At 43.4% G+C, this 144,179-nt stretch overlaps 3 protein-coding genes and 2 long non-coding RNA genes across 15 annotated transcripts; 3 read left to right on the plus strand and 2 right to left on the minus strand.

Moving 5' to 3' along the window:
• The first annotated feature begins 37,221 nt into the window (after window positions 1-37,221).
• On the plus strand, window positions 37,222-61,263 carry LOC129638505 (glycine receptor subunit alpha-4). Its single transcript, XM_055562987.1, has 9 exons — window positions 37,222-37,292; window positions 42,080-42,210; window positions 42,486-42,553; window positions 43,202-43,425; window positions 43,552-43,634; window positions 45,704-45,844; window positions 48,717-48,931; window positions 54,370-54,519; window positions 60,973-61,263. The coding sequence occupies exons 1-9, from the start codon at window positions 37,222-37,224 to the stop codon at window positions 61,261-61,263; spliced, it is 1,374 nt and encodes a 457-aa protein (XP_055418962.1).
• On the minus strand, window positions 54,066-56,192 carry LOC129638509 (uncharacterized). 4 transcript variants are annotated; one of them, XR_008707862.1, is made up of 3 exons: window positions 55,975-56,192; window positions 55,054-55,126; window positions 54,066-54,489 (listed from the first exon to the last, which is right to left on the minus strand). It is a non-coding gene; the product is annotated as an uncharacterized LOC129638509 (long non-coding RNA). The 4 variants fall into 4 exon arrangements; XR_008707863.1 differs by having other exon boundaries at window positions 55,021-55,126; XR_008707861.1 differs by lacking the exon at window positions 55,975-56,192 and adding an exon at window positions 55,584-55,761.
• A 17,467-nt stretch (window positions 61,264-78,730) lies between the features above and the next one.
• MORF4L2 (mortality factor 4 like 2) lies at window positions 78,731-91,157 on the plus strand. Of its 6 annotated transcripts, none has more exons than XM_055562989.1 (5): window positions 78,732-78,842; window positions 81,588-81,673; window positions 82,327-82,395; window positions 87,918-88,017; window positions 89,610-91,157. In XM_055562989.1, the coding sequence occupies exon 5, from the start codon at window positions 89,634-89,636 to the stop codon at window positions 90,495-90,497; it is 864 nt and encodes a 287-aa protein (XP_055418964.1). In that variant the 5' UTR covers window positions 78,732-78,842; window positions 81,588-81,673; window positions 82,327-82,395; window positions 87,918-88,017; window positions 89,610-89,633; the 3' UTR covers window positions 90,498-91,157. The 6 variants fall into 6 exon arrangements, with proteins under 6 accessions (XP_055418968.1, XP_055418964.1, XP_055418966.1 ...); XM_055562991.1 differs by having other exon boundaries at window positions 82,330-82,395; XM_055562988.1 differs by lacking the exon at window positions 78,732-78,842 and adding an exon at window positions 80,035-80,183.
• Window positions 91,158-97,559: 6,402 nt separating this feature from the next.
• Window positions 97,560-107,884, plus strand: LOC129638565 (uncharacterized). The gene is made up of 3 exons (XR_008707908.1): window positions 97,560-97,936; window positions 99,848-99,955; window positions 104,380-107,884. It is a non-coding gene; the product is annotated as an uncharacterized LOC129638565 (long non-coding RNA).
• Window positions 107,885-118,244: 10,360 nt separating this feature from the next.
• Window positions 118,245-121,920, minus strand: TCEAL1 (transcription elongation factor A like 1). 3 transcript variants are annotated; one of them, XM_055563213.1, is made up of 3 exons: window positions 121,078-121,175; window positions 120,587-120,648; window positions 118,245-120,199 (listed from the first exon to the last, which is right to left on the minus strand). In XM_055563213.1, exons 1-3 carry the CDS (start codon window positions 121,115-121,117, stop codon window positions 119,708-119,710), a joined length of 594 nt encoding a protein of 197 aa, XP_055419188.1. In that variant the 5' UTR covers window positions 121,118-121,175; the 3' UTR covers window positions 118,245-119,707. The 3 variants fall into 3 exon arrangements, with proteins under 3 accessions (XP_055419188.1, XP_055419186.1, XP_055419189.1); XM_055563211.1 differs by lacking the exons at window positions 120,587-120,648; window positions 121,078-121,175 and adding an exon at window positions 121,302-121,920; XM_055563214.1 differs by lacking the exon at window positions 120,587-120,648 and having other exon boundaries at window positions 121,078-121,231.
• Between the last annotated feature and the right edge of the window lie 22,259 nt (window positions 121,921-144,179).

A 144,179-nucleotide genomic window follows, 5' to 3' on the forward strand; every position in this document is an offset into this window, starting at 1 on the left:
AGGTCATGACCTCCTTCTGTTCTCCCTCTGGCTTTTCCTGCTGTTCTTGACTATGAGCCTAAGGGCACCTATGCCCACCCTAAGTCTAGACCATCTGTCTCTTCTGCATGAAGTAGATGGCTGGAACTTAAGTATGAAAGGAATGACAGTGTTGGAACTAATACAGGCAGCACCTGCAGAAGTCTTCAAGGCTTCAGGGCTGATTATGGGACTGAGGCTGAGGCTGAGCCAGGGATCACTGGAGAGAAACCTTTAGAAGATTCCATGGGCCCTGTGAACAGTATGAAAAGGCAAAAACATAGGACACTGAAAGATGAACCACTCAGGTCAGTAGGTGCTCAATATGCTACTGGAATTCAGTAGAAAAGTAACTCCAGAAAGAATGAAGAGATGGAGCCAAAGCAAAAGCAACACCCAGTTGTGCATGTGACTGGTGATAGAAGCAAAGTCTGATGCTGTAAAGAGAAATATTGCGTAGGAACATGGAATGTTAGGTCCATGAATCAAGAAAATTGGAAGTGGTCAAACAGGAGATGGCAAGAGTGAACCTTGACATTTCAGGAATCAGCAAACTAAAATGGACTGGAATGGTGGAATGTAACTCAGATGACCATTATATCTACTATTGTGGGCAAGAATCCCTTAGAAGAAATAGAGTAGCCATTACAGTAAACAAACGAGTCTGAAATGCAGAACTTGGATGCAATCTCAAAAACGACAGAATGATCTGTGTTCGTTTCCAAGGCTAACCATGCAATACCATGGTAATCCAAGTTTATGCCCTTAACAGTAATGCTGAAGAAGCTGAAGTTGAATGGTTCTATGAAGACCTACAAGACATTCTAGAGCTAACACCCCAGAATAGATGTCCTTTTCATTATAGGGGACTGGAATGCAAAAATAGGAAGTCAAGAAACACCTGGAATAACAGGCAAATTTGGCCTTGGAGTACAGAATGAAGCAGGGCAAAGGCTAATAGAGTTTAGCCAAGAGAACATACTGGTCATAGCAAACACCCTCTTCCAACAACACAAGAGAAGACTTTACACATGGACATCACCAGATGGTTAATACTGAAATCAGATTGATTATATTCTTTGCAGCCAAAGATGGAGAAACTCTATACAGTCAGCAAAAACAAGACCGGGAGTTGACTGTGGCTCAGATCATGAACTCCTTATTGCCAAATTCAGACTTAAATTGAACAAAGTAGGGAAAACCACTAGACCATTCAGGTATGACCTAAATCAACTCCCTTATGATTATACAGTGGAAGTGAGAAATAGATTCAACGGATTAGATCTGATAGACAGAGTGCCTGGAGAACTATGGATGAAGGTTTGTGACACTGTACAGGAGACAGGGATCAAGACCATCCCCAAGAAAAAGAAATGCAAAAAAGCAAAATGGCTGTCTGAGGAGGCCTTACAAATCGCTGAGAAAAGAAGAGAATTGAAAAGCAAAGGAGAAAAGGAAAGATATACCCATTTGAATGCAGAGTTCCAAAGAATAGCAAGGAGAGATAAGAAAGTCTTCTTCAGTGATCAGTGCAGAGAAATAGAGGAAAGACTAGAGATCAGAGAACGGGAAAGACTAGAGATCTCTTCAAGAAAATTAGAGATACCAAGGTAATATTTCACGCAAAGATGGGCTCAATAAAGGACAGAAATGGTATGGACCTTACAGAAGCAGAAGAAATTTAGAAAAGGTGGCAAGAATACACAGAAGAACTATACAAAAAAGATCTCCACGACCCAGATAATCACGATGATGTGATCACTCACCTAGAGACAGACATCCTGGAGCGTGAATTCAAGTGGGCCTTAGGAAGCGTCACTACGAACAAAGCTAGTGGAGGTGATTGAATTCCAGTTGAGCTATTTCAAATCCTAAAAGATGATGCTTTGAAACTGGTGCACTCAATATGCCAGCAAATTTGGAAAACTCAGCAGTGGCCACAGGACTGGAAAAGGTCAGTTTTCATTCCAATCCCAAAGAAAGGCAATGCCAAAGAATGCTCAAACTACTGCACAATTGCACTCATCTCACACACTAGTAAAATAATGCTCAAAATTCTCCAAGCCAGGCTTCAGCAATACGTGAACCATGAACTTCCAGATGTTCAAGCTGGTTTTAGAAAAGGCAGAGGAACCAGAGATCTGTTCCAGTTGCCAACATCTGTTGGATCTTTGAAAAAGCAAGAGAGTTCCAGAAAAACATTTATGTCTGCTTTATTGACTATGCCAAAGCCTTTGATTATGTGGATCACCACAAACTGGAAAATTCTTAAAGAGATGAGAATACCAGACCACCTGACCTGCCTCTTGAGAAATCTGTATGCAGGTCAAGAAGCAACAGTTAGAACTGGACATGGAACAACAGACTGGTTCCAAATAGGGAAAGGAACCAGTATGTCAAGGCTGTATGTTGTCACCCTGCTTATTTAACTTAAATGCAGAGTACATCATGAGAAACGCTGGGCTGGTTGAAGTACAAGCTGGAATCAAGATTGCCGGGAGACATATCAATAACCTCAGATATGCAGATGACACCACCCTTATGGCAGAAAGTGAAGAGGAACTAAAGAGCCTCTTGATGAAAGTGAAAGAGGAGAGTGAAAACGTTGGCTTAAAGCTCAACATTCAGAAAACTAAGATCATGGCATCCAGTCCCATCACTTCATGGCAAATAGATAGGGAAACAGTGGAAACAGTGACAGACTTTATTTTTCTGGGCTCCAAAATCACTGCAAATGGTGACTGCAGCCATGAAGTTAAAAGACACATACCCCTTGGAAGAAAAGTTATGACCAACCTAGACAGCATATTAAAATGCAGAGACATTACTTTGCCAACAAAGGTCCATCTAGTCAAGGCTATGGTTTTTTCAGTAGTCATGTAAGGATGTGAGAGTTGGACTATAAAGAAAGCTGAGTGCCGAAGAATTGATGCTTTTGAACTGTGGTGTCGGAGAAGACTCTTGAGAGTCCCTTGGACTGCAAGGAGATCCAACCAGTCCATCCTAAAGGAAATCAGTTCTGAATATTCATTGGAAGGACTGTTGCTGAAGCTGAAACTCCAATACTTTGGCAGTCTAATGTGAAGAACTAACTCATTTGAAAAGACCCTGATGCTGGGAAAGATTGAAGGTGCGAGGAAAAGGGGATGACAGAGGATGAGATGGTTGGATGGCATCATGGACTCAATGGACGAGTTTGAATAAACTCTGGGAATTAGTGAGGGACAAGGAGGCCTGGCCTGATGCAGTCCATGGGGTTACAAAGAGTCAGACATGACTGAGTAACCAAACTGAACTGAACTGAACTGATCAGGCCAGGTATCTAATAGGAATCGTTGTGAGCTTGGGAGTTGGGATCAAATCCTCTGGCCAGTTCCCTAGAAGGCAGACTAAAACAACATCAGTAGCTATTGGATATGTGGAGGGGGAGGGGAGTTGACAGCACATTCCAAAATGGCAGACATGCTCCAGCCTTAGAAAGGCATGACTGGCTGAAGGATGGTCCATGATCCACTTCATCCTGACTTGACTGTAAGTGGAGAATGGGAAAAGGAAAAGAATAATTACAGCTAATAGAGTGAACGGAGCCAGTTGTAAAATACCCCATTTGTATGATTCCATTTATATGATATGTCAAGAATAAGCAATTCTACAGAGACAAAAAGTTGATTAGTGGGTGCCAGGGGCTGGAGGGAGAGGGAACAAAGAGTTACTGCTAATGCATACAGGATTTCTTTTGGGAACAATGAAAATGTTCTGGAGTTAGATGGTTTCACAATTTGGTGAATATACTAAAAACCACTGCACTGTACACTTTAAACGAGTGACTGTACATATGATATATGAATTATATCTCAGTAAAGCTGTGAAATGAAAACAATTACTAATAGTTATTGAGTGTTTTAGTATTAATGTATGTGGCTTCCCAGGTATCTCAGTGGTAAAGAATCTGCCTGCCAAACCGCAGGAGATGGGAGTTTCATCTCTGGGTTGAGAAGATCCCCTGGAGGAGGAAATGGCAACACACTCCAGTATTCTTGCCTGGGAAATCCCATGGACAGAGGAGCCTGGCAGGCTTCAGTCCATGGGGTTGCAAAAGAGTCAGATACAACTTAATGACTGAGCATGTGTGCACACTTTAATGTGTCCAGCTGTGTTCTAACCACTTTGTAGATAATGATAATACGTTGAATCTGTAAAAAAAAAAAATCCTCTAAGGAAGCTATTATTATTGTCCCCATTTTATAGGCAAGGCAACTGAGGCACAGAGAGGTTATACAGCCAGTAGTGTAAGAACCAAGGTTTGAACCTAGACAATCTGCCTTCCAATCCCATGCTCCTAACCAGTATGCATACTGCCTGGCCAGTGTCCATCTGTGTGGATGAGTCCCTACCCTGCCCTCCGCCTCCTGAGTAAGTCCTTCTCCTCTCAGGACCTGGGGGCTTCATCTACCTCAGAGAAAATCCTAGTGTTTTGCCCTCTAAGGCCCTGGGCCAGTGTGGCCTTATGACACAGAGCAGGAAGCCTCATAGGAATCTGAAGAGGACCAGGAAAGAAAAGGAGGGAGAGTAACTAAATTCCATGTCTGGAGAAGGAGGCAGCTAGTGAAGTAACTGAAGAGTGAGAGAGAATCCTCCCCCTCCCCCCGTCAATACAACTGCTCCCCCAGCACTCCCCCCCCCCCCAACACACACACACTCACATGCACATCCTTCTGTGCTCAATTATTCCAGCAGAAGGACAGAGCAGGGCTGCCAGAGAAGAGATTGCTTGTTAGTGAGGGAGCTTGGCAAACATGCCCTCCAGCTCTGCTTTTGAAAGCAGCTAGAGCACTGGGGGCTGGGTGACCTGCAGAACTCCTGGGGCTCAGAAAGCATCCCTAGCGGGAGCAGATGCTGAAAAATCACTCGACTCTAGTTCAGGACTGGCTTATTCAAGACTCTGTGGCTAGCCCCCAGGACTCCAAATCAAGTTCTAAGGCTTCATTCTGGAACTTTTCTAAAGTAGACACAATAGGGATATACAGAGGAAGCCTCATTCCCTGTTGACTCTGCTTATCCTGCAGGACCCCTTCAACTTCTCAACCAATGGGCTAGCTGAGGACATACACAGTTCATGAGACTTTGACTCCTCTGCATAAAAGTACAGTCATGGTGCCTGGCCTCTTGTTCCCCGAGAAAAAGCTTGCTAGACATAAAGCAAAGCTGCCCACGATGTTTCTCTCTCAATAGCTTTCCACCCTATGTCATTAGAAGCCTTCCACTTCACATCATCACACATCTCTGCAGTCGCCAACTACTCTTCTTACTTTTCTACCTTCACAGGCACACGGTCTCAGAGATACTTACTTGACTCAATTTATTCATCTGTCAAGTGAAGATGATACTGCCCTGCAATCTCCTAGAAGTTTTAGGAGATACAGTTCCAAATACTCTAGCAAAGTACATAAAGAGCTGCAAGTGCTAGGAGATACATTCATCTCCCCCACCAGCCTGTGAGCTTCTCCTCTACCTGATTATTCCCTCCCTAGCACCCAGCAGAATATTTTGCACATAGTAAGTTACTGAATAAAATGGTGCTTCATGAATTCAAGCTATGCATGGGAGTGCAGCATTTCAGGGCTGCAAATGACAGTCAAGCCTCTGTTACCATGAGCTGCTTCCCAACCTGAACCTGGGACCAGGCCTTTCCCATATCCCCCATAGCAGGATTAGGTGACACCAGGTGAAGCCAATGTCGTTCACTTTTCTTCATAAGAGTCCAGTGGGAGTAAGATTGTGCCAGGCTGTAAGGAGATTGGGTCACAGTCTTTCATAGCAAGGAGCAGAGGAAAGGCAATACCTGGGACCGGCACTGTGGTGGCAGAGGGTGAAAGGGGGACAGCAGGAAACATGGAGACTGGACTCTGACTCTGTGCTCATTTCAAAGCATTTCTGATCCAGTCAGTGTGAGCACAGTGAAGGAAGAAGCCTGCATAGGACCATTTCACGCCAGCAGCAGTCAGATGGGTAAAGACTTGAGAGAGGAGAAATAATCACAGACCCACAGACTTGGATGGATGGGACCTTCAAGACCACCTCCTTCATTTTACACTTAAGGCCTGGGATTCTGAAGTAATTCACCCAAGGTCAGAGAACCAGAGAAGTTCACAGCCGCGTCTGGAACCAGGTAGCTCAACTCAGCCCAGTGTTCATTCTATCCTCTATCTTCCCATGAGGTGGAATAGCTCTTTATTCTTTAATATCCCTTGACCTACTTGATAGTCATGGCAATCCCAGGGGTCAGGCAGGACACAGACTGTCATTCCCATTTGGTACCAGAAGAAACTAAGGTTCAGGGAGGCTTTTGCATTAATAGCCACAAATATTGGTGATGTGGCCAGGTTGTTATTGTTTAGTTGCTAAGCTGTTTCCAACTCTTTTTTGACCCCCATGGACTATAGCTCACCAAGTTCTTCTGTCCATGGAACTCCCCAGGCCAGAATACTGGAGTGGGGAACCATGCTCTTCTCCAGGGGAACTTTCCGACCAGGGATCTAACCTGCATCTCTGCCCTTGCAGGCAGATTATCGCTGAGCCACCAGGAAAGCCCTCAACATGGCCAGGACCATAACCTAGTACTCCCGATGAAGGCAGCTGAGTGATTAAGGACACCGCAGTAGAAGTCAGACAAACCTGGCTTTGAATCTTAGCTCTCCAGATTACCATCCCCGAAACTTTGGGGTTAGTCATCTATCCTTCTGGGGACTCAGTTTTCTCAACTATAAACTGGGCAATGATGATAGTACTAATCTCAGAAGCATGTAATAATGCTCCAAGTAGTTCTTTTCTCTCTGTACCCTCCCCCAGCCTCAGTGCCTCTCTCTTCAGGAGTCCACTGGGAGGAAGAGGTGGGGCAGTTGATAACAAAAGCTGAGAAAATGAGCTTTGGAACACATGAAGGCAGTTCTTCCCTACCACCTGGCCCCAGTCCCTCCTCCCTCCCTCCTCCCACCAAGGATGCTGGACAAAAGAGTACTCTGAGTAGACTAGCACTCCCCATGCCATTTGTGTCCCTGGGCAGGCAGCCGGCAAAATCTTTAAATGCAAATTTAAAAAAATAATAATAAATCAGCAAATCCCAATTGCCTGACCTTGGAAGCAAAGAGACAGACAGATGACAGCTGTAGAGGAATGAGCCAGGAGGACTATGGGCCCCACAGCTTGGGGGTTGGGGAGGAGGTGGAAGTGAAGATAAGGTGAAGAGAAAAGTGGGCATAAATACAGATGCTCACTACATGGCTGAGCCCCTTTTCCCCCAGACAGACAGCCAAGCAGCTCTGTGGCCTGGTAGGACCAGGCCTCCATCTCTCTTAGCACTACCAAAACCAAGATCAATGCCAAGTCCTGACACAGGCCTAGTGAAAATCCCAGCAGGCAGGAGCCTGGTTCAGAAGAAAAAGGTAAATGATAAGCAATTGCTGTTTCCAGAAGCCCTTCTCCTTTATGCCCTCATTTGTACTTGCCTGTTCCTTTCCCATCTGTAACATTTGCCTGGTTCTTAGAACACTAGCCTAGTTCTGTCTTGGGACCTCTGTGAAGAAATGTCCTCCCTCAGCTACAAAATGAGTCAGAGCCAGATGGAAGACTTGAGGCTCTCCTGCCTCCACTGTCACGACTCAAATCTCACAGACTGCTTTTCCCAAACCATGCCCCAGGGAGCGAGGCATTTCCCATTGCTTCTCTTACTTCTCTTCTTTGGCAGAAGGTCCCTGAAGGCTTCCCAGGTTGTGCTAGTGGTAAAGAAACTCTCTGCCAATGCAGGAGACATAAGAGATGTGGGTACCATCCCTGAGTTGTTAAGATCCCTGGAGGAGGACATCGCAACACACTCCAGTGTTCTTGCCTGGAGAATCCCCATGGACAGAGGAGCCTGGCGGGCTACAGTCCATGGGGTCACAAACAGTTGGATACGACTGAAGTTCTTAGCACACATGCATGCACACACTGAAAGCTACTATCTGTTCAGGCTGATCCAGGCTGGGCTAAACTGATAGGCCCCCCAGTGGAAATCCAGCCTGAGGCAAGTGAAAAAGCAGGCTTTCCAAATGCCTGCTTACTGGGGACCCTTCAGCTCAGCCTGTGGGCTTAAATAATCTCTTCAGTGGTATCACTGCCTTTGGGCTTGGTTCCTGTGACTTTATACAGGGAGGGCAGTATCCTCAAACCACCTGTCAGGTGCCTTGGCCTTGGGGTTCCTGAGAATGAAATTCACTTCTCAGAGCAGCCAGAGGGGCTCTGGGGAGGCATAGTGTTGGAGCAGTCAGAAGAAGATCTAAAGCTTCTCCCCACCCGTGAGCCAGCAGCAACCCGTGAGCCAGCAGAGACCAGCAGTCTCACTGGATCCAGGACTGCTAGACTGGCAGCGCAATTGACTGGACTCCTTGGGTCAAGTTCCCAGTATAAAGATTGTGGACATGAAGAGCAAAAGGAGCTCACATTTCAACATTTGGGATATGGAGGTCTCTTGCTGGTTTCTAAAACCATGTGACCTCATTTCACTTTTAGTGTCCTCCAGCAGGGGCACCTCCACCAGGTGGTCCAACTGGCATCCATGGACAGATCCAAATGCCCAGCTGTTTGGCTTCTGGGTACTTAGTACTCCCTACTCACTGCCACTTCTCTCTCAAAGCAGAAAAAGGATGAATCAGGAGAAAAGAAACTCACATTTGCTGAACAAGTATTGGTTGCCAGACACTATCTTAGATATTTTCCTACACCTTCTCCAGTTTCTTTCTTCCTATTTTTTATTTTTTATTTTTGGTGGGAAAAGGGAGTTGTGCCTTAGATGCAAAAAATAGCATTGCTTGGAATTCTGTTACAGTTACACTATCAGCTCATGTGTGGCCCACTTTGTTTTATGTTATTTCTATTTTTGCTCATCTTTTTATCAAAATATAGTTAATTTACAATGTTGTGTTAGTTTCAGGTGTACTAACACAACATTGTAAATGTTGTGTTATATATATACATATATATATAGATAGATGAATATATCTATATATGCTATGCTATGCTATGCTAAGTCACTTCAGTCGTGTCCGACTCTGTGTGACCCCATAGACAGCAGCCACCAGGCTCCCCTGTCCCTGGGATTCTCCAGGCAAGAACACTGGAGTGGGTTGCCATTTCCTTCTCCAATGCATGAAAGTGAAAAGTGAAAGTGAAGTCATTCAGTTGTGTCCGACTCTTGGTGACCCCATGGACTGCAGCCTACCAGGCTCCTCCATCCATGGGATTTTCCAGGCAAGAGTACTGGAGTGGGTGCCATTGCCTTCTCCAATATCTATATATAGTTCACCTATATATATAGGTGAAAATATATTCAGCTTTATATATATATATATTCATATTTATATGAGAAAGTAGGGAAATCACTAGGCCATTCAGGTATGACCTAATCAAATCCCTTATGATTATACAGTAGAAATGACAAATAGATTCAAGGGATTAGATCTGATAGAGTGCCTGGAGAACTATGGATGGAGGTTCGTGACATTGTACAGGAGGCAGTGATCAAGATCATCTCCAAGAAAAAGAAATGCAAAAAGGCAAAATGGTTGTCTGAGGAGGCCTTACAAATAGCTGAGAAAAGAAGATAAGCTAAAGGCAAAGGAGAAAAGGAAAGAATGTAGAATTCTAAAGCATAGCAAGGAGAGATAAGAAAGCCTTCCTCAGTGATCAATGCAAAGAAATAGAGGAAAACAATAGAACAGGAAAGACTAGAGATCTCTTCAAGAAAATTGGAGATACCAAGGGAACATTTCATGCAAAGATGGGCTCAATAAAGGACAGAAATGGTATGGACCTAACAGAAGCAGAATATATTAAAAAAAAATGGTGGCAAGAATACACAGAAGAACTATACAAAAAAGATCTTCACAACCCAGATAATCACCATGGTGTGATCACTCACCTAGAGACAGACATCCTGGAGCGTGAATTCAAGTGGGCCTTAGAAAGCATCACTACAAACAAAGCTAGTGGAGGTAATGGAATTCCAGTTGAGCTATTTCAAATCCTAAAAGATGATGCTTTGAAAGTGGCGCACTCAATATGCCAGCAAATTGGGAAAACTCAGCAGTGGCCACAGGACCGGAAAAGGTCAGTTTTCATTCTAATCCCAAAGAAGGGCAATGCCAAAGAATGTTCAAACTACCGAACAATTGCACTCATCTCACATGCTAGCAAAGTAATGCTCAAAATTCTCCAAGCCAGGCTTTAACATTGTGTGAAATGTGAACTTCCAGATGTTCAACTGGATTTAGAAAAGGCAGAGGAACCAGAGATCAAATTGCCAATATCTGCTGGATCATAGAAAAAGCAAGAGAATTCCAGGAAAACATATACTTCTGGTTTATTGATTATGCCAAAGCCTTTGATTGTGTAGATCACCACAAACTGTGGAAAATTCAAGAGATGGGAATACCAGAACACCTGACCTATCTCCTGAGAAACCTGTATGCAGGTCAGGAAGCAACAGTTAGAACTGGACATGGAACAACAGACTGGATCCAAATAGGAAAAGGAGTACATCAAGGCTGTATATTGTCACCCTGCTTATTTAACTTATAAGCAGAGTACATCATGCAAAATGTGGGGCTGGATGAAGCACAAGCTGGAATCAAGATTGCTGGGAGAAATATCAATAACTTCAGATATGCAGATGATACCACCATTATGGCAGAAAGTGAAGAGGAACTGAAGAACCTCTCAAAGAAAGTGAAAGAGAAGAGTGAAAAAGCTGGCTTAAAACTCAACATTCAAAATATGATCATGGCATCTGGTCCCATCACCTCATGGCAAATAGATGGGGAAACAATGAAAGCAGTGAGAGACTTTATTTTCTTAGGTTCCAAAATCACTGCAAATGGTGACTGCAACCATGAAATTAAAAGATGCATTCCCCTTGGAAGAAAAGTTATGACCCACCTAGATAGCATATTGAAAAGCAGAGACATTACTTTGCCAACAAAGGTCCATCTAGTCAAGGCTATGGTTTTTCCAGTGGTCATGCATGGATGTGAGAGTTGGACTGTGAAGAAAGCTGAGTGCCGAAGAACTGATGCTTTTGAACTGTGGTGTCGGAGAAGACTATTGAGAGTCCCTTGCACTGCAAGGAGATCCAACCAGTCCATCCTAAAGGAAATCAGTCCTGAATATTCATTGGAAGGACTGTTGTTTGAGCTGAAACTCCAATACTTTGGCAGTCTAATGTGAAGAACTAACTCATTGGAAAAGACCCTGAGATGAAAGCAGGAGGAGAAGGGGATAACAGAGAATGAGATGGTTGGATGGCATCACTGACCCAGTGGATATGAGTTTGAGCAAGCTCTGGGAGTTGGTAATAGACAAGGCAGCCTGGCATGCTGCAGTCCATGGTGTCGCAAAGAGTTGGACACTACTGAGTGACTAAACTAACTGACCGATATATATATATATATATATATATATATATATATATATATATATATATATATATATTTTCTTTTTCAGATTATTTTTCATTATACGTTATTACAAGATATTGAATATAATTCCCTGTGCTATACAGTAGGTCCTTGTTTATTTATTCATATAACTTTATTTCTTTCCCTCTTTATCACCTTTCCCAGTGCTATTTCTTTTCCTGATCGGCATCCAGTCTTTGTTTTCTTATGTGGTTGATTTACATAAGTAATATTATTCTGTTCATCTTTTTCTGCTTCTTTGTTTCCCATAGTATCACAATTATAAAGCTAATTACATTGATATCTATGTACCTAGTGTGTTCATTTTGACTACTGCATAGTATTCCATGACTTGCATATCCTGCATTTTATTTATTTGTTCCCCTGTTGATGAACATTTAGGTTGTTTCTAATTCCTTTCTATTGCAATATTGCAGTGGACATTTTCACATAAGCCATTTTCTGTACCTGTGAGAACACTTCTTGTGGGATATATATCCAGAAGTAGAACTGGTCTATCACAGGGTGCGTACAAATTAAAATTTTCTAAATATTTCCTAATTCCTCTCCAAGTTGGGTATATCCATTTACATAATTCCCTATTTCCCTACATCGTTATTAACACTTATTATTAGCTTACTCTTTTCAAATGTTTTGCCAGTCTGATGAGCATAAAAGAATATCTTGTTACTGTTTTAATTTGCCTTTTCCTAATGATAATGAGGTTGAACATTTCTTTAGATTATTATGATCTTCTTATTGAAGCTTCCCCTTCTGTAAGTTGCCTATTTGTACGTTTGTTGTCTTCTCTGTCAGATTTTGTGTATCTTTCTTGCCCTACATATTCTGGATATTAATCTGTTTTGTTCATATATATTACAAATATTTTCTCCAAGCCTGTTACCTCTCTGTTCGATTTGCTCATTGTGTCCTCTGTAGAAAAGAAATCTTAACTCTTAATGGACATTAATCAAATTCATCCACTTTTGCCTTTATGGTTTGTGCTCTCCACATCTTAAGAAAACATTCTTACCCCCATGCCACAAAGATATTCTCCTATATATTCTACCAAGAATTGTATAGCTTTGCCTTTTATGTTTAAGTCTTCACTATCTCTAGAGTTTATTTTGTATATGGCATGAGAAAAGCATTTATTTTTATTTTTTCTATGTAATAAGCTTATTTTTCCACTATTGCTACATTATGCCAGTTTTACATAGAATGGACCTTTTCTGTGGTCTTCAGTTTTGATCAGTAAGTCAGGATTTATTTATCAGGCTTCTATTGTGTTTCAAAGCCTTGAAGAGGAAATCTAGTGGAGCTTATGACACAAAACCTGCCTTCAGGAAACACGCCATCTATCTAGAAGAATAAAACATAGACACAAGGACCTGAGAATATGCACAAAGCAACACCTAGGTAAGGATAAATAAAGATCTTGGAAGCTGAGAACACAAGTTTAGAGGGTTAAAAAAGGAGCTGGGTCCCTATTGTCAGTATAGGATGGATAAAAGGTTTGGACTAGGGGTACAAGGGGAGAAGGCAATGGCACCCCACTCCAGTACTCTTGCCTGGAAAATCCCATGGACGGAGGAGCCTGGTAGGCTGCAGTCCATGGGGTCGCTAAGAGTCGGACACGACTGAGCGACTTCACTTTCACTTTTCACTTTCATGCATTGGAGAAGGAAATGGCAACCCACTCCAGTGTTCTTGCCTGGAGAATCCCAGGGACAAGGGAGCCCGGTGGGCTGCCGTCTATGGGGTTGCACAGAGTCGGACATGACTGAAGCGACTTAGCAGCAGCAGCAGCAGCAGGGGTACAAGGAAAGCTTCCCAGGTGGCACTAGTGATAAAGAACCCGCCTGCAAATGCAGGAGACATAAGAGATGTGAGAAGTTCCCCTGGAGAAGGAAATGGCAACCCATTCCACTATTCCTGCCTGGAGAATCCTATGGACAGAGGAACCTGGCGGGCTACAGTCCATGGGGTCGCAAAGAGTTGGCCACGACTGACGCGACTGAGCACACATGCAGTTACAGGGACAGCATTTGATGTCATCACCCTGAGATGCTCGTCCAATCAACCTAGCTTTATGCAGTTGCCACAGAATGAGAGATGGGAGCCACTAAGGCTTCATCATTTGCCATGATCTGGCCTTGCTGGTACGCTCTGTGTTTTCCTTCTCATGAACTTTTCCCTTCGTATAGCTCCCCAGCCCCAGGGTACCAATTAAGAAGGAAGCAAAGTCATTTTTGACTGGAGTCCAGGTACCCAGTCCACAAAATCTCCCTGAATCAGCTGTCTCCCTTTTCAGAGAAACAGACTGAATTGAAGGGAAATTATTTATAATAATAATAATACCCTCACAGCCCTTCTGGAGCCCACATTTTCTCCACAAATATATTATACCTTGGTCACCACTGGGAAGGGAGGCAGATGACAGAGGGAAGTTTTTGTAGACTGAGTACATAGACTCTGGTCAAAGGACCTCAGGGTGAGGGAGATACCAGAAAGGAGTTCCCAGACAGACAGGACCAAGCTGTCTCCCTTTTTCCAGAGGCCTCCCTCTGCCCAAATTCCTGGTACCTAGTTTGCCTGTGCCTTTCCTATTCTATGGCCAGAAAACTATGGAGCTTCAGAGAGCGTCAGGAACCCTCCTCCCTCGTCCCCACCACCAGTCCCCCTCTGCCTCAGGAGGCCTCAGCCGTGGCACAGAGGTGTAACATCTCGCCTTCCAAACATGGCTTTCCTAGGCATCTGCACTGAAAAGCACAGGTCAATTATCCTCAGCAGGGCAGGCTGTATTCAGTGTAGCCAGCATCCGAGGCTGATTTTGCTCCTAGTCATCTCCTTCTGCTTTAGTGCTTTGAGACTTTGGAAGGGTGGGCAGGAAAGGAATGGAGGGGAAGAGGGATAGGGGCAGAAAAGCAAACAGAGCTCATCAAAACCAACAAACAATAAAGCCCAAGCTCCTAGCTCCTTAATCCTCTCAGGTCCTAGTCCTCACCATGGCAACCAGTAAGCCTCTAGGCCTCCTGAGTCCTCAATCCAGTTGATAGTGAAGAGCAGACGCTGGCTGCTTTGACTGGGATGGTTTCAATACTGGGCAAATTAAACTGGTCCTGAGGAGATGTGAAAGTTGAAGGAGCAGGCAGAGAGAGGAGAAGGAACATTGAGATGAGGAATGGCAGGTTTCTGTCAGGCAGCATCTCTCAGTAATTCTCTTAGGGAGATGGAGGGGACCTCTGCTACCAACTTGGATTAACTCTCAAAGGTCCCAGGTGGAGGCTGGCCCTCCCCACTCCCTTCCCCATTCCCCTTAGGCAACCCTCTGCAGTGTCAGGTATCCTTCATTGTGGGTGGGTGCCAGTCAGCTCTCTGCAGCCTAAAGTGAGACGCTCCTTCTTTGTCCAAAAGCAGAAAGAGGAGCTAGAAAGTAAAACTTGGCAGGGTTCCCATTTTCACCTTACCCAGGAAATAGCTGGTCATTGGTTACAGTCTCTCTCCCCAGAGAAACAGGAGAGACACTCTTCAGGAAAGATTCTTGGCAACTCAGTTCCTCTGACCCAGTACCTCTGCCCCACCAGACCTCCCAAAGTCACCACTGCCATAGCTTTGTTGGGTTCAACCTGTCCACTAAAGGGCCCTGACCTCCATGGATAGACAGCCATCTGCCAAAGTGGGCAGTCCTTCCAGTCATATCAGAGGCTCTATAACTCCCACAGGTGACTGTTTTGGCCAACTACCTCTCCCGAGAAACAGGCTGGAGCTGGGTATGGGGCTGCAATAGAGTCATTGATACACACAATGAGCTGAGCCTGGACTCAGAAATCAGACCCCAGTCTAGTCCCCAGGCAGCTCACACTGGCCCTGTCCCCCATCAAGGTGGATGAATTCTTAGATCTTTTCCTAAATGCATGCTTTGACAAGGAAAGGGGAGGCAGTAAGCTGGGGAGAAAGGACTCAGGGGAGGCCCTTGGGTGTTTTGCTCATGTCCACGACTAGTGAAGGGTTGCTTCCTCAATTTGTTCCTAGTGGGTTTGATTTCTCCTATTGCAAATGAAACTGGGTACTCTTTCCTCCTTAAAAATACTACCTTTTTTCCTCTGTATGTGTTCCTGGGTCTGATACCATCTGCACACTCTTTCCATTCCCTTAGTGAGGCACTGAGTCCCAGAATCTGGAAAAAAATGATCATCTTCACTTTAGCCTCAACCTCTAAGACCTTAATACCTTAGACTTATTAATTTCTGAGTTAGGGAGGAGTCTTGCTTTCACTCATTCACTCACTCATCTGCCATTTTTTGAAAGTCACTAGACTAATGTCCTTGAAGGCAGGGGCTATGTCTGATTTAGCTCACCAGCCTGCTCCAGTGCCTGCTTGGCATGCAGTCGGTATTCAGTGAAGAATTTTTTGACTGAAGCCTCTTATGTGCATAACCTCAGAATCTATTGATGACTTAAAACAACAGTAATGCCTAAAGCTTCCATTTATTGAACAACTGCCTGTGCTAAGTACTTCAGATACACATTCTAATTTAATGTTTGAGGGACAGAAACTGTTATTCAATTCCATTCCACAGAAGAGAATAATGAGACTCAAGGACATTAATTTTTTCCAACTCACGTGGTTAATAAATAAGTGGCAAACCCAGGTCCTTTGGACTCCAAAGCCTGCCTCCCTATACCGGTGTTAAGGAAGTGCCGCTGAGATTAAGGTTACTATCTGGTCCCCAAAATTCCAGTTAACTTTTCACAGAGAGATCCTTGGCCACATACTTTATTCCCAACACTGGCAAACCAGTTTGTCTGAAGGAGCCCAAGAGAGACAGTGTGTGGTGTGTTATATATGCCTTTCTACTTGCCAATATCCCTTACTCAGGTACAAAAAGTTTTGTACAAAAGTTTGTACAGAAGTTTTACCGAACACTTTTTCCCCCTTCCTCCAATCAGAAGAGGGAGTTAAATTATTGTCCCTTCATTTACAGATAAGGACCCTGAGGCTCAAAGGAAGTGATACAAATTGCCTAGGTTCACAGAGCCAAGAAGTAGTAGAGCTGCAGCTAAAATTCACTCTTTACTGTCTCTAAAAAATCCCCAAGCATATGCATGGTTGAGTCTCTTTGCCGTCCACCTGAGACTATCACAACATTGTTAATTGGCTACATGCTTAATGTGCTTAGTCGCTCAGTCATGTCAGACTCTGAGATCCCATGGACTATATTCCGCCAGACTCCTCTGTCCATGGGATTTCCCAGGCAAGAATACTGGAGTGGGTTGCCATGCTCTCCTCCAGGAGATCTTTCCGACCCTGGGATGGAACCCACGTCTCCTGTAGTTTCCTGCACTGCAGGCGGATTCTTTATTTGCTGAGCATCAGGGAAGCCCATACTCCAATACAAAATTAAAAGTTTAAAAAAGATAAAAATTAAAAAAAAATCCGGGAGCATAAGCCACTGGGTCTCCTTCATATGCAAAGCATTGGAAATCTTGCTCTGTGGCACGTGCCAATTCCCACTAAAAGACTGCTGCCTTCTATTAAGACAAAGACAGTCTAGGGGGCCAGTGCTGCATCCTAAATTGCCAACTGGGGAGAAACTTGGCATCTCTCATGCACCGTCAAAAGTAGAAACCCATTACCCTGCAGGAAAATCTTTTGATATCTTGCCCTCAAAGGTGCTGTCTAAGAATTAGACTCCTTCCCCCATCCCTCCATCCCCCAAACAAGTCAGGGATATGTGCTCAGATGCAGTGAAAGCTGGCAAGGGCTTCTGCGAGGTTTTTGTTTGTTTTCCCCTGACACCTAATTGAGGACCAGGAATGCATGTCACTTCTTCCCTCCATCTGTCCTCTTTCCCCTCTGAGAACTCTTAATCATTTTTAAAGTCCAATGAATAAAGAAAACAGGCCACACACTCACCCCTTAGAGATTACAGCACTGCTCTCTAAAAGTAGGCCTTGGTCATAAAGAGAACACTGCTGGATGGGGCAAAAGCCAACAGATTAGTGGGGATTTGCATCAGCCTAAGTAGGCTTAACTCCTAAGTGGCAAAGTGGCTTGAACAAAGATCCATCCGAATTCTGTTAGTGACTCCCATACAGGATTCTTTCTCCTCCTCCTCCTCCTCTCCTGTATGACTATCACCCCACCCCCATCCCTCCCATAAGATGCTGTCCTTCTCTGCCTCTCCCACTGTCAAGTGACTGAAAGAATAACATTGCCTGAGCTTCCTTCACTGAATTATTCATCTTTGCTGCCTGGGCATGACAAACTTCTCATTAAAAGCCCTGGGTGGGGGTGACCCCTCTCCCTGTCTCAGCCCGCACAGCTACCAGGAGAAAGAGCCAAGAGGAGGAAGAGACATGGTGGCTGGGGTGGGAGTTCCCCCCCAAAGGGCCTGTAGACAGAGTCCATGAGACCCGGGGACTCAGGAGGGTGATGGACGCAGGCAGGCTCCTGACTCCAGGGTGACCAGCATGCTAGTCTGGGCCATCATCCTTCTTGAAAGCTTTGGACAAACACAGAAGGCCTGAGCCCACCATGCCTCTCAGCCTAAGACTATCCAAGTGCTGAGCAGTCAAAGAAATAGTCATGACACTGAGGAGAACTCACCCCTGTCTCTGCCATCAGGACTCAGTAAAGTAGGACAAGTTATCCATCCCAATTGTACCTAGAGGGACAGAGCCATGCAGGGAAGAGAGTGGAGTGGGGACAGGAGACCTAATTTCTGGTTCCAGCTCTGCCATTAGCCAGCTGTGTGACCCTGGGCACACCACTTGGCTTTTCTGTGTCTGAGTTTTCACTTGTACAAGGGAGGCAGCACACACGGTGTGGTGATTCAGGGCGTGGGCTCTGGAGCCAGGCTGCCCGGGTTCACATCTCAGCTCTGTACGTGACAGTGACAAACCCATTTAGCCTGACAAAGCCTCAGTCCTCTTGCTTGTAAAATGGGGACAACAAATAGTGCCCGCCTCAAAAGATTGCTGCAAACTGTACAGCAGCCAGCACACAGCCTTGAGAGACACCCAGAGATGGTTGCTACGTGCATCTCATCAGAGATCCTCGTTCTCCAGAGTCTGATCTGTTCAAGTCACTGGGGCCTGGCTCTTTGTTCCAGAGGAAACATGCCATTCTGGTGGTGAGGAGACATGGTTTGCAGGTGGCCTGGGCCAGCCCTTCAGAGAAAGATGGAGGCACATCACATGTGATGTTCTGCAAACCTTCGTGTGGCCCTCTTCATTTTGAGGAATCCTGGGGAACCCTGCGGTGGAGACCAGCGCTCCCAGGCTTCCAGGACATTTGCCCATGACTCTGAATAACATAGAGTAAAGGCTGTGAAGGAGGAAAAATAATTTCCTCTCTATCCTTCTAGGTTCTTGACTGAGGCCCCTCAGTTCACTTCAGTTCAGTCACTCAGTCATGTCCGACTCTTTGTGATCCCATGGGCTGCAGCATGCCAGGCCTCCCTGTCCATCACCATCTCCCGGAGCTTGCTCAAACTCATGTCCATTGAGTCAGTGATGCCATCCAACCATCTCATCCTCTGTCACCCCCTTCTCCTCCTGCCTTCAATCTTCCCCAGCATCAGGGTGTTTTCCAATGAGTCAGTTCTTCACATCAGGTTCCCTGAGGCCTCTGGCCCTGTAATAAAAGACAGATTAACAGGAGAAAAACATACAGACTCTTTGGAACCTATGTACCTCCTGCATTCATGGGAGAGACCCAGGAAAATTGAGTGACTCCCCAAAATGGTCTAAGCCTCCAACTTATATACCATCGCCAACTAAAAACAAAAGAAGATGATAAGGGAGTGGGGGAGAGCCAGTGATGGGAGGTTTTCAGGAAAAGCTCAGGGAACAAGGGTAAGATTATCATGAGTATTTAACAATTGCTGTCTTCTCCACTGATAAAAGTTTCTTGAGATTAAGCCATCCTTCTCTTCCTGGTCCAGGAAGGGAGATTCCCTTACAAATGGAGATCTCCCTTATAAATGTATTACAAATGGAGATTTCCCTTATAAATGTAAATGTTTCTTACAATATAGTAACTTCTACTAGGTTTCCAGAGCTTTCCTAGCTCTGCTGTTCCTTAAAAATAACCAGCCTAAAATAATCCTTATGCCAAGGAGATATATTTTGAGGTGGTGAATTCTGCCCTTGCTCTGTGCCCACCGCCAGGGAGCCACAGCCAGAGAGGCCAGGGCCAGGGCAAGAAGTCAGCAAATCCAGGCCTCTCCTGCCCTGGCCTCTGGGTACTCAGACAACCAACCAGAAATGTGCAGCTTCCCTTGACCTCTTACCCCAGACCAGGCTGCCTTGGCTTTGGTTTGCTTTCCATTTGGGGAGTCACCTATGATTCTGCCAAGATTTGGGAACCTACAGAGAAAGGGCCTGTGCTTCAAGCCATTAATGGTGACATGAGCAACCTGGGCAATAGAGCAGCCAGGACTGGCCCCACAGAGGTTTGCCACTCAGCACTGTTGTCCAAGTTGGGGCTGCCACCAGTGCCTCCCCATTCATCCACCTATCCATCCACCCTTCCTTCCATCTCTCCACCCATCCATCCATGTACCAGCTCATCCTTCCATCTCTCCACCCATCCATCCATCCACCCATCCATCCACCCATCCTCCCATCCAACCACCCATCATCCAACCATCCATCTATCCATCCATCCTTCCATCCACCCAACTATCTACCCACCCACCCACCCATCTATCCATCTACCCATCTATCTATACATCCATCCACCCATCCATCTATTCATCTTTCCATCCACCCACCCATCCATCCATCCATCCATCGACCCATCCATCCACCCATCCTTCCATCCAGCCACCAATTCATCCATCCATCCTTCCCTCTACTCACCTATCTACCCATCCACCCAGTCATCTATCCATTTACCCATCTATTCATCCATACATACACCTATCCATCCATGTACCCATCCATCCTTCAATTTACCACTCAACCATCCACCCATCTATCTACCCATCCACTTATCTATCCATCCACACACCCATTAACCCATCTATCCATGTATCCATCCATCCATGCATTCATCTCCAAATATTTAGCTGCCACTTATCACCAGATGGTCAACACCAAAATCAGATTGATTATATTCTTTGCAGCCAAAGATGGAGAAGCTCTATGCAGTCAGCAAAAACAAGACCAGGAGCTGACTGTGGCTCAGACCATGAACTCCTTATTGCCAAATTGAGACTTAAATTGAAGAAAGGAAGGAAAACCACTAGAACATTCAGGTATGACCTAAATCAACTCCCTTATGATTATATAGTGGAAGTGAGAAATAGATTTAAGGGCCTAGATCTGATAGATAGAGTGCCTGACGAACTATGGAATGAGGTTCATGAAATTGTACAGAAGACAGGGATCAAGACCATCCCCATGGAAAAGAAATACAAAAAAGCAAAATGGCTGTCTGGGGAGGCCTTACAAATAGCTGTGAAAAGAAGAGAAGCAAAAAGCGAAGGAGAAAAGGAAAGATATAAACATTTGAATGCAGAGTTCCAAAGAATAGCAAGAAGAGATAAGAAAGCCTTCTTCAGCAATCAATGCAAAGAAATAGAGGAAAACAACAGAATGGGAAAGACTAGGGATCTCTTCAAGAAAATCAGAGATACCAAAGGAATATTTCATGCAAAGATGGGCTCGATAAAGGACAGAAATGGTATGGACCTAACAGAAGCAGAAGATATTAAGAAGAGATGGCAAGAATACACAGAAGAACTGTACAAAAAAGATCTTCACGACCAAGAGAATCACGACGGTGTGATCACTGACCTAGAGCCAGACATCCTGGAATGTGAAGTCAAGTGGGCCTTAGGAAGCATCACTACGAACAAAGCTAGTGGAGGTGATGGAATTCCAGTTAAGCTATTTCAAATCCTGAAAGATGATGCTGTGAAAGTGCTGCACTCAATATACCAGCAAATTTGGAAAAGTGGCCACAGGACTGGAAAAGATCAGTTTTCATTCCAATCCCAAAGAAAGGCAATGCCAAAGAATGCTCAAACTACCACACAATGGCACTCATCTCACACACTAGTAAAATAATGCTAAAAATTCTGCAAGCCAGGCTTTAGCAATATGTGAACCATGAACCTCCTGATGTTCAAGCTGGTTTTAGAAAAGGCAGAGGAACCAGAGATCAAATTGCCAACATCCACTGGATCATGGAAAAAGCAAGAGAGTTCCAGAAAAGCATCTATTTCTGCTTTATTGACTATGCCAAAGACTTTGACTGTGTGGATCACAATCAACTGTGGAAAATTCTGAAAGAGATGGGAATACCAGACCACCTGATCTGCCTCTTGAGAAATTTGTATGCAGGTCAGGAAGCAACAGTTAGAACTGGACATGGAACAACGGACTGGTTCCAAATAGGAAAAGGAGTTCATCAAGGCTGTATATTGTCACCCTGTTTATTTAACTTATATGCAGGGTACATCATGAGAAATGCTGGACTGGAAGAAACACAAACTGGAATCAAGACTGACGGGAAAAATATCAATAACCTCAGATATGCAAATGACACCGCCCTTATGGCATAAAGTGAAGAGAAACTAAAAAGCCTCTTGATGAAAGTGAAAGAGGAGAGTGAAAAAGTTGGCTTAAAGCTCAACATTCAGAAAACGAAGATCATGGCATCTGGTCCCATCACTTCATGGGAAATAGATGGGGAAACAGTGGAAACAGTGTCAGACTTTATTTTTCTGGGCTCCAAAATCACTACAGATGGTGACTGCAGCCATGAAATTAAAAGGCGCTTACTCCTCGGAAGGAAAGTTATGACCAACCTAGATAGCATATTCAAAAGCAGAGACATTACTTTGCCAACAAAGGTCCGTCTAGTCAAGGCTATGGTTTTTCCAGTGGTCATGTATGGATGTGAGAGTTGGACTGTGAAGAAGGCTGAGCGCGAAGAATTGATGCTTTTGAACTGTGGTGTTGGAGAAGACTCTTGAGAGTCCCATGGACTGCAAGGAGATCCAACCAGTCCATTCTGAAGGAGATCAGCCCTGGGATTTCTTTGGAAGGAATGATGCTGAAGCTGAAACTCCAGTACTTTGGCCACCTGATGCGAAGAGTTGACTCATTGGAAAAGACTGATGCTGGCAGGGATTGGGGGCAGGAGGAGAAGGGGATGACAGAGGATGAGATGGCTGGATGGCATCACTAACTCGATGGACGTGAGTCTGGGTGAACTCTGGGAGTTGGTGATGGACAGGGAGGCCTGGCGTGCTGCGATTCATGGGGTCACAAAGAGTCGAACATGACTGAGCGACTGATCTGATCTGATCTGATCTATCCTGTGCCTGGCCCTGTACCAGGTGCTGTGGGAACTCAGCAATGAGAACAACACAGGCCTGGACCTAAGGGAGCTTACAGTCTATTCAGGGGAGGGGAGGGGCTTTATGAGGAGCCTCACACATGGATGTGAGATTACAGATTGTGAGAAACAGAAAGAAATAGAGAGGTGTTCTGAATGCCTGTAAGAGTAGGTAGCCAGGGATAAAGCCCAAAGAGGTGATGCTTAGGCCTGACTCCAAGGGAGAGAAGGCACCAGGCAGGCAATGATTGAGGGGAGAGGTTGAAGGAGAGCCGAGTTGTGTCCCTGCCCTGGGCCAGGGTGTTTCCAAGTCCTTTGCCTTGGTGGGTCAGGCTCTGGGTTCTGGATGCCCATTGAGTTTCACTTGACAAACAAACTCTCTGACTGCTACCACCAAGGCTTTTCAATACCGAGCCCTCAGACCATGGGCCTCAGAGTCCAAGAGAAAACTTGATATAGGTACGTGCCTGAGCTGCACAGCCCACAGAGACCTGAATTTAGCAGGTCATGGTGGACTCAAGTATTTGCATTTTTAATAAGGTCTCCAGGTGGTTCTAAGTATATTGGACTTGGAGAATCTCTTTACATTCTAGAGCATGGGGGAGATAGTTTGGTGGCAAAAACAAAATTATTGAATTATTGTTTATATGTATGAGCCTGGGTTAAAAGTGACTCTCTCAAGAGCATTCTACAGTCCCTGACAGGCTCTAAAGATATCTTGGGCTTTCTGAATGGGCTTTTTCTTAGGGCTCCCACATGTTCCAGTTTACTGGGACTCTCCTTGTTATATAATTGAAAGTTCCATGTACCAGGAAACCCCTCAGTGTCAGCAAACCAGGGTGGTTGATCACCTTATTTTCTTAGAGAAAAGCACTCCTAGATTTACCTTGGAAAAGAAGGAGTCACTAGAATAAGAGATCCCACCCATATCTGGCCAAAATGCTCCCTAACATGCTAAACCTGTCTTCTTATCTCTCTGCAAAGAGCCGCACGGCATACTTCTCCCTCCATTCCCCAGTGTACACTCTCGCTCCTTTTTTCTTCTGGACAAGTATCATTTCCAAAAGAAGGAATGACAAGCCAGCAGGTCCCACAGCATATCCAAAATTTGGAGATGGAAACACCAAAGTTGCACCGAAGGCTAAGCCCTGGACTTAGAATCTAGAGCAGAAAGAAGCTATCAGCTGCCAGATTCACAGAGTAATTGAAAAGAAGACATATAGCATCACCATGGCAACTAGCCTCCAAAAGCCCCCAGCACCTGCTCCTTTCTATACAAGATTTCCCCAAACAGGAATATTTCTTACTTCCTTGTTTTTCTTTTCAATAAAGATGTTAATTTTATTTCCCCTCATTTGTGCTTAATGTTCCAGTAGCAAGTTAGCTTTTCCCTGGCTCTCCAGCCCCTCCCTGTCTCTCCCAAACCTTTTTTTCTCCTCTCTCACCAGCTTCCCCTCCCCTCCTGTCTATCTTCTCTGATTTATTCTGTCTGTCCTCACAACTTCCTGTCCCCCCACCTCCAAGGAATATTTCTAACCTAAGCCCTCATCCAGAATATTTTATCAGCTGCAGTTCTAACTCCCTAGCAAGCACTAGTCTTTGCTCTGGGTGAGGGCTAGTTGGTGCTCCCTCCAAAGCCCACCTACTCTGTTCTGGTGCCCCCAGCTGAAGGGGCACAGTGCAGCAAAACCACTTCAGCCCACAGAACAAATGAAGGAACAAAAGGGCTCCAGGGCCAAGACTAATAATAGCTTACCTAGTGCTGCCTATGTGTCTGGCTCTTGGCTAGAATCTATTATCACATTTAATCTTCATGACAACCCTGATGGCACAGGTTTTGTTTATTATCTCACTTAGCAGATAAGGAAACAGGGGCTTAGACTGGTTAAGTCACTTGTAGAGGGTCACACAGCTAGTAAGTGATAGAGCTAGGATTTAAACCTAGTCAGTCAGGTGGTCGGAGAAGGCAATGGCAACCCACTCCAGTACTCTTGCCTGGAAAATCCCATGGGCAGAGGAGCCTGGTAGGCTGCAGTCCATGGGGTCGCGAAGAGTCAGACACGACTGAGCAACTTCATTTTGACTTTTCACTTTCATGCATTGGAGAAGGAAATGGCAACCCACTCCAGTGTTCTTGCCTGGAGAATCCCAGGGATGGGGGAGCCTGGTGGGCTGCCGTCTATGGGGTCGCACAGAGTCAGACACGACTGAAGCGACTTAGCAGCAGCAGCAGCAGTCAGGTGGTGCTACTGGTAAAGAACCCGACTGCCAATGCAGGAGACATAAGAGACACGGGTTCAATCCCTGGGTCAGGAAGATCCCTAGAGGAGGGCATGGCAACCCACTCCAAGTATTCTTACCTGGAGAATCCCCATGGACAGAGGAGCCTGGCGGGCTACAGTCCATAGAGTCGCACAGAGTTGGACACAACTGAAGAGGCTTAGCATGCACTCAGTCTAATGCCAAAAAGCTGCTCTTTTCACAATGACTTTCAGAAACTGTTTGGGGAAGAAGATTCTGTCCTGATTCACTGAATGGGAATGGGAATCCAGGTATACCCTCTAATCAGCATTATTTGGAGGGAGTGGTCAATAAAAAGGTCCTGGGTAACAGTACCTGCTCCCTTGAATCTGCTTAGATCCAAGGGAGCAGTGTGGCAGAAAGTGAAATGGAGCAGGACCCTATGGTCCTTGACACCCATACCCCTACCATGACCTCTGCCTGCCTTTTGTCTGTGGAAAACTTCCGTCAAAGAATAAGTTTAATCACAGAGGTGAGAAGTGTGGAAACAAAGGAAAACAGTCAAAGGAGACTAAATAATAGTTATGTAGTCATTAAGCATAGTCAAGGATATAGTTCTTTCTCAAGGGCTATAGATAATATTCTGAGCCACATCCTGTGAGTTGTCTTACAGATACTGAAACCCCAGGTAGAGAAGTTAAATACATGATGACCAGACTGTACCCAGGACATGAGCTGCCACAATTCTGAGAACAGGTCTCAAAGAAATGGGAACAAATGGACCCTGGAACTGAAAATGAACTGTACCTAAGACAATCAAGATGATGCTGGTCAGACTACTGATGACCAATTTGAAGATGACTGTCAGAGCTGTGCTGTGTCTGCGTGCAGCACCCTGCGGGGCGGGGGGCGGCCTTTGGACAAATGTCCGCCACCCTCCCCCCACCCAGTTGTGGAGTTGCCAGCATCTGAAATAAAGCAAACTTTCCTTTCCACCAGCCTGTCCTGTTTATTGGCCTTTGAGCGACAAGCAGCCAGATCCCACACACTCTTTTGGTAACAAAAGGACAACAAGGGAGTTGAGTAACACTTTTTTCATTCATCCAACACATTTAGCTAATATTTCCCATGAACCAGGCTCTACTCAGCCTATCCATAGGCCTCTGTATTGTTGTGGAAAGACTTTCTGGTGCTAGGAGCTCTGTGGATGAGGCCTGGCTCTCCACTTGTCATCTCTGAGCCTGTTTCTGGAAATAATAATACTTGTGAGTTAACAAAAATTATGGCTCTGGAAGTGTCTGACACAAGAGCAGTCAACCTTGTAGAGGCAAAATCACTTCTACATGGGAAAGTTCCACTGAAACAAAGGGATGTGGTACTGAACTCTACCACAGACGGGATGGGTCCAGGGATGCTGGATATGTGCTAAGTCACTTCAGTAGTGTTCAACTCTGTGTGACCCCATGGACTCTAACCCTCAAGGCTCCTCTGTCCATGGGGTCCTCCAGGCAAGAATACTGGAGTGGGTTGCCATGCCCTCATCCAGGGGGTCTTCCAGCCCAGGGATCGAACCCACATCTCTTATGTCTCCTGCATTGGCAGATGGGTTCTTTACCACCAGCACCACCTGTGAAGCCCAAAAGAAGATTCTGGGACCCCTACCAACTCTCTTAGGAGTGGGCACTCTCAAAGCAAGGATCCCCAAGGCTGCCCATGGTATCACCTATTTGCATCTTGGAGTGCACAGCTTCCCATTTCCAGATCCTGTGGCCAAAGAAGAGACCCAAGCCTTTGTAGTACACAGTGTTTCGATCTGACACCAATCTTCTACAGTGATGAGGTCTCTGTATAAAGATGCTGCGGAGGCAACATTATTTTTATCATTATCATTATTAGAGTGGGAGTTTGTGTGCCCAGGCTTGCAAGGGAAGCTGACCCTATAGAACAGGGATTAAAGAAATGCTTTGGGTAAGCGGGGAGCAGGTTGCCAAGAAATTCTAAGGAAATTCAATCATTTGTTTCACTCTTTTTCTCTCTCCTCTTTTCATCTCTCATTTCTTACCTCATTTCTGTATTTTTTTTTTTTTTGGTTTTGTTTTTTTGGAAGACAATAAGTTACTGAGTAAACAGTGGAAAAAGAAGCTCGGGTGTGCATAATTTAGCTGACTTGTGGCTTAATTAAAGGGACTCCCTTGGCCCTGCTGCTGAGCCTTTACAGCAGAGTAGCAACTCAGGAAGACATCTTGCCTTGGCCTGTGCTTGGTCAGGATGACTCGTGGCTGTGAGGTACAGGGAAGAGGGTAGGTGTACACACGTGGACCTTGTGGAGAGGGCCAGGAGAAAACATCAGAAAGCACAGAGCACAAAACAGAGAAATGGTCTGGGCTTCTAGTAGAAGGCAAGAATGTGATGGGGAGCAACTCTTGGGAGCCAGAGTTTCTGAGATCGACTCCAAGCTCTAAACCAAATAGCTAGCTGTGCCAAGCTTCTGCACAAAGATGATAGAGGCAACTTTAGAGTCAACTAGGGAGTACTCTTGCCTGGAAAATCCCATGGACGGAGGAGCCTGGTAAGCTGCAGTCCATGGGGTCGCTAAGAGTCGGACCTGACTGAGCGACTTCATTTGCACTTTTCACTTTCATGCATTGAAGAAGGAAATGGCAACCCACTCCAGTGTTCTTGCCTGGAGAATCCCAGGGACGGCGGAGCCTGGTGGGCTGCCGTCTATGGGGTCACACAGAGTCGGACACGACTGAAGCGACTTAGCAGCAGCAGCAGCAACAGGGGATTCCCAGGTGGCGCTAGTGGTAAAGAACCTGCCTGCCAATGCAGGAGACAAAAGAGGCATGAATGTAATCCCCAGGTCAGTAAGATCCCCTGGAGGAGGGCATGGCAACCCATTCCAGTATTCTTGCCTGGAGAATGCCAAGGACAAAGGAGCCTGGTGGGCTACAGTCCATGGGGTCACAAAGAGTCTGACATGACTGAGCAACTGAATACACACACACACACACACACACACACACACACACACACATTAATTGCAGCCATGATTCATCTGGTGGATAAAAATTTCCCCTTACTAGGGTGGAGGCAACTTCACCATTAACCACAGCAAAGTTTGATTTAGACAAAAGTATTGATTATGGACTGTACCTTAATGTTCTAAGGATCTAGTTTGCTCTCACTTGACTAGAGCAGTCAGTCGGGGGGGAAAGCATGCCTGACTTTGACTCTTGTTTGACCTTTGGGGGAAAAAAAGGCCTATTCCACAGCCAAGCTCACCAGTATTTAGGCTGGGGAAAGTGCAATTTCTTCCTTCAAAAGCCTCCAGAGTGGCCTTTGATTCATAGGAAGACAGGATGCTGTCCTTTCTCCACTCTGCACTCAACCCCTGGAAACAGGGGGATCTGCATGGCAGAACCAAGAACCATGATGAATCAATGATTCTTTACTTCCTATTCCCCCTTTCTTAAAATGAAGAGGCCTACCCTAACCCTCACTTGGGATCAGTGGACTTCAGTTGATCTCTGCAAGACACTCTGAACTCGAAGCTAAGTGGAGATCTGAGTAAGTACAGAGCAGTAGATAGGCCAGAGTCTGAATATAGAATTGGATATGAGAGAGACATCTAAACATTTCCTGGATGCTAACTACAAAAAGAAGCCTAGTTTCATCTCTGCTTTAGTCTATCTTATTGGTTGGCTTGAGTTTCACCAACTTGTAAACCTAATATCTTAATGTTTAAAAACTGGAAGTGGGATGAGAGTAGAGGTACAGTGAAGACATGAAGTGTTGTGGGCCTTTATTTTTCCATCTGTAGCATGGATCTAGGAAAAAGCAATCATAGCATATCAAATTGAAACAAAGAGTTAAAGACAGTGAAATGTCTCTAATAATAGTTATGAATCTCACCAACTTGTAAAAAAAATCTTCTCTGCCTCTGACAAGTTGGAAGCACTTTGAATGCCAGAAATTTCTCTACAGAGTAACTAGAATCCCTTTAAAGTCTCCATGGAGATCAGAGAATCCTCTCAGAGTAAGGGGATGAGGAGGGCACTTTGGCATCATTAGAGTCTATGGTGCACTCAGTTTCACCACAGGCACTGGCCTTCTTAGCACTGATTAACAGCTTCTCCAGGATTTGTTCTATGATGTGAGGAGTATCTTGTTAGTTTCACTTTATCTGGTAATATTCTGACTGCTTGCTTGAGCTTGGATGGAATCTAAGCCATCAAAAGAGACCCATTTCAAATTCTCTCCTTCTGGTAACTCAGAATGAGCTGAGCTCCCCTGCCTGTGCTTCCAGTTTCCTCCTAGATGCTTCTCTGAAGAGTGAAAATATTTGTTCCTACTCAGTGGGCCTTCTAAACAGTCCTCGTGTACTCTATTCTACCATTTCATAGGCCTGGTTCTGTACATGGAAAATAAGTTGGTCTCCCAAATGTTTTTGCTTAAGGTAATGCAACTGAGCAGACTTCCCTGGCTCCGTGCCACTGCTTGCCTGAAAATGTCAAGACCTCAGCATCCTATTTGTCTCTCCTGAAACCAGACCATAATTGAGGATGGTTGTACTGGGTTTGCAGTTGTGAAACAGCACCTGCCTTTGACTCAGCAGTGGGCACACCACTGTGGAAAGTGAGGGGATTATAGAACACGTGGGATGGTAGAAAGGCAATGTGAAGGTTACAGAAAGAAACTGACAATGGGCAGGAAAAAGAAGTCAGAGTTCTCAAAGCCATGCTCTCTCGGGGTTGGAAGATGATGTTGCTGACCGTGCAGGAGAGGGTGACAGCAAAAGCTGGTATGTGTGACCTGCTGAGGTTTGTTCTCTGATTAGCAGCTCGGGTGACTCTCTGCAAGCGCCTGCCATTGATTAGGATCTGTCGCTTTGGGCCATATGCTGCATAACTTTCACAAAAATGAATTAACCCGCTCCGTAAACAGAGAATTGGTTCAATTTAGCACCTTACCAAGGGATTCCAATTTTTCTGTGTAAGTGACTGTGGTGAAAAGGGCTTCGTTAGTGCAGTATATGAAGAAACCACAGTCACAAATCAAAGAACAAGATCCACTTGCACTCAGGAAGGAAAGGACCACTCACCACACCCCAACTTCATCACACTCCACGGTCACACTTTTGGATGATAATTGCTGGCAGCAAGGCATCATCTTCAGACTATTAAGAAGTGCTGTGTGTGCATACATAGACGTGTGTATATTCAGATGATGAAGACTACAAGAGTGTACAATTAAACTAGCGTATCTTTTCTAATGTAAAATTCTAGTCTTTGTCATATAAAATTGGCTAATCTAACTATAACTATGTGCTTAGTTTCATTAATGCAAATTCTGCATATTTCTATGTACAGTCAGCAGTTAAATTCTTCCTCACTCCAGTGTCGAGTATCCTATTGCAGCAGACATTGAATTTATTCATCAGTTCAGTTCAGTTCATTTCAGTTCAGTCTCTCAGTCATGTCTGACTCTTTGCGACCCCATGAATTGCAGCATGTCAGGCCTCCCTGTCCATCACCAACTCCCGGAGTTCACTCAGACTCACGTCCATCAAGTCAGTGATGCCATCCAGCCATCTCATCCTCTGTCGTCCCCTTCTCCTCCTGCCCCCAACCCCTCCCAGCATCAGAGTCTTTTCCAATGAGTCAACTCTTCGCATGAGGTGGCCAAAGTATTGGAGTTTCAGCTTGAGCATCATTCCTTCCAAAGAATACCCAGGACCGATCTCCTTTAGAATGGACTGGTTGGATCTCCTTGCAGTCCAAGGCACTCTCAAGAGTCTTCTCCAACACCATAGTTCAAAAGTATCAATTCTTCAGCGCTAAGCTTTCTTCACAGTTCAACTCTCACATCCATACATGACCACTGGAAAAACCATAGCCTTGACTAGATGGGCCTTTGTTGGCAAAGTAATGTCTCTGCTTTTGAATATGCTATCTAGGCATGGGAAAATCAAAAAACAAAAAAGACTGGAGGACAGACAGAAAGACAAACTGAAAGAAAGACAGAAAGAAAAAACAAAGACAGAGGAGAGAGAGAAAGAGAGCAGAGAGAGAGAGAGACAGAGAATGAAGCCTGAGTAATTGAAGACAACTTAGAGAAGCATAACAGCAACAGTGCTAAGAGTGCCCTTAATCCCCCTAAATATCCTAGTGAGGAAGGTGCTTATTAGCAGTCACAGACAAATATGTATGTACCACCAGAGTTACTCAAATTGACCCAGACATGTATATTCTGTTTAGGGTTGGATTATTGGAGGAAAAGCTTCTTGGGAGGGTGTCTAGCAGGTGACGATCAGTTGTGATGTGACTAGCAGACAGATTCTGGAATACATGGAAATGAAACTCATTCCTGTCTGCTGAAAAGTCATCTCTCTTTTTTTCATTTTAATTTATTTATTTTTAATTGAAGGATAATTGCTTTACAATATTGTGTTGGTTTCTGCCACACATCAACATGAGTCAGTCAGTCTCTCTTCTTTGTAAAATTGAAGTATAGTTGATTTATATCATGTTAGCTTCAGGTATACAGTACAGTGATTCATATGTATATATACATATGGAGGCTTCCCGGGTGACTCAGCAGAAAAGAATCCACCTGCAATGCAGAAACCACAGGAGACACGGGTTTGATCCCTGGGTCAGGAAGATCCCCTGGAGGAGGGCATGGCAATCCACTCCAGTATTCTTACCTGGAGAATTCCATGGACAGAGAAGCCTGGCAGGCTACAGTCCATGGGATCACACAGAGTCGGACACAACCTGAAGTGACTTGGCACGCATGCACACACGTGTATATGCAGATGTATAGATACATTCCTTCTTAGATTCTTTCCCCTTATAGATTACTACAAAATATTGGGTATAGTTCCTTATGCTATACAGTATGTCCTTGTTGGTTTTCTATTTTCTTTGATTATCTATTTTATACATAGTATTGTATATATGTTAATCCCAAACTCCTAATTTACCTAATCTACTCCTCCTTCTACCCCATTTCCCTTGTAGTAACCGTAAATTTGTTTTATATGTCTGTTTTTGTTTTGTAAATAAGTAAATAGACATTTCTTTTTTTCTAGGTCATATAATAAATGCTCAGCTCAAATGCTTCAAGAGGTTCTCAAGCCCTAGGTAAGGCACTGCTGATGACCCATGCACAGAACCTTCTTCGGGAGGCAATTACATCATTACCCTACTGGAACATAAGCTACACAGGAGCATGGACCTCGTCGGCTTTGTTCACTGTTGTATCTATAGCACCTAGTATCTGGCGTTTGATGCACGCTCAATAAACATTGAAGTGCATGCATGATTTGTGGAAACACAATCCATACCATGCAGTAAATGTTTATTCATCTTTCAAGTTCTGTGGCTTTTATGTCATATAAGGACTTCACCCTTTACACATCATAGATGATCACAATCCCCAAATGAGTGAAATAAGATTTTCATGAACACAATCACCAGCAAATAACCAACTTACTTTTGAAAAGAGGTGTGACATGGTCCTATTATCCTTGAAAAAGAACGTTCAAAAGCCAAGAGACAAGGAGAGTCAATGCAAGCTCTGGGCAAACCTTAATGCAATACTCCTGCATGCCTAGTGAATTGTTCTCAAGTGGCCAGTGGGATGAGTAATGATGCTGAGAGCCCAGCAGGGAAAAATGGTGCCAATCAGGATGCTAGTCAATACACTGTCCCTGCCTGGAGCCCCATTTCTCTGTTGTTCCTTAGACACTGAACAGAGAGCTAGTGACAGAGGTAGGGACATTGTTCACTATGCTATCCTGGTGCTGATTCCTTTTGTCTCTGAGGACTGAGAGGAGCTCAGTCATTCCCTCCACAGGTTCCCCCAAGTTCAGATACCCCAGGCTTTCTCTGCAAAGCCTGTGCCAGAAATATAAAAGAAGGAAAGCTAATCTTGTAAATACTGGACTTAAACTGATCACTCTCCAAAGTCTTAGGAGAAGAGCACTGAACATGTCTAATACATCTGTTCTTTTGTTCTTTCTTCTTCCTTCCTCCAGCTGAATTGAGGCCTGTGAAACTCCCATCACCATTACTCGCACACACTATGCCTATCTCCTGAGTCTGAAGGGTGTGAAGGTTTCCTGCCTCGGCTGGCAGCGCTCCCTCAGCACCGAAAGTTGAGCCCCCACTTTTGAGTAAAGGCCACTTTCTACTTCAGAAAGTGGGATAGGTGGTGGTATGGGCAAGTTGGGTCCAGGAAGGGATCCCAAATGACTCTCCAACTCTGCCCCCAAAATTAAGCCCTAGAAGTCACTGAATTCATCAAATGATACCCATCCCCACACAGACATGCAGTTCCTCAGACTGAGATTTCAGAAGCCTCCTTGTCAAGAGGGCACAATTGTAAATTTCCTTGCATCAGGCTGAAACATGACAGACTCTTTCCCAGGATGAAACATTTATTAAAAGCATGTGCTTAATTCATTTTTAGCAGCTCAGTAGTTTTCCAAGATGAAATAAGTATCTTTCATTCTGAAAAACATTTTGTTTATTGTAGCTTCTACCCCATCTCCAGGCTGCAATCCAGCCAGTTCTCATGGCCAATGGGGCTGCTAATTGCAAAACAGGAAAAGAGAGCAATACATTCTGTAACATGCAGATTCATGTACACCATAGTTCTATAATAACAAGAGATGAAGTTTAGGGGGCAAGGCTGGACACAACTTTGTGCCCCTCCCACATTAGAAAATGCTGAGGCCATCTTCAGAAAGTGTAGCTTCCTATAGTAGAGGGAACTCTTGGATGGGTGGGCTTTCCAGGTTGCACAGTGGTAAAGAATCCACCTGCCGATGCAAGAAACACAAGAGATGTGGGTTCGATCCCCAAGTTGGGAAGATCCCCTAGATTCTTGCCTGGAGATTCCCATGGACAGAGGAGCCTGGTGGGCTATAGACCATGAGGTTGCAAAGAGTCGGACACAACTGAGCACACATACACACACTCTTGGATGGGCAACTCCCCTGCTTCTTATCACCTCCTAGGAGTAGCTTATCCAGTTCTTTGCCTCCCTGGCCTCCCTTCTTCTCCCAAAGAGTCAGTTTTCAGCACCCTTGGAAAGCTGTATCCCTTCAACATGCCAGCCAGACCCTTGGTCATGGCTGTAAGCTCTCATGAGAAAGTCTTTCCTCCCCAGAAGCTGACCTCGCTGTGTTCTCAGCACTCAGGGATCCCACGGGACACACAGGGGCCGAGACCCAAGACAATCGACCAGTGGACCAGTCCCCAGGGGCCTGTGCCTTCCATTAGCCAAGAATCCCAGATGACTGAGAGTGAGGCCACAGGACTAAGGGGCAAGAGAAGGAAAATTGCTTTCTCATTTCCCTTTATTACTATTACCTCATGCCAGCCCTCTCTCTGTGTGTCAGGCTTATCATTCTCATTTGACAGAGAAAGAGATAGAGGCATCAGCTTGGGGAAATGTCTCTGGGTGCCTGGGATGCCTCTTCACAAAGGTTCTCTAGTGGCCTGGGATGTGCCTTGCCCTGGACTAGGCCCTGGGGACTGGGTGGATCACGTGGCTCTGCCCTTAGGAAGCTCATGGGGTGTATAGTGGGGAAAGAGTCAAGTAAGCGGGTGGCTGTAACCAAGTGTGATGGATGCCGTGAATGGGAAGGCGAGGGTCCTGTGGGAACACATTGGAGGGTCTCCTAACCCAGACCCAGGGGGCGACAGGAGCAGTCCAAAAAGTCTTCCTTGAGAGGGTGACAGCAAAACTTAGTCCAGAAGAATAAGAGTGGAGGGAAGAGGGCTCTGGCAGATGAACAATTTGTGAAACAACCTGAATGCTGGAGAGACAGGGGGTTCTTGGTGCAGCATTGGTGGAGGAGCAGAGGGACCAGGTCATGCGACTCCCTGAACTTCAGCTTGAGAGCCATAGGGAACAGTTGAGGCAGGGGAAATGACATGATCAGGCTTGTCAGAGGGAGCGAATTAAACAAAGAATCAAGTGCCTCTGCTTCCCGTTCCCCCTTAGCATCCTAGCCTGGAGCTCAGCCCTGAGAGGTGCTGTAAGGCTTGGTTCCCGGCCAAGGACTGGGGGTTGTGATGCTTAGAGAAAACAAGGCAGGAGGGTAAGCAGATGATAGAGCCACTAAAAATGTTTTTAGGTAAATTAATACTTTGTATTTTGTATTTACTGGCCATATAGGCATGATTGGAGGCTTATAATGTTTCCAGTCCCAATTCTAAAAGCCCAGCTCCCCCATCAACATTTCAGTGTGTAATCTTTAAAATCCTCTTCTTTCCTTTTCATTGGTCGTTTAAAAATTCCTCTTCTTTAATAATAACACAGCCACAAAGGAGATGCAGCACAAGTTCTACTCATTGTAGCCTTGTCTTTAATCCCTCTAAGTAGCTGATGGATCCTGTTAGAAGAGCACACAGTCTCCACACATCCCTCTCTGGTGGGGCTCAGGTATTGACCCTAAGAAAGTGGCACCCACCTCGCCCCCGGCCCAGCACACCCTCAAGAACTCAGAAGAGCTGTCATGAGAGTTTCCACTGAAGAAAACATGAAAACATTTGGCTTCTCATGGCCACAGCTTAAAAGGAGAGAGTGAGAAAATGGGAGGTTGAGATAGAAAACAAATGGGAATGGAGAGAAAGTGAGGGTGAAAGAAGGGGAGAAACAGACCTAGAAGGTGAGACCAGAAAAGAAACAGGGAGGGAGATGCAGAGAGTATGGATGAAGGAAAGCTTCAGAAAGAGAGGGAGGAAGAAAGAAGAGAAAAGTGAGAGAGGAAGCGATAGTGGGTGAGGCACTCAGAGAAGTCCTAGACCAGAGCAGTTCAGGTGGTGCTGAGCAAGTTTGGGGAAGGGTTGACAGGAAAAGAACTGTTCAAGCAGCCGTACTCTGTAAGCAAATGAGAAGCAAGGAGGGGTGGGTGGTCCACTCTCCCCAGCTCTCTCCTCCATCCTAAGCTTTGGGGTTGCCAGGTCATTGCTCTTGGTCCCCTTGACTCTTCCAAAGCTTACAAAGCCTGCTGTGTGCCAGGCTTGCCCTGCCCCAGCTTCTGCCCTATTCCTCCTCACAGCCTAGCCAGTCTGGGGAAAAGGGGGTTCCAGAGAGCTACAGAGAGCCCACAAGCTCAGCAGAGATGACCTGAGGGAGGGAAGTAGGCAGAAAAGAGGATGTGCAACTATAAGGATGAAGGAGATGGAGCAAGTAGGCAGAGAGACAGACTGACTGATAGGCAGGCAGACATAGGAAGAAGACTCCCAAGTTCCTGTGCATCATTCATCCCCCTGTCTCCATCCAGAGAGTTGAGGAAAAGCTGCCCCCGCCCTTCCCCTCCTCCTTCTTGCCTCCTCTCAGCCCTGAAACTGTCACCTGGAGAATACCCAGTGGCTCTGCCTAAACCCTCTCCGGTGGTTTCTCCCCCTTACAAAAAATCATTAAGACTAGAGTTTGGCCCCCGCTTGGCTCCAGGCTAAAAGGGAAACTGCTGGGGAGGTGGGGGAAGCAAGGCAGCTTGCAGGCACTCCTCCATCCAGAGAGTTAGAAGCTGGACAGAGCACCTCCGGCCCCTCTCCAGGCTGCAGCGGCAGCCCAAGCTCCTCCCCGGCACACAACACACACGGACTCGCTCTGAACCCGACTCCAGCTGCTGGCGACTGTGCCTTTAAATTGCTGCTTTCTAGAGGGTGCATCTCAGGGGAAGGTGGGAGGGAGGGAAACATCTTCATACAGTCTCCCTCCCCCATCTCCTCCAAGACTCTCCGGGGTTTAGAGAGTGATTGCTTCCCAAAAAGAATCTCCTTCAGCACCCCGGCAGGCAGGCAGGCTGAGGCCCTCCGGAGCCCCAGGCGAGCTCGAGCAGGAGCCGGTGGGGTTATCTGTGTCAGGATCACTTCCAGGGGAATAGTTCTGGCCCCCTGACAGAGAGGGACGGGGCAAAGAAGAGAGAAGTGGGGAGAGAGCACGCCACTCCTAGCCCGGCCCCCCTCAGGTTCCCTGCGAGAGCGGCCTGAGCAGGAAGAAGGATCTGTACTTTCGGCGTTCCTGCCCGGGGTATCCCCTCTCACCTTGGCAGCCAGGCTGAGAAAAGGACTCCAGGGTCCCCACAGGATGACAACTCTTGTTCCAGCAACCCTCTCTTTCCTTCTCCTCTGGACCCTGCCAGGGCAGGTCCTCCTCAGGTGAGCTGAGTGGGGGTGAGAAGGAGATGCATGCAAACACGGGCTGGGGAGGGGGGCAACTGGGGCTCCGGCAGAGTTTCCTTGAAGTTTGCCAAAAGCCCATGGATAGTATGGCTCCAGAGGCGGACTCACTCACCTCCATTGAGATCCCAGGAGCCTTTTGTGAAGGATGTCAAAGCCCCAGAGGTGATGGGGAGGCTTCTGCATGGGTGAGAGCTTCCTGGGTCAGGGTAGGGGCTAGGGAGTGAGCCCCTGAACAGAAGCCATCTGTCCTGCCCTCCAACCCTATCTCCCTCCCAACTTGACCACACGCTCCTCAAATCCTTACAAATGACACCAACCTCTGCCAGCTGCTCACCCAAAAGGTTACAACGAGCCAGGATTTTCCCCAAACCACATTAGGATGAAGCCGGGCTGATCAAACCTGGCCCCTCTGCACTCTCCCTACCCTGCCCAGGGAACACCTGGCTGCTCCCTGGAGTGGTACTATGTGGCCATCATTTCCTGGACTTTGGGGCAAGACAAGCTTTGGGCTCCCTATGAATGCCCCCCCACCGATTCCCACTTTTCTCATTAGCTGGTGCAGGGGGCAGGGGCAGTCTAGGTGGACAGGGGAAGCTAGGTGGACAGGGGATGCTGGAGGAAAGATGGCTGTGACCTGGGCTGAACTGGTCAGAAGAGTGCCTCCCAAGGTGGAGGTGGGTGAGTGCCACCACAATATCATCCTCCTTTTCATTCAGGGAGCACCCCAGGACTGCTTGCCTCTGAGGAGCCTCTTTCTCATGTGCTGGCAGACACGAGCGGGCAGGCAGGGATTCAGTGGGATTGGCAGGGAGGGAATAAACTTCTTCAGAGTGAAAAGGAGCCCAAAGTAGAATGGCAATGGTAGCTCAGCTGGAGCTGATATGAGGATGCAGGCAGAAGGGGGCACGCAGCTGGCATTTGCTGGCCCTGATGGAGGGGAAATTATACTAAGGCCCAGGCTTTGGTGGCAGCAAAGCCCTCTTGGTGATTAGAGCAAGGTTAGCCCTTAGAAAGTCTTGAGCCCAAGTCCTTCATTGAACTTATGGAAACTGAAGCCTAGAGAGGGCAGGTGACCTGGCCAAGGTCACTTGGGCACCCAATAACAGAATTGGAGTTCTCCCCACTGCCCCATCCCAGGGCCTTCCATGAGAAAGGTTTCCAGCTCTGGAGCCTCCTGAGTCCTGCCAGTGTTTGGAACTTTCCAGGAATGAATGGGAGAAAGGAGAGTCTACACACCATGACTCTGCTCTCAGGTCCACAAATGAGGTAGCCCTGGAAAAGATGGGCTGCCACCGGGGTTGGGGCCCAAGACAGCTGAGTTCACAGCCAGTCCTGGGACTGGGGCCAGTGGGAGAGATGACATGAGAGTGGAGCTGAGGACGGTGGCAAGGCTCTGGCTGCTCCACACTCAGGTCCATGTGGCCTCCCTGGGGGCGGGGGGCAGATGGCAGACGGCTAGCAGCAGCACCTGGCCAGTGTGGACATCCCATGGTGAAGCCACGGATGACTTCTGCTTGCACCAGCGCCTCCTTGGATTTTCAGAGCATGCTTAAGCCACCTGCTCTGGCAACCCCTGCTCAGGGCCAAGGTGGCCTCTGTTCCCAGGGTAAGAGCTTCCTCTTGCTCTTGGGATTTGAGAAGGCAGGACTCTAGGGGTCAGAGTGAGGCTGCCACTGACCTTCCCCAACTCTGGTTCCTTGGCAGCCTGCCTGGGGCTGCTCGTATCTTAGTACTGCAGTAGATAGACTTAGTTTTTTTTTAATTAATTAATTTATTTTAATTGGAGGATAATTACTTTACAATATTGTGATAGATTTTGCCATACATCAACATGAATCAACCATAGGTATACATGTGTCCCCTCCCTCCTAAACACCCTCTCACCTCCCTCCCCACCCCACGCCTTCAGGTTGTCACAGAACACCAGCTTTGGGTTCCATGTCATATATCAAACTCCCACTGGTTATCTATTTTACGTATGGTAATGTATATGTCTCAATACTATTCCCTCAAATCATCCCACTCTCTCCTTCTCCCACTGAGTCCAAAAGTCTGTTCTTTACCTCTGTGGATAGGCTTAGTTTTGAAGTCAAGAGCTCTGGGTGGGAATCTTGGCTTTACCATTTAGAAACTGTATGATCATGAACAAATTGCTCCATCTTGCACTCCTCACCTATAAAAGGAGGATAATAATGGTACTTATTGAGAGGACTCATGTGAGAACTCTACTAGATAAAGCGTTTAGCATGGTGCCTCAGCTATTTTTATTACTATATCAGTCACTGGCAGGTGCATAGATTTACTGGGAAAGAGGAGCCCACTGGCTCAAAGGAGACTCAGACCCAGGACAGCAGTCACCTCACCTCCCAGCACAGGGGAGCTGGCTCTAGGGATGACAGCAGGATGGAGCAGGAGGCACAGGGCCCAGCCAGGAGTCTAGCTTCAGTTCCACCCTTGCCCTCAAGCCCTTGCTGAACTCCTGGTCCCTGGTCTAGCTATTGGCTGGTAAGCAGACAAGCAGGCATATGGGAGAAACTTTGCTCCCCTTAGAGGAAAACCTGTCGGGGGAAAAGAGGGCTGGCCTCTAGTTTAGGCCAAAGCACACTGGCCCCTTCCTTGAAATGAAGCTCTTAGGGAGATAAGATGGGAGTTGACTTGCAGCATGGCTTCTTTACTGGGAGTCTTTCCCTTGCTCCTAGAGCCCTGCTTTTTTCTGCCTATATTATTGCGAAGGCAAGTTCATCTGCCTGCAGCTGCCTGGACTGAGGTCCAGCTCAGAATGTAGCTTCTTGCTGGAGCAGAAGCCAAACTGCCCTCTCCAGAAGCTGGGTCCTAGCCCTTGAGAGATCAGCATGAAGGCCAAACAACTGAAACCAACTCTTAGGGGTGTCAGTTGCCCTTGAGCCCTTCCCATCCTTGGCTAGGCCAGATGTACAAAGTGTGGCCACAGCTACGTTAATTCTGTCACTCATGTTTGAGTGTGTTCAAGAAACCATCAGAGTCCAAAAGATGGGATGACCCAGAGGGATGATATGGGAAGGGAGGTGGGAGGAGGGTTCAGGATGGGGAACACATGTATACCCGTGGCGGATTCATATTGATGTATGGCAAAAACCAATACAATACTGTAAAGTAATTAACCTCCAATAAAAATAAATAAATTTATATTAAAAAAAAGACACCATCAGAAAGAAAACACTGGATGAGGCCTCAGCTGTGAGACTTTGGGCAAGTCATTCTTCTTTTGGTTAGTTGATTGACTGATCTATCTATCCATCCATCTATCTATTATTTATGTATTAAATTCCATGTTTATATGTGAGATCATACAGCATTTGTCTTCGTCTGACTTATTTGACTTAGCATAATGCCTTCCAAGTCTGTCCATGTTGCTGCAAATGGCAGAATTTTCCTTCTTTTTTATGACTAAGTAATATTCCATTGTGTGTGCTGCTGTTGCTAAGTCACTTTAGTCGTGTCCGACTCTGTGTGACCCCCATAGACGGCGGCCCACCAGGCTCCCCCATCCCTGGGATTCTCCAGGCAAGAACACTGGAGTGGGTTGCCATTTCCTTCTCCAATGCATGAAAGGGAAAAGTGAAAGTGAAGTCGCTCAGTCGTGTCCAACTCTTCGCGACCCCATGGTCTGCAGCCTACCCGGCTCCTCCATCCGTGGGATTTTCCAGGCAAGAGTACTGGAGTGGGGTGCCATTGCCTTCTCCATCCACTGTGTGTATGTATGTATATATCACATTTTCTTTATCCATTTATCTGTTGATGTACACTTGGGTGCTTTCCATGTCTTAGCTATTACAAAGAATGCTGCTATGAACATGGGAGAGGTGCAAATATCTCTTTAACATAGTAATCTTGTTTCCTTGGGGATAAATACCCAGAGGTAGAATTGCTGGATCATATGGTAGTTCTACTTTTAATATTTTGAGGAAACTCCATACTGTTTTTCACAGTGGCTGCACTGATTTCCAGTCCCACAGATCACTCCTTCTTTGGAAGGAGTTTTCTCACTTGTAGAATGGAAATAACAGTTTTTGCCCCCATCACATGAGCACTGTGAGAGCAAAAAGATCTAATATATGTGAAAGCAATTGTCTAGGACTGACTAGTGAGCTGCTGTGTTGGCTTATGGCTGTTTCTGTTCTTCTCATTTGCAAGTGGACAAGCAGAAACCCATCTCCTAATCTCCTCACTGATATGGAGACCAGCCAAAGTGGGGTGGGAACAGGGAAGTGAAGGATCTGTAATAAAGTAGAATATAACTGATCTCCAGCTTCTTAGGTGGTGCTGGTGGTAAATAACCTGCCTGCCAATGCAGGAGACATAAGAGACTCGGGTTCAATCCCGGGGTCAGGAAGATCCCCTGGAGGAGGGCAGGACAACCCACTCCAGTATTCTTGCCTGGAGAATCCCATGGACAGAGGAGACTGGTGGGCTATGGTCCATGGGGTTGCAAAGAGTTGGACATGACTGAGCACACACAGACTGTAGTCTGCCAGGCTCCTCTGTCCATGGGATTCTCCAGGCAAGAATACTGGAGTGGGTTGTCCTGCCCTCCTCCAGGGGATCTTCCTGACCCAGGGATCAAACCCACATCTTCTGCATTGCAAGTGAATTCTTTTACTGCTGAGCCACCGGGGAAGCCCCAGGCTACAGTCCGTGCGGTCACAAAGAGCTGGACATGATGGAAGCAACTTAGCACGCATGCACACACAACTGATCTCAGTGATTAACTCTCTCCTGTCCAGAGTGGCCTTGGCAAAAGAGGAAGTCAAACCTGGGACCAAGGCGTCCCAGCCCATGTCCCCCTCTGATTTCCTGGACAAGCTTATGGGGCGAACATCTGGGTATGATGCCAGGATTCGGCCTAATTTTAAAGGTAAGAAGTATTCATCCTACAAAACCTCCCCCTCCCCACTCCCTTTGGGGACACTGAGCCACCCCCATTGCCTACCTTAGAGCCAGGAGGCTGGGGAACAGGTCTAGCACTCACAGCTCAGAAGGAGCATCCCCACCCCATCACCCTGGGTCTGTGTGCCAGGCACTGCCTTCTCCCAGCAGTGCCCTGGCCTCCAGTTCAGAGAGGCAGTCTTGGAATCTTCTCCCAGATTCCTGGAATGCTCTACCAATATGGCTGTGCTTTGCTACCCTTAGGCCCACCTGTGAATGTGACCTGCAACATCTTCATCAACAGTTTTGGCTCCGTCACCGAGACTACCATGGTAAAGCATCTCCATGCCCCCCACTACCTCTCTAGTGTGAATGGGAGAAGCCCACCAGATAGCAAGCCAGTCTTTCCTCTGCCATCCTCTCCCTGTTTCAGTGTCATGGCTAAAGCCATGGGATGTCCAAAGGTGGTCACTAGGAGTTTATCTTTCCCCAGCCCAGGGTTTTTGTGGCTAAAGGCAGACTAGCCTAAGCAGCAGATGGTCGAGTTTGGAAGATAGCGTCAAGACTAGCACAGGCTTTTAATCAGAAAAACCTGCATTCAATCTCAGACTCTACCATATAATAGTTGTATGACTTTAGGCAGATTTACTTAAACCTCTCTTTGTCTCAGTTTCCTCATCTGTAAAATGGGAATCATAACAGCACTCTCCTCTCAGGGTTGAGGTGAGATTTAAATAAGATGATGCATATGAAGAAAGCGCTTAGCAAAGACTCAGGCACATAGTAAGAGCTTAATAAATGTCTTTTCCCTTCCCATCTTTGCCATATCAGCCCAAGCCTGTCTCCTTCTCCAGTGGAAAATGCGCACTTCCCCTGAGATGTGTTCCCAGCATTTTCCTCCTTATGGCCCTCCTGTGGTAAGCTTGCTAGTCCCTGCAATAAACACTGCCTCTGATGGGCCCATCTTTGTCCCCTCCCAGGACTACCGGGTGAATGTCTTCTTGCGACAGCAGTGGAACGATCCACGCCTGGCCTACCGAGAATATCCTGATGACTCGCTGGACCTTGATCCCTCCATGCTGGACTCAATCTGGAAGCCAGACCTGTTCTTTGCCAATGAGAAAGGGGCCAATTTCCACGAGGTGACCACAGACAACAAGTTGCTGCGCATCTTCAAGAATGGAAACGTGCTCTACAGCATCAGGTGCAGCTGGTAGATGGCCAGGAGAACTCGGGGCAAGGGGCAGAGGCTGAGGGGTGGGGGGAAGGTCCCTGTGCTGTGCTGAGCCACACTCAGCCAGCCTGATTTCTTTCTTCCTGTCCCTGCCAGGCTGACTCTCATTTTGTCCTGCCCGATGGACCTCAAGAACTTCCCCATGGACATCCAGACCTGCACAATGCAGCTGGAGAGCTGTAAGTGTCCCTAGAAAGTCACAGAGCGATGCCTGAGATACCAACTAGTCAACCCCATGCCGTGATATTCCAGACAGGAGAAAGGCAGCCCAGAGTGGGGATGGACTTCCCCAAACATACACAGTCAGATCTTGGCCCGGGTAAGACTAGAAGCCAGAGCTCCTGAACACCCAGTCTAATGTGTTTTTCCATTCCCTGGCTATTTGCAGGTCTGGCTGCCCTATAGGGCTGGGGGATGGGAAGGTCCCAACCTTATATACCAGGGTGCTTGGGCTGGATGCCATTTGAGGAGTACCTCCTGTGTCCAGAGATACGTTCCCTCTCACAGTGCCTGCAGTAATTCTACCTTTACTTCCTTTGAGTTAACATATTCAAGATGCCTATACACATCTAGAGTTGTCAGGGATGGGGCAGTCTTTGAACCCTGATTCTTTGTGAACATAGGCAACTTTTTTTTTTTATTGAAGTATAGTTGATTTGGACTTCCCTGCTAGCTCAGCTCATAAAAAGTCCGCCTGCAATGCAGGAGACCCCAATTCAGTTCCTGGGTTGGGAAGATCCCCTGGAGAAGGGATAGGCTACTGATTCCAGTGTTGTTGGGCTTCCGTGGTGGCTCAGACAATAAAGAATCCACCTGCAATGCAGGAGACCTGAGTTTGACCTGAGGGTTGGGAAGATCCCCTGGTGGAAGACATGGCAACCCACTCCAGTATACTTGCCTGAAGAATGGACAGAGGAGCCTGGTGGGCTACAGTCCATGGGGTTGCAGAGAGTTGGACACAACTGAGCAACTAAGCACAGCACAGCACATAGTTGATTTACAATGTTTTGTTAGTTTCAGGTGTACAGCAAAGTAATTCCATTATATATGTATTATTTTCCAGATTCTTTTCCATGATAGGTTATAAAAAGATACTGAATATATCTCCCTGGGCTATCCAGTAGGCCCTTGTTGTTTATCTATTTTACATATAGCAGTGTGTACAGATTACTTTTGTAGAGAAGTGAGAGAGGACAGTTCTAGGCATAGGACAGTGCCCAGGGCACCAAGGTCAGCCAAGGGCTACCAAGGGCATAGGGTGACAGCCTGCAGCGGCTGTCCCAAGTGCAGGGAAGCTAAAGGATGACAAGACTGGACATCGCCCATGTCCATTTCTTCGCCATCTCCTGGGCAAGTGAGACTGCGAGATCAGGAGTTATGCATTTTTGATCCTCAGAAAATTCTTGTCTGTCTGTTTCTAACATATAATAATAGTGATGGATAGAATTTGTCCTATGTGGTCTGCTTTTTAGAGTTCATAAACCACCTTCACGTCCAAGTCCTCATTACCTCCTCTGAAATATAAGTGGAACATTTTAGAGAAGGGGAAGTGACTTGCCTAAAGTCACAAAGCTACTCTGGGCTAAGGCCCTACACTGGACATCTGTCAGCCTTTGTGTTTCTGCTCCCATTTCTACCCAACATGTGAATATAGTCATCTATGTGGCAAGAGCCTTCACGAAATTCTAGCTCTCCGTGAGCAACTTGGCACTTTTGATGTTAGCTTTCAGTTTGCCCCAGTTCAGGGCCCTGGCTAGGAGTCTGTGGTATGCACATTGGTCCATGCATGGCTGGCAGGGTATAAATAGCTCTCTCCTCCCTGGAGTGAGGTGGCAGAAGCCCCAGCTCCAAGGCTGGCTCAGCTCAAGGTATGTGGTCAGTACACATGCTTACTCCCCTGGGTTTGAGATGGGGCAGGAGGTTCCCAGCTGGGTTCCTTGACATCTTTCCAGGCCTCTTGATGTGCTTTCTAGGTCTGTCAGAATAATTTATCTTTGGGACTTTCTAATGCTTGAAAACTAGGTAGGAGAGGAATCTGAAATCTTCCTGATTTACCCACTTAGGCTGGGCACATGAAGCAGTTGATCAAGTACCCTCTTCAGAATGGTTTTTCTTTCCCAGATGAGCATGAAACTCCTAAAACCCAGGTCTTAGTCCTCATCTGTTCTTTCCTGCCAGTTCTAATCCTCTCCCTACCCCCAACCAACACCCACACTCTGCAGCCCTCTGCCATCTCTTTCACTTTCAGTTGGCTACACCATGAATGACCTCATGTTTGAGTGGCTGGAAGATGCTCCTGCTGTCCAAGTGGCCGAGGGGTTGACTCTGCCTCAGTTTATCTTGCGGGATGAGAAGGATCTAGGCTATTGTACCAAGCACTACAACACAGGTAAAAAAAACCTAGGATCTTACTGGCTGTGGGCTGCACAAAGGGCCTCCAAATGGGAGGGAAAGGAGCAAGGCAGCTGGCCTCTATTGACGGTCCAATCTGTGCCCGATGGCGTGCTAAGTTTCTCATATGTCTTATCTCATTATGGCAGCGGTGATCAGCCCCATTTCTCAGAAAGAAAAAACTGAGATTCTAAGAAACTGAATCAGTTATCCAAGTCCCACAGTTAGTAAATGACTGATTTCAAATTCAAAGCCCATGTTCCACCACCAAAGCCCATATTCTTGTCCCTATCACATGCTGCAGAACAAATGGGCCTGTGTCAGTGAGTGGCAGGAGTGTTCCACCTGTTCTGAGGCCAACTTCATGTGGAAAGTGAGGAATTTCTACATCTGGGAGAATTCAATGACTACATTGAACCAGGAGAGAACAGAATTCAGGGCACCAGCTGGCTTACTGTCCACACCCCCTGCCACTGTATCTCCAGTCCCCAAGTCTCATGAACTGACATGGTTTCCCAGGTGTGAAAACTGGGTCAGGAAATGAAGAGCAGCTGCTTTTCCAGCTTGAGCACTTTCCTTTTGCAGCTTCCCTAATCGCTGTAGGTTCCTCATTTCCACCTACCATTTGGCTGTTGTGAAGAGCTGTGACGCTGAGATAGGGGCCACAAGCTGAAGAAGGGAGATCCTGGGTCCCTCCAATGGTGTGCTGATATGCTTTGGGCGCAAGCCTATGAATATGTGTTTGTGTATGCAGGGGTGCAGATAGTTGGGGAGAGGAATGAGGCATTGAACTTAGAAAATGCTGGTGGGAGTGGAAATTGGTGTAAACTTTTTCAGGAAAAAAAAACTGGCAATTTGTATATAGACTTATGGTTTTCAAATTTTGGCGTGCATCATATTTCCCTGGGGAGCCTGTTAAAATGTTGATTCCTGGGTTCTACGTCTCAGAGATTCTGATTACATGTGCTTGGAGTGATGCCCAGAAATCTGCATTTGAACACAAATTCTGAAGATTCTGATGCAGGTGGTCCAGGGGGCACACTAAGAAACTTTAGTCTGGAACCTAAATTTTTTCCCTACCTGTTGATCCAGGAATTCCACTCCTTGGAATTTATTTTAAGGAAATATTCCAAAAAATCATATTGACTTTAGACCCCAAGAGGGCTCCTGGGTCACTTTATACTGGCAAAAACTCAGAACTGCTCTTAATATCTACCGATAGGGCAGAAGTTAAATAAATTACATAGCACATCTGCTTGCTGGGATATTATCCAGAGGTCTAAAAGGATGCTTTCAAGGCATTTATATCAACATTGGAAAATACAAGTGGAAAAGGTTAAGATTCAAAGTTGTATACACAGAATGATTCTATTGTGGTGAAAGAAACAAACCAAAAGCATTTGTTTAAAAATCCTGTAAGAAAATAGCACCAAGTGTTTCTAAAGCAGTGTGATAAGAGCAAGAACTTTGGAATCAGATAGAGCTGAGTTTGAATTCTGGCCACACTATTTACTAGTTGGGAACCCTCAAGAAACATAATCTCAAAGGAGCTTCCATTCCCTACCTGTAAAATGGGAAATAATAATTTTACCTGCCCCAAAGAGTTGCTATGGGGTTTAAATGAGATAAACTATATAAAGTCAGGGCACTTAGTAGGGGCTTGATAAATGTCAGTTTATGAATATTATTATTCCCTCTCTACCTCTCACATTTTTTCTATGCTAAACAAGTCATATTCCATTTTGTCATGGAAAACAAAAGCACTATCATCAAAAAGAAAAAAAAAAGAAAGAAAATACAGATATCAAAAACACTTCATGGCTAGAAGCCTGGGGTGGGATGAAGTGAGGTGGACTCAGTGGGAGATCACAGCATCACACGCATGACAAAGTCTTAGTCAGTCATTGATGAAATCACTAACCTTGAGGAATCAGGCCTGCTAACAGCAAGACCAGGCCACAATAAAAGAACAACATACGTATCCTCTGCTTTTTGCCTTGGTTATCCTAAGCATCTACTGCCAGGGGAAGCTCTGAGCTAGTGTTTTCTTAGCCTTGGAGCGTGGGAAGCAGGGTAAAGTGAAGGTGACTGTCAGAGGAGGAGAGCATTGGTACATTGCCCGGGGCCAACACACTTTTTGTTGGTGGAATAGAACGCTGCTGCCCAGTGCTGTCTGGGAACTCGCTGCCCACCGTCCAGAGCTGGTCTCTGTTGGACACTGTTTCCAGATACTTGCTATCCAGCTCTTCTTACTTGCTTAAGACACAGGCAGTGTTTATCTCAGTGAATCATTGCTGGAGAGCTTCAGGGGTCCCAGGACACACCAGCAAGGATGCTGAGATTGGAGTGGAGTCTAGGCTCATCGCTTTGTTAATCATGAGAATAGTACCAGCTGCCTACGTGTTCAACACCTCAAATGCATCATCTAACTTAATTCCTACAATTGTCCAGTGATGGAATGGATATTGTTGTTATTCTAGTTTATAGACAAGGAAACTGAAACTTTAAAAGCTTCGGTGTTTCACCTGAGGTCACACAGTTAGTGAGCAGAAGCTTCAGGAGTCAAACACATACAGCCTGGCTTTGGAGTCCTCCCACTCTTAATCCTCTTTCAGTACTGTCATGGGGAAGGCCTTCTGCTGGCAACTAAAGTGCTTGGAGCAAGAAGAGGTCAGGTCCCTGTTGGCTACTCTGAGAGCTTCATCAAAACATACATCTGGGACCTGGGACCATTTTGAAAGGCTCAATTATTGACCCAGCTTAGGTGCCCAGAGGCTGGCCCACAGAGATAGGGCTGCCCTACTCCTGCCTCTCAGTTTCAGCTGCTGGCTGGGAACCTGCGGCCTGACACCTCACCTCTTTCCTTGCAGGGAAATTCACCTGCATCGAGGTAAAGTTTCACCTGGAACGACAGATGGGCTACTATCTGATTCAGATGTATATCCCCAGCCTACTCATCGTCATCCTGTCCTGGGTCTCCTTCTGGATCAACATGGATGCTGCCCCTGCCCGAGTGGGCCTAGGCATCACCACTGTGCTCACCATGACAACTCAGAGCTCTGGCTCCCGGGCCTCTTTGCCTAAGGTGAAGAGACATGCCAGGGACCTTGCTTGCCACAGAGCTCCCCATTTCCCATTCATTCCCCCATTCCCTCCCACTGACTATTTTCCTCAGATTTAAAGTAGAGAAGAGCCATCAAGCAAGAGCAAGTGTCCTGCATTCTCTTCCCCTGGAACACACTGCTAATACCATTGCAAACAGTGTGAAGACTGGGGTTGCAGATGCTGTCTGGCTAGGGAATGAGTAGACAGTGCTGACTTTGACTTTCATCAGGAAATACTAGCATGTCCAAGATCAAAAGACCCTCAGCAAGTAGAAAGCCCCATTGCCTCGTGGCACAGATGAGGGTATTACAGCCCAGAGAGATAGAATGACTTTCTCAAGGTCATACTTCACAAGGAACAATCAAAGAAATACAAGGATTTTAAATTGATGTCTGTTTCTCACTATGTCAGAAATCAGATACTATCATGAAGAGCTCTAGAGACAATGTCCCTTCTTTGGGGGTGAGAAAACTTTGAGGCAGCAAATAGCAATTAAAGTCAGTGGACTCAGATTTTCTAGGGCCAGGTGATATTTTGATTACACAGAGAGATTTGTGCTGATGGGACTGGACCCAGGTTTTCCCTGCCTCATGTCTTCATAAACAGAATTTAGAGGTCATCACCTCAATGTCCTTAAAGTCAGCAAGGCTCTGAGATGATCAGGGAGCAAGCTAATTCATTCATTCAGTAAATATTTATTGAGCACATACTGTGTACCAGGCACTGTACTATGCCATGGAGAAATAATGGAAAGCGAAACAACACAGTTTTTATGGCTCTTATAGTGAATATGTTCCCTCTTGCTCTGTTTTGTTGGAAACCAGGCCCTGTGATCTCATATCTCCCAGTGTTTATTCCTAAGAAGACTTTTACTGGGGACTTAAACAGGGGGTGATCTGGACACTCAGACTGAATTTACAAATTTCCTATATACTGGGGTGGTGGGGCAATAGTTGTTAAGAATAGGAGATTAGAGACAGGTAGTTTTGTTTTTTTTTTTTAGACAGGTAGATTTTTATTGAAGTCCCAGCCTCATCATTTGCTAATGGTGATCTCAGGTAAATTCCTTCTCAGTCTCCTCACCTGTAACGTGGGAATATTACCTCTTCCATAGGGTTATTGCAAGAAATATATACGATAATGTATTAACAGAGAGAATGGTGTTTGGCACATAATAATCACTCAATAAGTGTTAGCTATTGTTATAATTATTAGGAGTCTAGGTGAAAAGGACTGGGTAGTGGACCTAGGCCTAAAGCAGCTGGTAGTGCTCTCAATTATTTTTGAATCACCAGGAAACCTTTGAGATGATCCTAAGTTCCTCTAGGGACAGATAGTGACAAAGCTGAGATTAGGATCATGTCACAGGGAAAATTGTCAGAGATAATTTCCTATACAAGCATATCTCATTTTATGGCACTTCATTTTATTGTGCTTTGCAGATCTGCTTTTTTTCCCCCACAAATTGAAGGTTTGTGGCAACCCTGAGTTGTTAAATGATGGTTAGCATCTTTTTAGCAATAAAGTATTTTTAAATTAAAGTATACATATAGTCTTTTTAGACATAATGCTATTGCACACTTACTAGACTACAGTGTATTGTAAACGTAACTTTTACATGCACTGGGAAACCAAAAGATTTGTGCGATTTGCTTTATTGTAGTGATCTGGAATCAAACCCACAACATCTCTGAGGTAGGCCTGTAAGTGTGTTTTCTAAATGGCAAGGATATTGAAGAGGCTATGAGAGGCAGACTGGGCTTAGGTGAAGCCTACAGGGCCAGATGGGGCTGTGGTAGTGGCCTTGCATGAGACCAGAGGAAGAAAAGTAGTTCAGACCTAAGAACCCTGCCCTAGTTTATTGCCGCTGCCATATAAGGAGATTCTCCTCTAACTCAGGGAGTTGCTTCAGTTTATGCCTTATTCTTGCTGAGAGAACTCCTTTCTCCAGTCCCCTCCTGTGAGCAAACACCATCCATCTGCTCCCAGGAATCATTCTGTTTTCTCATATAGAAAGAATGTACTTTATTGGAGGATTGCTTGGTTTTGTTTGGTTGGGGGTGGGGGTTGTGGTATTTGGTACCTTCTCATCAGATTTTGATGACCTTTTCTATATATATATATATATGATTGAAGTATAGTTGATTTACAATGTTGTGCCAACCTCTGCTTTACAGCAAAGTGACTAGGTTATACATATATAGACATTCTTTTTTATATTCTTTTCCATTATGGTTTATCACAGGATACTAAATATGGTTCCCTGTGCTATACAGTAGGATCTTGTTGTTTATCCATGCTATATATACCCGTTTGTATCCACTAATCCCAAACTCCCAGTCCTTCCCTACCCCACCACCTCCCTTTTGGCAACCATAAGTCTGTTCTCTATGTTGATGACCTTTTCTTGTCCTCATTGGCCAATGGCAAAGTACGCAGGCATAGACCCTAAACTAAAAAGTTTCATTGGCCAGCCCCACAGAGCAAGGGACTAAGTCAGAGAGCTTCTGCTCACTCTTGAGTTTGTGCAACATTAGATTTCATGGGAGCCCCAAGGGAAAATGTGGGGCCAGATCAGGGGCTTTTGAAAGCAACAGCAATCTCACCCCCAATACTAGTCTAGTGTCCAGGATGAGAGCAGCCGAGGGTCACTTTGTAAGGGAACTCAACTGGGATGGCCGTTTCCCATGCTACTGGAAGCCACTCCATCTTTGCCTTTATGAGGGCTAGGGCTCCCAAAGGCACCCATCATTGTCTCTTTGCCAGGCTCTTGATCTATACAACTTCCAGTTGGTTCAGTGTATAATGGAAGGGCTTAATGGAAGTTTCTACTAGAGACTGACAGATTAGACCTAAAGTTGAAACAGGAAGGAGGAACCCAATTCTTTCAAAATCCTGTCATCTAAATGGGTCACAGCTCTTGGGGCAGGTAGTAACAAAGGAGATTAAGAGGGCAAACAGAACTAGCAGAGACAAATACACCATCCACCTATTCATTAATTCAAAAGATACTATGTGCCAGGCTCTTAGCTAGGCACTGGAGATAGAACAGCGAACATGATAGAAATAGTCCTTGCCACTGAAGAGCTTACAATCTAGTGAAGGAAAGAGCCAGGTATATTTGATGGATGCTCAGGTGCAGGTAACCTGAGCACATCCAGTAAGGGCAATCAACCCAGACCAGGATGATTAGGGAAGACTTCTCAGAGGATATGGTATCTAAAGTGGACATTTAAGTAAAAATCATCAAGGTGAAGGAAAGATACACAGAAAGAGATGATCCCCTTGGGAGACAACTGAAATTGATCAGCATGGCAGGGTCATAGATTGCAAGGGACAAGGTAAAGCTGAAGAAGTAGGCAGGAGCTAGGTGTCATGCCGAGGGGAGCACTGCCTATATCAGAAGGATAGTGGAGAACCACTGAAGGGTTGTAAGCAGAGGAGTAATATGATCAAACTTACATTTTGAAAACAAAATTCTGGCTGTTGTTTGAAGAACAGATTGTAAGTGGCCAGCAGAGATGCAGGGAGATTGTTTAGGAAGCTGTTGCAATCCTTCAGATGAGCCAGGATAGTGAGTGGATGATTTCTAGAGATATTTAAGGTGCATTGTTGACACTTATTGTTAACAAGACTTTCTTCCTGCTTCTTAAGGTGTCCTTTTCTTTTGATGATCCAAAGTCCTTCACGGACCTCCCCTGTCATTACCTCATTGTGGATTTTCATAGCACTTACTTAACATCCCTGGGGGCACAGTGGGACTGGGAGATGGTAAATGAAATAGGAGGCCCTCTTTGTAGGTGGCAAAGTAGAAACACCAAGGGATGCTTAATCAGGGTTGCCTAGCAACCCACCACTATCATCTCAATAGAATTGCCCTAAAAGAAATAGAGCAGAGTTTCTCCATCTTAGCACTATCATCATTTTGGTTGAGATCATTTTTCTTTGTTGTGTGAGTTGGCGGAGGGGTGGTGTCCTGTGCACTGTAGGATATTAGCAGCATCCCTGGCCTCTAGAAGCCAGTTGCTAGCACCACCCTAAAACTGCGACCAAAAATGTCTCCAGACATTTTGAAATGCCCCTGGTTGGGGGGGGGCGGTGCAGGGAGATGGGTGTGGGGGTCAGCCCTGATTAAGAGCTACTGAGGTGGAAGATTTTGTGAGACCTGCTCCTTACCTGGAGTGTGCAACATCCTCAATGTCCAACATAGCAGAGGCTGGTGAAAGAAGTTGCCTGTCATGAATCCTACTCCTGCTGGGGAACCGCATAAGGTGAGCTTAGCCGCTCAAAACTTTGTAAGGAGGTGATCTGATTGAGGAAGTGGAAGGACTTCATAAACCTGAGTTCTGCCCTCCCCTCTGGTCCCACCCAGCCACAACCCTGTTTCAAGAGAAGTGAGCATTTAATCTTCACAAAGGAAATGGGAGAGAAAAGTACAGTTATCTCTCAAGTGCCCTTGGGGGATCACTTCCGGGATTCCTTGCAGATACCCAAATCAGCAGATGTTCAAGTCCCTTATGTTTGGCCCTCTGTATCCTCAAATGCAGAACCCATGGATACAGAGGGCTGATGGTACCTGAAAGCTACCAAGGCAGGTAGTAAAGGAGACCACTAGGGACCGGATAGGCAGAAGCCAGCATTCTTGAAATGACAGAAACATCCATAGCAGGGGGTGGATGGTGCACCCCATTTGGATCCCTACCCTGTTCTGCTCTTCATTGTGAGAGAAGAGGCCCCTGTTCTCCACTCATTCCAAATCCTCACCAGGGTCTCTTGCAAAGAATGTCAGGGAAAAATCATAGGGTCAAAGGAAGAATAGACATGGAGGAAGGAAAGGAAGGAACTCATAGTCTGGTATTGAGACTGCAACCTAGGTAATTTACAGCATTGCTAAATTGATGCCCAGAATCCTTAAGCCCTAGTGCCATCTTCTCACTGGGTAATCTTGGCTAAGACTTTTCCCTTCTAGGCCTCGAATGTCCTCATATGTCTCACTTGTGAATAACACACCCTGCCCAATTACCACCACAGCTGTGTTATCCTAGGACAGAACAGAAGGCAAAGAAATCCAGCATTCATGTTCATTGCTTTTTATTCAAAGAAAAGAATCAGAAGAGGATAAGAATGAAAAGGACAATAAGAAGCAGAAGCAGAAGTTCAAAAAGGAGAAAGAAAGGAAGGAAAAGAAGTATAGGCAGGAAAAGTAGCTGGAAGTGGAGGGTGAAGAGGGCAGAGGGGTGAAGCATGATGGGTGGTCCTTCAGATAATGGGACATATCAAGGAAAGGTCCTTTAAACACGACAAGAAATTCAGGATAAAGCTGCAGAATAGCAGGCAGTTGATGCAGGCTGGTAATCCAGTAAAGAGGCCATGAAAGAACTCGAGGAAGGTTGACTCTTCCATTGATGGATGTTGCAGGTGTCCTATGTGAAGGCAATCGACATCTGGATGGCCGTGTGCCTGCTCTTTGTGTTCGCTGCCCTGCTGGAGTACGCTGCTGTCAATTTTGTCTCTCGTCAGCATAAGGAATTCATTCGACTTCGAAGAAGGCAGAGGCGCCACCGCATGGTGAGCATAACTAGGGAGGAGCCCACTTCCTTTCTCCTTTGGACTCCTTCCTTCCTACTACTCCTTCCCAAAACCAAGACTCAATCTAGAGTGCAAGGACTAGACAGGCAGTCAGGAACCCTGGATTCTAGTCCCAGGCTGGTCACAAATAAGCTAAGTACTTTAACCTTTTTGATTCCATTTCTTTATCTGTCCAATGGGACATTCATTCCTGTAGGGCCGTCTAGCAGAGTAAATTAAGGGCATGGGCAGATTCCCCTGCATAGTAAGCACTGCAAATATATTAGCCAATATTAGAACCTTATCGACTGACTTACCACGAGATTGCTTTGAGAATTAGTAGTGGTTGCTCCTGACTCTCCTCCCACCCAGGAGGAAGGTACCCCAGGTTGTCGTATACTGATTGGTGGTTAAGAATTCAAGTCAGGCATTGGTGCCTTTCTAGGGGAGCATTATAAAGGGTCCCCACCATAACTAAGCTGGAATTAGTTTAAACACTACCACTTGCATCTTCTGGCTTTTTCATTTCTTCACCTTGGTCTCCATTGGGTGCATCAGATTTGTTAGGCATGAGTTGTTATTTTCTCTCATTCTTGTTTGTGATCACCTGGGGAAGCAGAGTAGGTAGGGATCTTGTCCTCATGACAACAGAGGCAGTACATCCTCCCCCACCCCGGCCCATTGCCCAGACAATAGGTGCTAGGTACACTGTCATGACAACAGAAGTGCCTGGGCCACTGTCACAGAAGGAAGTGCCCAGTTATGAGCAAAACTAAACGCCTTTGCTGAGCTACATAAGGTTCACTTAATCATCAGACACACCGAGTTCTGGCCTATCCTGAGCTCCAACTCCCTGTTTACTGCCTAATCTGGAGGCACTAAATCACATATGATCTCTGGGTGGGGAAAGAAAACAATGATCTATCTAAGCAAACTGGCTCGAGCTTGTTGGGGCCACTCTAACTCTAAGGTTCTTCTCTCTTCCTAACAGCCCCACCTCCCATTTCAGCTGCTCCTGGAGTACCCTTACCATATGTCTGCACTAAAAATATCTCAAAAGCTACCTCCGGGATTTCATGTTCCTTGCTAAGGTCCTTTCTGCTGAGGGCAGTGTTCTTGTCTCATCTAGTGGTTCGTCGGAATTCATCAATTTTTTCCCGGCTTCAGTCCTTGAGTTGCGGCCTGGGAAGCACGCCCTCTAGTGGAGTGATCCACAACTGCACCTCCTTGAGTAGGACCGATCAAGAGTCCTAAAAGCCTTTCCTATCCAGCAGCAGCATCCTAGGCAGAGGCTCAGGGGAAAAAACATATGGACTTGGCAGAAGGGCAAGAAAAGTAGATGCACCCTTTTGTAAGTTAACTGATCCCACCTCCTTAGCTGTGTCAAACCTGCCCACGGGTACCCAAATCTTATCTTTATAGGGGTTTTAATCTTGGTGCCTTCTCCATGCTTACCTTAGAAAAGAACAGTCTGCCAACCCATTCCAGACTTCTTTTCCCAGCTAAATTGCCTCTACAGGTGTCCTGGTAACAGAAGACTGCTGCAGTCGCTGCAGAGCTACTCCAGGGTGACACTTGTCCCACCTCCTTCCCTGCACCTCTCCAACCTCCAACTGCCCACAGCCTATCCCCTCCTGGTCATATACAGGGTGATCCTGACCTCATAATGAAGCCTGTCATAATCAGTGCTCAATTATTACATAGTTATAACAGTAGCCTGGGCCCTGCTTAGGCACCTGGATCCTGCCTCAAAGTGGCCCAGGCTTTTGATGAATATAGATAAAACCTGAAAACCATTACCTGTATCATTAGTTCTGTCCCTTTTTGAGTTTCCTACAGTCATTGCTATCCCAGAAGAAATGTAGCCAAATCCTGGAGGTCAGTGAGCAGGCTGAAAAAGTTGATACAGGGTTGATTCATTTCTAGAACCTCTCTCTGGACCCTGCTATTCCAGCTAGAGAAGCGATTTTCAGTCTGAGAGGAGCCCTCTTAAGGGAGAGAGAGACTCCATAGGATTTTCAAGGATCCCTTAGCCAAGAGCAAGTTAGGAGTATTCCAGAAGTCAGCCAGCTGTTCATCAAGCTCCAGACTTCATCTTGTTCTTCTCAAATCCCAAATCTCAACCATCCATTTGCACTTTGTAGTGGTCTCCTTCCATGTCACAGTCTAAGATAGCTTATTTTTTTCCTAGACATTTCTGCTTTGTCTTCTTAGCTAGTCTAGAAGCCTCACACAGAAGGGTCTGTTTCTTATTTTTTATAACCTCAACAGGCCCTGGCACTAGGTTCTGGACACAGCAGCCACAGAATCCAGTCCGCCAATCTTTGCAGACTTATTGGCAAGGGCTCTCTTTCAAGATGGACAGAAGAAAAAGCCTTACCATTATCAACAGAATAACTTGAGAAATGGAAGAAATTTAAAATACTGCCCAATCCTCTCAGGAACTTGGTCCCAGAACCCTGCTTGCCTCTTTCCATCTCCCAGGACCCTTCCCCATTCTCCAATCTCCTCTCCTCACTTCAATATACATCACTCAATATCGATCCATCCTTCCCATCTTCACAACTCATCTCCCACACTGTGCATTCCCATCCCTGCTTGATTTTGGAATATCTTTCCTCTCTAGTTCCCCAGCCCTCCTCCCCTATAGATATCTGCCACAAAAATGCTCCATTTCAACAGCCATGGAAGCCACAAGTATGTTTAGTGTGCTCCGTCATGTCGACTCTTTGCGACCCTATGGACTGTAGCCTGCCAGGCTCTTCTGTCCGTGGGATTTCCCAGGCAAGAATACTGGAGGGGGGTGCCATTTCCTTCTCCAGGAGGATCTTTCTGACCCAGGGATCCAACCGTGTCTCTTGTGTCTCCTGCCCTGGGAGGCAGATTCTTTACCACTAGCACCACCTGGGAAGCATGAAAGCCACAAAGTGGAGTTTAACTCTCCACTGTCCCTCCCCAACACACACACAAACACGCACACACCTCTGAATTTGGCCTAAATAAGCAATACCCAAATTCAGGACCCTCACCCTTGAATTTTAGCCCACTCATCTTTGCTACCCCAACTACAAGTACAATATGTTAAAAAAAAAAAAAAAAGTTTTTTTAAAGAGCCCAGGGTGACTTATACTATTGGCCATTTTTTTCCTCTCCTGTGGGAAATAGCTTTTTCCAGCTTGAAAAATAGTTCCAAATAATTCTCTTTAGGTTTACTGTGATTGGAGAAAAGGGAAAATAATTAGATCTATAGAAACAGAAATAGCAAAAGTTGGATTTAACTTTCTCTTTCAGAGCTTTCTGCAAACAAATACATTCCATGCTTGTATCCTCTAGCTCGAGATCTACAGGGATTAGGATGAGCAATGGGGAACAGGGAGTCTGAGGGACTCTGAACTGGAAAGCAAAAGAAAACTTCATTTTATTTACTCCCTCATTTTTCACTTCAGTTCAGTCACTCAGTCATGTCTGACTCTTTGTGATCCCATGGACTGCAGCACACCAGGCTTCCCTGTCCACCACCAACTCCTGGAGCTTACTCAAACTCATGTCCATCGAGTTGGTGATGCCATCCAACCATCTCATCCTCTGTTGTCCCCTTTTCCTCCTTCCTTCAGTCTTTCCCAGCATCAGGGTCTTTTCCAAGGAGTCAGTTCATTGCATCAGGTGGCCAAAGTATTGGAGTTTCAGCTTCAGCATCAGTCCTTCCAGTGAACATTCAGGACTGATTTCCTTTAGGATTGACTGGTTTGATCTCCTTGCAGTCCAAGGGACATTTTTCACTTACTTGGGAGAAATTTTGTTTACCTATGGTTCTTCATCCATAAATTGGATCCAGCACAACCTGTCATGAAGAAACAGTGTGAAAATGAACTACAGAATACAGGTGAAGTGAGCCAAGGCCTATGGTGATAGGTTGTGTAAAGAACTTAAACGAAAGAGCTGAGGTTTCCCCACCACGACAACTCAGGGTCAAAGCACCACCACAAGGGTGAATTGCCTCTGGCCTACACATGTACAGGGCTTCCCTGATGGCTCAGGGGTGAAGAATCCATCTGCTATGCATCAGTCATAGGAGACACAGGTTCAAGCCCTGGGTGGAAAAGATCCCCTGGAGAAGGGAATGGCTACCCACTCCAGTATTCTTGCCTAGAGAATCCCAGGGACAGAGGAGCCTGGTGGGCTACAGTCCATAGGGTTGCAAAGAGTCAGGAATAACAGAACTGACTCAGCATGCATGCATGCACACGTGTACAACTCTCTTCACAGAGGCTGGCAAAATCAAGGATTGGGTAGCAAGGCTCTCTGGTGAGCAGACTTAGAGAGACCTTTCCCTATGCCAACTATGCCATTCTTTTTAAGGGGCCTCAGGCCATTGTGCAGAGGTGGGGCAGGAAGCAATTGTTTTTTCTGCCAGGCACTCTGTAGCTAAGATTCTCTTCTGAGTAGACTCTTCAGTTTGAGATCCTGAGAGGATGCTGGCTTCATGAGAACAAAGCCATTCCCTGTCCTGTATTCCGCATGTGGCTCATCAGTCCATTCATTCATTCAACTAATATCTACTGGGTGCCTATCAGATGCCAGCACTGTGCTAGGCACTGGGCACACAGCGGTGAGCCAGACTGATGTCCTTTCCCATGTATGAGCCTGCAGCAGGCAGAGAAAGAGATAGGATCTGTTGACAAATCTCTGACCTGAGCTTGTCTACCTCTGATGCCCAGTGACAGGCTAGGCCTTCTAGTGCTAGGATAATCAAGGATTAATGGGACCAACCACACTAACATCTCATTGATGAAGCCACTTTTAAATGGGTTACTATAATTATAGAGGTCCCAGGATAAACACCCTATGATGTCCTTCTAACTGCATAGCATGTGTAAAATCTACTTTATCTACGTTTTATGTATATATGTCACGTCCATTCAATATATACATGTGCCTTATTCTGTTTAGTACTGGAAGTCCTAAGTATCAGGAAGACTTCAATTCTGGGCAAACTGAGAAGATAGTTGGTACCATCCCACAAGAGGTTATTTCTTACATAGCTGAAGCTTTTACTGCTATAAACATTGATACTTTAAAAAATTATAACCATCTTTGAATGAAGTATTCCTAGGTTGTAGTATATACTTACCTGTCCTAGGTCTAATTTCCAGGTTGTGAACCACCACTTGTGATGGCAGTGTGTCCTTTAGAAGGAGACAAAATGGGGTTGAGGTTGTGTGCTGCTGCTAAGTCACTTCAGTCGTGTCCGACTCTGTGTGACCCCCTAGACGGCAGCCCACCAGGCTCCCCCGTCCCTGGGATTCTCCAGGCAAGAACACTGGAGTGGGTTGCCATTGTAGAAACCAACAATAAATAGGCTCTGAATTAGGCCCTGAAAGACTCTTTTTTTTTAATTTTTTTTTATTTTTTTTTAACTTTACAATATTGTATTGGTTTTGCCATATATCAACATGAATCCGCCACAGGTATACACGTATTCCCCATCCTGAACCCTCCTCCCTCCTCCCTTCCCGTACCATCCCTCTGGGGTGGTCCCAGTGCACCAGCCCCAAGCATCCAGTATCGTGCATCGAACCTAAAGTTCTATTGATCACTCGGGAGCTTTGGTTCTCTCTCTCTCTTCTTTTTCCTCTCTTTCTCCCTCTCCATCTCTCTCTAGGTCTCTATCCACCTATCTTTCTGGCCTTACCTCCTAACTCCCAGCTGTGTTGTAGCTACTTAAGGTTGTCAGTTGTCATTTTTATTGGACAAATGAACTTTGTGTAGTCTGCTACATTACTTAATGCTTAGATAAAATTTACCTCTTCAGTGTTAATGTGTTCATCAGAATTCATGTACTGCACATGAATGGAATGTGTATTGGGTAATAAATGTTACCCTAGAAGCACACACATCTGCAAGAGCATAATCAGCTTTACCCTAATTCAGATAACCCACTAGGTTATTTAAAACTTTTGGAATTTTCAGAGATAAACATTTTTTTAAAGATACTATGTACAAGGAAACATAATTCTTCAGCTTTTGGAAGTCATTAAAGTCAAGTTTCCAAGTCTAACTATCTCAGCTGTGCTTTCTAAAGGTTTCATTGTTCTCTTTATTCTGTTTATTACCAGTCAGAGATAACTTGACATTGAGATGTGCCTCTCACAGTGAGTTGGCACTTTCCTGGGTTTTAGATGGCTCTAAATGATGTTACGCATTTTAAAAAGGCAGCTCAAGGCTTATCTGCAAATGGAATCATAAACATATACCATACGTACCATGTATAGCTGCTTAGTGTACATCTATCTTGTGAGTAGTTTTGTGACCATAAAAAAGCATGCAATGAGCCTGTGTATCCACCTACCCTGTCTGCATAGCATCACCTGAGATACTTGTGTGGTGTGGTCTCTATTCTTCTACATTAGAACTGTGACCTCAAATTCTGCCTTTTCTTCCATGTAATTCCAGGAAGAAGATATCATCCGTGAAAGTCGCTTTTATTTCCGTGGCTATGGCCTGGGCCACTGCCTGCAGGCAAGGGATGGAGGTCCAATGGAAGGTTCTGGCATTTATAGCCCCCAACCTCCAGCCCCACTTCTAAGGGAAGGAGAAACCATGCGAAAACTCTACATGGACCAGGCCAAGAGGATTGACACCATTTCCCGTGCTGTCTTCCCTTTCACTTTCCTCATCTTCAACATCTTCTACTGGGTTGTCTATAAAGTGCTACGGTCAGAAGATATCCACCAGGCACTGTGAATAGGAGCTTAAGAGTCCAGTTGTTGGCTTCCTGCTTTCCCCTTGTGGGCTTTCCCTCTCTAGTAGATTCCATCAAGGGCTTGGACAGCTCCTTCCTGATCTCCTACTCAGAACTTCAACAGCCAATCCCAAAGCTATGTGGAGCTACAATGCATGGTGCCAATGGTGGCTGTACTTAGAAAGATGGCTCACCTATCTTCATCCAGATTTTCTCCATATACTATCCCATTTCTCATGAAAGTAAGGTTTGGCTATGTTCTTGTGGCCAGGATAACCCTGACTGGAGCTTCTCTGTTTTTAAGTTCTCTGGTAGAGGATATTCAGAACACTGCTACTAGATTCTGGCATTTGTCATCTTAACCTGTACCAATCTTTGCCCTGCCACCTCCTACCCAGAGTCTGACCTTTACCATGCCCTCTGTCCCTCCTACCACGGGCCAAACAGGAATCTTTCCCATCCCCAAGTGCTGCCCTGTGTGACTTAGTCAGGTTTCCTTGACCCTGGGAGGAAGGCAAGGGGACAGATTCCCCACTACTCAGCTTGGAACAGTCATCGGCTACACTGGGGTAGGGTGTTGCTATACAACCCAACAGAAAGGTTTAAGTTTCCTTGGAACCTCAACACTGTTAAAATGGGGTCAGGAATCTTGGACTCTCAGAAAGACCACCTTTCCAGATCTACCCAAATTTCCTGATCTCAGAAATATTTGTTGTATTCCCTAACTAGCTAGCATCATGGCAGGGTGTGTTTGACTGCTGTGGAGTGTAAAAAGAGAAAGATGCTTAGACTTTTAGAAAGTTACTTGATGATGCTATAAAGCTTTCAAGAAAACTGAGCTTAAGGCGGTAGGGCCTAGGAGGATTAGAATAAGAAACTATCCTCAGAGAGTCTTCTATTACCTGCACTTTTGTTTCTTCTTTTCTCTAAAGTCTCTTTATTTCCCAGGACCTCTCATTTCCAACTTGCTCCTTCACCTCCTTTCAGTGAGCAAATAATAATGCCATGCAACCATGCCCAGGATAAAGCGGCCTACGAGGCTCCTGGGAAGGAACTAGGTATATAGAGGATTCCTATCCTGAACAAACATTGACTTGGCCAAGCTCAGGATGGAGTTGTCGAAGCTAGAAAACCAAAATTTGGATGTATTTCTTAATCCTTCTCATTTCCCTTCTCTGTCCACAGTGAGGAGGTGGAGCAGTCAGTTGAAACTACCCAAAAATATCAGAACAGAAAGAGTGTGGAAGCGCTCATCTCAGGCCTGACACTGGGACATGGGGAAGCATGGGCTTGGTACTCTGAGTCCTTTGAAATGATCCAACTGGGAAGAACTGTAAAAAGGAAGATTAAAGTGCAGGGCTAAACAGCTGGAAGACAGAAGTGATCAAACAATCTCTTAAACATCTTGTCTTTTTCTCCGAATCTAGAATAATTAACTATGTAAGTTCAGTCTCTCTCTCTCTCTCTCCCCCCTGCCCCATATCTTCCTCCCTCCCTTTCGCTTCCTCCTTTTCTCCTTTCCTTAAAAACAGGTGTTCAAAATTTTCTGAAAGTCAATAAATCCAATGACCAAAGCAGATCCTACAGACAAACCAAGAGCTCAGCTTTCTTTCCCCCTTTTCCCTATGGAGCTTGTCCGACCTTTGCTCTTTGTGGAGATACTCCTCTTGTCTCTTGGCTTTGTGGCGAGCATTCTGGGCTGACCAGGATAGCTGGACCAGAAATTAATCTTATTGAAAATATTAATTATGGTGGCCAAGGCGCTTCCAAACTAAAGGACTGGCTTAAGAAAGGAGATTAAATTGAGGGGGCAGAGAATCCCTGTTTTCCCATTTCTGCCCAGGTAGTGCCAATCAATGAGAGGCCACAAGCAATACCCCTTTGAAAGGAGCAGAGAGTATCTCTTTGATACTCTCCATGGTCAGGCTGGGGTGTCAGGCTACTGCAGCCCGAAGGCGGGGGTAGTGGGGGGGTGGACTATGGAGATGAGCCTATTGCACAGAGCTCTACTTGTTATAGATCTTGTCCAGATGGGCCAACTGCACAAATCTGCCCTGTTGGAAGTCTCAAGAACAATGCCCTGGAGACAGCTACAGCACTGAGCAATAGAGCCTGCCCAACTGGGACTCAGCTCAGGGCATCAGCTGGTGCTGGGAGCCAAAGAAGCCAAAGTACCAACCAACATAATGGCCCAAAGGAGTTCACAAAGCTGCTCAGAGGCAATGCCAGGTGGAAGGTACTGTCCCTCCCCATCGGAGCTGGCAAGTGGAGAAGGGAGACACAGGGTGTCAGAATCAGGTGCAAATGGCTTTCATTTTCCTCACCCTTCCCACACAAGTATAGGGGCGAGGGGGGTGCTGGGTCTCACTGGGTCTGACACTTAGCAATCCATTCAATCGTAGAATTCTTGAACTTTGACCCTTCATACAGTGAATTGGCAGGAGACAATAATGAGACTCATTTGGAGATCACTTCTATCTACCCTCATTCTTACAATACTCACTGCTAGAGATCCACACTACTTCCTGCCTGGATCATGTATGAAATAATTTTTAGTTTTAAAACAGCATATTTTCTAAAGGGGAACAAACTTCCTACATAAATAAAGTGTTTTGTGTTTTCATTAATTCATTGTTAATATTTAATGTCAGTTAAATATTTTATACGTATATTTTTCCAGAAAAGGGCTTTATTTTTCCTGTTGTTATTAAGGCTATCAGCACCTTCATCTTCTCTTCAGTTTGGTCTGCTCATTGAAAAGCCAGTGGTCTGTTTTCCTCTTTCCCGTCGATCCACTAGCAAGCAGGACCTCTTGCTATTCCAAATTTCACAGTCATATATATTTTTAAAATTTTCTATGTGGAAGAAAGGTTGCTGTTGTTGTTTCAGTTGCTAAGTAGCGTCCAACTCTTTGCGACCCCATAGACTGTAGCCCGCCATGCTCCTCTGTCCATGGGATTTCCCAGACAAGAATATTGAAGTGGGTTGCCATTTCCTTCTCTAGGGGGATCTTCCTGACCCAGGGATTGAATTCGTATCTCCTGCTTGGCAGGCGGATTTTTTTTTTTTTAACCTCTGAGCCACCTGGGAAGCCCAGGAAGAAAGGTAGTGAATAAAATGTATTCCTTTCACTTTTTCTCATAAGCCTTTCCCCCCACCTGTCACCAAAGAATTGACACACTTCTAGATGAAATGTTGACTCTTAATGTTATTTTCCCTTTTCACTGAGCCAAGTTTATAGAGCCATGCAAATATCCCAACTTTGACCAGAACATATTGCCTCCTGGGAATCTTTATATGTGTCCCCACTTGCCTCTCTCCATTCTCAGTTCACTATTATCAATGCTGTAATTATTATTAATATCTTGTTATTTGGGGCTGTCAAACTCTTAAATTCAAATTCACTGTGTTGGAATTAAAGATCTTCCTAGGTTGCTTTGTTGGTGAATAATCAGGCAAACATAGAAACCAACAAGGGATTTGGAACCCAGATAGTATTATCCCTTGCTCAATGGAAGAGATGTAGATTAAGCTCTGTGAGGACATGTTATACAACTATTTAACCCACACAGACTCTGGTACATAGGAAGACTCGGTATGTATATGTAGAATGAAAGCATGACTTCTCATGTGGTCTATTATATACCACATTTCTATTGATTTGCTTTCCATTAACCTATTGATTACAGAAAAATACACTTGGAACTTATAAAATCAGATAAAGTTTACACACACACACACGTGCATGCACACACACATACTCAAACTGGTCCTTTGGTATAGCAGAACCTAAGTACAGAAGACATCAAAATTTGGTAAATGGCATTACTGAATAAAGAATGATAATGATCTGATTAAACATTACTAACATGCCAAATAAGAAAACTAGTATCAAGCTATGTTTCAAAAACCAAGCACCAAATGATAACTCAGGCAGTGATTAGCGAGTATAGGAGCAGGGATTCTGGCAGTACAACCATCTGCCTTACCCCCATTCAATATGCTGTTTCTACCGGAGAGCCAGTCATCCTTGAAAGGATAGCAATTAGCCTCTTCTTCCCAGCTTCACACTCACTTCATTATACATCTAGGATAGATGTACATCTAGGATAGAGTTTGCAATGTACAAACTTGGACTGGTGGCATTAGAACAGTTCGTTATCAAATCTTAGGCCAGGAGAAGGAAGGCCATCTGAACCAGAGGCTTTCTTGCTCACAGAGCATTCTCTTCATGGAAGAACAAAGTACAGCTCCTATCATAAAGTCACCTGAAAAAGTCACTTGAGAACTCAGCTATTGCTGTCCCACCTGAGTAGCTCTGCCTTTCTCAGTCTCTCCTTTCACCATGAGGCTTTCTGCAAATGCCCTGGCTGCATCATACTGTGTGGTGCATTACCAAGGAAGTACGTGCTCTCACGATCAGCTCCCTGGAATGAGGGCAATTTTTACTATTAAGTTCAGGGAACATTTTGCCTTACAGAGCTGGATCTAGAAAAATGTACACATAGTCTCTATTTTCATAGCTTCCATTCATAACAGTGTAGTGATTAAGAGCATGGTTTTGGTACCAGACAGAGCTGGGGCTTGAATTACAACTCACTAGATATGAGTTCTTAGGACAAATGACTTCATCTCCCTTGGCATCCCTTGCAGCTCTGTAAAGCATCTGCCTGCAATGCAGGAGACCCGGGTTCAGTCCCTGGGTCACAAAGATCCCCTGGAGAAGGAAATGGCAAGCCATTCCAGCATTCCTGCCTGGAGAATCCCAAGGACAGAGGAGCCTGGTAGGCTACCGTCCATGGGGTCGCAAGAGTCAGACATGACTTAGTGACTAAACCACCACCCTAGGAATCAGTTTCCTCCTCTAAGGAGTCATCTGAAGGCTCTGAAAGAGCCAGCACACAACAACTATGTGGCCTTGAGAAAATCATTGAATCTTTCTCTGATTCAGATATTCACATCTGTTCAACGAAAGTGATAATAGTACCTACCTCATAGGGTTGTTGTGGCAATTAAATGTGTTAATGTAGGTAAAGTGCGCTTAACTTAGTACTTTGCACATAGTAACTGCTCAATGAAGATTAGCTATTATATGACCTGACCAGTCATAGTCTGGTCATATCATAGTCTGGTCATATCATAGTTTATCACATTTTCAGTACAGGGACCTGGTTGGAACTTCAGATTGCCATTTTTGCATATCTCATCTTGTTGAGTCCACACTCACAAAAAAGATCAACTGAAAACAACCTCTCTTATATTTTCAGTCTCTCCACTGTCATGGGTTCTTCCTGATGGCATATACAATGCTTATAAAACATGTAACCATGGCAAATGGCTGGATCTCTCTGAACCTCAGGTTTCAGAGAGAGAAGGAGAAGGGGAGGAGGAGGAAGATGGAAGGGAGAGAGGAAGAGGGCAGAGAGGGAATGTCTCTCTCATTCAAAATTAAAAATAAAAGTAAAAACTACCCTCCATTTGACCCTGAAGTTGTCTCTAGCTATTAATTTATTGCCCTCCTTCCATTCATCATCAAGTTTCCTAAAGGGATGTCATTATTAGATGTTTGCACACATCACACCACCATTACTCCTCAACACACTGCAATCTAGTCTCTGCCTTCTCCACCCTCACTCTACCTCAGGTTCCTCACACCCCCTCCCTATTTGCCATCTCAAGTCAACACTTCTCTATCCTAATCTTTCATAACTTCTTGTAACATCTAACAGAGCTGTCACACCTTCTTTGAAATTCTCTTCTCCCTTGGCTTTCATTTTCCTGTTTATTCTCTTGGGCCTCTAGTAATTACTTCTTGCTGTTCTCATTCTCCAGTATTTCATCTTTGGCTTTCACCCCCTCCTCATTGCACACCTACTGCTTAGCTGTTCTCAACTATTTCCAGGCTGTGATAACGTATATGCTGATGATTCTCAAATTTCTACCTTCTGTTCCGAATCTCCACAGCTTTAGTCCTATTTTCCAATTTTCTGTTGAACATTCTGAGCCGGGTGCCCATAAGGACCTCAAACTCAGTAAGTCAAGAGCCAAGCAATTCACAATCTCCTTCAAATTTCCTCCTCCATTCTTCCCAATCTTTGTGAGTGGCACTTATCTACCCAGTCACCTAAGCCAGAAACTTGGGAATGAGCCTTGACAACTTCTTCCACAACCCTCAGATCAAATCAATCAATCAAGTACTGCTGAGTCCACCTTTCAAATATTTCTGAAATTTGTCCCTCTTTCTCCAACCTCTCTGGTCTCATTTTGGCTCAGTTTTTGATTCCATTATGATTTCCTATCCTTTTCACACTAGTGTCCATTTGACCTTTCTAAACCAGAAATATTTGAGAAACACTTTCTTGCTCTTCATTCTTCAATAGCTCCCTATTATCTTCACAAAAGAGGCCACATTCCTTAAATTGACCTCCAAGAGATTTTCTGCTGTGGCCCATGCCAGTGCCTCCAGCCTCTTTCCACATTACTCTCCTTGCTCCCCTAAATGCATGCTGCATTTGAACAAGCTGATTTACCCACAGATCCCTGAACCCACTAACTCATCCTGTCTAATGCTCTGTGCCTTTGTATATGCTGTTCCCTAGCCTTTAAATGCCCTCCTCTGACCTCTTCCATCTGAGGTATCTCTACTCATCTGCCAAGACTCTAACCAGGTATCATATTTTCTGTGAAACCTTCTCAAACCCATGTTATCCCAACACCCAGACAGATTTGGGTTCTCCAATAATGCATTGTATATAGCTCTATGTGTACTTGGAAGATTACATAATGGGTTTTTGTTTTCTTTTTTGGTCTGTTTCCCTCACAATTATATGAGTTTGAAGTCAAGGGTTACAACGTATTTTTCAATTCCTTATACCAAGCTCACAGCATGAAACAAAAGTGTTTCCTAGATAATTTTTAAAGCAGTGAGCACTTAAATTTTTAAAAATGTTTAAAATTTTCAATCACTCAATTGCAACATTAGTTTCCACCAACTATACTTACTTTGCAGGGGTTGTGTCAAGAGGGACTATACGATCAAGGTAAAAAGCATCCTTGCAATCTTTTCCTTTGCAAAGCACTTAGTGGCATGTCATCCTTACAGCAAAGCTTCTAGGGAAAATAATTATGCATTCATGCAAGAGATGAGGCAATGAAGCTCAGAGAGGCCAAGTGACTTGCCCAAGTCTGTTAATGAGTTAGTAACAGGGCCAAAACCAAAACCCTATTTCTCAGTTTTCCTGTGTCTCAGTTTAATGTCTTATTTACTGGGGAAGGAATTTTTAAAGTCAGCTTCAAGGAGTCCTAGAACAGGCAGTCACCTTCCCCAATCCCCTCACATACACACAATATGCACATTTCAGTCAGAGTAACTTTACTTTCAGCTGAAACATTTATTATACCATAATACTCATTTGGGATAGGAGTGGTTGGTGGGGAGGAGAGTTTATTGTTTCTTTTGAATTTTTGAAAAAAACCTGCATTTTCTACAAATTTCAGAGGTAATTTATTTAACAGGTCAATGAATGTTACAACTGTGTTATTTGGACAGTAGTATAGAAAGACCTTGTGTTTTAAAAAAATAAGCCAAAATGAAGGGCAGTCATGACAAAGGAAACTGACAATTGACCATCTTTCTGACTTTAAGCTCCTCTTCAAATTATCAACCTACAGAAGTCATGAGTTCTTATCTCCCTCCCTTCCCTTACACTTTCTAACAATGCCTTGTTGACTGATCTGTTTTATCAGTCCTCAATTTAACACTAATCCTTAACTACTTCAGGCAATGAGAAACACTGTTATAAAGACAGCCTTGACTATCAAGAGGGCAAGAATGCTTAGGACTTTTGGTCACAGCGACACATTTGCTATCTTGACTGCATTTACTGCTATTCCCACACAGAGAAAGAAACAATTGGCTCTTTTAGAGAACTAATCTCTCATGGGATTTCCCATAAGGCAACTGGGTCAATGGATCACAATGGCTTAGAATTCTAGATCCTGGCATAAGAGAGCTAGCAGGGCCTTCCTGGACCATTTTGTCTTCGTCTGCTCACCAGACAACATCAGACTACACTGAAGGTCTAATAGGGTGAAGTCCAGGCTGTAAGTGTAACTCCTCCCCTGTTTTCTTTTGAAATTAGTTTGAAGCTATTAAGGAAAAGAATGGAATAGAAAGGGAGGGTCCAAAGTGTGTCATAATTTATTAGCTTCAAAGACTCACTTCTGAAACTGCTCTGACAAGTTGACTACAGGAAATTCAAGGCCAAAGAGTATCTGTAGCTGAGGAAACTCCCTGTGAGACCATTCAGTCCCCAACCTCTGCCATGTTTAGATGTCCAAAGTCCCAACAGAAAGAGCATAGCACAAATCTTGCCAACAGTTAGGATAGTACAGGTGTAAATGGTGCTGCCACGATCCAAATTCTACAAACTCAGGGTGTCCTTCTCTTTGTGAACTTTTCTGTGAAGCCCTTAATCTTATTCTTCTCCTACCCTTTCCCTAATGGAAACATAACCTGTTATCACCACTTGATTAGCCTAAGCTTCAGGTTGGTCCTTTAAGGAGGGACATAATGTGATTTCTCACTAATACATCATTATCCTTCTTTGAAATATACTCCATTGATTTGCAGTTAACCTTTCTTGCCCCATCTCTTAGAACTTCAAATTCCAGGTGTATGAACCCTCTTCACACAAGGCCACCTAACAGAGTAGAGCTATGAGCTATGGAAATTAATCTCATTCATGTCTATCTGCTACTTAAGTATTTCTCTCTCCCTAATATCCCAGTGGTAGATTTATTTTCAGAGTAAAGGATTCAAGGGAGAGAGAAAGAGTAAAAACTAATGACTATATCTTTCAGGCTTCACTGGTACCATGTTTGATGTTATCCTTCAACCAAGAGAAAACTAGTTAGGACTGTAGATACAAAACAGTAGCTTTGCTTCCCTTTACTCTCCCTTGGAGTGGGGCCAGGGACAGGGCTGCACTGTCTCTCTGACATCCCCATCTGCTATCTTCCTAACCACCTGAGAACCAAATCTAAGATAAAAGACATCATCCCCTGGCATTAACATCTACTCCTGGATGAAAGTGGGGGCTTTATGATGGTCTTGGAAGGTTTCTGGGGGCCACATGTTTGTTTCAACTTCATTCAGGGGGCAGGCCAGCTTAATTTTTATTGGGAAAACTAATTGCCTTTCCTGTGATTCCACTCTGTTTCACCCAAGAGGTGTACCTTGGAGGCCCGTTTGCCTTATGAAGCTCAGCCTCATTAAGTTCAAGAATGGCTACTGCCCGAATGCCCTTCCAGACATTCTTCACTCTGCTACTTAACCTCTTCCTTTAAGAATGAAAATCTAGTGTGGATTGACATCCATTCTTTGTGTCTCACCGAGTCCCCAGTTTTACAGAGGACCAACCCCTGAGATTCAGGTCCTCTGTAGGCTCTTAGTGCCCTAAAAAAATCTCCCAAATTGACCTCAAGTAAGGCAAAGTTCTTCACTAGAAATTTGAAGTTATCAACTAAGTGATCGGTATGAAGGATTCACTCAACTGGAACCTCATTAAGGTAGGAATACAATCTTCATCTGCAGCTAAGAACACAGTGTTTGCAACAATGGAGATGGGCAATAAAGCCAGCCCAATGAACAAGTGCACATGTGAACGTAAGTGCATTTGGCCCTACTGCCAACTCTCTCTGGTTGGAAGGACCAGTAAGTTTTCTTGTGTTTTGGAGGAGAGAGTGGTATGGGGAAGCAGGTAAGGAGGGAATATGAGTCCACAAGATAATTAGGAGTCTGGAGTTCAGGGTAAGCTGGGGTTGGAGTTCTCTGTGTATTGTTTGTTTGAACTGTTTTTTGTTTTTCAAAAGCCAGTGTTGCAACGAAAATAAAAAAAAGCGAGTGGCGAATGACAACAACAAAAAAAAAAGCAAGTGGTGAATGACAACGGAAAAAAAAAAGTCAGTGTTGGACTTCCCTGGTGGTCCAGTGGTTACGACTCTGAGCTCCCAACGTAGAGGGCACAGATGCGATATCTGGTCAGATCCTGCATGCCACAGGGTGTGGCCTTAAAAAAATTCAGTGTTATCTAATGATTTCTTCATCCTATAATCAAAAACATTCCATAGATATGAAATAATCTCTTCAGTTGGCTTTCACCTACCAATATTGCCGCACTCCCCTTGGATTCATTCATCAACTTCTGTGGAGCACCCACTACAATATGCCAGGCACTGTACTAACTACAGGGGCAAACACAGTGAAGAAGAAACATGGCCCCTGCCCTCAGAGGGCTTATATTCTGGTGGAGGAGACAAACATGAACTAAGTTAGTGGAGAAGAATAAAATGGAGAAAGTGTAGAAGTATTATGGAAATACATAAGAGGCAGAACTGACCTGATTGTGGTAGAAGCAGGGGGAAGGGGTGTCACAGAATGCTTCCCTGAGATGGAGACACTAAGATATGACCTGAGGGGAAAGTGAGAGGGAGGGAAGCAAGAAGGACCTAAAGGGAGGCCAGAGAGAACAAAGGGAGTTTTTAAAAGGGAAGCAATGTAACAGATTGGCACTTTGCAAAGAACATTCTGAGCCGCAGTGTGGGGAACAAATTGCAGGGAGGAGAAGTAGGACACTACCTGAAGATGGTGGCAACTTATAAAGGGGGAAGTAGTAGGTCCTGCTGCTGCTGCTGCTAAGTCGTTTCAGTCGTGTCTGACCCTGTGCGACCCCATAGACGGCAGCCCACCAGGCTAGGAGAGCATAAAAAAAATCTCACTTCACCTGGTCCTAGGGTTTAAGTGACATTTTAAGTGAGACTTGAAGGCTGGGTTAGGCATGAGGTGCTGGAGGGGTTGAGGTGTTGAGGAGAGTCTCCGGCACTGTAAGCTTCTGCTTTAGCCAAAGCAGTTCTTGTGATTGCTAATGCCTTGGTCTCAACCTGGAATGCCGAGTGCCAGTTCCTTCTAGTCAAATCCTGTATATCTTTCCAGGCCCTCTCAAATCCCACCTTCTCTGCTCACACCCAGATATGGCTTCTCTTGCTTCTAAACCCCTATGCCATGTTTGTCACTTGGCATTTAAAGATCCACTATTTAGTATTGTTACTTTACACATATCTGCAAAGTCCTTGTAAGCTCCTGAAACTTATGAATAGTCTTCCATGACTTTGGCATCACCCAGGGTACCTAGCACAGTGATGAGCACATAAGGCACTCAATGAATGAATGAATGAATGAATGAGGCACTAGATCCCCTTCAGGGCTCCTTTAGTAATTCCCTATTATCTGTGAAGCTGATAAGGAAAAGGTCTTCTTTCCCTACAAGATTTCTGCTACTTGCCTCCAAAGACCTAAGACTCGAGATCGACAGCTCCTTCCCACTGGTCACTGCTTCTCACTCCCCTTTCAGTCCTGCCCCCTCTCCCACCACCACCACCTTCTATTGTTTCTTCTGTCTTCTGGTTGTCAGCCAGGATGAGAAAATGGCCTAGCTGTCCTCAGAGACTTACGCCAGCCTGAACTGCTCTGTGGTGCCATGAAGGGCCAGGACTTTTGTTTACAGCTGGGACCATGGCGAGGTGGTGAGCACAGCTGACAGCCCCACGCTGGAGCAAACATCAATCTTCCTCTGTCCTCTTAGCCAAGTTTCACAGACCAGCTCTATTGAAAACTGGCTGCACCCGCCTGGGTCTCACTGACATCCCACCCACCACTCTGGCCTGGGAGCAGCTGGGTGAATCTCGGCTTTGTACCTTTTAGGCACTGCCCTTGGCTCTCTTCTCTGGCCCCAGCCTCTAATCATATTACCTCAACTTCAGGGCCTTGAAAGAATATGTACTCCCAGGCCCCCACACTCCAAACAATGTCCTACCTCTCCAACCAAATACTCTGACTCCCACCAGTGTACCAACACCCTCATTGGCTCAGTCGAAGTTGAAACACGACAGCAAAAAGAACCAAACCACCCAGTTTTCAGTGTGTACTTTCATGGAGTCTGCCAAGTTTCCAAGTTGAGTAGACAAGGTTCCAGGCCCTTGGAAATTCGCATGCGTGTGTGATCTTTGCCTGCAGACAGCTTTCCTGCTTGTTTTAAAACCTGCAAATCAGATAGGGCCTGGAACCTTTACAGAATATCTTTTGAAAGCTTAAGTAAGGTCCTCTTTGCACCAAATTCTGTTTCTTGGCCTCCTCCTTCCCTAGCACCTTTGCCCTCTCCAGCACTCACCTGGGGTGAGAATGAAGCCCTATCTCTTGACCCCAGGTTCCCTTTGCCTGTGTTTCTATGCCTACTGGCTAACAGTTTTGACCAATTAGCTGAGGCCCGTTTCCTGGTTTTCACCCTCTCCCCATTTCCAAAGGTCCACGGGAGATGATTCACTCCTCTCGCTTGCAGTGGCTCATTATAGCAACATGTCTTCAGGGATCTGGCAAAGAGGGACTTCAGGCCAGAGGAGACTCCCCTTCTAGGAAACCTTCTCAGGATTTCCAGCAGAGAGGTCTTTTCAATCTAAAATAACCCCTTCCCCATTTTTTACATGGTGTCTTCCTACTAAATGTTGTCATCTAATTATTACCTTAGTCATGTCTGACTCTTTGCAACCCCGTGAACTATAGCCCACCAAGGCTCCTCTGTCCATGGGATTTCCCAGGCAAGAATACTGGAGTGGGTTGCCATTCCCTTCTCCAAGGGATCCTCCTGACCCAGGGATTGAATCAACATCTCCTGCATTGCAGGCAGATTCTTTACCACTGCACCGTTGGAGAAGCCTATTATCCAAGCCCTTGGTTAACAGAAAAGAATCCCACGTGTATTCTCCTTCCCAGGGCTGACAGCACTTTTTAATTTTTTCTTTTTCTTTTAAACTGTTTTATTGTAGAAAACTTCCCAAAAAAACACCCAAAAGTAGTCTTTAAAATGACAGCTGAAATTTTCAAAAGGTATAGATTTTATCATTTCCACTAAAATGAGGACTGTGGGTGCAGGTTTAAGCATGAACATAGTTATATTTGAAAAAGGACTCAAAGCATCCTCTTGAGGCAATGCTTGGACCATAGGACTCAGCGTACATTGGTGGAAATCAGTCCTCATCTCTGTTGGTTGGTGTGTACCACAGATGGGTTGACACGATTGTTCCAAGTGAAGTGTGTGGTTCACAAAAGCACACATTTTGGTGAATCAGATGCTAAACTGTTGACTCAGGACGGGGAAACCAAGAGATTATGGTGCAAGTCTGGCATCCGAAGGGTCACTGAAGGACTACATTGATTAGATGCAAGTTCTCAGTCATTTATAGTAACCTCTTTCTGCCACATTGATGGGTTAGTTGAAGCAGAGGGGGTTTGATTATAGGAGAGGAGAGGTATTAGAAGAGAATAGATAACCCCCAAAAGGATAAAACTTTCCCATGACTAGCTCCATCATTGGCCCTGTCTGTCATGGGCTAGCAAACTAGACTGATCCAGACTAATTTGCAGAACTCGTTTTATGAAATCCCTATGGAACAAGGTAGGTATAAATAGATAGAAAAAACATTGTTATTAAAGAAATACCATTTTGCTTAGCCTTGAAATATTAGGGTTTTTTTAACTTTTAAATTAACCAATCATTCTTTTTTTTTTTCCAATCATTCTTAAAACAAACAAAAAAAAAACAACACCCAGTAAGCCCCATGTGCTTAGCTGCTCAATTGTGTACAGCCTCTTGCAACCCCATGGACTGTAGCCCACCAGGCTTCTCTGTCCATGGGAATCCTCCAGGGAAGCATACTGGAGTTGGTTGCCATGCCCTCCTCCAAAGGATCTTTGCAACCCAGGGCTTGAACCCAGGTCTTCCACATTGCAGGTGAATTCTTTACTGTCTGAGCCACCAGAACCCAGTAAGCTAGTCAGAACCAAATGAAAAAATAGCAAATTAACCTTAGAAGGGAGCAATTTCATCTACTAACCAGAAGCCATGGGAAGATACTGGTGTCCCTCTTTATATTCCAGAAGAGACTGACCACTACCTTCCAGACCTAGGCTAAGAGATTAGCTAAAGGGTAAGATAAGCAAGGCCAACAGATACCTTTGGGCAGGGCAGGTCCCACCCTGCACAAGGGTACCCAACTTAGAGGGAGCAAATGGAGGCTGAAATTCATTCTTCAACTGCCCTAGTGGCCTCCAACATCCCTGAGAAAGAAAAACATTTTTCTAATTGTTCCTCTAGTGTGGCTACTTCTCTGCAATTTGTCTGCCCCCAGGTGGCGCATGTTTCTAATTAGCACAAAGGCATCACATGAGCAAATAGTAGCCTTAAAAATTAACTTAGAGATCTTAGAGCCATCACGTGTTGTGAAGGCTGCAACCATAAATAACCTTTGTCTGGCCTTGGGCCTTGAAACCAAACATTGACTGAAGCTATCTTTCCCTTCCTGTTAATGCAGATTGTGAAGACAGTAATTCAGCTGTGAAATGAAAAGGAAGAAGAATAACTCGCATTTGCTGAAAATCTGAAAATCTATTAAGAGTCAGGAATCTGCTGAAGCTTCATCCCACTAGTAAGTGGAAGGGGCAGGAGATAATTCATCTTTGAGTGGGTACCATGACATAATAGGAAAAATCATGGGTTTTGGAGTCACAAGAGAGAACTCTGAATCTTTGCCCTGCTGTTTACTAGTTGGCAACTTGAAGTGAATATTTAACTTCTCTGGGCTTCAGTGAGGAGTCACAAAGATAATAGATGTAAAGAGCTGAGCATAGTGCTGCCTGGCACATATAAGGCATTCAGCTCCTATGTCTTTTTCTGCTACCACCCTGACTCCAAAGTTAATTCACATTATTCACACCATTGGCCTTTAGGACCTCATTCAATAGAGCATAAGGACGAGTCTGTGCTGTGCTGCTCTGCTCAGTCGTGTCTGACTCTTTGTGACCCCGGGGGCTGTAGTCCACCAGGCTCTTCCGTCCATGGGATTTCCCAGGCAAGAATACATGGAGTGGGTTGCCATTTCCTTTGCCAAAGTATCTTCCAGACTCAGGGATCAAACCAACATCTCCTGCAATATCAGGCAGATTCTTTACCACTGAGCCACCTGGGAAGCCCCCAAGAATGGGTCTACCAGACAGACTATTGAAGTGAGAGTTAGGAGACATCAGTCCCAATGCCAGACACATCCCTTGATGTACGTTAAGTTACTCCCCTCTTCTGATCCCATCAATAAAACAAGAGAACACGTCTAGCTCTGATGCTGAAAGGCAAGAGCAGAGGAAATTACTTTTCTTGAGCACCTGCCATGATATACACACCAAGTTAGGCCCTTTCGCATACTTTATATACATATGCTAAACCAGCACTGTCCCATAAAACTTTCTGATGTTGGCAATGTTCTGTATCTGACAATATCTAATTTGGTACTAACACTAGCCATAAGTATCTACTGAGCCCTTGAAATGTGCATAGTGCAACTGAGGAACTAAATTTTTAATTTAAATTTAACTAATTCAAATTTAAATGCCCATGTATTTAGACAGTGGTTACTGTATTAGATACTGCAGCTCTAAGATAATGAAGCAGGAATATTTGTTCCCATTTACTGTATGTTGAAACTGGGGCTTAGAAAAATTTAAGAATTTTCTGAAAGTAACATAAATAGTAAATAAACCAGATTCAAAACCAAGCAGTAGAAAGTTTAGCAGCTTAGTACTGTCAGATACACCAGGAATTACCTAGGCTCCACTAGTCACAAGTTATATAACCAAAGAGAAATAATTATAGTCTCTAGAACTCACTTTCATCATCTATAAAATAGGGATAATCATCACCTAATTTGTAGGCTTATTGTTGAGATTAATAGGTTAGAGCTATATAGAGTGTGGCTTTCAGCAACTGTTTTTCCTCACTACCCTTTTACCTCAGCCCCAAACAGAAGAGGTTTAGACATAAACTAATAAAAGATAACTATAAGGTAGAGGGGGCATTTGGGAAAAATAAAAGCAAGAAAGGAAACACTTACGAGCTTTCATATGTTATCTTTCATAGAATGGAGTTGAGGGAAGGTATGAAATCATCAAACTACTTCCACTTATTTGGTTTGCTTCCTTCCCCTATTCTTGATACTCCAGTCATTGTTAGCCAAGGCAGGGAACAAGGTATATATAACGTATTTTGAGGCCCAGAAAGACAAGATAATGCAGCTGAACAACACAGTACTGTCAAGGGCATGGGCTCAAAGGGCAGGGAAAATTCAATCCTGGTTCCCAAATTTTGTATGCACAAAATAATAGACACCACTTCACAACAGTCTTTCATCTGTGAAACAGGACAGATAACATGCAGGGTGTCTCAATAAAAAACATACACGTTTATTATTTTGCTTTACATTCTGTAGCACCCTCTAGTGGAGTGTACAAAAATAAGCATTATATTTCTGCCCTCCAAAGCACACTTCTAAGTGTGCATTGGAATCACCAGAACAGTTTGTTGTAACACAGACACCCAAACCCTAACTACCACTAGAATTTCTGATTAATTAGTTTGGAGGTGAGAATCTAAATTTCTGACAGTTCCCCAACAGGTGATGCTATTGGTGTGTCGGGAAAACACTTTGAGAACCTCTGCTCTAAATCCCGCCCCTCCCCAATGTGTGCACATGTGTGCCCAGAAACACACATATGCACACACGCACAAACGTATGGAATCTATAACTGAAATAAGTATAACTTGTGTTGTTTATTAGTATGCCTCTAACAAGCTTTTTGTGAAGAATTAAAGAATATCATGTGATACATGACACAACATCTAAAATATAGAAAGCATGCAAAAAAACTGAGGATCACAGAACATAAATCCCAGGTTCTCAGAACTAGTAAGTGGTGGAATCGGGCTTAAAACTAGGCCTCTAATTAGGCCTCTAAACTCCAAAAACATAATCAAGTTTAACAGTACTACTACAGAAGACAGGGTGAAAACACACATATCTAATCATAATTTCAAAAGTTAAAGAAGATCAGTTTTCAATTCCAGGGTCCAAGTCCAGAAAAGACAAATGTCTGTACTGACTAGACAAGCACATGAGTTTCCCCTGCAGCAGGGCAGGGGTCGGGGTAAGGTGGTAAAGCGGGGCAGGTGGCAGCATTTGAAAAGATCCTAACTCCACAGAAAGGGTTAGAATCTTCCTATCTTCATCAGCATCAGTGCTTGGGGTCATTCATCAATTCTAACTGTCTCACCCCAAAAAAAGGCAAGAAGAAAGAAATGGGAGGGGGGAATTTTTTTTTAAGGAGGAAAGAAGAAAGGAGGTAAACATTTGAATAGAGCCCTATCTGGTAGGGCTATTAAGAAGTTAATTTGATTTTTCTCGAGAAATGAAAGATATATATGATCTTCATAGATTGGAAAGCTCAGCAATTTAGAAAAAAAAAAAAAAAAGGATGGGGGAATCCCATAATTCCAGGGACCAAACAGCCAATCCTTTGCTGGAATTTGGCGGCATCTAGTGGCGAACTCAAAAGGTATAAACCTCACACGGAGAACTTTCTGGAAAATTAAAGTAAGTGCATACTTGCGCTAAGAGCACTCTGCCTGGAAATCAGAACAAGCAGGTAAGAGAGCCTCAGCCCCCACAGAAATTCGGAGTCCCTAGTGGAGGGGAAGTCTGTCGTGTACAGATATTCTCAGCAAAAAATTGTTTGTGCCAGAATTGGACGCAACTTGGGGGTGGGGGAGGGACGGGGGAAGGAGCAGAGGTTGGGGGAAGACGGCTATTAGGGAACAGCAAACCTGCTTTTTGGAACTGCTAATAAGCCAATGGGGGATTTGGTTGTTAACCGCTGCTGGGCTACGGCTTAGAACGGGATTTTTGATTCAGAGATAGACGTGGGAAGAAAGTGTATTTTTAAGGTTTAAAATCAAATCGATAGGGGAGACCGAAGTATTTCTAGCGAAAACCCTTTATCTCAGTGATGGTCGCCATGACTTAATTGCCTAATTTTCCTTTTCATAAGAATAATTTTCAAACATAAAGAAAGTAAAAAAATGATCCGTAGAGAACGCGCGCGCGCCCCCGCGCGCGCACACACGCGCACGCACCCGCCCCAGAACACCAGCCCCGACGCTAGGGGCGCACGCCTGCGCACACCAGCCACCTCCAGCGCCACGAGGCCTGGCGTTCGCGCACACGCCAACGCCAAGGCCACGCGGGCTCGCTTGCGCACAGGAGCCCTGACACCGCGCGCCTGCAGTACCCGCCACCCCCAGCTCGCACACACATCAAAACCCCCAGTCAACCTTTATTTTTTTTTCCCCCCCTCCAGGAGTTGCGCAAGAGGTTCGGGGGCGTGGCCGCAGATTGACCTAGCGCTTCCCCACTCGCGGGGACCTTAGCTCATTTCCGCCCATCCTGTTTCCGCAGGCCACGTAGACACTTCCTTTCCCAGTTGGGGGGGGGGGAACCCACAATGCCTCCCTGCAGGAAAAAAAAAAAAAGAAAGAAACCTCTGGGCAGGGGAACTCTGGGTCGTGAAAGTGGGCCACGTGAACACTCTGCCCTATAGACTTATGACCCAACCGCTGTCGCGCTTTTGGAGGGCGGGCTAAAAACCTAAGAGGGCGAACGTCATTGGTCAGAGCCCTCACTAAAGGACAAAGCTGATTGGTTTCCTTCAAGCCTTAACGGTGAAGAAGCAGGTTGCTAGCACCCGCCTTTACTGCGGCGGAGTGTCATTGCTGACGTGGTGAGCTTCATCCAATCATTTGGTTATAGAACATTCTAAAACTTAGATGAGACGATTATGATTGGCTGTAGGGCATAAGCCCGCCTCCAGGGTGACGTGTCTGCCTATGGATATCAGTTGCCAGAGAAACCTGGCTTTACTATGGCGGTTGGAGAGTCGGCAGTGAACACACGTCGTCGTCTCTCGGAAAGAACTGGATCCTCGTTTCAGGTTTCGGGGTGGGGGTGGGGAGAAAGGGTTGACGATTTCCTCTTATCGTCGTGTATACAGACAAGATTAATTAATGGCTTTACAATCGGGCAGAACTAGATTCGAATTCCTAATCGCCAACGCCCAGCTTGGGCTGGCTGTTCTTTCTGTGTCTCTCGGTTTCCATGTTTGTAAAATGGTGATAATAATAGTATCTGCCTCAGAGACTTGTGCCTTAGAGGCGTATGCTGTATATTAGAGCGTATAATATACGACTGCTAGGTAATGTAATACGTATAATAACTTAATACGCAGCGTGGCTCCGGAAGATGTTAGTTATTACTGTGGAGAGAAAATCCCGCGTAATAGAGTGAGAAAAAACGTAAAATTTTGTAAAGTCTTTCCTTACAGTGCTTTTCCTATCACCTCCTTCCGTAAAATAAATTCGAGATACAAAAGAGACGTATCAGTCTTTACCAATGAAATAATTTATTTGGCAGTTACCTCAAAATAGCGGGGATTGGAATTTTCCGTATTGAAAAGTTAAAAAAAAAAAAGCGGGGGTGGGGAGAAACGGAGAACGAGGAATGAGAGCTAGCTGGAGATGAACCACATGCGATGAGTAGGCCTTGTTTGAATCCTGATTCGGGGAAACCAACTATAAAAAAAAATACTTAAAAGATGCATCAGGAGATTTTAAAGACGGATTCGATATTTGATTTTTCTTAAGGAATTAATGACGTTTTAGACATTATAATGATATTGTGGTTATGTTTTCAAATTGCCTGTAGCTTACAGAAATATACGAAAATACGAATTAAACAATAAAAGCATTCAGACTGGCTTCAAAATACTTTGATGTCTAGGATTTGCTTCAGAATTAGCTCAGCGGTAAGGGGAAGTGGCGAGGGGCATAGATAAAACAAAATTGGCACTAAATCGTTTAAGCTGAGTGATGAGCTTATGGGATTCCTTGTATTGTTCTGTCTTCCTTGGTATATGTTTGAATTTTTCCATAATAAAATACAGAAAGTCAGCTATTCTGTGCTCTTGAGAAAAACAAGAGTGGGGGGGGCGGCGAGCAGTGGGTGGGGTTACAGATAAAACAAGATGGCCTTCAGTTGGTAATTGTTGAAGCTGGATGATAGATTCGCAAAGGTTTATATTATTCCCCTATATTTTTATCCATTTGAAATTTTCCTTAATAAAACTTAGAAAAAAGCAAAAACAAATTATCAGAAATCATGATAAACGTACAATAAGGTAAATTTGAAAATGTAGCCACAAGAAAGGGGAAAAAAACTTGTACCTTTTTTATCAGCTTTGGTGTCCTTTGTGTATGTTAAAATGCATTGATGGAAAACAAAACGTTCATCTCATATCTTTATTTTATGTCCTTTGCTGTCCCCTTGTTTGACCTTCTAGACTACCATCAGAAAAACTAAGTTTGCTGTGTAGTGAGGATCAGATCTGATCCTGATTGCAGAACAGCCCTCATTACAGAATCTTGGGTAAGTGCCTCCCTTCTCCTGGCCTTAGTTCTCAAACAAGACAATTCCACATAACCTTCATAACTGTCTAGGAATATTTTGAGGATTAATAAGGGCCTGTCGAGGAAAGCACTCTACATTCTAAGAACGGAAGGATGGAACTAAGTCCATCTGTGCTTTCAGTATAGAAAGTGCCTAAACATCAGTGGGCCCTGTAATCTTAAATTCCTTGGTAAAGGATACTCTCTAATTGACCCCCTATAGTTAGAGCCATGCATTTATATATTTTTTTAAGTTTGTGGCATTCCATATGCAGCATAATTTAGTGGTCAAGAGCAAATACTGACTTCCTGAATTTAAATCCTGGTTCTGCCACTTACTGTAGGATCCTGGGCAGAATACTTATTCACTTTGTCTCTAAAGTTCCTCATCTGTAAAATAAAGATAATAATGGTTCCTATTTCATTGGATTATTGAGGAAATTACATGTAAATTGGCACATATAAGTAGTTGATTTAATTAATCATTGTGACTATTAGTTCCTCTGGTACATCCTGTTTTACACACTTGTGCATATGCACACATGCACACACGTACTAATAAAAGCAATAGATACCTTTTTGGAGTTGTTAATAATAATAATAATACTGTTGGTTTCTCTCCTGATTTTCCAGAAGCAGCGGTTACTACTAGAACTGAATTCTGAAATTATAACTTCTGACTTATCCTAACACTCTAGAAAGGTATTGAGTATGTTGATCATATTTATTTATAAGGGAATTTCTAGGAACTGTAATTTTTAACTAGCAAATCAAAACCATATTCAGTCTGCTAACAGGTTTTATATTATTCCTCTTTGTCTCAGACTCAAAAAATAAAATGTTAAACATAAATGTTCCAAGATCCAGAATTGATATAAATGTAACTGATATGGTGTATATGCATTTAAAGATTTATTCCAACAAACCATTGAATTTGTTCACATTCATTTCTGACACAGTCATACACAAAAATGTCAGTAAATGGAGTCTGTATTCCTGAATAGCCCATCATTTGCGGGAGGAGATGAAAGAAGGTTTTTCAGTCTCTTGACAGCTTTATTTTCCCATGGAGTCACTATATTTTCCTTTCTACTTTTTTTTTCCCCTTCTGAAAGCTAAGTTCCAGAGGAGGGCACACTGCCCTGGTGGGAAAGATGCAATAGATGGGAAGGGGGAGGGCACAGAACCCCTTTATGGGAGGCTATTTGGAGAATGATTAAAGGTGAAAGAGGGGTGGACTGTTAGGCCAGTAGCAGCCCAGAGAAGGCAAGGGTCAAGGTAACCTGAAGGAGCCTCAAGGAGGAAAAGGACCTTGACCTGGGTCTCTGAGGATGGACATAATCCATAAGCGGGGAAGGAAACCAGTTCAAATCATATGCATACAAAGTATATAATATACAATGCTTAAGTCCAGCTGTATGTTAGAACCATGAATAAGAATAGATCAGAAAATTAATAAGGATTTTAAATATGCATACTTTAGTGTAAATCTTTAGTCACTTAATTGATATGTGAATCAGTCTCATAATATAAAAAGCTAAAATACTACAGAGTAGGCCCAGGTTTCCTTTCCTCACGCCCCCATTTCTCTTACTCTCCCCAGAGTTAACCACTATATTATCAATTCTATTTCCTTCTAGATCTCTAAATTATGTACCTGTTTAAAATGTATATGGATATATATATACTATTCTTTGGTGTTTTCTTTTACATAAATATGCTATCATAGATATTGTTTTACAACCTGCCTTGGATGTCTTCATGTCCATTATAGAGTTGTTTGATTCCATTCACAGTGGCATTCCTTTAACTAGTATGATAGTCCATATAAAGGGTAAGCCATGTTTTGTTTTGCCAAATCACTATTGATAGTCCTCCAGGTTGACTCCAGTGGTTTTCTGTTTCATTTATACTGCACCAAACATCCTTGGATCCCCTTTACAAGTGTTAATTCCAGGACAATATTTATGTCTTTAAATTATGATAATTAAACCAGTGTTGATACTGGTGGGAGAAAAGACATCATTATGACAGACTAAATGACCTAGAAACAGTGATACCTTTAAAAATGGAATAATCAAAAATCATTGGAAACTAAGTACCTTTAAAGATCCATATAATTTAGAATGTTATAAATCAGTTCAAATCAGTGGGGAAAGGATAGGCTCTATTAGAAAAAATTAGGCATAACATTTGAAAGAAACTATAAAATACTGAGAGAGAATACAAGAAGTCATTTAGAATATTGATTTGGGAGCATTTTCCCCAGGCATGACATGCCAAAGTTCACAAAGGGAAAAGTTGACACATTTGTGTTTTTATACACACACAGTGACCCACTTAGAAGAATAAAGACAGTTTGGAAAAAATGTTTCTAACACACAAAAGAACCTAGTGTTTAATTATTAGAAGTCAATAAAAGGCAAAACAACATAGTAGAAACGGGGACAAAATATATAAGAGATGGATACGTACAAATATCTGAACATATGCTCAATATCACACAAATTCAAATAAAAATATCTTCCTACATATTAGATTTCCCCCCTCTTTTTTTCCCCCAAAAGATGTTTATCTAGTGTTGCTGAAGTTGTGGGTGAATAAGCTTAACATTTTTGCTGGGAGTACAAATTAAAACATTTCTTCACAAATTAAATTTACCTCTTAAGTCATCAAAGCTGTAAATAAGCAAATCCTTTGAGCAGTTGAGAATGCCCTTCTGAATACTTACCTAATACATCTGTACACTGATATCTGTTAACAACATTTCTGTAATAATGAAGTGTTGGAAACAGCTTAAATGTTCATTTATATAGGACTGGTTAAATTATAATATGTGGAGACTGTAGAATGATGTGGATGTTAAAAAGAATGAGCTAAGTATGTGGCCATAGATGCCTGTGATAAAGTGAGAAAACGTGAGGGGCAATATGTATTTCACCTTTGTCAAGACAAAGTAAATCCATGATACATAATCACAATAAATACATAACAGACACATTTAGTTTTAAAAGTAGGTTTCTGTGTGAATGTGTACATAAAAAGATATGAAGACATATTCTGAGATCGGGGAGGGGAGGTGGTAAGAGGATGCCTATATCTTTATATTTTGGTGTTTATAATTATGTAATAGTTTTATGATTATGTAAAGGAACTATTACTCAAATGCTACCACAAAATTAATTACTTGGAAATATAGATTTTCAGTTCACAACTTAAATAGTTTTGGGGTGGGTTGAGGAATTAATATATTAAAAAGTCCATTAAAATGTCATCAATTTTTAAGCTTAATGGCAAAACCACATATTTCATCATATACATCTTTTAAAATTTCATCAGACACTATAAACTGGGGGAAATATTTGCCCAGATATGACAATTGATAAGCAACTATAAAAAACTCTTAAGAACCAACTCAAAATGAATAGAGGACATGTAAAATATAACTGGCCAGGAAACAACATTTTTTTAAAATACCAAGACAGCTAATAAAAGAAATACGAGCACCTATTTTCCTTATCGGGTTACAGTGCAGACCAGAGTTGTGAGTTTGAAAATTGGTACAACTTGTGAGGGAAGTAATTTGGCAGCATATTACCTTTTAACCTACTAAATCCACATCTGGGGGCAAAAAAATATTTTAATTACAGGATAAATTGAGTGGGAGGATCACTTTCCAGAAAGGGTAGTTAAGTAAAGTATGCCCGTTTGGTTTCGTCTCATACAGTTCTCAAGATGTATGCATATTCCAACCTTACTAACATGGGGAAATAATCCATCAAAATAGTAAGGTTTTAAATATCTAAGATTTGATACCAAGATGAGGTTACCTTCAAGTATTTACACAGAAATGGAAGATGGAAAACTAAGGCAAGCATACGAATGTGTTTTCTCTGGCATACCCTAGAACTGACATGTAGGGAACAAGTGGGAAAATATTTGATGACCTTCATTCTTAATTTGTGCTTCCATTTTCCCCATGTGTTGAATCACCTCCTCACTGATTCACTAATGTATACCCAGAAGGGACCTATGTGCTGCTGCAGAAAGTTGAGAGATGAACATATACACAAAGCTTATGGCAGGTGGAGATAAGTGGTTTAGTTGCATAAGCAGAACAGGTGAAACATTTAAGTAAATACTAAGTTGTGGAGTACTGACAGCTCATATGGTAACAGAGATGGGGCTAGAGTAGTTAGGAAATTTAATGGGACTTTTCCTGGTAGTTAGATGAGGTAGATGAAGGGAGGAAGCATGATGCAAGTAACAAGTAGGTACACCAAGCCAGTAAACAAAATTAAACTCAGAAACTGGCAGATTCAGTTTAAAACCGCTCAAAGCAATGTGTAGTGCTAACTTTTTTAATGAGGAATATCCACAGCATGTATGTCACCAAGTGATCGAGTGATGTAAACTTCTAGCAAGGGAGGTGCAAAGTGCAGTGACCCTAATAAGTTTGTATTACAAGTAGGAGACAGACATCAAAAGGATGGTTTTTCCTCCCTTTGATATCTGGCTTCTGACTCCAGGTAGTAATAGTTGCTTGATCTGTGGGATACTCAGATGAAAATAAAGGTACTGAGACCATTCTAAGAAAGGCTGCTTCCTTAGCTTTATTCAGTCTGAGCACAAACCTGGGTATTTTCCTGTGCAATGTCAGACATTTCATTCAACTTTGGACTTGATATGAATAATAGAATTTGTAAAGAATGATGAAATTCACCCACTTAATGAAAACCATGTAGAAATCCTTATGGTTTTCTTTGCATAAATAAATGTAATCAATGCCAAGAATATACAGGAGGTTCAGCAGTCATTCTTAGGTTCCTCAGTAAGGAATTGCTGATGACCAGTGTGACGTCCAAAAGACTTCTCTGCAGGCTTGCTCCACTTCTGTGTGTTTTACAGTCTGCTTGGCACTGGGCCATCTTGCTTTTTTTAGTTGGTATTTTAACTGTCCCCTTGTTTGTGGAAGCTCTGCCCATTATTCCTCAGGTAGGTTTTCTGGATATCACCTCTATTACTTAACTAAACTCTGATATCCTCACATACTGTGTTCCCTCTGTCCCAGCTACAGTAAAATTTTTGTAATAAACATTTTGTAAGCTTAGTAGCTTACGATGTAATACCATGAAACACTAACCACATCTGATCCTTAACAGGATGTGTCTATATATCCCTCTCAGCCAGAAGGTTCTGATTCCTACAGGGTCAGTGTCTGTATTCACAAATTTTGTTGCTGAGGAGCACCTTTGCTCGGATTTCTGCTGAGAGCTTTGTGTCCTGTCAGAGGAAATCATATGCTTAGTGATAGCACCCAGGCCTCTTGCCAATAACTGACTCCCCTGATGCAGGGCTCTAGTTTTCTAGTACTACTTATCTCATTTCCCCTTCAGGGATTCCCTGACGCCTGCTCACATAATCTCAGGGGGCCTAGCAATTGGCAAAAGGGCTTTTTCTATGGGTTAAAATTGTGGTTACCAGAGAAACCTGGTTTCAGGCTTGTCTACCATCATATCTCGTTCTTTCCCAGAGGGTACCCTGGTTTTAATAGTCTGGTATTTATTCATCTAGATATTTTCTGATGTACTTGTATACACATCAGTTTAAAATATGGAAGTTGGACCTCACTGTTCATAAGAACTCTCTAAAACGTGCTTATTTCTCCACTTGGGCTATCTCTGGGATCCTGTTGTACACATTATACATTATGCAACTTGCCTGTTTACCTAATAGTGTATAGTTGAGCATCATCCCACATCAGTACATGAATCTGCTTATTTCATTTGAATGTTCTTCCGTGGTGTGCATACATCATACTTTCTATTGTCATTTCCCTATTGAAGAATATTTAGGTATTTCCAGTTCTTCAGTATTTCAAACACCACTGCAATGAACATCCTTGTATCCTTATTCACATATGCAGATACTCCTGCAAGGTACTGTGTTGGCTGTTCAGCCACATCGTATTTACGAAATTCTTACCTAGGGGTAATTCGCCACACTCCATAGATGAAAGAGGCCAAGAAAGCTTAACATATCTTGCCCAGAGCCTCACAACCCATAAATGACAGCCTAACTGAAGTAGAAGTATGTCTAACAGCAGAACCCATGTGTTTTCTCTGATATCACAATTGTAAACCACATGTTTTAAAGTTAGATTATTTTTTCTTTTTCCTGGATTTCACAAAAGGTCATTGTTGATGCCTGCTTTCCCTTTCTAGGTTGTGTCTCTCACCTCATCTCCACGACCATCCCAGAAGATCTATAAAATTCCATCTGGGAAAACACTAGGAGTTCTTGGCAGGGAAAGAAGAGGATTGTGTAAGTTAAAGGACTTGTTTAATCTGTCATTCCGTAAGAATCACAGAAAACTGTTCTTTTCATCTTTATCTCACTAACCCTCTCTGCTGCATTTTACAGTGTAAATCATCTTTTTCCTTCTTGAAATTCTCAACTTTTTTGGATTCCAAAATAACATTGTCCTAATTCTCCTATGGCTGCTTGGACCATTTTTGCTTGTGGGGTTGGTTGGTTGGTTTGTTTTTTTTGGTAGTGGTTCTCTCCGCTCATCCCTTAAATATAATTCTTTCTTAGGTTTGTCCAGAATTCTAGACTTGTTCAGTTCTTCCTCTATCCTCCATGAACTATTTCTATTCCTGTCTATAATGATGATTACACTCAGGTCTCCATTTCTGCTTCTGACCTCTCACCTAAGCATTAAAGTCACATGTTTAACTGCATACCTCACACTTACTAGGTCTATACCAAACTTCTTTCCTCTCCAGTCTGTTTCCTCCTCTTCTAGATGCAGTCTTATTTGGTGATAATACTATGACCTAATCACCCATTCTCAAAACCCTGGCAGTCATCACTGACTTTATCCCTCACCAATTTATCACCTCCAACAAGCTATCGCTGAAAGTAGCATTAGGTACCATTTCTTGTTTGCTCCAAAAATATCCTGTGTTTATATAACTATCACTATACTAACCTTGTTGTTTCATAATTGTCACTTTAGATATTCGAATCCCTAGTACCTGGCATAATACCTGTTCCAAAGTACATAAGCAGTAGTATATGAAGAGTAACTTGAATGAATGAATGAACTTGTTTCATATTTTATTACTAATTCCAAACTAACCATTAAAAAGTAGTGCTTTTACTAATTCATTAATTACCCAGACCTAAAATTGTAGGGTCTCCTTTGACTCCTCTCTCTCCTTCATTTACTAAGTTCTCTGTTCACTTTCTCTTGACTCTGTCATCAGCCTAGTTCAGGCCTACCTGGACTTACACAAAAACCTTTGCTGGTACGCATTTTGCTTCCAGGCAGCTAAATTAATCTTTCTTGTTTCTTTTGTCTTGTCATTTTTCCTGTTCAGAAATCCTGAATTTCACCTCCACTGCCTTTTGTAGTTTAATTCATTCTTTGTCTGAAATTATATTCCTGTCTTTTGAGTGAAATCAAAAAACTAATTTATCCCTCTGGGGAGGGAGGAGGGAGGAGGGTTCAGGATGGGGAACACATGTATACCTGTGGCGGATTCATTTTGATATTTGGCAAATCTAATACAGTTATGTAAAGTTTAAAAATAAAATAAAATTAAAAAAGAAAAAAAAAAAAAAAAAATATTGAATTGGAGAGGAAGGAAAAAAAAAAAAAAAAAAAAAAACTAATTTATGGGCAGGTCTGATGAGTGATTGGGTAGGCTGAGAGTAGTGGGTGAGGGGTAGTGAGGATCAAAGAGCAAGCAAAGAGGTCACTAACAATTAATTGGTTGGCCCTGAAATAGGATTTGAAATCCAGATTCCAAGAGAGTAGTGTGTGTTGTGCTTTAATAGGCCTTTAGGAAACACACTGTGTTCAAGGTCTCCATAGAAAACAACCAAATAAAATGTTTTATATATTACAGTGGTTGGAATAAAAACAGGGTTGAATGAGTTCCAGAAAGCAGGGTTCTCAAACCCGTGGACACCAATCTGCCGAAGAAGACAATTTCAAAAAACCAACTAGAAGCAATATGCAAAGAAGTAAAATGAGAGGGTCCTCTGGAAAGAAGACAGCTGGTCCCCAGCAGAAGAATCTGGAAGCAGCACTCCCAGGGAGATGGGGGGGTCGCTCTGCTGAGAACCCCCCATCAGGGTCGGTGAGGAAGACCAGAAGGAACAAACAGAAGACCCCTGGAAATGGAGATGGTGGCAGCACCAGCGAAGCACCCCAGCCACCTCGGAAGAAAAGGGCCCGGGCAGACCCCACAGTTGAAAGTGAGGATGCTTTCAAGAATAGAATGGAAGTTAAGGTGAAGATTCCTGAAGAATTAAAACCATGGCTTGTTGAGGACTGGGACTTAGTCACCAGGCAGAAGCAACTTTTCCAACTCCCAGCCAAGAAAAACGTGGATACTATTTTGGAAGAATACGCCAACTGCAAAAGATCGCAAGGCAATGTTGACAACAAGGAGTATGCAGTTAATGAGGTGGTGGGAGGGATAAAAGAGTATTTCAACGTGATGTTGGGCACCCAGCTGCTCTACAAATTTGAGAGGCCCCAGTATGCCGAAATTCTCTTGGCTCACCCTGATGCGCCGATGTCTCAGGTTTATGGGGCACCACACCTCCTGAGATTATTTGTAAGAATTGGGGCAATGTTGGCATACACACCCCTTGATGAGAAGAGCCTTGCATTATTGTTGGGCTATTTGCATGATTTCCTGAAATACCTGGCAAAAAATGCTGCGTCCCTGTTCACTGCCAGCGATTATAAAGTGGCTTCTGCTGAGTACCACCGCAAAGCCCTGTGAGGGTCTACTGACCACTCGCTGTTACGTCTGGTATCTGTAAACGCTCTTTTTGTTCTTAGTCTTTTTTCTTGTATAATTGATACTCTTTAAAATTGTTAATGTATAACAGGGCTTATGTTTCAGTTTTCTGTTTTCTCCTAAACAGAAAATAAAAGGAGTGTAAGCTCCTTTTCTCATTTCAAAGTTGCTACCAGTGTATGCAGTAATTAGACAAAGAAGAAACATTCAGTAGAACATTTTATTGCCTAGTTGACAACATTGCTTGAATGCTGGTGGTTCTATCCCTTTGACACTACACAATTTTCTAATATGTGTTAATGCTACGTGAAAAATGCCCTGATTCCTAGTGCCAAAGGTTCAACTTAATGTATATACCCGAAAACCCATGCAATTGTGCTTTTTTTTTTTTATGGTGCTTGAAGTAAAACAGCCCATCCTCTGCAAGTCCATCTATGTTGTTCCTTAGGCATTCATTCTATCTTTGCTCAAGTTGTTGAAGGATGGTGGTTTGTTTCATGGTTTTTGTATTTGAGTCTAATGCACGTTCTAACATGATAGAGGCAATGCATTATTGTGTAGCCATGGTTTTCCGGAGAAGTTGATATTTTAGGAATCGTATTTCAGATCTTAAATAAAATTTGTTTCTAAATTTCAAAGCAAGCAATTTGCAGTGTGTCTTTAATGTTATTAAGCCTCAGAAGTCAGCAGACTCAGGAAAGATCTAGGTGATACTAAAGGAGAGAGTTCCGACTCCTAGTGAAAGAATTCCTTTTATTGTTGGGTGTAGCAGCTGGGAGTGCACCCTGCCAGGTCAGCTCCCCTTCTCTCCCCTCTGTGTGGCTGCTCAGGGTGGGATTGCTTTCTACTGATGCTTATAAGAGCCACTTTAGTTCCTGAGGCCCCTTGTCTCTGAGTTGGGCTAGTATAATAGGCTATTTAATGGGTACTGCAACACTCCTTTCAAGTTAGGGAGAGTTTTGCTGTTTCCCACCAGAGGAGGCATGGGCAGCCACCTCCAGTATTAGGCATACTTGTAGATTTGGGACCAAGGATGGCAGCTTTTCCAGCTCCAGCATTGATGCCATGTTCCCAATGCTTTAATAATCCATTGGACATAAGATTGGGAATCCTAGAGTTAGGAAGTCCATGGAGAAGAGGGACTGTGTTGGACACCTATGACGATAAATCCATCTTCTGTGAAAATCCCCTAGTCAAACGAAGTTTTGCTTCACAACACTGTTACTTCTTTAGTGAAAAAAGTATTCTATGGTTACCACAGAAACTTTAGAAAATACACTAAGAACAAACAGAATAAGAATCACATATAATCCTGGGTCTGTCTGGGTCTGAAGAGGAAATAAATGGGACCCAACATGGATGATTTGAGGAGTTTAATAGAGAATTTTCCCCCAAGTTGTCAGTCGAGGAGTCACCCACAGACTGGGTAACTTAAAAATTCTAATCTCTTAAAAGGAGGCCAGTAGTATTAGACTAGGGCACACCCTAATCTCATTTTAACTTAGTTACCTCTGTAAAGACTATGTCTCCAAACAGCCACATTATGAGATAACTGTGTGGGGGTCGGGTCTGAAGTGGTGGTGTTAGGAATTTAACATGAGTTTGGAGGTAACTCAATTCAGTCTATAACATGGTGTTACTACCTCTAGACTAGGAGAGGAGAGAACAGGGTGAGGAGAGGGAGGAGGGAGTGAGGAAGACTGGAATAGGAGCTGGGGAGGAGTGCGAGTTGGGGTGAGAAGAAGGAGCAGGGGGAGGGGAAGGAGGAATTACTGGAATGGAATGGAATATTCAAGATGCAGTTAGCTCACAGAAACCTTGAGGAAGACCGAATCCAGGAAGGACTGGGGTGAAGTATCTGACCTCATTCTTCCCTCCGTTTTATCTACTGCTGGATATTTCCCTTTGGCCACATTGGAAATCAAAGGGCAAAGATGACATTTGATATATCTATATTGGTAAGCTTGGGGGATACAGCAGGGAAGAAAAATAGATTGGTGGGGGAAGGCAGATGAGATTTCTAGCACACACATACCTAAAACTAACCATCATTCATACTATGCCATATATTAGAATTATGTTCTCTTTGGGACCTAGGGCCTTAGCCAACTAGAGGAGTTCTTAACAAGGACTTTTTATCCATTTAACAGGAAGCCTAGTATACAAGTAAACACATCATCTCTGTAGTATAAGAATAGTTGCTTAGTTTATTATAATAGTGTTTAGTTGCTCAGTTGTGTCCTACTCTGAACCCATGGACTATAGCCCACCAGGCTCCTCTGTCCATGTGATTTTCCAGGCAAGGATACTGGGGTGGGTAGCCATTTCCTTAGCTCACATGCCTGACCATGTTAGAAATATCACATTGCCTCTAAATGAACATAAATATGACCCTGAGATCCAACCATAGCATGTTGGTGGGATATCTACGAAAGTTATTATTGAGGATTCCCCATCTCCATTGGTTGTACAAATATCCTATGGTCTTACCTAGCACCAAAGCCTGAGGAGATCCCTACTGACATCAGATGACTCTCCACACTAGTTGGGGATGAGGTGCACCTTTACCGAATTGGCCCAGTATCTTCAGATCCTTTGTCCCTGCTGGTTCCATCAACCCTTTGGGTAGGGGGATCTTTGGTAAGATCTTTGGTAAGGTTCCCAGCTTCCCTGAGCCCACCAGAGTCTTCCTTGGGGCCTGATATGGGAAAATACTCATGTCTCTGCTACTGTAAGGACCTACAAATCCTGACCTCTTTTCTCTTGCTGCCTTCACATGGCCTCCATTCCCACCTAGTGAAACCTACCTTGATTTTGTCAGGATATAATCCTTTTCAAAATATAAAACCAATTGGCTTCAAGTACCTTCTGTCTCCAGCTCTGCCACAAACCTCACTCTGTTGGATCTCTGCAGAAAATGAGAGGAGAGAAAAATATAAGAACACAATACACATGTTAATATCTCAATGACATAATTCAGTATGTCCCATTTCATAGGTGGTTAGCTGATTTCTTCATTTTTAAAAAAGAATAGGAATATTCAGGAGAGGCCTAAAGTACTTTATTAGGACGTAAACCAGGCTATCCTATTGACTAAAAAAATAGGCAATTACAATAAGTATACCCAAATTATGCAAATCTGTTGATTTAGCAAGTTTCTCATCTTAAACTACACAGGTGATATAGTTTCATCTAGATGACTAAATGGCTTCCCTTCTGAAACTGAAGGGTGGTTTTAAGAATGTATTTACCCCATCAGATTCAATGCCTAGCTAACATGGTGGTTCCATAATAAATGTTGTTATAATTGTCATTTGTAATTTTCATCAATATGATTAACAACAAAAATAAGTTTTCCATTCAGGATAATGTATGTGGATTTCACAATGGAAGCAGGTTGTGAAATAACCTCATGACACCAGTTAAACACTTAGAAAGTAAAGAAGGTAGCCATTAAATATAAGCCATGTCTTGCCTAAGAAAATTCTCTAGTACAGAATAAATGTTCAAAAATGACAATTCTCTCACCTGTTTCCCTTCCCAAAAGAAAAGGGTGATAATATATTTTTAAGATCTGTGGTTCTCAACCTGAGGTCCTCAGACTCTTAAGGGTTTTTAAAGATACCATTAAGAATTGAGGAACCCTTATTTGTTTCCTCTTATTTTTTTCATAATTCATTATGAGGTAACACCTAACTGAGCTTTTTCTAGAATCAAATGAGATTTTAAAATATATCATGAACTGTGAACTATTGTAATAATAATGGTTAACAGTTTATATATATATATAGATAGATAGATAGATAGATAGATAGACAGACATTTCAAAATGTGAAAGTCTGTATAAGGAAAAACAGAAGTTGGAGATACTTTGGATTTTGTTAAATAATATAAAGTTAGGGGAATCATCATGCCATTTCACTGGTTCATGTGTTTGCCTGTACCTTCATTTTAGCTTCTAGGTAAAAGTCACTAAAGCATATATACTTAGAGTTCTAGAACCTTGCGAGTTTCAGAGCGAAGCTCATCTATAGCTACAAGACTTGATAAGATTCTTCCCCTCTTCTACCTTCATCTACCAAAGATGGTAAAATACCTGATATTATTTAATATGTGTGAGAGACTAAGTGCTCTGTATAAAAATCATTCATATAACCTCACAACAATCCTAAGGAAGTAATGTGATTGTCCTGGTTTTAGAAAAGGGGCACAGAGGTCAAGAACACACAGCTAAAAGTAAAAGACCTGGGACTTGAACCCAGTGAAGTCAGGCTTTTTACTGTACTACCCTGCCTCTCTGAAAAACAGTACAGTTTTTGAGAAATGTGAAACATGAGCTTTCATCTGTGAAAATACCCTGAGCCTGTGTATCGGTGCAGGCCCTCCTGGAAGCAAGTGCCAAGATAGGATTAGACAAGATTAGAGATTTACTGGGGGAACACCTATGAAAAATAGAAGAGGAAGGAGGCAGATGACCTGGGAAAAGTCTTCAGACTGTGATGCACAGCTCACATCTGTGGAAAGAAGAGCGGGAAGGAAGGCAGATTAGGCAGGAAGAGTCTCAGACTGTGGTGCAATAATAAGAGAGTCTGCCAGGCCAGTGAGGACAAGCAAAGTTAAAGGAGTCCTTCGACGAGCAGAAACTGCCTGGCTCTGGCTGCCCAAATGTGCTCAGAGTATGGGAACAATCTGGAGCAAATGTGGCCTTAGCATAAATGTCAGGGGAGATCTAAAGGTTCTTTTGAGGAAATATTTGAGCTATGTGACTCCCTGGCCACCAAAGACCCGGTGACTTTTTCCTGGCAGTCATCCACATACCTTCTGGCGCCTGCGTGTTTTGTAAGAACCCTGAACCTGATCCCTCTATGCTTCCTCACCAGAGGGGCTCCCACTCCCAGGCATTGTGGGCATCCTGCTTAGCACACAGCTCTCTCCAGGGTCCTGGACCCTCAATGCTTTGTGCTCTGGAGTTGGCAGGCTGGCAGCTTCTTGGACATGTGACAGGGATTCCAGCCTTCTGTGTGAGCAGGGAAGTGGTGAGAGGCCCAGACAACCAGGCTCTGGATGCTGCTGACCCTCCACCATCAACACCTCCAAAATGTCTTCACACCAACCCACAGCCTGACTGCCCTGACCCCTGGTACTGCAGTTCATAGGGGTGTTCACGCAGGAGTGACACCTCTTTTCTCCTGAGCTGTCAGACCACAGGCCTTTAAAGCTCCCTTTACCTGGGGGCACCTGTACCTCTGGGCCTGGGCTGACGCAAACATCAGAAGCGCCGCACCAGCACACACAGACCTAAAGTCACCACAGAACCACCCAAACAGGCCGGGGCACATCTGAGGCCCTTCCTGGAATCTGAGCAAGGTGAGTGGGAGAGGGATGGGTGAGGTCTTGTCAGAGGTCTAATTCCATTTCGGGATGGGGGGCGGGTACTTCACTGGACTCTGACAGAAGGGGCAGGCCCTTCTGCTTCAGCCCTTAGTTACCTGGTTAGGCCCAGGCCAGAAACCAGTGTTTCCAGTTGGGAATCCTTGGGCTTATCTCCTCCCCTATAGAAGGTTCCTCTAAAGAGGGAGGGAGAAGGAAGGAGAGGCAAAGTGCTCTGACCTGCAATGGGGACAGTCGTTGTCTTCCAGGTATGCATGTCTAGGACAGTCTGGGCCTCAGCCTAGAAGAGTGGTGCCTGCTGCAGGCTGGAGCAGAGAAACCAATGTCAGACCACCCTGGAGAGGGGTGTGCCTTGGGGGAGCCCTTCCACATCCTGTCCAGGGAGCTAGATTCATCCTGTCCTATAGAACTGGTGAATTGCTGGACTCGCATCTCACTCCAGCCAGAATCCAGCTGGACCAGCATCCATCAAGCTTAAAGAGTAGTCTGAAGATTCCCCCAAAATAACACCATAGAGGGAAAAGAAAAAGCCAAGGGTATATTCATTCTTGCTTTGTTCCATAGAAACTTGTCACTTTTTCTTTACAATTTTCAATTTTTTCTTCTAGTGCTTTACAAAGGCACTCCCCCTGGAATTTTTATGAATATTTTCTGTTTATACTGCCTCTCTGCACACAGAAAACTATACTTCTAATCCCATAGCACCCTCAGCCCCTTGTCATTCGGTGAGGCTACGTGACTAGTTTTGGCTAATCAGCTGTGTATGGCAGTGACTTCTGTTACTTCTAGACTACAGTGAATTTATAGAGGGAGTAGGTGAGAGATTTCTATGACACTCCCCTTGCCACAGTAACCAGCAAGGTTCCAGGTTGTGGAGCCTCTGTCAGCTGGGGTCCGTGACAAACTATAGGAATCAGAGCCCCCTCACCCCTGACCTTCACCAAGGGATGCTGGGAATTCCTTGTGTGCTGGAAACTAAACCTTTACCATGTTAAGCCACTGAAGTTTGGGGATTGTTACCCCAGCATAAGCTTAGCCTAACCTGACAAACAAGAGATGGCTCTCCAAGTTTAGGATGCAATAGAGTCACCTGTGCAATGTTAAAATACATATTGTGTAACAAAAATATATTGGGGGACATACTTATGGATTAGTGATGTTAAAACAATTATCAGATGATTTGACAAACCCTTTTGAATTTTATACTTTTTAATTTTAACTTTATTTGTTACCCAAGTACATGGAAAAACAGAAGACTCGAACAAAAGAGGAAAAATTTTTTTTAAAATCCAGAACTATATTGTTAACCTTCTAGTGTGGCATGTCAGGAATTTTCTTGTGAAAAAAGACCATGCTTTCCTTACACTCCTTTTCAGAGCTCCATCAACCCCCCAGGGCGACAGGGCGAAAGTGTGGGGAATGCAGTCCCTGAAAGGATTTGCTTCCATGTCTGCCCGCCCCCATCCCTAGGGTCTACAAGCACCCCACCGGCAGGAATCCGGTGTGCTTACCTCTCTCCATCTTTCCCTCCACCCACCCGCCCACGTCTTCCGCAATAGGAAGCTTGCGCCCACGCAGGGTTCCCGCCCACCTCCCCAGCATTCCCGTTGCCCACCATTTTCTGAATTAAAATGGATAGAAGACGAGGCTGTGGGGTGAAAACTGCAGTACTGGACCTGCTCCCGGGTCCCCCCTCCCCACTTTCCTTTCCGGTGGTTTGCAGGTGGTTTCCACCTGCACTTGCAGGGAACCCAGGAATTTGCCTCCTCCTCCTCTTTTCCTGGGCCGGAGGCCAACCTGCTTTCAATGCAGTAGGGAGCTGGTACCCAAGCCTGACCACCGCCCCAAAAGCCCACCATTTTTTTGCCCCAAAGTCGACAGGAGCAGGGGCAGGAAAGGAGCATAGGCAATGCAGTTGTGGACCCGCATTGGTGTTCGCCCTCGCCTTTGGATAGCCTTTGATCAAATCGTGGGCAGATGCTACTCTGTTCCTCTGGTCTAGAAGCGCGCCCGCCTACGCCTACTCCAAGGTAAGAGGGAGATGGTGCCTAGGCGGGAAACAGGACTCAGACTACACAGTGACTGAAGTTCACGTCAGCCCTTTGTCCAGCGAGGCCATGTTAACAGTAAGTTCAGGTCCTCGATTAACTCAACAGCACAGCTGGAGCCGAGTTGTCCGCCCCGCCCCCCCCCCCACCTGAAAATCTTTTGTCAAGTGTATCATCTCCTTGGAATGTCTATGTGGCTTTCTCAGATTATCAGAGAGAATCAGCCCTTGAGGGTTAACCCCCGGAGTCTCCTTTTTGTTCCTCCGCCGGCTTCCTAGACTTTCCACCTCCCCACCCCCGGAGGTCGAGCATTTCCCTTGCAGTCCTGTCCAGGCACTTGAAATAGGGTTGAGGAAGTGAGGGTCCAAGTGAGAGAGATTTTTACTAGTTCTTTTTAATATTTGTCAGTTCTGTTCCTTATAGTTATTATTATCATTACTGTTATTACTATCAGCCTACATCCTGTTTGCCATTAAAAAACAGAAAAGAGCTCTCTGCTGTCATTTGGGAAGCAGGAGGTAGATTCAAGCATGTGTGGGAATAAGTAAACAACCCAGCCACCTGTTTTCCCTTCTCAGTGATAATACTAACATGGATCCTTCAGGCAGCCACGTTTTTTGGAAGTTTGAAATGGACAGAACAGCTGAGGCTTCCCTTGTGAAGGGCCCCTGTGTATGTGGTGGCGGAGGTGGGGGGAGGGTCCATGAAGTCAGCCTCTGAGGTCACATAATTTCATAATACCAAATTGGAACTTCAGATTTTAAAAGCTGATCGGTCACATGTTCAAGTCTTCAAGATTATGATTAACCTCCACAATTCCTCTATTTCCTAGTTCCCTACCATGGCCACATCCATATTATCCCTTTCCAATTACAACCAAAATTTCATACTACTTCTTACCATCTCAGGGACTGATCTAAGTTACGAGGCCTGAAACTTACAATTCAGGGGACGTGCTTTATGAAAAAGGATGTCAAAAATATATGAGCAATGCAGGCAACTAGGTGCCAAAGTTAATATTAATTTATAATAAATCACAGGAAATTATGAAATTTGAACAGCTGGTATATACAGAACATCTCAATTTCCATACACACAGTATTTTTATTAATTACTGCCTGGCCCACTTCTATGATTTTTTCCCTACAATTTTTTTTATTACAAACTCTTTTGATCCTCTCTTCATATGTCTGTGTAATATAATTTTTCTTGGAGAAAAATGTAAATATAATTCTATCTTTCCTTTGCATGGTTAATACATTTGTTACTATTATTACTGTTGATAAAAAATTTAGTTTTACAATTCATTATTGGTGACAGGTAAAATTTTAGAGGTAGAACTGCTGTCTTCCTCTGTCAAATTTCTTTCTTTTATGAGCTTAACATTTAAGTTTTCTTGTGAATATTTTTATCTTAAATACTCTTAATAATGATGCTTACAAACCAGTTTGATGTCCGTGTCCTGAAGAGGAGCAGAATTTGCCACTCCAAAATATGCCTTTGGGCACAAGATTATTTTAGGCTGATGATTTTTTAAGAAATCCAGACCTAGCAGAAGCTCAGAAAACCGGTAAGTTACCCTTTCCTAAGAGATATTTACATTTATAAAGGAAATTTCCACTTGTAAGGGTGTCTACCTCTCAGTACCTGGAGGAGAAGGATAACTAAATCTCTAGAAACTTTTATCAATGGAGAAGGCTACAAGTTAAATTTGCATAACAACCTTATTCTTGTTTACCTCACTTTTCCTGGTCACCTCTATTGACTGGTCTCCCCCATTCCCACCCCCACCAGCAACATCCTTTGTCTTTAGCTGGAGATGGTATTTAAGGCGGTGCCTTGGGCTATTTCTGCGAGTTACTCAGTTTTGCTGGGTCTCCTCTTTATATACAGGACCTATGCGTGCATGTGTACTCACGCAGTCGTGACCAACTCTTTGCAACTGTTTCCAACTACATGGACTGTTGCCCGCCAGCCTTCTCGGTCAATGGAATGTTCCAGGTAAGAACGCTGGAGTGGATTGCCTTTTCTTCCTCCAGGGTATCTTCCCGACCCAAGGATCAAACCCACCTCTCTTGTGTCTTCTGCATTGGCAGGCAGACTCTTTACCACTAGCGCCACCTGGGATGTATACATGTTATTAAATGTGTTTGTTTTTCTCTTACTAATCTGTTCTTTATTACAGTAGGGTCTCAGTAAAGAACCTAGAAGGGTAGAGGGAAAATTATTTGTCCTCTCCCACAGTCTTCAGAGTAGTAGAAATTTTGAATTTTAAGATATCTTCTTAGTCAATGTCAGTATTTTATACCATATCACCAAGAAATTAATATGAACTTGTGTGGATGTGATTGGGCAAAGCCATACATGTAGCTGGTGTACCAAAAGATCAGAAGTTCATCTTTGATAAATCATATTTTACATATTTATAGGGAAGCAATGGGAGCCAAGACTGAAAAAGTATCTTGGAATCAGGTAATGAAGTGGGAAATAGCATCAAATGCTAGCAAGTGGCTGGTGTTAAACCACCATGGTATTCATTTGAGCTGTAAAATTTATTCAAGATTCACTAAACGTATGAACAGCAATAGAGTATAGCATTAGTTCATTAGCATTAGAGTCAGATAACTCTAGTTTGACTCTTAGAGCTTCTACTTAGTACACTGTGAAATCTTACTGGTAATTAATTATATGCGGAAGTGACTGAGAAAAGCATGAATAAATTATACAAGTAAACCCAAACTAAATGTGATTCCAAATCAACTTCCCCTTAAATTTGATCCCAAACATGCCCACCTCCATCTCACCACTACCAACATGAGGGGAGTCAGAGTAGAAAAAGACAGTATTTTTTAATTGTCAGTATTTTTGCTTTGGTAATTTTACAAAAATATCTGAGACATTGTATGACCCCTGTATTAGTTTTCTGTTGTCATGTAACAAAATACCGAATTTAGCTGCTTGAAATAACATCCATTTCTTTGGCTACCAGTTCAGTAAGTCAGAAGTCAGGCGTGTATTGAGTTCTCTGTTCAGGATCTCATAAGGCTGAAATCAAGGTGTCAGCCAGGCTACACTCATCTGGAACTTAGAGTCCTTTTTCAGGCTTACATGGTTGTGGCAGAATTAAGTTCCTTGTGGTTGTAGGATTGAGATCCTGCTTTCCTCCTGACCATCAGCTGGGGGCCACACTTGGCTCAGACATCACCCACATTACTTCCCACATGGCCCCTCTATCTTGAAAGCCAAAAGTGGAAAATCTCCCTCACATCAAATCCTTTTCACACTTCAAATCTTTCTGACTTAAGGAATGGCCATCTCTTTAAGGACTTGTTCAGTTAGGTCAGACCCACTAAGTGATTGCCCTTTTGATTAACGCAATGATTTGGGACATGGATTCTATCTGCAAAATCCGTTTTGCCATATAATGTGACATAATCATGGGAGCAGTAGCTCTTCATATTCAGAGGTCCCATCTACAATAAATAGGAGGGAATAAACTTGAAGGTCTTTGGGACCATCTTAAAATTTTGCCTGCCATAACCCTTCTTAGATAGTGCCCATACAAATCAAGGAGCCCTTTTCAGGATGAATTAACCTCTGCATTACATCTATGCATTCAGAGTTTTCCATTTCATCTATGCAGCTGTATTCAGCTAATGAGCCCCTCAAACCTCACATATACATAATCATGAATTAGTTACTGCTTACAGTTTTAACAGAATTTATAAGCTGTATTAACCAACATTGTTTTGGCTGCTAAGAATTTTACCATTTACTTAAACTGGGGGTGCTGAAGCCTTCCATCTTGGACATGCGATGAAAGGCAGTTATGATTATTTTGTATAACCATCAGTGTATGTGTTACATTGAGGGTGAATAAATTGGGGGAGACACAAAGGCCAAATCACTAGGAAATGATTATCCTTTAGAGGTCTCTGGGAACTTCATCACTACTGTACCTGCTATGTGTCCTGCATGGGGACAGTTGCTTTATATAGGCCAATGCACAATTCCTCGTGCCCTCTCACCTCTCATGTGAGGTGGGGATTATTAGCAGGTCAGTAGAAATTTGGAGAAGATAATGTCTGGTGCAAACTGGAATTAATCTACCTTATTTCCTGATTTTATCTTGCCATTCTGCTCAAATGCTCTGGAAGATTCCCTATCCTGACCTTCATCGCTCTTCAGGATCTAGTCTGAGTCGCATAGTCTAAGCTTTATTAACAGTTTTTCCTCTGTACCAGCCAAAAGAGACCCCCCCTAATCAGTGTGACCCTAACATACCTTACCCACTCTGCTCCTGCTGTGCCATTCTTCTAGAATGAATAATTTCCCAGACCTGGTACTATAAAGGAATATGAACAGGTAATATAAAGGAAGGCACATCTCATAAAGGAAATGCTCCTTGGGATGTTTCAGGAGCATAAAAATAGATCACAGGTACATAGAGCCATATGAACATATGACCTCAAAGGCCTCACACCACCATTGCTTTTGGAGAGAACCAGGTACTTTAGCTCAGGCTAGAAGAAAAGGGATTTTTTCAGAGCACTGTGGACTCATGGCTTGGATGGTAGTCAACATCTCATTTCATCACTTATCATGGCAGATAGTGAAGATCTTCACTTCGAACACCTTTGATCTCTTCTTTTATCCTTTCTCATGCCTCCCTTTATGCTGTTAATATATGTGCCTTACTTTTTTTCCACACAGTCTTTGGATAAATATTCTAGGACTTTTCTTCTGCCAAATTGAGCAGAGGTGGACATATTCTCCTCCCAATGAAGTAGATCATGTCTAGCCCTGTCCACAAAAATGCCCCTAAGTTGACATGCACTAAAAACACCTTACCTGAAGAACAGATACAGAAGAGAGGCATTTCTCAGTGCTGTCACAGAATGTCAAGGCCCAGAACCTGGCATTAGGTTTTGGTGAAGTGCCTCACACAGAGCCGATACAGCGCCTTGTGAAAGTAAAAGTGAAAGTCGCTCAGTCGCGTTCAACTCTTTGTGACCCCATGGACTATACAGTTCATGGAATTCTCCAGGCCAGAATACTGGAGTGGGTATCCTTTCCCTTCTCCAGGGGATCTTCCCAACTCAGGGATCAAACCCAGGTCTCCTGCTTTGCGCGCGGATTCTTTACCAGGTGAGCCACAAGGGAAGCACCTTGTAGGTTAGTCTATAATTCTTTCTGCAAGCTGACAGCACTGGGAGCATAACACATTATTGTGCTCCTGTGACTTGGTGAGCATCTCATGTCACATGGGCTGCCAAGACCACTGGGCTTTGGCCACACTAGAGTGACCTTTAAGACAGAGAAGGGATTGTTTCCTTTAGTCACCTGCACTGTCATCTCTTCTGTGTCCTTTGCTTTGCATATTTGCTGCTTTAGTTGTAACCAAACTAACACCACTTTGAACCTAGTCCAAAATGTCATTATTGTGCATCTCTGAATTGAGACCAGATTGAAAATTTATTTATACATGCTGCTGCTGCTGCTAAGTCGCTTCAGTCATGTCCAACTCTGTGCGACCCCAGAGACGGCAGCCCACCAGGCTCCCCCATCCCTGGGATTCTCCAGGCAAGAACACTGAAGTGGGTTGCCATTTCCTTCTCCAAGGCATGAAAGTGAAAGTGAAAGTGAAGTCGCTCAGTCATGTCCGACTCTTAGCGACCCCATGGACTACAGCCCACCAGGCTCCTCCGTCCATGGGATTTTCCAGGCAAGAGTACTGGAGTGGGGTGCCATTGCCTTCTCCATTATACATGCTATACAGACACAATTTTATAAATCTGCTTTTGATCTTATTTACAGATGAGAAAATAGACCTGGAAAAAGATTAAATATATTGCTAAGTTCATCTGGCAAGCCAGGAAGGAGAGAAAAAGGTTAAATACATTGCTAAGTTCATCTAGCAAGCCAGGAAAGAGACCGGCCCTGGGACATACATTTGTGGACTTCCGGTTATCCTCACTAGGTTCCTTGATGGCTTGTATGATTCAGGAGGGACTTGCTCCCAGCGTCTCACCATCTAGAGATGTTCAGAATATGCTACAGGGATATTTCCTTGGTGAAAGCTGCTCACAGAGACGTGGGCTCCAGCCATGTTTACAAGCAGTCAGAGTGGACAGCAGAGGCCTTTTCAGGGAGCAGGAGCTGAAGGTCCCAGAAGGCAGGCAGAGCAGCCATGCAGGCCAAGGGGGAAGACTGTCAGCCCCTGCCAGCTGCTGCCATGACAACAGTCTCCAGGGGCGTGGCCTTTCTCTGGGAGCTCTGAGGAAGCCCAGGGTAGGTCTCTGGTTCAGGGATTCCTGCTCCCTGGTGAGACTGCACTTGTGTGGCAGATACAGAGTACCCCCCACCCTTGCCTGCAGAGCCCCTCTCCAGCACAGACTCCATGGAGGTTTGGTTTGCCTTTGCAGGGCCCATCTGTCTGGAGATGGACTTGAGGAATTCTGCTCTCTCCAGCCCAGAGGCTTCCCCTGCTGCTACCACCTCTGCATTCCTTCCTAATGACACCCATATCAGTACTTGGATCTCAAGACTTGCTTCCTGGGACTGTAGCAGGCCCCATCCAGCCTGGGGCTCCCAGGCCAGCCTCCCCCACTCCCGCCTCAGGGGGAATAGCCAGGTGGGAAGTGCAGTGACAGGAGCCCCCTCTCTTCTGCTTCTGGCCTCGTCCTAACTGAACCAGGACACACATACACACACACGCACACATACACACACACTGCAGATGTCCAGAGAAATGAGGAAGGGACACACACACACACACTCTTGCAGATGCCCAGAGAAAGAAGGAAGGGACTCTGAGGAAAGGTAGGGTGGCACCTCAGTTTTCTGGGAGACACTCAGGGGGAGGGAAGGCAGGTGCGGACCTGGACTGAAGGACGCAGTAGCGGGCTCTTGGCTGGGCAGGGCTTGGGCTGTCACTGGCTGAAGGGCTGTGGAGGCTGGGTGCCTTCTACCCTTCTCCATGCCTTTGTGTCCTCCTCCTTCTCCCTGAAACGTGGGCTCAGGGGCTGTGGTAGAACAATGAACACGGTCCCTTCCAGATCAGGATGCTCTGAGTCCACACTGTCCACCAGAGTGGAGTGAGAAAGGGTTTTTCTTAGGAACACCATTTGGCCTGACTGGGGGGCCTTTCCAGACCCCGAGTCTAGGAAAGACTGCTGCCTTTCCCAGAATCCAGATGAACTTAGAGCACAGAACTCTTCCCTCCTGAGCCCCAGCATTCTCACAGCCTTACTCACTCTTGGCCTCTTGGACTCTTGAAAGGGTCCAAATCAACCCTAGTTTTTTGAGGTCTGGGTGATAGAGGTTGAAACAGAGGAGACAGTTACAATCTTGAATATTTGGTTCACCAAACTTATATTTAATAAATGTTTTATCCTCTGTCCTATATAGGATATCAAATAAGACGCAAATGTCCCTGGGGATCACTGATTTACATGAGAGCATGTGTGTATGCTAGTTCACTTCATTTGTGTCCGACTCTTTACAACTCCATGGACTGTAGCCCACCAGGCTCCTCTGTCCATGGGATTCTCCAGGCAAGAATATCAGAGTGGGTTGCCATGCCCTCTTCCAGGGGATCTTCCCAACCCAGGGATTGAATCTGCGTCTCTTATGTCCCCTGCATTGGCAGGTGGGTTCTTTACCACTGAACCACCTGGGGAGCCTTTATATGGGAGAGAGACGTCTAAACATAGTTTTAGCTTGATAATAAAGTCTAGTCAATTGGTAATTTAAGAACACCAGGAAAAGACACATAACTGATAACTGTGAAGAAGATACTTTAGTTGAGTTTTAGTGATTAAGTAGGATTTTGCTTAACAGAGAAGCAGAGGGCAGTCAAGACAGAAGGGGGACAGCAGGAGAAAGCTTGAGGCAAAGCCATGGAGGTTTGGCCTCAGAGATCTGACTGAACCAGACCAGTCAAAGTCCAGCAGGAATTCAGATGACAGATGTCCATTACAGAGGCCAGTTTTTTTAACCCACCAAGCAATTAACAACTCTGACACTGAGGGAGTGTCAGATCCCACATGTTAAGGGCTTATTTCCACAAGACTGCGCCTTCTCACACTCCAGATGTCAACCTGTGCTTCTGACAGACCAGTTATAGACCAGAGGTTCCCATGAACCTCTAACTCAGTTTGATACACTTGGTAGATTGGCTCACAGAACTCAGGGAGAGGTTTACTTATGTTTTCCAGTTTATTTTAAAGAAATTAGATGAACAGTCAGATGAGGAGGTAGGGGCAAGGTCCTGAAGGGACCTGAATGCATGGACTTCTGTTCCCAAGAAAGTGGGGTGTCCCACCCTCTCAGCATGTGGATGCATTCACCAGCCTGTGCTTGCATGCTTAGCTGTGTCCAACTCTTTGTGCCAGGTTCCTCTTTCCATGGGATTTTTCAGGCAAGAATACTAGCCTCCAGGGGATGTTCCTGACCAAGGAATAAAAACAAACATCCCGTGTGTCTCCTTCATTGCAGGTGGATTCTTTACCCACTGGGCTCCCCTTGTGGCTCAGCTGGTAAAGAATCTTCCTGCAATGCGGGAGACCTGGGTTTGATTCCTGGGTTGGGAAGATCCCCTGCAGAAGGGAAAGGCTACCTACCCTAGTATTCTGGCCTGAAGAATTCCATGGACTGTATAGTCCATGGGGTCTCAAAAAGTCGGACACGACTGAGTGACTTTCACTTCACTCTTTACCCACTGAGCCACTGGGGAAACCAACTGGAAGCTCATCCAATCTTGTTCCCCTTCCCAGTTGTCCTTGGAGCTGAAAGTTCCAGTTTCTGGTGACCAGCCCCATCTTGAAGCTATCTAGTGGCCCCACCCCCTTAAGCATAAGCTCAAAAGGGTCTCCCTATGAATAACAAAAGACTCCCATCATTCAGGCAGTTCCAAAGCTTTGAAGAGCAATGCACAAGTAACTGGAGACAAAAATCAAATACATTTCTTATTATACCATAGTAGGAAACAACCTGGATAGATTTCTAAGACATGCTGGAATGGAAAAAAGAACATTTTGTTGAATGAAAAGTAGGGTATAATGTCATTTATGTAATATCATTCAAATTCTATGAATATGTGTGTTTCCATGTGTGTGAATTGTTTCTCATGTGAACTTCTCCATATACTTTGCTTATTTTCTATTGGTGAGTGGAGATTTATATTTTTATATATATTTTTCAAAGATATCTCAAAATCTGTAATAGATGTTTATCTCAAGATCTGTAATATATGTTTTAAATATTTCATCTGTTTCTCATGTGCCAGTTGATATTCTTTGAGATTTTTTTAACTTCAAAGATTTTGAAAGAGATCATTCTATTAAATTTTCTGATTGCAAAAGCATTCTTGTAAAAAAGAGATTTCAAACTTAATAAGAGTGGGGCATGAGAGTGGGGTAGTGTTCACACCTTTTCTGAGTTCCAAAAAGTGAGTGCCACTAGACTCAATGTGAAATTTTAGGAGCAAACAAGGCATAATGGTTAAGTCAGACAAATGTAAGTTCAAATCTAACCTCCTCCTACAGGTTGTGTGATACTGTATAAGTCACCAAACCTTTTTGAGTTTCAGTCTCCTCATCTATAATAAGGATGAATGCCTTCCTCAAAGTGTTGTAAGGATTTAAGAAGATCTCAGAGATTAAATATCTGGCCTGAAGTAGGTTCTAGCTCATTTTGAATTTCTCTGCTCAGTTCCAAACAAAGCTAGTGCTCTTTGCTCTACCTTATGCTTTTTTGGGGGACCTGTCCATTCATGTGGCCTTCAGACAGAGGCCTCTGAAATCAATGAGAACAATTTTATCTTCACTATAGACACTACTGTCAAGGACTGTGGTTGATGGAATGTCCATGTGGATGAATGCCATGGTACATGTGCAAAAAAAAAAGGAATAAATAAAATATATGCTATATAAGATATGACGACAATAAATATGTAAATGAATACATATGCACATCTTCTTAGTTGACAATATTATATCAATATATAAGGTAACATACATATATACTATATAAAAAAGTAAATTGACAAACTGTATGTGAAGTCCCTCAGTCATGTCTGACTCTTTGTGAACCCATGGACTGTAGCCTGCCAGGTTCCTCTGTCCATGGGATTTTTCCAGGCAAGAGTACTGAAGTAGGTTGCTGTTTCCTTTTCCAGGGTATAATCCCAACCTAGGGATCGAACCCAGGTCTCCTACATTGCAGGCAGATACCTTACTATCTGAGCCACCAGGGAACAAACTGTGTAAAAGGAGATATATGTATACACACAACATAAGTACATGGATGTCGTATGGGAGGAAAAATAATTTTCCCTCTATCCTTCTGGGGCCTTGGCTGAGACCCCCCTGTGTAATAAAAGATAGATTAAGAAGGAAATGGCAACCCACTCCAGTACTCTTGCCTGGAAAATCCCATGGACGGAGGAATCTGGTAGGCTATTGTCCATGGGGTCGCAAAGATTTGGACACGACTGAGCGACTTCACTTCACTTCACTTCAACCTTAGAAAAACAAACAGAAATTTGATACCATATATACCTCCTGTATGATAATCCAGGAAAACTGAGTAACTCCCTGAAATAGCCCAAACGACCACCTTAAATAGCATCTTCAGCTAAAGACAAAAGAAAGATGTTTGGAGGGAGGGGCAGTTATGAGATGCTATCAAACAAAATACAAAACATCAAACACATTTAACAGGACTAGAATCTGAAATCCACACAGGTATGTTACAGTTTCCACTGAAATAATTTTATTCTCTACACTTACCCCCATTTCTATCAGAGATAATCAAAGGAAGACTAGTTAGTATGCAAAATGAGTCTAGTAAGGGAAGTCTCCTTTGTAAGGGTGTCTTCCTCTTGGTACCAGGAAGAGGAGGATGACAGAAATTATAAACTCATAGAGAAGGAGCAAACTTAAATAACAACACTCTTGTTTACTGTGCTTTGTCTGACTATAAAACCATGCCCCATAGGGTTAACAGAAGCTGGCACCTTAACCGAAATCCTTGAGTGTATCTTACAGAACAGCAGATAAGGGAACAGCTTGTTTAAAAAAAAAAAAAAAAAACCCTCTGTTTGTAATCTGTCTTTACTGATTAAGCATGCTTTCAATTTTTTTTTCTATTTTTTTCCTTCTTCAATTGCATATCTTCCAAGCTTAGGTAATATATCATAAGACTTCTTAACCACCCCTACCGGCTCTGACATAGGGGTCACTATAGTAACGGGGCTTAAGTTGTTTTCTAGGAACTTGGAGTTAGCGCCTGTCCAGTTCAAGCTGGCTAAAACTGGTTGGGACCACCAATCCTAAAATCAAGCCTGCACAGGTGTCCAGTGAAGGACCTTTTAACATCAGAGGGCCAAAAACTCCACCCTTAGATTATAAGCACCTCCATTTTTTCATAACATACATCCCATGAAGAAGCAGGTAACTCAGATACGCCTGCACAAAACACTAATTACCTAACCTTTTCCCTACCACCTCCAATCACCTTTCCCCAGGCCTGTGGCCACCCTGCTTCTTTATCCCATAAATATCTCAAGCCTCTTAACATTGGGGAGGCAGATTTGAGACTTGTTCTCCTGTCTCCTCACATGACTGCCTTGTGAATAAACTTGTCCTCTGCTATAAAACCTCAGCATCTCATCATTTGGCTTGCTGAACATCAAGCAAATAAAGCCAGTTCAGTAACAGTAACCACCTATGACTGCCCCCACCCCCACCAACATCTTTTGTCTTTAGCAGAAGGTAGTATTTAAGGTGATGGCTTGGGCCATTTGGGGGAGTTACTCAGTTTTCCTGGGTACCTCCTCACAGGAGGTATCCGTGCGTGCATGCTAAGTCATTTTAGTCATGTTGACTCTTTATGACCCCATGAACTGAACAGGAGGTATACATGATATTAAACTTCTGCTTGTTTTTCTCCTGTTAGTCTGTCTTTTATTACAGCAGATCTCAGCCACAACCTTGGAAGGGTAGAGAGAAAATTATATTTCTTCTCCTACACAGTTAAAGCCTTGTTCATATAACCAGTGTTTCTAATTGTGTCCTGTTAATTGCTAATTGCCATGAAAACTACCCAGTAAGGTTCCAAATTCTGGAGGGATCAGATAGGGAGGAAAATCAATTGTTTCACCTTTGCTCATAAGGGTATACTTTGTGTGTGTGTTAGTCACTCAGTTATGTCTGACTCTGCAACCCTAGTCTGTTAAGCTCCTCTGTCCATGGAATTCTCCAGGCAAGAATACTGGAGTGGGTAGCCATTCCCTTCTCCAGGGGATCTTCCCGACCCAGGGATCAAACCCACATTTCCTGCATTGCAGGTAGACTCTTTACCATCTGAGCCACCAGGGAAGCCCCAAGAGTATACTTGAACAACTAGATATAAGTCATAGATAGCTTACTGCTACTGCTAAGTCTCTTCAGTTGTGTCCGACTCTGTGCGACCCCATAGATGGCAGCCCACCAGGCTCCCCCGTCCCTGGGATTCTCCAGGCAAGAACACTGGAGTGGGTTGCCATTTCCTTCTCCAATGCATGAAAGTGAAAAGTGAAAGTGAAGTCGCTCAGTCGTGTCCGACTCTTCGCGACCCCATGGACTGCAGCCTACCAGGCTCCTCTGCCCATGGGATTTTCCAGGCAAGAGTACTGGAGTGGGGTGCCATTGCCCATAGATAGCTTAAGAGAAAAGAAAAAGAGGTTTCCTTAAATGTGGAAAACAAAACATTGAATCAAGATGTTTCAAACAAGTCATAAAAAATTCCAGTCATCCTCATTAGTTGATTCAGCCCCACATAAATTAACTCTTGTTGATCTTGTTCTTTTGTTAGCAGTTTTATGAATACGATTTTTTCATTAGAGTTCTGTAAATTCTTATCCAGTCCAGTGGTATGATAGAAAGATTTCAGAAATTGTAGTTCTCATAGTCCTTCCCATGAATCTGGAAGATGAAGCACTTTTGCAAAATCATCAGAATAAAACAATCAGTTCAGTTCAGTTGCTCAGTCATGTCTGACTCTTTGCAACCCCATGGACTGCAGCAGGCCAGGCTTCCCTGTCCATCACCAGCTCCAGGAACTTGCTCAAACTCATCTCATGTCCATTGAGTCAGTGATGCCATCCAACCATCTCATCCTCTGTTGTCCCCTTCTCCTGCCTTCAGTCTTGCCCAGCATCAGGGTCTTTTCCAGGGAGTCAGTTTTTTGCATCAGGTGGCGAAAGTATTGGAGTTTCAGTTTCAACATCAGTCCTTCCAATGAATATTCATGACTGATTTCCTTTAGGATTGACTGGTTTGATCTCCTTTCTATAAAGGAAAAAAGGCTTAAAAATGGCTATCATTAAAAATATAATGAGAGTACATTGTAATGCAATTGATAAGGAAATTTGGCTATTTCTGTGACGGTATTTTAAGATAATTAGAATTATGACTGATAATATTATACTAGGACATATCAGAAATCTAGAAATTTTCATACAATTTCTGGAACACTTATATTTAACATATACGAATATAACCCAAAGAAAGTTTAAAATATCAAATAAGCCTAATTAGTTTAATAGCTCATTTTTTTAAAAGGAGAGAGAATAAATCTTTTGAAATTTTCCAGAGCACCTTTGGGAAATTCCAAAATTAGTTCAAGGTCAAAAATACTTCGTTTATAATTTGATTTGGGGAAGTTAATAAAAAATAAAAAAAGGTGGACCCTTGACTAAGAAGGATCACAGATCATTATGAAGCTACTTAATTATCCATCTAACCAAAGTGAAAAAAGATTTTAAAGGCACATACTCATAAGACTTGGTTTTAAGTAACTGGAGACCTGATGATGAATATGAAGCATAGGAAATTACTTTGGTAAGACACAAATTCTTTATTTTTTCTAGGCAGATTAAAAGGTAAAGAAAAACCTTTCACAATCTCTTATCAAGAGCAGACTGATAGTCTATGAAACTTTTTCCTTATACCAGAGAAAAAGAGAATTAAGTTTTAGTTTTATATAGGTACACCATGGACTGTAGCTTGCCAGGCTCCTCTGTCCATGGAATTTTCCAGGCAAGAATACTGGAGTGGCTTGCCATTCCCTATGTCAGGGGATCTTCCCCATCCAGGAATCGAACCCACATCTCATGCATTGGCAGGCAGATTCTTTACCACTAGCACCACCTGGGAAGCCCCACACTATTGATATTAAAGCTTGTTTTTAAAGACCCTTATAATATCAATTTGATTATATTCTTTGCAGCCAAAGATGAAGAAGCTCTATATAGTCAGCAAAAACAAGACTGGGAGCTGACTGTGGCTCAGATCATGAACTCCTTATTGCCAAATTCAGACTTAAATTGAAGAAACTGGGGAAAACCACTAGACCATTGAGGTACGACCTAAATCAAATCCCTTGTGACTATACAGTGGAAGTGAGAAATAGATTTAAGGGACTAGATCTGATAGAGTGCCTAATTAACTATGGATGGAGGTTCGTGCCATTGTACAGGAGACAGGGATCAAGACCATCCCCAAGAAAAAGAAATGCAAACAGGCAAAATGGCTGTCTGAGGAGGCCTTACAAATAGCTGTGAAAAGAAGAGAAGCAAAAAGCAAAGGGGAAAAGGAAAGATACAAGCATCTGAATGCAGATTTCCAAAGAAAAGCAAGGAGAGATAAGAAAGCCTTCCTCAGCAATCAATGCAAAGAAATAGAGGAAAACAATAGAATTGGAAAGACTAGAGATCTCTTCAAGAAAATTAGAGACACCAAGGGAACATTTCATGCTAAGATGGGCTCGATAAAGGACAGAAAGCATAGGGACAGAAGCAGAAGATATTAAGAAGAGGTGGCAAGAATACACAGAAGAACTGTACAAAAAAGATCTTCATGACCCAGATAATCACGAAGGTGTGATCGCTCACACTCACCTAGAGCCAGACATCATGGAATGTGAAGTCAAGTGGGCCTTAGGAAGCATCACTACGTACAAAACTAGTGGAGGTGATTGCATATCTCACACATTAGTTAAGTAATGCTCAAAATTCTCCAAGCCAGGCTTCAGCAATACGTGAACCGTGCACTTCCAGATGTTCAAGCTGGTTTTAGAAAAGGCAGAGGAACCAGAGATCAAATTGCCAACATCCACTGGATCATGGAAAAAGCAAGAGAGTTCCAGAAAAACATCTATTTCTGCTTTATTGACTATGCCAAAGCCTTTGACTGTGTGGATCACAATAAACTTTGGAAAATTCTGAAGGAGATGGGAATACCAGACCACCTGACCTGCCTGTTGAGAAACCTGTATGCAGGTGAGGAAGCAACAGTTAGAAGTGGACATGGAACAACAGACTGGTTCCAAATAGGAAAAGGAGTACGTCAAGTCTGTATATTGTCACCCTGCTTATTTAACTTATATGCAGGTTATATCATGAGAAAGCTGGGCTGGAAGGAAGCACAAGCTGGAATCAAGATTGCCGGGAGAAATATCAATAACCTCAGATATGCAGATGACACCACCCTTATGGCAGAAATTGAAGAAGAACTAAAGAGCCTCTTGATGAACGTGAAAGAGGAGAGTGAAAAAGTTGGCTTAAAGCTCAACATTCAGAAAACGAAGATCATGGCATCCAGTCCCATCACTTCATGGAAAATAGATGGGGAAACAGTGGAAACAGTGGCTGACTTTATTTTCTGGGGCTCCAAAATCACTGCAGATAGTGATTGCAGCCTTGAAATTAAAAGATACTTACTCCTTGGAAGGAAAGGTATGACCAACCTAGACAGCACGTTAAAAAGCAGAGACATTACTTTGCCAACAAAGGTCCATCTAGTCAAGGATATGGTTTTCCCAGTAGTCATGTATGGATGTGAGAGTTGGAATATAAAGAAAGGTGAGCACTGAAAAATTGATGTTTTTGAACTGTGGTGTTAGAGAAGACTCTTGAGAGTCCCTTGGACTGCAAATAGATCCAATCAGTCCATCCTAAAGGAGATCAGTCCTGGGTGCTCACTGGAAGGACTGATGTTGAAACTGAAACTCCAATACTTTGGCCACCTGATGCGAAGAGCTGACTCATTTGAAAAGACCCTGATGCTGGGAAAGATTGAGGGCAGGAGGAGAAGGGGACGACAGAGGATGAGATAGTTGGATGGCGTCACCAACTCAATGGACGTGGCTTTGGGTAGACTCCAGCAGTTGGTGATGGATAGGTAGGCCTGGCATGCTGCAGTTCATGGGGTCGCAAAGAGTCGGACACAACTGAGTGACTGAACTGGACTGAACCAGTATCAGTTTTAGCCAGCCTGACTACACATGGTGAGATGCTTTTCCTTGTCAAGCAGTGTGGTTGATGGAATGAATACCTATATGAATATCATGGCACATCTAAAGAAAAAGGAATAAACAAAATATATGCTATATAAGATATAAATACAAATATACATATGAATACATAAAGGTATTCAGATATATATCATATAATTATATAAAGTAATACATATATGTGTTAGTCCCTCAGTTGTATCCAACTCTTTGGAACCGCATGGACTATAGCCTGCCAGGCTCCTCTGTCCATGGGGATTCTCCAGGCAAGAATACTTGAGTGGGTTGCCATTTCCTTTTCCAATACACATATATACTATATAAAAAGTAAGTTATGAGTATATAAAAGGAGATATATATATTTACACACACAATATAAGTAATGCATATTAATATTATTTTCTCTACATAGAGAAACTAATTTATATCTTCTTTTATACTTTTCTATATTTGCATATATTTTTCTAGTAGAAATATGTAACTTCCCATTCAGAGAAAAAGTGACAATAGTATAAGATCACTCAGTTTAAACCCCCTGCTCCCCTACACACACACACTTATCTTGACCTGAGACAGGGAAAAACCACCTAACAACAGGTTGCTTCTTGTGCCATCTCACTACCCCTGCCTCCCCAGGAAGAAGCTGATAACTGTGTCGGCCCAGTATCAGTCAGGATTGAGGTCTTCCTCCCCCATCACGATAGTTTCTCCTTCCCTCTTCTTGAATGAATGAGTGTGTTAGTCGCTCAGTCGTGTCCGACTCTTTGCGACCCCATGAACTGTAGCCCACCAGGCTCCTCTGTCCTTGGAACTTCTCAAGCAAGAATACTGGAGTGGGTTGTTAATCCCTTCTCCAAAGGATCTTCCTGACCCAGGGATTGAACTGGGATCGCAGCATTGTCACAGCATAGTGACTCAGATGGTAAAGAGTCTGCCTGCAATGCAGATGTGGCTTCCATTCCTGAGTAGGGAAGATCCCCTGGAGAAGGGAGTGGCAACCCACTCCAGTATTCTTGCCTGGAGAATTTCATGGACAGAGGAGCCTGGCGGGCCCCAATCCTTGAGGTTGCGAAGAGTCGGATTTGGATTTGACTGAGCCACTAACACACTCACTCACTCAAGGAGAGGGAAGGAGAAACTATTGGGTGATGGGGGGAGAAGACCTCAATCCTGCCAGAAACTACTGAGTAGCTGTTTTCTACTCGCAGTTCTGGCTAAGGCCACGAGATGGCGAGCTTACCTCTAGTTTCTAAACTTAAAAAAAGGATTATCTTGGCAAAGAGGTGTAAAGAAAAAGTTCATTTTTTACACGCAGACCATGAATCAGTGAATTCAGTAGAATCTCACTCTGAAACGTGTATATTTATAGTAAGGGATAGAAGGATATTCAATTAGATTCTTGCTTACTATGCACTGAGTGTGTGTGTGCTCAGTCACTTCAGTCCTGTCCTACTCTGTGTGACCCTATGGACTGTAGCCCGCCAGGCTCCTCTGTCCATGGGATTCACCAGGCAAGAATACTGGAGTGGGTTGTCATACCCTCCTCCAGGGGCTCTTCCCCACCCAGGGATCAAACCTGTGTCTCCTGCATTGCAGGCAGATTCTTTAACCACTGAGTTTCTGGGATACACTGCATACCACGAGCCAAAATCCCTATTTCCATATCTAACTGCCTATTGGACATTTCCACCTGGAAAAAGATGATAGTGTGGAAACTCACCCAAATGCACAAACCAACAAGGACAGCATACTTAGCAAATCCAAATAAATTATTGCCTAAGCCCCAGAAAGCTGCAATCTAAATTGGAGGCAGACTGGGAAGAATACAGAATTTGATTCAGATAAATCTGAGAACACACAGTCTACCTCTTATTTATCTGTATAATTTTCCTCATTTGTAAAAATAATTGTATTTCTGAATGGGAAAGGGAGCAGTCTCTGGGCATTTTGCAAGAACCCTGAACCTGATACCTCTATGCTTCCTCACCAGAGGGGCTCCCACTCCCAGGCATTGTGGGCATCCTGCTTAGCACACAGCTCTCTCCAGGGTCCTGGACCCTCAATGCTTTGTGCTCTGGAGTTGGCGGCTGGTAGCTTCTTGGACATGTGACAGGGATGTGAGCCCTCTGTGTGAGCAGGGAAGTGGTGAGAGGCCCAGACAACCAGGCTCTGGATGCTGCTGACCCTCCACCATTAACACCTCCAAAATGTCTTCACACCAACCCACAGCCTGACTGCCCTGACCCCTGGTACTGCAGTGCATAGGGGTGTTCACACAGGAGTGACACCTCTTTTCTCCTGAGCTGTCAGACCACAGGCCTTTAAAGCTCCCTTTACCTGGGGGCACCTGTACCTCTGGGCCTGGGCTGACGCAAACATCAGAAGCGCCGCACCAGCACACACAGACCTAAAGTCACCACAGAACCACCCAAACAGGCCGGGGCACATCTGAGGCCCTTCCTGGAATCTGAGCAAGGTGAGTGGGAGAGGGATGGGTGAGGTCTTGTCTGAGGTCTAATTCCATTTCGGGATGGGGGGCGGGTACTTCACTGGACTCTGACAGAAGGGGCAGGCCCTTCTGCTTCAGCCCTAAGTTACCTGGTTAGGCCCAGGCCAGAAACCAGTGTTTCCAGTTGGGAATCCTTGGGCTTATCTCCTCCCCTATAGAAGGTTCCTCTAAAGAGGGAGGGAGAAGGAAGGAGAGGCAAAGTGCTCTGACCTGCAATGGGGACAGTCGTTGTCTTCCAGGTATGCATGTCTAGGACAGTCTGGGCCTCAGCCTAGAAGAGTGGTGCCTGCTGCAGGCTGGAGCAGAGAAACCAATGTCAGACCACCCTGGAGAGGGGTGTGCCTTGGGGGAGCCCTTCCACATCCTGTCCAGGGAGCTAGATTCATCCTGTCCTATAGAACTGGCGAGTTGCTAGACCCTGGTCTCACTCCAGCCAGAATCCAGCCCAATCAGCATCATCAGGCTACCATAGTCTTGAGGAATGATCTGAAGACATGAAGATCCTCCAAATGGCATCACACAGTAAAAAAATTAAAAGCAAAATCAAGAGCACAGGACTGGCTTACCACTTTGATATCTGATTACCAAAGAACTTGGAACTTATTTTTGATGTACTTTACTCATATTGTAAGGAAGTAGTGCAAGGCATTACAAAATGTCAGTCATAGAAAATACATCTTGCTGTTTTGTCACCTCTCTTAGGTTTTTATTTATTTATACCATATTTATTCTGTATATGGTCTTGCTTTGCTGCAAAAAAAATCTAAACTTGTTTATTTTTGTCTGTGCCATGCCACATGTGGGATCTTAGTTCTCCAACCAGGGATCAAATCCATGCCCCCTGCATTGGAAGCATGGAGGCTTAATTATTGGGCCACCAGGGAAGCCCCCCCCCCAAAAATTAAATTTTATGTAGTAAAATTGATTTTTCCTTAAAAAATAAGGAATTTTTAATTCCTTATTTAAAAATATGGTTGGACAAGGCTTTTACCTCTTTAGTTTTCTTATAATCATCTGTACTTCTATTTATGTCATGATTTATCCTTACTAAAACTAGGAATATATTGTATATACCTAGCAGTCACTTTCTAGCTTATGTGCTTATAAACAGAAAAGCAGATTTAGTGGGTCTGGGTTAGAGCCCAGGTCTCTGCTTATTTTATAGGAGAAACCCTGACACCTGAAATATTTAAATTTTACTGTTGAATTTGGGGAAACAGTACCTCTCCCAAACCCTTTGGAATTGCAAATTATACTTTCTAGAGATGTGAACACACTGAAGCTTATGTAGTTCATCAGACAGACTGGGTTCATGATTGGGTTACAATTCTGAGAAATTATTAACCACTGTCTGTGTTTCCAGAGTGAATACAATCAATAAAACAAAATTTTAGATTTTTACAAACAAGTTTAATAGTAATTTAATGACTTACAAAGTATTTCCGCATGTTTCTTGTTGGTGTAGGTTGGGGCAGATGGGCAATATCCTAGCTTGAGCTTAAGTCATAATTTCCTCTTATACATACTGAGCAAGTTAGAGGAATTGGTAAGGCAAGCCTGCCAGAAGCCTCTGGGAGAGAACTCACCCTAAGACAAGTATTGGGGAATTACAACCATAGTTATCCTTGGAAATCATTTGAAAGAGGGGGGTTCCAATTCTAGGCACATAGCATTGTGTCTGGCTCACAAATTTTTCTCCAAGCCCAGGTGAACTCATGTTTGCGTCCAATGGAGAAAAGGGAGGCTTTTGGGAGAAAAGGACTATTTTGCTCAGAATTCTATAAGACTTAAGAGGTTTTAAGCAGCACTGGAATGGTATCCACATGGATAGGTGTAATATTAAAGCTAGAGAAGGGGCATCCTTCATATATCTTAAGAGACAGGGTTCATTCAGCTTTGGTCCTGAAGGGACTCCAGAGCAATCAGTAAAGCTATGCACCTGGAGAACTCTGGTGCCTCAGCTGTGACGGGGGCCACGGAAGGAGCAGGATCCAGGAGAAGGGGCAGCTATAGCCAGTAGACATGGCAGTATCCAGGAAAGAACAGCAGGACAGGAGGAGTATGTAGCACTTATCTGGCATCACACAGGATTTGTGAGTGCAAACAAGACCTTTGGGTACCATCCCCAGTATCTGAAGGCAATCTATAGGGGATGGGTCCAGCCTGTGCCAGTAGAGGAAAAAATATAGCTCACATGACCTTCACCTCACTTGGTTCCACCGAGGCCCCGTAATAAATAAACCATAAATAATAAATCATCTTATTCCTATTTAAGTAGGAAAACAATACCCTTAAACAAATGTGAGTACAGTACCTGGTTTACATTTCTGTCTAAGAGATTCAGGAAAAAAACATGGGATTTACTTTTCTTTTTTAAAGTTCTGAAAAGTATTTATTAAGTGCCACATTATAAGCTGATTGACAAATTATTTCATTGCTTTACAATTTTTCCCATTGTATTGTCTTTTTTTAGTAACACATGTAAAATGTGTTCATCTTGAGAAAATGAGAAATTCAGATGAACCAAAAATGAAAAACAAAACAAACCACCTGTTATCCTGCCACACAGATAGTCACTGTTAAACCTCTGCAGTATATACTTTGAGTTTTTTCTTTGCATATTAATATATAAATATACACTTTTTACAAAAATGGGATACTACATATACTTTATGAAAATTGCCTTTTTCCACTCCACAATATATACTGTGCATCTTTCCATGCAAATGGAGAAGAAAGAGGATGTCTTGCAGATGGGGGTGAGACGCCATTTTATGCCAGTTACAAGAGAAATACCTCAAAACCACACAAAAAGTTCAGATTAGGAAGACGTTGTAAGGTATGTAAGAAAAAGCAACGTTCAAGTGATAATACATCAGGCAAAACAAAATTCAAAGCCAAACACATTAAATAGGATAAGGACGGTTCCGCCTGGCCTTCCAGTGCATGATCATCAGTTTGTTTCGTACTCGCTTCATCTCTTCCATCTCCTCTGCTACCTTTATCATCTCCTCGTTGCTTAAATTTCTGCCGTGTATGTCCCCTCTAAATTGCGGGCGGGAGCGGGCCAGCCTTTCCTTAAAGCTTCCCTCTTCTAGCTTGTGTTTGCCCACTCCGCAAGGAGGCTGCTCCATGGGAGGGCGCGCCTCAAAAAGGTCCTTCCTCGACAGGCGCTCCTGAGGAGGGCGCTCCTCGGACTCGAGCATCTCGGGAAGAAGCTCAGGAAGGAATTCGTCGGGAAAGAACTCCTCCTCCGAGGACACCTCCTCCGAAGACTGCTCCTCCGGAGACGACTTTTCGGGAGACGGCTCCACAGAAGGCCGCTCTTCATCCGCCTTGGGCGAGCTCTGTGGCTGCTCCTCGGGCTCTTTGCAGGCTTTTTCCATGTTCAGGATGGTCTTTTTTAAAGCACGGTGATACAGAGGAGACAAGAAAGACAGAGGCGAGTCAGAATACGCGCTGCCTGGACTAAGACCCCGCCCACGAGTTCCAATACCTGCCTCTTCCCCAGTCTGGGCCCGGGTCCATCAACCTACGCTGACGGAGGGGCTCTCCGGCCCCCGGGACCCCGCCGCGTTTGGTCCCCTCTCACCCCCGCCACCTTGTCGCCCCCTCCTTCCGAAAGCCCACCATTTTCCCGGCAGGCCTTGCCACACAGGCCTCTCCCGCAGGGACCGGGGCGGAGCGGGGCGGAGCGGGCCGGCGGTGCCGTGGACCCGGCTCCCTCCAGCAACCTCCCTCGCACCCCATCCCGGCCCACTGCCCACCCCTTCCCCTATCTGGACCTCTCCCGGCGGCTGGTTCCGAGGCGGCCTCTCCTCCAGGTGCCCCGCTGTGACCTGCCGAGCTGCAGACAGACGCCGAGACAGGGTAGGGGGCGGGGAGGAGGGAAAAACTGACACACGCCCCCTTTCTGGGCAACGGTCGCCGCCTCCCCACCCCGTATCCCCCTGCCCCCACCCCGCTCCATCTGAAAGCTTCGTCCTCCCCACCCCCCACCCCGCCCCTACCCAGTAACGCTCGTCATTTCTATTCAGGCGGGAAGTGAAAGCGAAGGTCTGCTTAGAAACTATTTCTCAATGCCCCTGTTGTCTTCCACCGGGGGATCCACTCACCTCCCCAGCCCACTCCCTAGACCACCATTTTTTGTACCGAAATGGGGGCGCGGGGGCGGGGTTTTGCAGGGAGAACGCCTGGACTCAGTGCCATCCCAACCCCAAAGGTTACTGGGCAGCACCAACACTCACACCGATTTAAGAGGGCGAAGGGGACTTACTTTCTTCTGCTTTTCCCCTCGTCCAAAGGGCGATAGGCATATGGTGTCTGGACAGGCAAAAAGGACCAGGACGAGAAGGACTTGGGCAGACACGGGCTCTGGTCACGTGAGGGCCGCGCGTCACCGCCGAGCTCAGATCCCCAGTTACCACTCTGACCGGCGGCCGCGCTGCCGCAACCAGCCGGTATTTCTTGACCCCCGACACACTAGACATCGTCACTCACCTCTCTTTTGTTTATGTGTGCCTTTTCTTGGTTATCAGAGACGGTCAGCATCCAGTCTTGAGGGTTATTGCCTCTTCCTCTCTCTCTTCCCTTGATAACACCTCTCTCCCTCATTCTCCTGTCATCAGCTACCAAGGCCCATTATTTCCCTAACAGTTCAGATCCTGCACTGAAACTGGACTGTTTCTCTTTAATGAGTCACTATCATATGCCACCTCTTCCAGTTTTAATCCACATCCATAACTCAATCATGTCCGTTTAGGTGCTATCAAAATGACTCTCATGTCTTGTCATTTTCGTGGACAATAAGCTTTCACTTTTCCGTGACTTCAGGATTTTTTGAGTCTCTAGACCTAAATCACAAACAGAAGCGCCAGTCTAAATTGGTAATCATTCAATTCTAGAACTCTAGAATAAAGTAAAGTTTGTAAAAAACGTGAATCTAAAAAGACTGAGTACTTTGATTTTCATAAGTCAGAATGCACATTCATGCATCTAAGTACAAATAGTTTGAAAACATTGATTATCTGAAATGGGAGCATTTTTGATAGAGAACATGGCATTATTAATGGGGTTCCCTTGTAGCTTAGTCGGTAAAGAATCTGCCTGCAGTGCTGGAGATATGGGTTCAATCCCTGGGTTGGGAAGATCTCCTGGAGAAGGAAATGGCAACCCACTCCAGTATCCTTGCCTGGGGTTCCTTTGAGAGGATAAGGTGAAGAGGGTTCTGCCATGGTGACAACCATTTGGTACAAAGAAATGTGGTCTGCTACTTGGCGCATATGGGGGGAGGGAAGGTGATGATGATGAAATAATTCTTCCCATGGATTTGATTTGATACTGCTGATTTAGGGTCCCGTAAGAGTTTAGTCTAAGGAACTCCGTTTTGAAAGTGAGATGCCTCAGGTTCTGGGAGGTTACAAATTGTTCCCATGGAAACAGATAATAGTGAGTAGCAGTGGTTCAGTCACTCAATCATTTCGTGTTTGACTCTCTTGTGACCACATGGCCTGTAGTCCTCCAGGCTCCTCTGTGCATGGGATTCTCCAGGCAAGAATACTGGAGTGGATTGCCATTTCCTTCTCCAGATCTTTCTGACCCAGGGACCCGTCTCCTGCATTGGCAGGTGAATCCTTTACCATTGAGCCACCAAGGAAGCCCAGTGAGTGGCAGAGATGGGATTTAAACCGTGGTAATGTGACATGAGACACTGAACCTTTAACAACTTTGTAAAACTGCTACTGGGCAGTGGGCTGTAGCCATTTTTACTCGCAGTCAAGGTGGACAACAGAGGCCTTTTCAGGGAGCAGGAGCTGAAGGTCCCAGAAGGCAGGCAGAGCAGCCATGCAGGCCAAGGGGGAAGACTGTCAGCCCCTGCCAGCTGCTGCCATGACAACAGTCTCCAGGGGCGTGGCCTTTCTCTGGGAGCTCTGAGGAAGCCCTGGGTAGGTCTCTGGTTCAGGGATTCCTGCTCCCTGGTGAGACTGCACTTGTGTGGCAGATACAGAGTCCCCCTCGCCCTTGCCTGCAGAGCCCCTCTCCAGCACAGACTCCATGGAGGTCTGGTTTGCCTTTGTAGGGCCCATCTGTCTGGAGATGGTCTTGAGGAATTCTGCGCTCTCCAGCCCAGAGGTTCCCCCTGCTGCTACCGCCTCTGCATTCCTTCCTAATGACACCCATATCAGTACTTGGATCTCAAGACTTGCTTCCTGGGACTGTAGCAGGCCCCATCCAGCCTGGGGCTCCCAGGCCTGGCTCCCCTACTCCCGCCCCAGGGGGAATAGCCAGGTGGGAAGTGCAGTGACAGGAGCCCCCTCTCTTCTGCTTCTGGCCTCGTCCTAACTGAACCGGGACACACATACACACACCCACACACACTGCAGATGTCCAGAGAAATGAGGAAGGGACATACACAGACACACACACCCTTGCAGATGCCCAGAGAAAGAAGGAAGGGACTCTGAGGAAAGGTAGGGTGGCACCTCAGTTTTCTGGGAGACACTCAGGGGGAGGGAAGGCAGGTGCGGACCTGGACTGAAGGACGCAGTAGCGGGCTCTTGGCTGGGCAAGGCTTGGGCTGTCATTGGCTGAAGGGCTGTGGAGGCTGGGTGCCTTCTACCCTTCTCCATGCCTTTGTGTCCTCCTCCTTCTCCCTGAAACATGGGCTCAGGGGCTGTGGTAGAACAATGAACACGGTCCCTTCCAGATCCAGGATGCTCTGAGTCCACACTATCCACCAGAGTGGAGTGAGAAGGGATCTTTCTTAGGAACACCATTTGGCCTGACTGGGGGCCTTTCCAGACTGGTGGCTGCTGCCTTTCCCAGAATCCAGATGAACTTAGAGCACAGAACTCTTCCCTCCTGAGCCCCAGCATTCTCACAGCCTTACTCACTCTTGGCCTCTTGGACTCTTGAAAGGGTCCAAATCAACCCTAGTTTTTTGAGGTCTGGGTGATAGAGGTAGGGACAGAGGCATGGTAGGCTATGTAATTTGTGGCGCCCAGTGTAAAATGACAGTACAAGTCCGTTTGTTCAAAAAGTAAGGAAAAAAGTGCTATTAAAGGTATTAAAATATAAAGCTTTTCCCCTGTAGTCCCCCTTTTGACGTTTTTTAAATAGACTTCATTTTTTTAGAAGTTTTTGATTTACAGAGAAATTAAGAAGATACTATAGAGAATTCCCAAATACTCTATACCAAGGAGCATCTTGTGCTTAGTCACTCAGTGGTGTCTGACTCTTTCTGACCCATGGACTGTAGCCCACCAGTCTCCTCTGTCCATGGGATTCTCCAGGCAAGAATACTGGAGTGGGTGGCCATTTCCTTCTCCAGGGGATCTTCCCCTCCCAGGGATTGGACCCAGGTCTCCCACATTGCAGGAGGATTCTTTACCGACTGAGCCACCAGGGAAGCCACTTTATACATTAATATAATACATTTGCTGTAATTAATGAACCAGCATTGATACATTGTCATTAACTAAAGTCTTGCCTGGAGAATCCCAGGGACGGTAGGGCCTGGTGGGCTGCCGTCTATGGGGTCGCACAGAGTCGGACACGACTGAAGCGACTTAGCAGCAGCATACTTTATTCAAAGTTAGTTAATTTTTGTTTTTTTGGTTTTTTTTTAGATAATGCCCCTTTTTTACTCCTGGATCCTATCCAGAATACTTTGAGTTGTCATGTCCTTAGGCTCCTCTTAGCTGTGACAGTTTCTCAGACTTTTACTGACTTTGATGATTTTTATAATTATAAGCCAGGTATTTGTAGAATGACTGTCCATTTGAGATTTGTCTCATGTATTTCTCTTGGTTAAACTGGGATTATGGGTGTGGAGAGGAAGATCACAGGATAAAGTGCCATTTCATCACATCATATCATAGCTACATGCTATTGATATCATTTATGATCATTGATGTTGACCTTGACATTGTGCTTTTTATTTATTATTTAATGTTATTCCAAGTAAAGTTGAAAATTTTAACTATTACCATAAATTTTATAGCCTGTATTCTACAATATCAGTGTTAAATGCAAATACATGAGCGCTTGACTCATATTCAAAATCACCAAAATTGCGTAATTCACATTTTGTAGCTCATACATGCATATTTATTTACTTCTTAACATAACTGTGGAAACGTTGCACAAAACTCGCTCAACTGTTTTTATGTTACTTTTTGGTACACGCACATGTGCACATTCTAGACATGTAAAATGCAATTGCAACTGCTCGTTGTTCTATCTTTTCTTTGTCATCATTTTCAACAGTAAGTGGTTGGCAAATACAAGGAGGTAACATATGTCCTTGATGGCTCAGTGGGTAAGGAATCTGCCTGCAATGCAGGAGCCACAGGAGATGCGGGTTCAGTCCCTGGGTCAGGAAGATCCCCTGGTGGGGGAAACGGCAACCCACTCCAGTATTCTTGCCTGGAGAATCCTGTAGACAGAGGAGCCCGGAGGCTACAGTCCAAAGGGTGGCAAAGAGTCATACACGACTGAGCACTAAGCACACACGCACAATGTATGTCAGAAAGGATATGGTTGGATTTCTTGGTCATTTGTGTTTCTTGGAATGGGACTATGTGTTGCAAGTAAGTTCTGGGTGGAATCAAGAGGGTGGCCTCTCCAGGCTCTCAGCAGTCATAAAAGTAACCAGATTACCAGCTTCTTGCTTTGAGTCTTGCTAAGCTCCCATTCAAGGCTCCATTGGAATTTGGTGCTCATGGGGCGCAGGGGATGCAACGTGCAAACTGAACAGCAAAAATGACAGACACACATACTGTGTATTTCCTCTCCTATCCTTTTGCCAATACTATGCTGTCTTGGTTACTAGAGCTTTATAGGAAAGCTTAAAGTCAGTTATTGCCAGTCTTCTGATATTCTTTTTCAAGGTTGCTTTGACTGCTACAGATTCTGTGCATTTGCTTACAGATTTTAGGATCAGCCTGTCAATTTTCACACATACACAAAAGCCAGCTGGGAACTTAATTGGAATTATACTGAGTATACAGATCTGGGGAGAATTGCCACTTTGACAGTATTGAGTTCTCTGAAACATGAACATGGTATACTTTGTCATTTGTTAGGTCTTCTGTGATTACTCTCAGCAGTATATTGTAGTTTTCAGTGTGTAAGTCTTCATGTATTTCCTAAAATTTATCCCTACTGACCACTCTTTTTGATATACCATCGCAAATGGTATTTAAGTTTTTCATCTTCTAATTGACTGTTTCCAGTATTTAAGATATATACTGGATTCATATATAGCTACCTTTTCTCCTGAGATGGTTGCCAAAATGCAGAGACAGTTTGGAGGAAATAGAAAAATGGCTTTATCTTTGCCTGGCAAAGGGGAATACACAGCAGGCTAGTGCCTCAAGAACTATGTCCCCTCTCTCTAGGGGACTGGAGAGATTTTTATATTCCAATGAAAGTCTTGCTTTTTTTTTTTTTCTTTGCAAAGTTTCAAAACAGCCACAGCTGGTACCAGGCAACTCAGCAAGTGTTTTTGTTTTACAGTTTGGTAAAATAAACTGAAATTTTACTGTTACAGTAAAAACCAAAAATTTACTGTTTGATCTGGTGTCCCTGAAGTTATTGACCTGGGACCTTCTTTCTGAAATGCAGAATGCACAACAGGGTGTTGGAGGAGGAGAATGCCATGTGTAGAGTATAATCTCTATGGACTCAGAGAGTAGTTAGCTTTGTGAAGGACAAGTCTAGCTGCAAATGTTTGTTAGTAGTAATAGCTATGGAATAACCAAGATTGTTTAACTCTTGCAGGCCTGTTTGGCTATTATGTGCTGAAGACTGTTCACTCATTTCTGTTCTTGCTGCAACAAGACTATGCTAAATTCACTTATTAGTTCTAATAACTTTATATAGATTCTTGGCTTGGTGATTTAGTTGCTAAGTTGTGTCCAGCTCTTGTGACCCCATGGACTGTAGCCTGCCAGGCTCCTCTGTCCATGGGATTTCCCAGGCAAGAATACTAGAGTGGATTGTCATTTCCTTCTCCAGGGGATCTTCCTGACCCAGGAATCGAACCCGGGTCTCCTGCATTTCAGGCAGATTTTTTACCAACTGAGTTATAAGGGAAGTCCAATATAGATTCTTAGGGCATTCTATATACATACTCATAATATTCCTGCAAATACAGACAGTTTTACTTCCTTCCCCATCTACACACTTTTTCCCCTGGCCTTAATTGAACTAATTAAGATTTCCAGTACATTGTTGAATTGCTCTTGCTGTTATTTAGTTGCTAAGTCGTGTCCAACTCTTTGGGGCCCCATGGACTGGAGCCCACCAGGCTCTTCTGTCCGTGGGATTTCTCAGACAAGAATGTTGGAGTGGATTGCCATTTCCTTCTCCAGGGGATCTTCCTGACCCAGGGATCAAACCTGCAACTCTTGCTTGGCAAGGGTATTCTTTACCACTGAACTACCAGGGAAGCCCCACATTGTTGAATAGCAGTGGTGAAAACAGGCATCCTTGCATTGTTCCTTTAATAGGAGGAGTGTTCAGTCTTTCACTATTAAGTATGATGTCAGCTGTAGTTTTTTCATAGATGACTTATTTCAGGCTGAGGAAATTCCTTTCTAGTCAGAATTTCCTAAGAAATTTTATCGTAAGTGGGTATTGTCTTGGATCAAATGTCTTTTATATATCTGTTTAAATGGTAATAATTTTTCTCCTGTATCCTGTTAGTATGTTGAATTATATTGTCATGACCAAGCTCATGATAAAGCTCATTTATTATACTTCTTATATATAGCTGAGTTCAATTTGCCAACATTTTTTAATTTGCCAACATTTTTTAAAGAATTTTTGCATTTATGTTCATGAAGTATATTGGTCTTAGATTTTGTGTAATGTTTTTGTTTAGTATCAGAGTAATTCTAGCCTCATTATGTAAGAAGAGACCTCTTTCTCTAATTTTTGAAGGAGTCTGTAAAATTCATATTATTTCATCCTTGAATGTTTGATAGAATTCACTAGTGAAGACATCTGGGCCTGGAGTTTTCCTGGAAGTTTTTAATAACAAATTATTTTTTTAAATAGATACAGGGAGTGGCATGCTGGAGCTGGCTTGTACTAGCTAATTGAAAGCTGATTGCTTTCATCTCTTAAATCTTCATTCAGTGATGTCACATTGATAGCTTGAAATTGGCCATGGTTTACACCGTAGAAGCTAGATATGCTTATAAATTAAGGACTTTATTTTCTTCTAGAGACCTGATGGTTAAAATCCATTCTTCTGTTCAGGTCTTCAATTTTTTAAAATTTTTATTTATTTATTTTTTGTTGTGCTGGGTCTTTGTTGCTGCTCTCGGGCTTTCTTTAATTTGCCGCAAGTGGGTGCTATTCTTGGTGGCTTCTCATTGAGGTAGCTTCTCTTGTTGCACAGCACGGGCTGTAGGTGCAAGTGGGCTTCAGTAGTTGCAGCACAGGGGCTCAGTAATTGTGGCTTACAGGCTCTAGAGCACTGGCTCAGTAGTTGTGGCACATGGGGCTTAGTTGCTCCATGACATGTGGGAACCTCCCAGACCAGGGATTGAACCCATGACCCGTGCACTGGCAGGCAGATTCTCAACCACTAAACTGCCAGGGAAACCCCTTCAATTTCTTTTTGAGTGACTTTGGCAATTTGTATCTTTCTGGGAATTTGACAATTTTATATATGTCATTGAGTTTATTGATATAATTGTTACTCATAATATTCCCCTTACTATCCTTAAAATGTCTGGAGTATCTGTAATGATGGCCTCTTTCATTCTTTTTTAAAAACAGTTTTATTGAGGTATTATTCACATATCATACAATTGAAAGTGTACATTTCAGTGGTTCTTAGTATATTTGCAAATATGTGCAACCATCACCACAGTCAATATTAGAACATTTTCATCATCTCAGAACAAAAGTCCATACACTTTAGCTATCACCCATGAGCCCCCTCATTCTCTCCAAACCTATTAAACCACTCTTCTACTTCATGTTTATATGGATATACCTATTCTAGACCTTTCATATGAATGGAGTCACATAATATGTGGTCTTTTGTGACTGACTTCTTTCACTTAGCAGAATGTTTTCAAGGTCCATAAATGTAGCATGTATCAGTACTTTATTGTTTTTTATAGCCAAATAATATTCATCATCTGAATATACCATACTTTAAAATCCATCCATCAATTAATGGACATTTGGATTGTTTTTGCCTTTTAGCTATTATGAATAATGTTGCTTTAAACATTCATATACAAATTTTTGTGTGGACATATATGTTTTTGTTTCTCTTGGGTGTATAACTAGGCATGGAATTACTGCATCATATGGTAGCTCTGTGTTGTGTATTTAGAGTCATCTTGCTGCAGTCCATGGGGTCACAAAGAGTCAGACATGACTGAGCAACTAAACTGAACTGAACTGTCAGTGTCTACAGAGATGTTCACAGGGATTCTGATAAGGAGTGCATTTAATCTGTAAATCAAGTGGGGATTATTGTCATTTTAACAATATTAAGTCTTCTGATCCATGGAGATGAGATGTTTTTCCATGTTTAGAGCTTTAATTTCTTTCAACCATGTTCTTAAATTCTTTTTTTTTTCCTTTTGGTTGCACTGGATCTTGGTTACCTCATGGGCTTTTTCTAGTTGCAGGGAGCATGGGCTACTCTTCACTGTTGTGCACAGGCTTCTTATGGTGGCTTCTCTTATTGCAGAGAACAGGCTCTAGGCATACAGACTTCAGGAGTTCTAGCACACAGGCTCAGTAGTTATGGCGCACAGTCTTAGTTGCTCCATGGCATGTGGAATGTTCCCAGACCAGGGACTGAACCTCTGTCCCCTGCATTGGCAGGTGGATTATTTTCCACTGTACCACCAGGGAAGTCCTGTTCTTAATCTTTTTAATGTATAGTTCTTACACTTTTGTTAAATTTATCACCAAGTATTTTATTTTTTGATGCTACTGTAAATGGAGTTGCTTTCTTATTGTCACTTTTTTGGGATTGTTCATTGCAAGTATATAGAAATACAGTTGATTTTTATATATTGAAATTGTATTCTGCCACCTTGTTGAACACATTTATTAGTTTTAATAGTTTTTTAGTGGAGAAGGAAATGGCAACCTACTCCAGTATTCTTGCCTGGAGAATCCCAGGGACGGAGGAGCCTGGTGGGCTGCCGTCTATGCAGTCGCACAGAGTCAGACATGACTGATGCAACTTAGCAGCAGCAGCAGCAGTTTTTTAGTGGATCCTTCAGGATTTTCTATATAAAATCATGTCATCTGTGAATAAAGATAGTTTTACTTCTAGCCTTTCCAATCTGGATGCCTTTTCTTTCTTTTTCTTTCTTTTTCTTGCCTGTCATAGCTAGAACCTCTAGCACAATGATGAATAGAGGTGGGAAGAGCAGACATCCTTGTATTGTTCCTAATCTTAAGGGGAAAACATCCAGTCTTTCACCATTAAGTATGTTAGCTATGCATTTTTTGTATATGCCATTTGCCGGGTTGAGGAAGTTGTCTGCTATTTGTAGTGTGTTGTGTGTTTTATCACAAAAAGATGTTTGATTTTTTAAAATACCTTTTTTTGCACCTTTTCAGATTATCATGTGGTTTTTGTGGGGTCTTTTGTTTGTTTATTCATTTTATTTTTGGCTGCACTGCATCTTCTTTGCAGGACATAGGCTTTCTCTAGTTGCAACAAGGGGGGGGTTACTCTTTGCTGCGGTGTATGGGCTTCTCATTGTGGTGACTTGTTGTGAGGTGTGCAGGCTTCAGTAGTTGCAGCACTGAGGCTCAGCAGTCTCAGCTCGTGGGCTTAGTTGCCCCACAGCATGTGGGATCTTAGTTTCTGGACCAGGGATTGTACCCGTGTCCCCTGCATTGACAGGTGGACTTTTAACCACTGGACCATCAGGGAAGTCCCTGTGTTTTATTCTATTGCTATGGCATTTTACATCGGTTAAATTTTGGATGTTAAGCCAACCTCACACTCCTGGGCTTCCCTTGTGGCTCAGATGATAAAGAACCCGCCTGCAATGCAGGAGACCTGGGTTTGATCCCTGGGTTGGGAAGATCCCCTGGAAAAGGGAAAGGCTATGGACTCTAGTATTCTGGCCTGGAGAATTCCATGGACTGTATAGTCCATGGGGTCACAAAGAGTTGGACACGACTGAGTGACTTTCACTTTTCACACTCCTGGAATAGATCCCACTGGCTCACCATGTATAATTCTTTTTATATGTTGCTGAATTCACTTTTTGGTATTTTTGTGGTGGATTTTTGCATCCATATTTATACAAGATATTAATCTGTAGTTTTCTTTTCATGTGGTGTCTTTGTATGGTTTTGATAACAGGATAATACTGACCTCACAGAATGAGTGAGGAAGTATTTTCTCCTCTTGTATTTTTTAGAAAAATTTGTGAAAGAGTAGTAGTAATTCTTCTTTATATGTTTGGCATAATTCACCAGTGCAGCAATCTGGGCCTTTTGGAAAAGTCTAGCTTTTTGTTTACTAATTAATTCTCTTTACTTTTTATAGGTATATTCATATTTCCCATTTTGTCAGTTTTGGTAGTTTGTGTCTTTTTAGGAATTTGTTCATTTCATCTAAGTTATCTAATGCATTGGCATACAGTTATTCTTAGTATTCCTTCATAATCCTTCTATTTCTGTAAAGTCAGTAGTAATGTCCTGTCTTTCATTTCTGACTCTAGTAGTTTGAGTTTTCTTTATTTTCAGTCTATAGGTTTGCCAATTTTGTTGATATTTACAGAGAACCAGCTTTTAGTTTTATTGATTTTCTCTGCTGTTTTTCTATTCTCTGTTTCAGTAGTTTCTGTCTAGTCTTTTACTTCCTTGCTTCTGTTTGCTTTAGGTTTAGTTTGCTCTGTTTTCTGAGGTCTTACGGTAAAAGGTTAGGTTATTGATTTGAGATCCTTCTTTTTTTAATATAGGCATTTATTGCAACACATGTACTTCTAAGCCTTGCTTTAGCTGCATCCCATGAGTTTTGGTATATTGTATCTTCATTTTAATTCATCTCAATATAATTTAATTTCCTTTTTTTATTTCTTCTTTGATCTATTGGTTATTTAGGAGCATGCTGTTTGATCTCCATGAATTTGTGATTTTCCCAAATTTATTTCTGTTTCTGTTTTCTACTTTCCATGTTAGCAGAAAGCATACTTAATAGTATTTCTAATCTTTCAAGTTTATCATGGTTGATGATAAATATATCATGGTTGTTTTGTCAACTAGCATGTGGTCTATTCTGGAGTATATTCCATGTGTACTTGAGAAGAATCCTATTATTGTTGGGTGGAGAGTTCTATAGATGTCTATTAGTTCTAGTTGGTTTATAATGTTGTTCAAGTTTCTATTTTTTGTTGGTCTGCTGCTTAGGTGTTCTATACATTATTAAATATTGAAAATCTCCAGCTATTGTTGAACTGTCTACTTTCCATTTATTTTTATCAATTTTTCTTCATGTATGCTAATGTTCTCTTATTAGGTGCATATATGTTTATAATTGTTACATCTTTCTGATAGATTGACCCTTGTATCATTATAAAATGTCTCTCTTTGTCTTTACTAACATTTTGTGTTAAAGTCTATTTTGTCTGATATTATTATAGTCACGTCAACTTTCTTATGGTTGCTGCTTGTATATCATTTTTATCCTTTTACTTTAAATCTATTTGCATCTTTGAATTTGAAGTGTGTCTCTTGCAGATAGCATGTAACTAGACTTTATTATTTTTTAATATTTATTTTATTTATTTGGCTGTGCTGGGTCTTAGTTGTGGCATGCAGGATCTTCCATCTTCATTGTGGCATCTGGAATCTTTAGCTGCAGCACATGAAACTCTTAGGTGCAGCATGTGGGATCTAGTTCCTGGGCCCCCTGCATTGGGAGTGCAGAGTCTTAGGCTCTGGACCACCAGGAAAGTCCCTAGCCTTTTTTTCATGTCCAGTCTGACAACTCTTATCTTTTTTGCATAATCTAATCCAATCACACTTTCTATTAATACTGATGTAGTTGAATTTACTTCTACCTACCATTTTACTTTTTGTTTTCTATGGCTCATAATTTTTTTTTTTTGTTCCTCTATTCCGCTTTTGCATTAAGTGAATATTTTATAGTGTTGCATTCTAATTTCATTAACTTTTTGGCTATATTTTTTAGTTTTTTACTATATAGATATTAATTTACCAGAATGAGCTGCAGATTAGTAACTAATTTAATTCTAGTGAGATCCAGAAAAATTATTCCTGTGTAACTATTCACTTTACCCCTTTCTAAGACTTTATTGTTTTATATATATATATATATATATATATATATATATATATATATATGTAAGAGTCAGGCACAAAGAGCAACTAAGCATGACCATGAGATATCTATATATATGACACCTATATCTCTTCAAACCCAACAATATACTGTTATAATTATTACTTTATATAACTTAGGAGAGAAGGAAGGAAAGCTAGTATATATTCATAGCTTTTGTTATATAAACCTTCTTATGCATCATTTCTGGGTCTCTTCACTTGGCTTCTCTGGATTCTAGTTACCATTGTGAGAGAGTCAATTCCTAGGCAGGTTGGTAAGAAGTCTGGGGTCCCCAAGGAGGAGAAAGAGGCCTGGGGCTCTCAAAGCGGACATCAGTTCAGTTCAGTCGCTCAGTTGTGTCCAACTCTTCACGACCCCATGAACTGCAGCATGCCAGGCCTCCCTGTCCATCACCAACTCCCAGAGTTCACCCAAACTCATGTCCACTGAGTCGGTGATGCCATCCAGCCATCTCATACTCTGTCGTCCCCTTCTTCTCCTGCCCTCAATTGTTCCCAGCATCAGGGTCTTTTCCAATGAGTCAGCTCTTCACATCAGGTGGGCAAACAAAGTACTGGAGTTTCAGCTTGAACATCAATCCTTCCAATGAACACCCAGGACTGATCTCCTTTAGGATGGACTGGTTGGATCTCCTTGCAGTCCAAGGGACTCTCAAGAGTCTTCTCCAACACCACAGTTCAAAAAACATCAATTCTTCGGTGCTCAGCTTTCTTCACAGTCCAACTCTCACATCCATACATGATTACTGGAAAAACCATAGCCTTGACTAGACGGACCTTTGTTGACAAAGTAATGCCCCTGCTTTTTAATATGCTGTCTAGCTTGGTCTTAACTTTCCTTCCAAGAAGTAAGCATCTTTTAATTTCATGGCTGCAATCAGTATCTGCAGTGATTTTGGAGCCCCCCAAAAATAAAGTCAGCCACTGTTTTCACTGTTTCCCCATCTATTTGCTATGAAGTGATGGGACTGGATGCCATGATCTTAGTTTTCTGAATGTTGAGCTTTAAGGCAACTTTTTCACTCTCCTCTTTCACTTTCATCAAGAGGCTCTTTAGTTCTTCTTCACTTTCTGCCATAAGGGTGGTGTCATCTGCATATCTGCTGCTGCTGCTGCCGAGTCGCTTCAGTGGTGTCCAACTCTGTGCGACCCCATAGACGGCAGCCCACCAGGCTCCCCTGTCCCTGGGATTTTCTAGGCAAGAACACTGGAGTGGGTTGTCATTTCCTTCTCCAATGCATGAAAGTGAGAAGTAAAAGTGAAGTTGCTCAGTCGTGTCCCACTCTGAGCGACCCCATGGACTGCAGCCTACCAGGCTCCTCTGCCCATGGGATTTTCCAGGCAAGAGTACTGGAGTGGGGTGCCATTGCCTTCTTCACTGCATATCTGAGGTTATTGATATTTCTCCTGGAAATCGTGATTCCAGCTTGTGCTTCATCCAGCCTAGTGCTTTGCATGATATACCCTGCATAGAAGTTAAATAAGCAGGGTGACAATATACAGACTTAACGTACTCCTTTTTCTATTTGGAACCAGTCTGTTGTTCCATGTCTAGTTCTAACTGTTGCTTCCTCACCTGCATACAGGTTTCTCAAAAGGCAGATCAGGTGGTCTGGTATTCCCATCTCTTTCAGAATTTTCCAGTTTATTGTGATCCACACAGTCAAAGGCTTTGGCATAGTCAATAAAGCAGAAATAGATGTTTCTCTGGAACTCTTTTTTTTTTTTTTCCTCTGGAACTCTTTTGCTTTTTCGATGATCCAGCAGATGTTGGCAATTTGATCTCTGGTTCCTCTGCCTTTTCTAAAACCAGCTTGAACATCTGGAAGTTCACGGTTCACGAATTACTGAAGCCTGGCTTGTAGAATTTTGAGCATTACTTTGCTAGCATGTGAGATGAGTGCAATTGTGTGGTAGTTTGAGCATTCTTTGGCACTGCCTTTCTTAGGGATTGGAATGAAGACTGACCTTTTTCAGTCCTGAGGCCACTGCTGAGTTTTCCAAATTTGCTGACATATTGAGTACAGCACTTTGACAGCATCATCTTTTAGGATTTGAAATAGCTCAACTGGAATTCCATCACCTCCACTAGCTTTGTTCGTAGTGATGCTTCCTAAAACCCACTTGACTTCACACTCCAGGATGTTTGGCTCTAGGTGAGTGAGTGATTATCTGGGTCATGAAGATCTTTTTTGTACAGTTCTTCTGTGTATTCTTGCCACCTCTTCTTAATATCTTCTGCTTCTGTTAGGTCCATACCATTTCTGTCCTTTATTGAGCCCATCTTTGCATGAAATGTTCTCTTGGTATCTCTAATTTTCTTGAAGAGATCTCTAGTCTTTCCAGTTCTATTGTTTTCCTCTATTTCTTTGCATTGATCCCTGAGGAAGGCTTTCTTATCTCTCTTGGCTTTTCTTTGGAAATCTGCATTCAGATGCTTATATCTTTCCTTTTCTCCTTTGCTTTTTGCTTCTCTTCTTTTCTCAGCTATTTGTAAGGCCTCCTCAGACAGCCATTTTGCCTTTTTGCATTTCTTTTTCTTGGGGATGGTCTTGATCCCTGTCTCCTGTACAATGTCACAAACCTCATCCCATAGTTAATCAGGCACTCTGTGTATCAGATCTAGTCACTTAAATCTATTTCTCCTTCCACTGTATAATCATAAGGGATTTGATTTAGGTCTTACCTGAACGGTCTAGTGGTTTTCCCCACTTTCTTCAATTTAAGTCTGAATTTGGCAATAAGGAGCTCATGATCTGAGCCACAGTCAGCTCCCAGTCTTGTTTTTGCTGACTGTATAGAGCTTCTCCATCTTTGGCTGCAAAGAATATAATCAATCTGATTTCGGTGTCCACCATCTGGTGATGTCCATGTGTAGAGTCTTCTCTTGTGTTGTTGGAAGAGGGTGTTTGCTATGACCAGTGCGTTCTCTTGACAGAACTCTATTAGCTCTTGCCCTGCTTCATTCTGTATTCCAAGGCCAAATTTGCCTGTTACTCCAGGTGTTTCTTGACTTCCTACTTTTGCATTCCAGTCCCCTATAATGAAAAGGACATCTTTTTTTGGTGTTAGTTCTAGAAGGTTTTGTAGGTCTTCATAGAACCATTCAACTTCAGCTTCTTCAGCATTACTGGTTGGGGCATAGACTTGGATTACTGTGATATTGAATGGTTTGCCTTGGAAATGAACAGAGATCATTCTGTCGTTTTGAGATTGCATCCAAGTACTGCATTTTGGACTCTTTTGTTGACCATGATGGCTACTCCATTTCTTCTAAGGGATTCTTCCCCACAGTAGTAGATATAATGGTCATCTGAGTTAAATTCACCCATTCCAGTCTATTTTAGTTTGCTGATTCCTGAAATGTCGATATGCATTCTTGCCATCTCCTGTTTGACCACTTCAAATTTATCTTGATTCATGGACCTAACATTCCAGGTTCCTATGCAACATTGCTCTTCACAGCATTAGAGTTTACTTCCATCACGAGTGACGTCCACAACTGGGCGTTGTTTTTGCTTTGGCTCCGTCTTTTGATTCTTTTGGGAGTTATTTCTCCACTGATCTCCAGTAGCATATTGGGCACCTACTGACCTGGGGAGTTCATCTTTCAGTGTCCTATTTTTTTGCCTTTTCATACTGTTCATGGGGTTCTCAAGGTAAGAATACTGAAGTGGTTTGCCATTCTCTTCTCCAGTGGACCACATTCTGTCAGAGGAGATAGGGGTCTGGAATTTTCAAGGAGGAGGAAAAGACAAACATCTTTTTTTTCTCTACATTCTTTAGTCTTAGTCACATAAAACTTTTTTTTCTTTAAGTCCTGAACTGATGATTACATAACAAAAAACTCAGTTTAAACTCTGTACTAAGGATTATATAACAACAACATATCCTGCTTGAGGACAGTTTCTCCTTCCTGAAACCTTCTGGCTAATCCTGTTATCTTAAAATGGAAATTATGGGAGTGGGTCTAGTAAGATCTTTACAACCTCAAGACATTATTTTGATTTATTGTAATAACTAGTTAAAAACATATATAACTCCCTTGCTAACACTAGCGAAGGGGGACACTCTCTGCCCCTCTTCTGATGTCTCTGTCAGAAGCTTTCTCTGTCCCTTTTTCACTTTAATAAAACTCTGCTACACAAAAGATCTTGAGTGATCAAGCCTGGTCTCTGGTCCCAAAGCTAAATCTTGTTCTTTGGAGATCAAGAATCCATAATCTATCACCATAATCTATCAATTGGGAGTCATTTCTTTAACCAATATAGAGCTTAATAATACCTCACATTTCTCTGAGGCTCTGAACATGTTTTGTCAGCTTTCTTTCTTTCCATTGTTCAGATTGATTAATATCTTATCAGTTTATCTTCGAGTTAACTAATTTGTCTGCCTGTTTAAATCCACTGTTGAATTTTTCTTTTCAGTTATTGTAACTTTGAATTCGTGCCTGAATTTGTATTTGTTTTCTTTTTAATTCTCTTTATTGATTTCACATTGTCATCACATCCTCCTTTAATTCTTTAATCATGTTTTTTTTAGTTCTGTGATTATATGTATAGCAGCTACTTTAATGGAGTTCTGTGATTACATGTATAGCAGCTACTTTGAAGTCTTTGTTAAATCTGAAATATGTTCATTCTTAAGGCAGTTCCCCCCGACCCCCACAGGCAGTTTCTGTTGCCTGTTTTTTTTACCCCTGATATATAGGCCATACTTTCCTCTTGCTTTGCATGTCTCATAAATTTTTGTTGAAAACAACATATTAGATAATATAGCAACTCCTCCTCCCCATGTGAAGCTTGTTTTTGTTTTTTTCGAGGTTATTTGTTTAGTGACTAGCTAGGTAATTTTAGATAATTTAGATTATTTTTGGTAATTCAGCTAGTCTCTAAATAAGTAATGCCTGTGCCCACACATATACGATGTGTGAAACCTCTTTTGTTGCTCCTCAGTGTGCACAGCTTTAGGTATGCCTACAGTCACCCTGGAATGACAGTGCCTTTTGGCAGGACTCTCTTTGTCCCCGACCAAATGCAACCACTAATTGCCACTAAAACGCCACTAATTGCCTGCTGATTGCATTACTGTTTTCAACAATACCCTGAGGCATAAATTATTCTGAAGACAGATTAGTTCTGCTCTCAGGCCTCCTAGCTCTCTCTTTCCAGGTTTTCTCTGGTAAATGAGTTGACCTACAGTTTAGTTTATATTGCCAATGAATCTATCCATGTCCTCTCAATTGCTTTTTACCATGTGTGGTGTTATGTGACACCATTTCTGATATTGAAGGCAGTGCATTTTTCAGCAGCAGCCAATTTTCTGATTCTCCAGAGCCAGCTGGCCTGCTGATTGCTCTATTGTTTTCAACAGTGTTCTGAGGCATAAATTGTTCTGCAGACTGAAATTAGTTCTACTCCCAGGTCTCCTCCCAGCTCTCTTTCCCAGGTTTTCTCTGGTAAATGAGCTGACATTCAGTTTAGTTTCTATTTGCAATGAATCTATCAATGTCCTCTCAGCTGCTTTTCACCATGTATGGTATTATCTGACACCACTTTTGACAACAGAGGCAGCATGTTTTTCAACACCAACCAGTTCTCTGATTCTTCAACCCCAACTGGGTGTCCTGCAAGTCAATTCAATTCTGAGACTAACATCACTGGTTAAAGATTGAGTCCTACAAGAATATCTCCACTTCAGACAGCGGCCACAAATGGGGTGCCCTGGCTGCCTACACTTCTGCCCAGCCAACTACAAATTTGGGGATGCCCATGACCCTCTCCTCAATTTCAATAATTTACTAGAACAACTCACAACACTCGGAAAAATGCTTTAGTTTTTAATATTGATTTTAAATGATACAACTCAGGCATAGTAAATGGAAGAGAGGCATAGGGCAAGGTATTGGGAGGAAGTAGAAAGGCAGGGTTTCCTTGCTGTCTTTAGACACACCACTTTCCCAGCACATTCATGTGTTCTCCAACCCGGAAGCTTCCCAAACCCTGTCATTTAGGGTGCTTTATGGATGTTTTATTACATAGGAATGATTGCTTAAATCATCAACCAATGGTGATTGAACTCAATCTGCTGCAAAAAAAAAAAAAAAAATAGAAATGAGGTTTTTTTCCCTCTCTCCTGAAAAACAAGGAAAATAAAGAGAACAGTGAACAGTCTAGAGAAGAAACATAAACTGGCCTGAAAGAGCTAGCTAATTTTAGTTTTAACTATTACTAATCTGGATTTCCCTGGTGGCTCAGATGGTAAAGCGTCTGCCTACAATGCAGGAGACCGGGGTTCAATCCCTGGGTCGGGAAGATCCTCTGTAGAAGGAAATGGCAACCCACTCCAGTATGCTTGCCTGGAAAATCCCATAGACAGAAGAGCCTGGTAGGCTACAGTCCATGGGGTCACAAAGAGTCAGACATGACTGACTTCACTCACTATTATTAATCTGTAGTGTCTGTACTAGATCTGTTCTTCAGAAAGCTAACCTATCACCCCCTAATACTGTGTAAATTATGTCCTGCACCTGGTATTTACCCTCCCTGCACTCTCTTGTAGCAGATTACCCCTTATAGCTGTTTACATTTCAGAAAGAAGGTCACAGGCCAATAACACAGAAATGAATGGACCCATATACCGGGCGGCCTGATGCCAGCATTGACTATTTTATAATAATGCAAGAAGAAGAATACAAAACCTTCACTCACCCTGGACTATGAGTTCCACCTATAAGATCCTCAGTACCCCAAGAAGGAGTACACAGTTCTTAGCATTAGCCTGTTGTGTTTCCCTTTTGTCAGGCAAAAATAAAACTACTCCTTTCTATTTCCTCCATACTGTCTCCGTATTTCTATTTGGCATTGGTGGACAGGGAACCAAAATTTTTGGCAGGAAATCTTCAGTCCTTCTCTCTCCAGAGGTCAGGGAATAGGGGTGGGATGTTAAGACTGAAAGTTTCAGCCATGGATTGAAAAACAATGCACAACCTAAAAGTTGAGAATTGTGTTTTATTCAGTGGCCTTGCTGAAGACTATAGCCCAGGATACAGCCTGTCAGATAGCTCTGAGGAACTGTTCCAAAGAGATAAGGCAGGAGCCACGATATATAGGAGTTTTTATTGAAAAACAAAACCAAAAACAAACATGTGTACTTGAACATCAAAAGTTACTGTTAATCACAAAAACAGACCTCTCAAGTTAATAATTTTAGTGCTTTTCTATGTGTGGTAAAATACAAGAGTCTGGGCTCACTGAAATTTTTCCTTTGATATGAATCTTAACTACCTAGGGCTAGTGTCCTGTTTTTCTTCATCCTGAATTCCCCTCTGGGTGAACCATTGTAGGTGGTTGCAGTGGCTGATGGCTTGATAGTAGGCAACATCTTGTCTAACTGAATGGCAGGTAACATTTTTTTGTCCACATTTCCCTCTAATAATTTATTTGGTCCTTGTGGTGGCCAGCCCCTAACCTGAAGCTATCTGGAGACTCACCATGAGTTACCTCATTAGTATAAACTCAGATGTAATCTGAGAGCTCCAGTTTATTATCATCCTCAATAAAATATGTTATTTTCCATCATTTTCATTTTAACCATCATAATTTATATGAAGTGTTCTCTCCTTTTGATTCTGATTTACATTCCCCAACAACTAATGGTATTGAGCTTCTTTACATGTGCTTATTGGTGATTGGTTATCTATATGACTTTCATAAATATCTATTCAAATCATTTGCCCATTTTTAATTGGGTTACTTGTCTTTTTATAGTTGAATTTCTAGAGTTCTTTATATTTTCTGGAAATTAGTTCCTTATTGAATAAATGATTCACAAGTATTTTTTCCCACTCTCTGGGTTGTCTTTTCACTTTCTTAGTGGTATCATTTGATGCACAATTTTTTTTTATTTTGATGACTTCCAATCTTATCTTTTGTCACATGTGCTTTTGTTGTCATATCTAAGAAAACACTGTGAAACCTAAGGACATGAAAGTTTACTCCTATGTTTTCTTCTAAGAGTTTTTATAATTTTAGCTCTTGCATTAATATTTATCACCCTTATTGCACTAATTTTGGTGTATGTTATAATGTAGTGATCTATATTCAATCTTTGGCATCTGGATATCCAATTGTTCCATCACTATTAGTTTTAAAATGATTCTTTCCAAAAAATAAAAAAATAAAATGATTCTTTCCCCCTTTGAATTGTCTCATTACATTTGTCAAAAATCCATTGACCCTATATGTGATAGTTTACTTTTGGACTAAATTCTTTTCCATTGATCTATATGTCTTTATGGCAGTACCATTCTGTCTTTTTTTTTTTTAATTTATTTTTATTGAAGTATAGTTGAATACCAATGTGTTAATCACTACTGTACAATTAAATATCTCAGTATATATATACTGAGACATTTAATACATAAAATACATATATATTTATTCTTTTTCCTATTCTTTTCCATTATGGTTTATCACAGTATATCGAATATGGTTCTCTGTGCTATACAGTAGGACCTTGCTGCTTGTCCATTATATAATATCAGTTGCATCTGCTAGCCAAACTCCCGCTCCTACCCTCTCTCACCTGCTTCCCCCTTGGCAACCACCAGTCTGTCTCTATGTCCCTGGTTTTGTTTCTGTTTCATGGATAGGTTCATTTGTGTCATACTTTAGATTCCACATATAAGTGAGATCATATGGTATTTGTCTTTCTCTTTCTGACTAACTTCACTTAGTATGATAATCTCTAGTTACTGTACCACCCTGTCTTGATTACTGTCATTTGTTAGTAGGTTTTGAAATTAAGAAGTATAAGATAGCCAATGTTATTCTTTCTAAACTAAGTTTTATCTATTCTGTATCCTTTTATTTTTTTAAATCACCTTGATATTTTCTACATAAAAGCCAGATAGGATTTTGATAGGGATTGAATTGAATCTGTAGATCAATTAGGTAATATGACCAATAGAAAAATATTGTCTTTTAATCCACAAACATGGATTTATTTCCATTTATTTAGGTCTTATTTAATTTTTTCAACAACATTCTGTATTTTCAATTTATAAGCCTGAAATTTCTTTTGTTAAATGTATCCCTAAAATATTTTTCTTTTTGATGTCATCATAAGTAGAATCATTTTCTTCAGTTCATTTTCAGATTGCTAATTTCTATTATAAAGAAATACAATTGATTTTTGTATGTTGATATTGTATCCTGCCACCATGTTCCACTCATGTATTAGTTCTCATAGTTTTTTTTTTTTTTTTTCATGGATTCCTTAGGTTATGCTATGTACAAGACTGTTATCATTAAATAGAGATGTTTTTACTTCTTCCTTTCCTAACTAGATGCCTATTTATTTATTTTTGCCTAATTATCTTGGCCAGAACCTCTAGTACAACCTCTAGAAGTGGAAGTAGAAGTCATCCTTGTCTTGTTTCAGTTCCAAGAAGGAAATTTTTTAGTGTTTCATCCTTATGTGTGATGTCAGTTGCATCTTTTTGTAGATTTCCTCCATCAAGTTGAGGAAGTCACCTTTTATTCCTAGTTTGTTGAATATTTTTATCATGAGAAAGTACTGGATTTATGGGGTTTTTTTCCTGTATCTTTTGAGATGATCATGTGGTTTGGTGCCTTCATTATGTTAATTCAGTAGTTTATATTTTCTGATTTTTCTGTGTTATACCAAATTTGCATTCCTGGAATAAATTCCACTTGGCCATTGTGTATAATCTTTTATATATCGTTAGATTCAACTTGCTGGTAATTTGTTAAGGATTTTGCCTCTATATTCTTAAAAAATATTGGTCTGTACTTTTCTTGTTGTACCTAGTCTTGTTATGATATCAGAGTGATACTGCTTTCATAGAGTCAATTGGGAAGTGTTCCTCTTCTATACTCTTACAGTAATCAAACAAGGAGACTACTGAACTGAGGTGGCTCTAATGACTTGGTAGTCCATGTAAGCAAACCAAAACCTAAGCCAGAGTCAATTCCTATAAGTTTCTCAAAGTTAAGAAGAACAACTAATCACAAGCAGCCAGCTAGACTTTCCCAAATAATGCAACCACTTAAGCTATAACCGATCAAATAATTTTCTTTTTGCTTTGCTTCTGTGTCTTCTCTAAAAATCCTTCCCCCTAGGTCCTGTTGGTGGAGTGCTTCTAGCCACTTCTGGTTTTGTACAGCCGAGTTTGCATCAATGTTTGCTCAGATAAACTTTAAAAATTTTTTAATTAATTTATTTCGGGCTGTGCTGGGTCTTTGTTGCTGTGCATGGACTTTTCTCTAATTGCAGTGAGTGGGGGCTACTTCTCTGGTTGTGGTGTGAGGGTTTCTCATACTGTGGTGCCTTCTCTTGTTGCAGAGCACATGCTGTAAGGTGTGCGGGCTTCAGTAGTTGCAGCATATAGGCTCAACTGTTGTGGCTTCTGGGTTCTAGAGTACAGGCTCAGCAGCTGTAGTGCACAGGCTCAGCTGCCTTGCGACATGCAGGATCTTACCGAATCAGGCATCAGACCCTTGTCTCCTTCATTGGCAGGTGAATTCTTTACCACTGAGCCACTCAGGAAGCCCCAGATAAACTCTAAAATGTTTAATATGCTTCAGTATATTTTTTAATTGTCCTGTGTGCTTAGTCACTCAGTCACGTCTGATTCTTTGCTACCCTATGGACTGTAGCCCCTCCAGGTTCCTTTGTTCATGGGATTCTCCAGGCAGGAATACTGGAGTGGGTTGCTATTTCCTTCTCCAGTGGATCTTCCTGACTCTGGGATTGTACCCACGTCTCTTATGTCTCCTGCGTTGGCAGGTGGGTTCTTTACCACTAATGTCACATGGGAAGCCCTTTAATTGTCCTGGTGGTATCCAAAGGAGATCACCAATGGTCCTAAGGAGCAATGAGCAAGAGCAGATACCTGCTGATCCCATTGTGCTCATTGCCTTCTTGCTCTGTCTGGGGGTCATGAATAAGTCCCTCTTGGATATCCAAGCTCTACTGTTT

This window comes from Bubalus kerabau, chromosome X, assembly GCF_029407905.1.
Source record: "Bubalus kerabau isolate K-KA32 ecotype Philippines breed swamp buffalo chromosome X, PCC_UOA_SB_1v2, whole genome shotgun sequence".
Lineage (NCBI taxonomy): Eukaryota > Metazoa > Chordata > Mammalia > Artiodactyla > Bovidae > Bubalus > Bubalus kerabau.

What these genes read in the sequence shown, in the direction of transcription:
- MORF4L2 (XM_055562993.1), top strand. Translation starts at nt 89,634, where the DNA reads ATGAGTTCCAGAAAGCAGGGTTCTCAAACCCGTGGACACCAATCTGCC.
- LOC129638505 (XM_055562987.1), top strand. Translation starts at nt 37,222, where the DNA reads ATGACAACTCTTGTTCCAGCAACCCTCTCTTTCCTTCTCCTCTGGACC. An exon ending in CACAATGCAGCTGGAGAGCT is followed by an intron (nt 43,635 to 45,703) that starts GTAAGTGTCCCT and finishes TTTCACTTTCAG; the next exon opens with TTGGCTACACCATGAATGAC. An exon ending in TACCAAGCACTACAACACAG is followed by an intron (nt 45,845 to 48,716) that starts GTAAAAAAAACC and finishes CTTTCCTTGCAG; the next exon opens with GGAAATTCACCTGCATCGAG.
- TCEAL1 (XM_055563211.1), bottom strand. Translation starts at nt 121,415, where the DNA reads ATGAGGGAGAGAGGTGTTATCAAGGGAAGAGAGAGAGGAAGAGGCAAT. An exon ending in CACACATAAACAAAAGAGAG is followed by an intron (nt 120,200 to 121,301) that starts GTGAGTGACGAT and finishes GCTTTAAAAAAG; the next exon opens with ACCATCCTGAACATGGAAAA.